General features: G+C 40.4%; 4 protein-coding genes and 1 long non-coding RNA gene across 10 annotated transcripts; 3 read left to right on the top strand and 2 right to left on the bottom strand.

Annotated features, from left to right (window-relative positions):
* Positions 1-48144: 48144 nt before the first annotated feature.
* On the top strand, positions 48145-50923 carry b9d1 (B9 protein domain 1). The gene is made up of 7 exons (XM_067570156.1): positions 48145-48338; positions 48487-48555; positions 48689-48800; positions 48970-49066; positions 49288-49350; positions 50112-50179; positions 50498-50923. The coding sequence occupies exons 1-7, from the start codon at positions 48261-48263 to the stop codon at positions 50659-50661; spliced, it is 651 nt and encodes a 216-aa protein (XP_067426257.1). The 5' UTR covers positions 48145-48260; the 3' UTR covers positions 50662-50923.
* A 186-nt stretch (positions 50924-51109) lies between these two features.
* epn2 (epsin 2) lies at positions 51110-74732 on the bottom strand. 4 transcript variants are annotated; one of them, XM_067570152.1, is made up of 10 exons: positions 74537-74732; positions 66317-67119; positions 64963-65117; positions 60568-60680; positions 59296-59400; positions 58708-58858; positions 57978-58130; positions 57509-57601; positions 55477-55704; positions 51110-54916 (listed from the first exon to the last, which is right to left on the bottom strand). In XM_067570152.1, exons 2-10 carry the CDS (start codon positions 66745-66747, stop codon positions 54570-54572), a joined length of 1776 nt encoding a protein of 591 aa, XP_067426253.1. In that variant the 5' UTR covers positions 66748-67119; positions 74537-74732; the 3' UTR covers positions 51110-54569. The 4 variants fall into 4 exon arrangements, with proteins under 4 accessions (XP_067426253.1, XP_067426255.1, XP_067426254.1 ...); XM_067570154.1 differs by having other exon boundaries at positions 57572-57601; XM_067570153.1 differs by lacking the exon at positions 74537-74732 and adding an exon at positions 74305-74424.
* Positions 74733-82700: 7968 nt separating this feature from the next.
* grapa (GRB2 related adaptor protein a) lies at positions 82701-116370 on the top strand. The gene is made up of 5 exons (XM_067616034.1): positions 82701-83093; positions 87618-87715; positions 89006-89125; positions 103835-103994; positions 114880-116370. Exons 1-5 carry the CDS (start codon positions 83016-83018, stop codon positions 115093-115095), a joined length of 672 nt encoding a protein of 223 aa, XP_067472135.1. The 5' UTR covers positions 82701-83015; the 3' UTR covers positions 115096-116370.
* Positions 90411-111661, bottom strand: LOC137201135 (uncharacterized). Its single transcript, XR_010932131.1, has 4 exons — positions 111443-111661; positions 95722-95954; positions 95362-95411; positions 90411-95250 (listed from the first exon to the last, which is right to left on the bottom strand). It is a non-coding gene; the product is annotated as an uncharacterized lncRNA (long non-coding RNA).
* A 4131-nt stretch (positions 116371-120501) lies between the features above and the next one.
* On the top strand, positions 120502-134813 carry LOC137168040 (protein FAM83G-like). Of its 3 annotated transcripts, none has more exons than XM_067570472.1 (5): positions 120502-121288; positions 122222-122389; positions 126585-126709; positions 127316-128079; positions 132247-132507. In XM_067570472.1, exons 1-5 carry the CDS (start codon positions 120836-120838, stop codon positions 132375-132377), a joined length of 1641 nt encoding a protein of 546 aa, XP_067426573.1. In that variant the 5' UTR covers positions 120502-120835; the 3' UTR covers positions 132378-132507. The 3 variants fall into 3 exon arrangements, with proteins under 3 accessions (XP_067426573.1, XP_067426572.1, XP_067426571.1); XM_067570471.1 differs by having other exon boundaries at positions 127316-130628; positions 132247-132368; XM_067570470.1 differs by having other exon boundaries at positions 120505-121288; positions 127316-130619; positions 132247-134813.
* Positions 134814-144179: the final 9366 nt, after the last annotated feature.

Genomic DNA, 144179 nt, shown 5'->3' with positions numbered 1-144179 from the left:
AGGAAATAATAAAAGCTGTGTACTGCAATGGTGCATGCAGTGCAGTAATTTTTCAACCAACCAGTTAACCAGACTTAGTCAAGACCCCGAAAAGGCCACGACCGTCTATCCATTGAATCCACAATAACCAGAGCAGCACAAATGTCTTTTAAGATGACAGACTCTCAGCTGGGTGAGAAAATGTTTAACCGACCTTTGTGCAAACACACTCTTTAAATATTGTAATGTTAAAATATGGTTTGTTGTAAAAACACTGCCAGTGACTGTCTTTCATTGAGCAGCACTGCCTTACAGCTCACAGATCACTCTGAAGCATCAGCTACACTGGAACAAACTAAACAAATGCTGGGCACACGGATGGGAAGCGGCTGCCAACCTTCTCGTTGCACAAGGCTACGCTGATCAAAATAATAATTTGCCAAAGGGTTCATGTTCTCCTCCAAGAACCTTGGCAGTGGAACCGTGTCCCTGAAAGCCAATTAAGGAGTCATTTGAAGTAGTGAAACTGAAGGGACAATGGAGACACCCTTGAGGTTTTATTCAAAAATGATGAACTTTGTCTAATCTGTAGTTGTTAGAAATGAGGAGAGTTTGCATTTTGTAGCTTATAGGCCATCTATTCACACATCCCAATGTTATTCATGGTTTATGGTTTCCTAAAAGGGGGGGGGGGGGGGGTCCCAAAACTGTGGATAATTTTATTTCATGTGGTAGTGATGAATACAGACATTGAAGGGTTTGCTCAAGTCCTTAGTCTTGCTGAATCACCCTTTCCTGTTATCTGTCTGTGGAATGGGACACTACATTATCTTAATATCAATCATGAAGACTTGGAGGAAAATGCTCTCCATTTGTGCATGCGTGTGTGTCCATTCATTCTCAGCTGTGAGCAAAAGCAGGCAGTGTGCTGACAGATCAAACTCAGCAGCACACACCCCTCTGACAACTGTCTTTCTCTCTCCCACCTGTCTGTCTGTCTCAAATCCATCATGTACAGGGTTGGAGCTCATATCCTCATTACCGTAGTCTTGGACCCAAAATGGCTCCCATGAGGCTTGTCCTAATGTTGGCTCCAGTTTCACTCTGCTCTAAGCTGTGTGTACAATGCCTGAGAGCCTAGTTTGAATTCGCTCAAGGCATCTCTAACCAAATCATTTTCTCTACCAACCCTCAGCAGTAAATATAAGATTTTTTAAGCAAAACAAAGCTGCTCCTGAACTGGCGACATAATGTTGATTTTAAAACAATTCACGATACATTTAGCCCCAAATCCCTCAAGGGGAAAAAAAAACAACTGTGTTCTATCTCCAGGGAAGAAAACATCTCTCTTCACTCACTGTATTTAATTCATTTATACAATACGTATTGCCACCAGTCTAAATCAATAGGAATGTGTGTGCATCCCACAGATAATCAATACTCCTCCTGCGCTCTCTGTCTTCCATTCCCCGGCTGTCCCAACCACTTCCCCATCCCCCCATCCCATCCCATCATCCCTCGTCCTCCCCTCCACTCTTGACTCCCACGCTTTCATCATCCAGCCTTTCTTCCTGCTTTTCTCATCTCCTTCTCATCAGCAACCATCACTTGATCCTACTAAGTGGGATTTTTGAAGTACAGTGGAGGAGAAAAAAAAAAAAAAGACAGCCGTGAAGCGTTATCATTTCAAAACGATATATAAACCTGAAAAAAAACCGAGCATGCAATCAGACACAGACACTGACAGATTACATTTTACAGCGGCTGACAAAGTGGAACTGAATTGTAAGCTTAGATAGTTTTTTTTTCCTTTAATAGAAAAGTAAATCTTCATGTGAATTATGATGTGAGGTGCATTGTGTTTGGTTGTAGCAGCATTAAAGGATAGTTTCACACTTTTTCAAGTCTGTCTCAAAACAACAGTCAGGTGTCCATATGAACACTGAAAGAGGCTTTCCTCGCTGTAATCATTCCTTCTGTTCATAGTGGCTACTAAAAGATCCCCTTCAATTGTGTTTTCAATATAAGTGATGGAGGCCAAAATCCACAGTGTGTCCACACAGTCATTTTGTGCAAAAATGCATTTAAGAGTTTATCTTATATGAGGATATCTGCCACATTTACAATCTTCTCTTAACAAGACTGTAACGCTGAAAGATATCTACTTGATTTGACCAATTTGGACAAGCTTCATATTAGCTTTAGATAAACTTTTAAATACATTTTTGCACAGAAGGATGCTTTAATATGAGTAAATTACATCACATAATGATGAAATGCAGTAAGAACAGCTAGAGCAAACATGTCTCAACACACATGGAAAAGTGCAGTGGCTACCAAAAGAAAAAAAAAAAAAACTTCTTTGAGAGAAACTTCATGAAAAAAAAAATCATGTCTGCCCGCACTGTTTGATTGGCAAGTGATCTCCTGAGATGTTCAGGGCAGAAACACAACAAAGACATCAAAGATGTCTCCGAAGTGATGAATAAAAACAAAGTTCTCTCCCTGCTCTATCTCACCTTGTCCTCTGATCTACCTTAGTTCAATGAATATATAAACTATCCTTTCCTCGTTCATTCCACCCCTCATTTCTCTCTCCCCCTGTCTCTTGGGGCTGGAGTCTTCTCATTAGGCCTGCTGACGTATACGAGGAGGGGGAGACCCTGCATGTCTTCTTTCAGAGGGCTTCCCCCAGCCGCAGCAGCACAAGCACTTATACACTGTACATGTGGAGACAAGAGAGTGTGTTTGTGCACGAATGTCACGAGTGTATTGCTCAAAGCCACTGAAATATGCACAAGCTTGATGTATTATTGAAATCTAGCTAAGAAAAGTACACTGAGAATCATAAGAATGCGAGAGAGAGAGAGAGAGATGGCATAGTTTGAAAGAAAAAGAAAAAGGATGAAAGAGATGGGTTTTTTTTTTGGTGTGTTTTCATCCCTCCTTCTACTGTAGCTGCATGCCAAAGTAATCATTCTAATTAGGGTATGGGAGAGGAAAAAATATCTTTGCATTCATAAACACAACAGGAACAGAGGAAACAGTTACATAATGGCGCACACACACACACACACACATACACGCAAAGTATGGAACAACCTCATAGACAGCTTCAGAAGGCAATCTGTCATGCTCCAGAGTGCATTCAGCCATGCAGCTCAGTTAGGTCGACATGTGAAACACACCTGTATATGTGTGTGTGTGTGTGTGTGATGCATAAAGGGGCATTAGATCTGCTCTCATCTGCATATAGCCTGTGTACACGCATCATTTGTCAGATCATCCGCATTCACTTGCTTATAAAAGTGTATAATCATTTAAACAAGTGTGTGTGTGTGTGTGTTAGCTTTTGTATGTGTTGAAGTCAAATCCAGTCCTTATTTCTCTGGATGGCAGTCTAATGCAGACCAGCCACAGATAAAAAGTCTGTCTGGTGACTGGTGGCTGGCTGGGAACTGAAGATCAACAGTATACAAACAAAACTGCATTCTCTGAAATAAATTACTGTATGTGTTTAGGCCGACCACCCAAGGTTCTCCTTTTTTATTCTGTACATCTTTGTTCACCATGTTTTTAAAGAAAAAGCCAACTGTAACTGTTCAACAGTGTCATATGCTGTAGCCGTGAAAAAAAAATCAGTGCTTTAGTGCTGCTGGAGGACCGATTGGATGACATTTTTCTCCTACTTTGGCATTCTTTTTACTGAGAGACTGGTGGAGCAGACAGAGGTGTTTATGGTTGATTAAGTGCGTGTTTACATCCATTTATGGCTAGCTAGAGTGGAAATCAGGCTCATGCACATGTTACCGAGTTTATAAAGTACAAACATGCATACTCACATCTTTATAAATCTGAGATATTAAGCTGTGCATACGTATAATTCTGCTTTTGTACACAAACAAAGTTTTAGTCTAAAACTTACACGGTTTTATACATCAGGCCCACTGACATTTAGATGCAGTAACATGTTCAACAGCAGTTTGACTCTCTGAGAACGAACCAGATTTCATTTTGAGTGGTATAAGATGCCAGCCTATGCACTACAACTCCCTGATGTGGCCGTGTCTTGTACAGGGCCGTCCCTATTACAGTTTTTCTATGATTGGTTACATGGAACAAGGTTCAATACTGAGTACGCATCTTCAAAACTCTTCACACAGTCAACACTACATCAACAATTATGGACCAAGCTGTGAGAACCTTTGCATTGCTTTCACACAGAAAGCATTCCATGACTACAGCCTTCAAATTTCCTGAATACTTTTCTCGCTCAAATACAAACAACCAACAAAACTCTGTGGATCTGCTGCCAATTTTGCAAATGCTTACATACTCACTTCAAAACTCTTCAGTTTATGTTCAAAAAATGTATTCATGTGGGCAGCAATTTGCAAAATCATAACCACATTGAAATACATCTATATTGAACCAACCCCCACCAAAGCCAGTTGAAACCTTTCCTGCTGCATTTCTATGAGCTGTAGAATACACTGCAGTACATTCTATAGACGAGTGCAAATCTTACTGTACAATATACACATTTCTTACACTATCAACAACAAAAATATATATACACTATAAAAAAAACTAGAGATGACAAAGTGATTTAACTTCAAACACTGTCATGAATAGATGCATCATGTGTTGCCTGTTGTCAATGTTTTTTTTATCTCAGTGTGCTCTGATTGACAGGTGAGTTGTTGTGTTAGTGTCTGCTGGAAGATTTGCTTTTGTGTGTAAAAAGAGCTGCTGTGCCCAGTGGTGTGTTGGTAAAGTCGACTGTGTGAAGAGGATTAAAATGTATCAGTATTGAACCTTGCATGTAACCAATCGTAAAAAAAAACAAACAAAACACAGTACTACACAATTAATACACAAATGAAAAAGGGTTTAAACAACAACAAACATGTGAAAACTAAATGAGTTTTAAATGAATTTACTTCTCACATACATTCACACCTCCAATACCAGTCAAAGGTTTGGACACACTGTTTCAGTCCAGTGAATAGGAAGGTGTCCAAACCTTTGACTGGTACTGTATATATACACATTCACTCACACACTAACAGTAAATGATTACACAGCCATGCACAATACATACACACAAAGAACAATGCATATACTGTATATACACACACACACACACACACACACACACACACACACACACACACACACAGTCTGTTCTGTTGTTTCTATCCTGAATCTGTTGTATCCATTTATTTGTTTAATGCCCACCCAGGGCTTTTAAAATCATCATCTTCAGCTAGATGCCCTTTAAAATCTTTATCTGTTTTGTCCCAGTTAAATAAATACATCAATAATAATTAAATAAAATATGTCTCTCTTACGCAATCCTGCATCCTGAGTGTATCTTTCCCATTAATAAATAATTTAGGTTGTTTATTGGAACACCAAATTATCTTGTGTCCGTCTGTCTGCTTTCATCTGTTGAAAATAAAAAGGCATACACACACACACGGGAGGTGGCTGCCTGCTGGTCTCTTGAAAAATATGAAACTCATTTTAAATACAAAGACCTGCAGGTTGCAGGGCGTCCTCACCCACATACACCCCTACTGGTAGACTTCAAACCAGTTCAGAGAGAGACAGAGAGGCTGGGACCAAAACAGGGGAGAGAGGGATGTGTAAATAGAGAGGAATAAAGGTATACAAAGGGAAAGTTAGATGGAGGGAGAGCAAAGGTAAAAAGAGAGTGAGACAGAAAAAGAGAGTGCTGCACGGATACAGGGAGAGAGAATGATTTGTCATGTAATGACAGTAACATCTGGATTATAATCTGGTGTTGTATAACAACATCTGGGAGCCTTCTGCATGACATTATATTAACACATATATATAAAAAACCACAAACAGAGCAACCGACCCTCCCCAAACCTACATATAATACTGGTAATGTCAGTGAAACATGTTAAACTTTTCCTGCAAAAGCTTGAGCTCAGTTATGAATTTGTCCCTGCATCAGGTTTTCTTCAAACAGTAGTCAAATTGTGCATGATAACAATAACAAAACATCACTTTTTTTCTGCCACCATATTTCAGTTATGGTATGTGTTTAGACAATTGACAAATTGTGACTTAAATTGAGCAAATCCATAAATCTCAGTCAAGTCAGCAGTTTCGCTTCCTTTAAGAGCTCCTTCAAGGGCCCAAAATTTAGGACGTGGTCTGGAGTTGTACCTGTGGAAAACAAACCCAAAATTGATGTGCATAACTTAAAAGTCCCCTCCAGTAGAAAAAAATGTGTTTTTCTTCTTGCTCCTTCAGTTGGATGTTTGAGCTTTCAGAATGATGCATGTGCACAGTTGGACACTAGAAGGCTGTTTTCACATTCATCTGCTGAAGACGGAAAGTTTCTCCGCACTCACCTTAAATCTGAGTTTGAGGGGCGTACCTACGAGCGTGATTTGTGACATCACGACTAGTTTGGAACCAATCGAGAGACGGTATTGTGTGATGTGCGATGCGGAAACAGCGTACAGTGCGCACACACTGAGAATAGACTTTTCATTGAAGTAGGAGACATCTTGTTAAACTTTTGAAATGACACTTATATCAGTCAGCTGCATCAGGTCAACAACTTACTTTTCACTGCTGAAATTCACCTGTAAGTTGTCTCCCTTATGATGCAATTTTGAATCATTTTCTGTTTGCTACTCATACTGCTTAGCGGAGGGTTTTTTTTTAAATTGGGACACTCGGCTACATTGTGAACAGTCAAACTTTGATATTAATAGGGTTATATAATTAGGGAATAATGCTATTGCTGGGGAGTAAATGCTATTAAACGACATGTTAAGATGTGCAGATAACTTGTTTCAGGTGGGTTTCCCCTCCTTCACTTCTTCCCTGTCTACCACTTACCACCTGTCTTTTAAACCATCACCGTGTGTTTCTGCTCGACGTTCCACTCCATGCGTCTGAAACAGTTGTCAGAAGAGTCTGCACTGTCTGTCACATTATGAGCTCCTGCAGAGAGAGACAGACATAAAGTCAGACAGAGACAGTAAATATGTGTTGAGAGTGAGCGTGAGCTGAACAGAGACACACTAATAAAAGTGAGACAGGAAAGAGGAGATGGTGAAACAGAGATGGAGTGAGGGAATAGAGATGACACAAAGATTAAAAAAAAAAAAAAAAAAAAAGAGCAGAACTTCCAGTGCTGAGTCATACAGCTCTCTGACATGTCACTACGCTTCCAGAAACTTCTGCGCAGTCCTCGCATACTCAGCTGTGTGACGACATGCGTGTGCATTTATGTCTGAGTGCTGATGCAGCTGTGCATTCCAATCAGAGAGATTTAACCCTCTCGCCCCCGCTGAGGGCCCCACCCCCTCCACCATCTTGTCACATTATCCACTAATACCCTCTGCTTTCCTGCCATCTGGACTGGTCGCTGCTACCAGTCAGTATATACAGTATGTGTGTGTGTGTGTGTGTGTGTGTGTCTCCAGACTCAAGCCTCAGATTCACAGAAAGACAAATTAGCTGGTTTAGGTTTCCCTCTGCTATCTTAACATAAACCTGAACTCAAAGAATCCAGCTGGATTTTCACTCAAAACGATGTTCACGGATGCTGCGTTTGGTTCGCATGACTTACTGCTGCCAAACTGTGTTTCGTGACGTACTGTATACCTGCAGGGACACATCTAATTGATAATTGCAGAGGAATAAATATACCAGTTTACCACTGCAAAGAAAATTGTTGCCATGATTTGCAGGTGTTGTCAGTTTACAGAATTTTCTCACGAGGCACCATTATCTTAACTGGCTGAATCTCATCCTGATGACCGTACTGTAGCTGTTACTTAGCCAAAAAATGACTGTTGTGTGCATCTGTTTTGTCCAACTTTCACGGCAGCAACAATTGAAAATGAAAGAACCTTTAACTCCCTAAAATATTTCTCTTTTTTAATAACTTATTTTTTTTCACTTAGAACCAAAGCATAAACTTCTAATGATGACATCATTTTTTCCAGCATATTCATTTCCCAGAGGTTCTCAATGACTTTTTACTGAGACGGATAAATATCACTCTGTGCAGCAGAATTCATAATGCAGAGTGCCTAAGTACATTGCCCGATATTTACAGAATCAGATTTAGAGAGGAAAGCAAAACTACCCACAACTGCATCATCAACTATATCAGCTATACAGCGTCATCTTGTACAGCACAGAAATGTGTAGAGGAGTAGCGCAGCATTAACTAGTTAGGATTCATACTAGACTTGCTGCATAAACTCAAGTTGTGCACTAAAAATACTTTGACCGTGAGCTTTGATGAAGACTTGACAATTAAACCAACTTAAGATAACACTGAAATTTTGGTCCTGAACAAGCCTAAATATGAAAATGTTCTTCACTCACAGAGAGAAAATTTTATGAACTGACAACTGAACCTGGGTGATTGGTTTGAAATCTATTCTGTCCATTCTGAACAAAATACCATAAATATTAATATTATCAACAGTATAATAGAAGACAATTAATAAGTTAATGCTGAACAAAGAGGTGGAAGTTACTGTGTACTAACAGGAAATGATCCACCCACAGTTTATTCTCATTTGCCATTGTCTTTCTGCTTCTGTTGCTCTGTCTTCACTAAACTTTCAGCTTAGTTTCATCATCCCCGTTTCTGCTCACAAAGAGCAGCACACACACACACACACACACACACACACAGAAGAAGCAGCAAATACACATGTGACAGACCTAAAACCCAGTAAATATGGCTTTTTAGATCTGAGTACTACAGTATCACCCTCTGTTACAACGCACATGTGCATGTGAGGAGGAGGGTGCACGTCCGCATGTGTGTATGTGAGTTTGTGTACTCCGAGGATCATGAGGTTAAAGAAGAGGATTCCTAATGAGGTCTGCGGCGGCATCGTCTCCACGGAGTTGGCTTGACTGCTCTCACTAATGAGACAGTGACACACACACACACACACACACGCATACAGGAGCAGTGCTCGAAAAGTCTCTGAACAGACACGGTGAAACACCATTTCATCCGATCTGCCTCCAAACAACCCCACTCACTAATCCGTTCCCTGGCCTGCAAGCGTGTGTGTGTGTGTGTGTGTGAGGCCAAAAGGTCCTTGTCCTGGCAGCTTCTCATGGTTAATCCCCCCATCTCTCTCTCGCTCCCTGTGGCACCTCACACTCTTTATCTATTTCTCTCTTTTGCTCTCTCAATGCTTCCTTCTTTCTCCATCTTCTAGAGAGAAAGCCTTAATTTTTTTCCTTTTCCATTAATTTTTTGTTTTCGTTGTATGCTGTGGTGTGTGTGTGTGTGTGTGACTGGTTGGGTGGGCTGGTGTAGGATTAAAACATATGTTCATCAAAGAAGGATTACTGTCCAGTGGTGTGATCTAATCTGAATACAGCCTTCACAGGAGAACAACCTGCTCATACTGATCTTACACACACACACACACACACACACACACACAAACACACACACACTCACAGCCGTGACCTACAGAGGTTGTGAGGTTAGTTGTGCTGGGTCACTGAACCTACACATTGCCAAATGATAATCACTGTCCCATCCAGCTAACCAATCAGAGGACTGGCTCTAAGAACAGATGGCATTGACTTGTTAATCTGGGTGTATGATTTTGTCTTGAGCTTTGATATGTTGCCTCCCTTTTTTTTGAAGTTTGTGTCAATCATCTAGGTTGCTTCTCTCTGCTGTGTGATGTTTGCAAAAAATGTTGCTGATGCATGGATGTATCAATTCCTAACGTTATTTTATGTGCATTATCAAAAACTACTTGTGGTGAAAACTTGGTTAAGCATTAAAACTTTTAACCTGAGAGCACACAAGCATTTTTTTACTGTGTCTGTGTTTCAGCATCTTGCTCAAGGACGCTTTGATCCACCGACCCAACTATTATTGGACACCTCGCTCTACCACCTGAGCCACAGCCATTACACGCATCGCAGAGTGATTGGGGAAATGTAAGCTGGAGCCGGATAAAAGTAAACGAGTAATAAATCTCCCTGACAACGCCGCTCTTCAACATTGTGCCAATCCACGTCCGTCCGAGGCTTTCCTTGACTTTGTATGCATTTGCGGTTTTATTTATGTTCTTATCGCTTCGACTGTAAATTGACTAACAGGCCGGTCTACCTAAAACGTGGTGCATTCCTTTGAGGTCTGTAACCAATGTGTGTTTGTGTGTGTAGCGAGAGAGAAAGAGCACTTGTCAGTTGATTTATGGGCTTCTGGGAAGCTGCACAGTGCAGCTGCTGTCATACCACAGATCAAAGGGGATTCCTAGACAGGATGGAAGGAGGACGGGAGGAGGTAAAGAGGACATGTTGGATGGAGGGGAGAGGTTGGCGCAGCGAGGAGAACTTAATGAAGCCTGCTGCACTGATGTCAGCTGGTTTGAAGCTCTGAACTTCAGGAGATGCGTCCGCTCTGGGAGAGTGTGATGATGATGTTAGACCCTTCAGATCTTGCAGTCTTTAGCTGATCAGTTTGTGACCACAACTTGCTCTCAGAGATGGAAGTCAGAAAAAAAAAACGAAGCAGCTCAGAATTACAACAACACAGAAAGGGATTAGTGGGCTTTCAACTGGGAGCAGCCATGTGATCAATAAAAAAGAACCACAAACGCACTGGATTTGCACTCACATCTCTGTGAATGATGGAAGATTAAAACATCCGGAGCAGTGACATTGTTGTTCCTGAAGGTTTTGATGTTCAGTTTAAGTGGAAAATGTGTTTGTGTGATTCAATTTTACAGTAATTTTGGAGACTGTAGTTAATTGTATTGTGTGATACTCTGAGGTGTTTCTAATATTCTGTACACACCATTTATATCAATGAGTTCAGACTAAATATTCCAGTTGTTGTATTAGACTTCATTAGCTGGGTGTATCTAATATGTTGGTAACTGAGTGTATATTAAATTTGTGTGTGTATTTACTGTACGGTACAAGTCAAACGTTTGGACACACCTTCCCATTTACCTTGATTGAGAAAGTGTGTTCAAACCTTTGCTGGTACTGTACATTCCACAGTTTTCCTCCCCGAGTTGCGTTATGTTTGCTGCAGCAGCCCATTATTCTCATGATGATTATAAATCTCATCTAATCTACAGAGTGATGCTGCTCTACCCTGCTGCTGGTTATGTAGCCCTTGTAATCCAATTGGTGCGTCGGTTGCTAATTCTGCCAAACAGCAGACGTCGATCCAGATGGCATTAAAAAATCACTCCAGGACACTGCAGTTAATTCACTCACAGTAAATAATTTCAGCTGTTTACTGCAATAGAAATTATTGTTGTTTAGACAGTGAATTTATTTTGTCAAGAGGTAAAAATAACAAAACTTCTTCTTGTAATACCAAAAGTGTCACAGATAGTGTTTTTTTATCAAAGCATCAAAATTAGACATTTAATTATGTAACAAATATTTTTTTATATATAACTTAGCATAGACATTTAACAATTACAAGCAGTAAGGTATTTAACAATTGTTTAACAGTCTGCTTACAACTCTCTGATACAGGTTCACATTTCGCTCATGATGCTATTAAGTTTCCTCCTGAGGCATCAAATATGTTTAGGGAGCACCCCGGTAGCTGAATGGTTACAGCTCACACTACTAATATCTGCAGCATCCCTAGTTCAACTCCAGCTGTTGAACTTGTTGCATGTCTGCTTCTTCTTTTATTTCCAATGTTCTTTTAAAGTTTCTTGAATATTTTGGTGCCAAATAACAATAATACACTGTTAAATAGTAAGTAAAACATTGTTTGACAAACCCATCCTTATCAACATCAAACTGAAGAAAAAAAAGCCAAGATGAGAATTTCTGATGAAAATGACTGCACTAAAACTCTCCAAATACCTTAGTTGACCGCAAACACCAATTTTCAAAGTCAATGTGGTAAAGGCAGTTCCTTTACATTTTATCAAGCAAAGTGCAGAAGTGGCATGAATGCAAACAAAGTTCAAGGAAAGATGTGAACAGAGCCAAAAAGAAGCAGATTTGCTCAAGGTGCTGTCAATGGAGGTGAAGAAAAGTTTGCTTGAGTTGAACTTGAGTGAACATTTGCAGCAATCCATTTTATATGTAGAGAGACAAAAAAGCAGAAAAGGAGAGTAACTGAAGAAAAATAAAGCTATGTCTGGATATCAGTCTGTCTGAGCTGTCACACACACACCTACACACACACACACACTGTCGCGGCTTGTGGTTGCAACAAGCATCAGTCTCAGGGAGAAACAACCCTAGCGATCAAACCGAGCTGAAGGTTCATGTCACTTTGTATGCATTTGTTTGAGGAGATAAAACACTGATGACTTTGAAAAGAGCTGCTTGAGACGGCCTGGTGGCATAATGGTTGAGGCACATACCTGTAACATTCATGGTTTGATTCCTGAAACTGAAGCAGCTAAATGGAGTTTAACCATCATTCATGTCATTTCCAGCTGTGTAAAAATGTCTTCTGTAAAAACTGTGAAATTTGACGTTAATCTTAATAGTGTCCCAATTACTAATTGTATACAGAATGCACTACAGTATTGTTCTAAAGTTAGGAAAAATAACCAATGTTCTTACATTTTGTTCAAACAGGAATGATACAAGACAATAGGCTTCATGCATGTATGTTTTCATATTTTTCTCTTATATCTATTCTTGCACAAAGCAATAAGAAGAAAATGATAAAATCCTACGTGGGATTCAACAAACTCTCTGAACTGCCTGAACTTGTCATAAGTCATTGTTTCAGCCTGATGAAAGCCACCTGTTCATGAGGAGGTGCGCATTCATGAGACGTGATCATTAGCATAATCCACGCCACTAAAATTGTCAAATAAAGCTCTGTGTTCCGCTCCATTTGTCGGCGAGTTTCATTCACAAAATGTTCCCAGAAGAGTAAAAAACACTGCGCGACTTCAAGTCCTGCTTTCAGAAATCAGAAGACAAACACATAACAAATTTAGGAGTGACAGTAGGAGACGCGAAGCAATTAGAAAATATGAATCCGGCTAACGTGTCATCAGAGCAGCTCTGTGCTGTGACAGAAGGAAAGAGGAAATGCTTTGACGTGATGTCAGATGCTAAAAAAACATCTCTCTAAAGCAAAGCGCTCCGTGATGGGAGGCGGTGGGATGTGACAGTCACAGAGATATTAGAGGAGAATATTATAGTCTACAGGTGATGTTACACTGTCAGCTGCGACAAAAGATGATACTGGACAGAGACATGTGGAGAGACACAGAGGCAGCTGTCAGAGTGAGAAAAGTTTCCTGGCAACTACTGAAATGTAGAAGTTGCTGCGCCAAAATATGACCATCAAAATCATAAAATCTAAAAAAACCTTTCAAATAAACTGGCAGCTACGATGATGAAAACATGGTAGACAGAATATAAATTTCAAACTAAGTTTGTTTACTTATATATAATTTTTTTCTGTTAATTTCAGTGTCATATTTAAACTCATCATAATTGTAAGTCAAACAAGTGCTACTCCCCAGTGAAGAAAGGCAGAGATTATCTATTCATGACATGTATGACGGTTCTGGACCACTCATACATTTTCTCCATACCTAAGAGTAAATTCTAAGTGTGAGAAAATTGATGAATGCCATAAATGCTCTTAAATCACTCGTACGTGCATTTTATTAACGAATTTGTTCGTGTGAGTCATTCTTGCATGAGGCCCATTGTGTCAAAGGATGTTAATCCAACTGCAACTTTGAAATCACACTTCCAATTAAACTTCACAAAGAGGAAGAAATTAATTACTAGTTCTTATTGTTGTTGATTTAAAAAGACCTGGAGCCGTCCATCTGCAATTTGTTTTAATATTCAGCAGTGCAATTGTTTCCTTTGTGTAATGAGGAACAATAGTGTCCAACAGCAGATATGTCTAATCCTGCAGAACCATAACTTTGTGACCATGTTATACAGGATCTATATAAATGTGCTGATGAAAAAAAGCAAGAACACAGAGTTAAATCATATCAGAGGAAGTGATGGTGTAGAGAGGACAAGACAGGGGAGAAATGAGAGAGTATGTGTCAGTGCAAGACTTGACAACTGATGATCCAGGAACGAGAGATAAGGAAGAGGAGGAGTGAAAATAAGAAGGAAAGGAGGGGGAGGAGGAGACAAGGGAGAGACAGGCGTGTGCCAACTGACAAGAGGACTGTGGAGACAGAAGTGGGACTGTGGGATAACTTTCGGTCAGCGAAAAGAGGATGAGTCAGAGGAGGAGGGGAATGAGGAGAAGTAGAGGGTAAAAAAAGGTTTACAGAGATATTGAGAGGAAATCATTCCTGGCAGTCATTTACAAATACCAGACGGGTGGAGTTTACTGCATCAGACGCTTTAGATTCTATGCAATTTAAGCCAATGATTACAGTCAAGGGTGTTAAGTTTTTGACAGTCATTTAGTCCATTGTGGTCCTTAGGATTAGGGTTAGGGTTAGGATTAGGGTTAAGGTTAGGGTTAGGGTTAGCGTTAGGGTTAGCGTTAGGGTTAGGATTAGGGTTAGGGTTATGGTTAGGGTTAGGGTTAGGGTTAGGATTAGGGTTAGGGTTAGGGTTAGGGTTAGGATTAGGGTTAGCATTAGGGTTAGGGTTATGGTTATGGTTAGGATTAGGGTTAAGGTTAGGATTAGGGTTAGGATTAGGGTTAGCATTAGGGTTAGGGTTATGGTTAGGATTAGGGTTAAGGTTAGGATTATGGTTAGGATTAGGGTTAAGGTTAGGATTAGGGTTAGGGTTAGTGTTAGGATTAGGGTTAAGGTTAGGATTATGGTTAGGATTAGGGTTAAGGTTAGGATTAGGGTTAGGGTTAGTGTTAGGGTTAGATATTCAAGCACAAGGATCTAGGAATAAGCATTATAGGAAAACATAAGGGAAGTGCAGCAGTGGGAGCAAGACATTAAAGACAAAATACTTACTGAAATTAGATGAGATGTATCTAATTTATAAACCTGTGAAACATCAAAGGAGTCTGAGTCATATAACGTGTGAGACAGCAACCAAATGAGAGGAACAGAAACTGTCATGGGTGGCTACATAGACAGAAACAAGACTGTAGGACAACTGATGGTCCAATTACCAGGAAAAATCACTGCTTTCTGACAGGTGTGTGTGTGTCAGTGAGAGAGAAGGTTAAAAACAGACTGAAAGAGTAAGACATGTGTTTGTGAGTATGTGTAGGTGGGTAGGTGGTGCCATTCAGGGAGCAGAAACTGTGCTTTCATATATTGCTTGTGGTTTTAATTTATTGCTCATGTTCTTTCTGTCTGGCACCAAACTGTTTGCACAATTTCTTCCGACATATAAATGTACTCTGTTAAATAAAGTGTTTGTGATTCAGAGCACAGCGCAGGATTGTATTTTTCCAACAGAGAGAGAGAATTATGGCAGAGCTGGAAACACACAGATCCAACCCTGTTACAATCAACTGCATAGTAGTTCTCAATCTTAAAAACAGGATCTGGGCGGTGGAATGAATTCCACAAAACATATGGTGTTGATGCCAAAAGGTTTGTCTCATTGCTAGTATTGCTTGGCTAATTGCTTTGGGACTTTCATTGCTTCTATAGGCTAATTGTTTTATAATTACACTTTGCAATCAGTACTGTGCCATCCCCTGTGTATACATAGTTACGCTTGTATCAATATTAAGCGTGGTAGCATTAACAAAGAGGTATGGTGTAGACAAGAGTGAAATCTATATTTTTGCAATGACAAACAAACAAAGGACATACAGAAGTCAGGAGACTGCAGTACTAAGTTGAAGTGACGTGTTGAGATTTCAGCTAGAGGTCTTCATGGGTCCACTTGGTTCTGAGGAACCAAGACCCAAACCAAGTCTAATGGGGTCAGATAGACTCTTGTTTCACTGCCACAAGTATTATGTATCGGGGCCTGTGTGTCAGTAATCTAATACCTGAGTGAATCTGAAAGGATCAGAGCATTCTCAGTATCAGCTTTGATAATCATTGATAATCAGTCATAATCGCCACAGGATTTTTAGGAAATGTGTAACTTATGTAAAAATGTATGCTGTTAAATGGCAGATTTAAAAAAAAAAGATTCACATACATTAAATTGGTTAGAAAATTATTACTTTCTGTCTATCTATCACCAGCTATTTTCATAAATCGATCTTTAAAGCATATAAACAAATTATTTGTTGTGAGGAGATTATTATTGCTGCTCTGTTCAATCAAGGCTGCTGTTGACTGATAAATCATCGTGTGGCTGCAGGTGTTGATGTTCTCTCTCTATTAGGTTGTGTTTGGGTCGACCGCATTTTGGATCGAATCTAATTATTCTCGTATCTATCAGGATCAGGTTTCTCTTTCTTGAGAGTGAATTTATGCACATCAGGTTTGAGGTAGGTCTCCCACAGGACTGTTTCTGGTTGGAGATTTTTTTTTTTCATTTAATCAATGACCTGGCATTTTAGGTTGTAAAAGCTGTAAATATTTGTTTATAAAGACCATAAATTCCCTTCCTAAATTAATGTGTCCACACTTACAAAACAGAAAAAACAAACTGAGGACATGCGTGTCTTCAGTGTCCTCTCTGGTGTGTAGCAAGACACTAGTGCAGTGATATAAACTCGCAACAGCAACAACTTTCACCTCTTCAGGACACGATATTCAAGTTCACACTATCTCCCTCAGGCCCTCTATCCCATCCTACCCCACCACTGGACAGACTAACCAACCATTAGAAATGAGTGGTGCAGCAACAGGGAAAGGATTGCGTGCCTTCTTCATATCATAAATACAGCTAGCTGAGCTTGCTGGAACCCCCATCCAGGCCTGAGGCACTGGTGCTGGGAGCTGAATCTCCTTTCCTACAGTGGTAAGCAAGCCTTCATAGCCTTTATATTCAACTCAATAATTCAGTGACTACTAACTAGACCATTAGAATTAAGCAAAACAACAATTGACACTACAGGAAGCCACTGAAGATGCTTAATAAATGTGAGTGAAAAGGTGAGTCAAGCTCCAAGCTGTGCTGGACAAAGAGTGACAGTAAGCGTGAGCACGCCCACAGAAACCTGGTTTGGGTCTATAAAAAAACAAGCGTTGGTGCAGGTATGTTATTAAGTGGGCACATCCATCACTGAATTTTCATTGAATTAGCCTCATGACATCTGGAAGACTCAGTAGTAAATTGAAGCTTAAAAGTTGTGCATTGTGAGTCAGGATTTAGGGGATTTAAAGAGTGACAGTGAGGTCACCAGAGTTAGGGGCTGTTAATAGTTCTGACAGCTATCCTGCTCTCACTGACAGGCCTCCCCGCCTGCAGTCTTTTTATTTATGCTTCTTACAGAGTGTCAAAAAAAATCAACCACTCACTTACTCGCTCTCTCTTTCTCCTCCCTCTCTCTTACACAAGCACACACACACACACACACCTACAGGCATGACTGCAAATAAACACACACACACACAGCACATACACTCAAGAAACAGAGGTGGGTGATGTCATTACAGTTTCTAGGCGACCTGTCATTGAACCCTCGGGCCTCTGGTTACAGTAGAGCTGGAAAGATGTGGTCACTCAGCTGTCAATAATAAATGAACTGTAACTAATGGGGTGTGTGTTGGTGTGTAAACAGGTTACATACAGTAAAGAACACAACAGGAAGGGGAATTCTGGGAAGCTGTGCGCGTGATTGCAAATGTGTGTGTGTGTGTGTGTGTGTGTGAGTTTTACAGGCTTGGGGTAATTAAACCGAGAGGTTTATTGTGTGTGTGTAAAACAGTCCTCAGCACAGCGGGACAGTAAAATCTCTCAGAAACAGTTTACCTTGCCTCGACACATCACTCCCTAGATTGCTTAAATCTCTTTAATGGAAGTGTGTGTGTGCGCAGTGGGGTTTGAAAGCGTGTGTGAGTTCTCATTAATCTGGTGGTGAACGTTTCACGTACAGAAATCTAAAGAAGCATTCAGTGCTGTGACTCTGGCAGGCATTTTTGCTGTCCAATAGCATAAAATAAGCATAATATACTGTATTTGCACGGTTGATGGGGTTATTAATTAATACCAGTGACTCAATCATTATGAATATATGGATGACAATATTCCTGTATTAATCTTATTAAGACAATATGCTGGATAAGAGTATCTCGACTCAAATATAGACAGGTAGAGTAAATATTATTGACATTATCATGAATTTGAAGGGTACAGACATATTAATTCTGATTTTGTATTGTATTTTAGGCCACATGGCAACCCTTCTGCTTGATATAGCATGCCAAACACGCCCCACTCTATCTCAGGTTTTTGTCATTCATGGACACTCTCCACCACTAAGTACACACAAATTTCCTGTGTTGCCATTCTCCGAGTGTGGTTTCCAGGGGAACCATCTTTACCCGTGCTCTATAACAAGTGCCTGAATCTACTCTGTGTCTGTGAAATAAACTACACTAAGAAAAAAAACCACAGAGGGAACAAGAACACTGGGGATAAACTCTGACAGTGTGATGCCCTCTGATCGGGGTGTAATTACTTGTAAATTGGGGTGTCATAGAGGTGTTCGAATGGTTTAGTTTTAGGATAAACCCACAGAGTCAGCTTAATGGAAACACAAAATAAGGCCACGAGTCTGCAGTGATTACTTCATCAGATGCCAAGGTCTCTGCCATTTTTTTGCCTCTCACCTATTCACAATCTCAACTTTCAGATAGGACAATGCTCAAAGCACATAACTGCTTTTTCAATTTTAAGTCTGTAGGCTGACAAGCTAAGGTCTCATAAACAGCAGTCGGTGTTGCCACCTCATCCAACAGGCTGGATGTGCCCCAAGTCAGTGTTTCCTACTGAAGTGTAAGTTCTCGCATGTCTTTGTGTATGTATGTGCACATGCTGGACTCACAGGAAGGGTGACTCCAGCACCCTGCTTAACCTCATCAGTGGACCCCCAGATGAACAGGAAAAAATTATATTCTCTGCATGATGTGGAGCCAAGCTACTCCCTTACTTTCAGATTTCTTGCCTTTAGCTGCAGTGACGTCCTCTGTAAAGAGAAAAAAAATGATTTCAAAGTACTGAGGTGGACAAATTATGGATGAATAAAATAACAAAGTAGTGTGATCTATGGAAACAGAGCTTTCTCACTGCGACATTTTGATTTGTTAAACACAGGTGTATCTAATAACATTAACAGGTTTTTCTGGTGTGTGAGTCAGTGCCGAGGCCATTTGTGTGTTCATAGGGTTTATAAATTATCTTAAACGCTGCAAGACCATGCTGACATGATCCTGTGATGCTGACAGAAAACATAAATGTAGATAATGGTGAAATTTTAAGTGGTCTACCTGTAATGGTTTGACATTTTGCTTGGGAGAGCTTTTGAGTAAAAAGATAAAAGCTTGCACAGAGGATCCAAATTGGAAACCTGAACTAAAACTGAATGGGGTAAAGCCTAAATTTAAACTATAATTAGCTAGTGAAACTTTGATTCAGACAGTGCCATGTACAGTTTGTCTGTGCTCAGTGTACAGAACAACATACAGTACTGTACTTAGCACTGATTACAACATGAAATCATATGAGGTCCATCCGAATGAATGTCACGATCCAACCATCCTAAGGTAATTGTGCATGATTTTTATTTATTTAAGCTGAGTGTCTGAGTGTTCTAGCTGTTGATCTGTCATTAGTCCTATACATAGCCACTTTATGACACTACTCTTCTATATTTAACTGTCAGGCACCAGGTTAGGACCAAACAGACCAGGAAATCTGTTCTTTGTTCTTCCTGCAGTCTGTGACAGTTGTTACATAACCTTGCCCCTTCTTACATAAGTGTCAATTAGTCAGCTGTAAATTTCAAACCGTTAAAATACATTTGAAAAGCTTTCGGGCCGACACTCCCGGTGGCCTAGATTCATTTCTAATATAATACTTTTGTTTCTAGTGATAAATTGTAATCCTAGAGACCACCTTTGCACGGCAGGACAGGCCAGAGCAAAGTAGGAAACAGCATTTATTTTATTTTTTTGTTGACAGAATGTCACATATAGTGTAAAATATGATTTGATGTGACTGCGATAAAGCTGGAGGAAGATTGAAAAGTGCTGTAAATACATCAGTTTATAAGGAAAAGTTTGGATTAGTTTGGCTTTTTGGAGACACATGTTTTTTCTGCATGCCATAAAATGATATTAAGCATTGCTACTTCTTTAACTCCAATGGGTATTACTATAATTCATTGACAGTGCCGACTACATAGTTCTGTGAGGACAATGACTGAGGAAATCAAATTGTGCAGCTTCACACCACATGTCAGGACAAGTCAGTAGTCACTTCTCAGCAACACTGCCAAGGCTTAGAAATGACCAGCTGGTACAGAGAACATTATGGCCAAAATCCTGTGGCCAATTTGCATGTCAAATTATTTAATTTTGCTCCCCAAAGTGCACTAACTCTATAAAGTGATAACAATTACAATTAAAGCCACAGTTCTATAAACCAGGCAGGACTGGCATACAGATGGCTATTAATTCAAACAGATGGAATGTAAAGTGATTTAGGGAACAGCTGTATTTCTACTGCTCTTTATCTTTTTTCTTCCATCAAATATTAATGTTCAGATTTCTACCCACGTCACATAAATACAGAGAACTTTACCAAATGAACAAAGACAAACTTTGAATCTTATTTATGAAGTCAAGGCAAGCCAAACATCTATGTTAATGTACAAGATGGACAAGATGGTTTCATCTTTCAATTTCAAGCTGAACAATCTATAAGAACCAATTGGCACGCACGTTTAATGTATCCCTTCAGTAACACACAGTTTCTTCAATTGCAATAGCGTGTTACAATTCTCAGGGGAAAAAAGAAAAAGAAAACATCTGTCACTGTAGCCCCAATAATCTGCTTTCTGCTCTAATTTTGTTCAGGTTTGGGAGTTCTTAGACTCAATTCTCTGGCAAAAATCCCTTCTGAGGGGCTGTCACAGTGGGGATTTGTGAGTTTATGAATCTTTCTCACGCTGTCAATCTCTTCCTCTGTATATCTCACTGAAAAAGTATCTTCTCTTCTTTTTGTAGTACTTCTTCTTTGCACGACCATCCTGGGACCACATCGATATTATCGGGCCAACCATCTTTCATTGTTGCACTCCAGACAATCGTGCCAACTGAAAGCCAAGATTCTGACATGTTCAATACTTTTTTTGTCTTTACTGGAGCATCGAGGCCTCATCTGATGTGAGCAAAGTGGCAAGTGGGGAACAGAACAGCCTGGCTGTGTCTTCTCATAACCTCCGAGTCAAAAAGAGAGGAACAATTGAGGGAGAGTGTCAGAGAGACAGTATTATTCCAGTAGCTTCAGACTGTTCCGCTCTCTCTTTCCAGCTTTAACAGGAGGTTCATGCGTTAAGCGGAAATGGTACAAATACAAAAAAAAGAACATCTGCTTCATCACTTCTGGGTTCAGATTATGTTGTTTTTCTTTCCTTCTTTCAATCTGACCTTACTCTGCTGAACACACCCCAAAAATTCACACATGAAAAGAAAATCAAGTTTAAAGGATGACTTTAAAAGGGAAATGGTGTCTGACATCGTCAATTTATCAGTCAAAACATAAACATAACGGACAATTTATTGTTTCCCATATTCTCCTTTGAATGCCAAATGTAGAAATTCTTTTGTTTCATAGTATCAGTGTGTTGCATATTTTGAGCGAGAAAGAGCACAGGTGACTCTCAGGTGGAGAGCAGATAAACAGACACACTTGAATAACAGAATAACACTTGAGTGCATTGACGGAGGGGGAGGAGATGTGGTCATGTGAGGAGGAGAGCAATGAGGGCGTTCACAATTAAGTTTAAGTGTATTATGATTGCTCGTTTGTGTTAATTAACACTATTTATGTCATCATCAACACTGATGGAATACAAAAGCCTTAAAAGCAATATATGCTGATTTGCACTTAGTGCTTTGCAAAGTCACTGAGTCAAGTTAAAGAGTTTAAGTGAGATGGGCAGCGGGGCGAGGGAAGGATGGATGGATGGATGGAGGGGATGCTGGAGAGAGGAAGGGGGGGCTGATGCAGGGAGGAAGGGTGTGATGAGGTGATGGTGGAGAGGGAGGAGAAAACAACATGTTGGTGTAAAGCAGAAGAAAAGAATAGAACATTCTCTTTGGTTTGAACGAGAGTGAAGATAACAGCGTGTGTGAGTTTGTGAGAGAGAGAGAGAGAGAGAGAGAGAGACAAAGAGAGAGAGAGAGCCTGCTCAGCCCTGCCATCATGCACCAATCCCTCGCAATATGGGTCAGCATATCCCTCCATATAAACCCAGCAGCATGTGACCGTGTATTACATTTCATGCTATTGTGCTTTACTTGGGGAAAATAATAACAAGATGAATGACTATCTTAAGTATCCGAGACAGACATACATACATAAAAGCTCATCATCATTTGACCCATTAAAAATACGCTGGGAGAGGAAATCATCATTTTATATTTCTCTGTTTGCTATGAAGCTACCTATTCACTCCCGTCTGCCTCTCATACACATATGTTTGCTGACATGGTGAGGGTGACGTCTTTAAAGCAAATAACCAGCTGTTATGTCAAATGTATGCTGCATTCAATAATTGAGTGTGGTGGATAATAAGAAAGTAAAATGGAGAGGCAGTAGGACTGGAAGGGGGGTGGGGGAGAAAGAAAAATGAGCAGTCCTGGTGAATACAAAACCTGTCTTTGTAGCTTTCCTTCTGTATATTTGTTTGTCGACATTTCTGCAGCTCTGTTGCTCACGTGTTGAACGGAATAGCTGCAGAGACCTGATGCTGAGGCAAACACATGGATACAGTCCATGCAGACTTTTTCCAACTCTATTCTTCAACCTTAACCCAAATCCCAGCCCTAAACTAGACAAAAGGTCTGTAACATAACCTTGAACACATAAATATACAGACACTTGCATCACAGGTTTGCAGTGTTGTGGTTGAATCTGCCTGCTTCTCCGATGTAATGGACACTCATTCACCCCCGCATCCATCCCTCTGTCCTATGACCAGTCCTGAATTCTTCAGTCTAACAGCTGCGAATGCTATGATCCCTTACCCAGCAACACACACACACACACACACACACACACACACACACACACACACACACACACACACACACACACACACACACACACACACACACACACACACACACACACATAAACATGCAGGCACTTGAACTTAATAATGTACACAGGCTGTCTGAGACACTCTTACACATACACTCACATTATGCTCACACCAGGGTCGGGATTTTCAACTCTGCCAAGGTCTACTCTAAAATGTGAATGTCTAAAACCTTCTTAACGTAAATCCATCTTGAATTGAATCATTTAGAATAACTGCAAAATCAATAAAGACTGAAACGTGGTGTCGCCTCAAATTTTGAACGGAATAAATCGGGGCTTTGCGCGCAAACACACACACACACGCTACAGCAGAACTGAATGATTGCAAGTGTCTGCGCCAACAAGTAGCTAAAGGGCAGTAAGAATCAATACAACTGGCAGGGTAATTAACCCATAACCAGTTGAGCGGCAGGTTTTCAATCTCCTACATTGTTTTCATCAAAGCGTTGGTGTGCACATTTGAAAACAAAAACCTAAATTTTCACAGTATTTACAGTATGTAATTAGTGAAGCACAAAATTTTTTAAAAAATCATAAGGGAATCTAGTGTTAATCTCATCAGCCAGCCATGTATCCAATAACAGGCTTCTGTTGGCTAAAAATAAGCCAGTATACAGTTTTGATTATAAAGAACACATGTGAAAACACTTATACATATATTGCTGCATAATAATAATAATAATAATAATAATAATAATAATAATAATATGTGATGTAGGGTCTGCAAGATTTGCAGACACTGATAAAAACTAGTGGGATTGTTCCTCTCTGGCTGACTGGTGTGGAAGGAATGACTTTTGTTTTTACTGGCATTCACATGTGAGAATTCAGTTCTACATCTGTAAACTGAGCCAAACGTTGAGATTAACGGTGCAGCCCGAGCCTCCTTGTATCCTTGAATTTTTCCATGGTAATTTCATTGACGACTGAATATCAATTAGTTAAAGTGGTTAATGTGCATTATCAGTGCTAACACACTGGCTAACACTTGCTTGTCTTCAATGAGCCCCTGGTTTGGTTATGTTTAATTCATGAGGCGCCATCCACAACGTCTGGATTAGACAGTGTCTGATGAATATGGATCGAGGCGCTTTCTATACACATACACCCACACTGAAACCAAGCAATAACTCCGGGTTTTAGAAACTTTTCTGACACTAACTGCTCCATTGAGTGACTTTTCAATACTACATTTACCTGTTTTTTTGCCTGTCGGGTGGGTGTTCCCGTCTAGTTCTAGTTCAGGTCTAGTCATCAATAAAAACTAGACAGTTTGTACTTCTGGCAGCAGCTCCGAGGGCTGTTTCTGACTCTTTTTTTTTTTTTTTCCCAGACACCAACGGTGCAGTCAGTAGACTTATTACCTGTCATCAACTCTCCTTTCCGGCTCATCTTCCTTCCACTTGCTTCGCTGCATCACTGATGGCTTTTATCTTTTCATAATCTTCTAAGTCATATTTTATTTTTCATAGACTGTCAGCTCAGTGTAACATTGATGTGAATGTCTACCTGTATGCTATTTGCAAAAGACCCTCCTTAACGCCCACACTCTTGTTCACAACTACAACTTTATAGGTGTGCTACCAACTGAGAAGGGCACCCCCTTGTGGCCAAATTGGTCACCTTATTAGAGTTTGTAAGTTTTCAGACTACCCTGTGGCTTTTTCTCTCAAAAGCTTCTAACAGCATGTCATCACGGTACAGGTAATGTCAACACATTAACTTCAGCAACTTGCTTCAAACCGAAAAAAAAGTGTAATCACAGCCTTAGCCTCCAATGAGAGAACATAAACTTTCATGAATACAGTTTGACTCCATCGTCCAAGACATGGCTACAGTGGCAATAAATAAGAAAACTGGGTAAATAGCATTAGTAGCTGAACAGACATAGGAAACATTGCTGTCTTCAGAAATTCAAGTAACAGTGCAGGAAAGTGCAGCCTAGAAACACTCCAGCCCCAAAACTGTCTTGTAATTTTAGTGCGGATGGCTTGCAAGGTGGCTCTGTGACAGCGCGAGTGGCTGCGGACAATGAGAGGACACAGAGAGACAGTCGATCCTGTCAGCCAGGTCACAAAAGTTTAAGAGAAGTTTAGACGCTGATGTGACCCATCCTCCTCTTCTCGTTACATCATCCTCACTTCCTTGCTTCCCTTTCTTACCTCTGTCCCTCCCAATTCCTTCACTTCTCTCCTTTTCCCCTGCCCACCTCCGACCTCCCTTCTCAGAGCAGTGAAGTGAGGCGTTGTTCCAGTGATAAAATTCAGGTCATATAAAGTGTATAACAGGAGTCTTCAACATCAATTTAAATCCCACTCAGATTTACAGCTATGAAGAACAAGAAATGAATGAGAGCAAGTGATGTGTGTTCAGGCTAATAGCGGTTGTATCCTGGATATATGAGCCATATAACATCAGATCTGACCAAACATGCTGAAATCACTGCAGACAGGCCTGCTTCACCTCATAAAGCTCCAGCTCCACAGGGTTGTGTAGAGCACCATTAACCCAGCAAGGATGGCACCAGTAGTGAATGGTACCTTCTCACTCTCCTCTTCGAATCAAACTGTGATGCGGTCTGTTAACTGTGGAAGAGTAATTGTATCCACCTACTGGACACAGCCTCTACAGTACGTACAAGGTCTGGCCTCTACCCTCATGCGTAGAAAGCCTGGAATAAAAAAATGAACAGAAGTTATATTGCCAATTGGACTGATTCTCAATTCCTTTCTTCCTCTGTTCTTAACTGGCACAAACAGCAGTCGTTGATCATGTGCTCTTAATTGGTACGAACAGCAGGGAAGATAAACTGAAAAATCACAAAGACAGGCAGGCAGCTTCTTCATCGTTTGCTGTAAACCTGCAGTTACTGGATCAGTAATTCTGGACCACTTTAGAAATCTCTAACCAAGCAGAGCTGCCTTTGTGATTGTGCAGTGTGAACCTGAGCAAAGATGACTTATCCACAGCAGCTGTGAGCAAACTGCAACTTGAAAACAAACTATAGGACTGACTCTAGCTAAAGATCCAACTGAACAATACATGGAAATAAAAAAGGACAATAACAATGAAATGAGGAACTGTGAAATTAGGCCTGACTATATCAATCAATTAGTGGATTGACAGAAAATTAATAGCAATTTAAAAAATTGATTAAATCTGTCATTCCATAAAGCTGCTCTGGTCAAAATTTTTATATTTGCAGTGGATTAAACTGCAGCAGGAAGCTGTTTTTGGTGAAAATGCTCTGATAAACCAACTGCATGCTACCTACCACCAAGCTGGTGAGAATAGTGGTGCACTTAGCAGCTAAAGAGCCAGATCATTCTCTCAGGAGTTAGTGGAGAGGCAGATAGAAAAAGGAGGAGTGAATAGTGGACTTACTTTCATCAAGTGGACAGAAACACGACTCCAAATGGATGCGAATGTTGCTCTGTGGTTGCTGGATGTATAAATAAGCAACTGCTCGCATAACGTTCACCATTTCCACTTGATAAGGTGATCATATGTCAATGTTGGGATTTCCCCACATGGTGAAAAAATCATTTGCTGCTCTCAGGTTCACAAAATGTTAACAATCACTTGTTTTTCTTCATCTCATATCATTGCTAATTTATTGTTTGGGTCTTTTTTAGGCACTGGTCATCAGGTAAATTAAACTCATTGGAGACATTGCAACTGCCACTTGTCATCATGTTATTACGTCATTATGTTTCCTAGGATAGGAAAGGCTAAATATCAAATGTAACCTTGGCAAAAGCTTTAAAGCAACAACCCATCTTGGGTACAACAGGCAATATGTTGAGTCATTAAACCAACTGCATTCGGGTTATTATTGACGTTATGAACTGCCTTTTTTATCTAGAAAGCTTGCCTTTATGCAGATCAATGTAGCTGACAGTATTAGCATTTCACCAATCTTTCTTTGTTTTGCCTTCCTCTGGCAGGATTTAACTTTTTATCAGTGTTTGGATTACTGGGTCATAACAACCTCTCTGCTGGCTCCGCAGTGAGATACCACATCACAATTGTGTTTATCCAAATCCAATCTTCTCATATTGCCGATGCACAAAAATGCGCACATCCCGCCACAGCCAACTCAGGGCAATCCCTCACTTAAAGACACCGAGCAGACGCACGCAGCACCACATCTGTACAACACACAATTACACCACAGATATACGCTATAAGCCTAATCTGGAGCTGTAGTTGTGTGAATCCACACAACTACAGCTCCAGATCACGATAACTGTTAAACATGGAGATGATGCCTCTAGGCGGCACGTGTCACTCACAAATCAATACATGAGAGCGGCATCTTATCCGGTGACAGCGGCAATAGCGCAACATCAGGAGTCAAGTGGATGATAAAACTCAGTTTTGCCGCATCTGTTAGTACAGTGAATTATCTATCATACTACTTTAGCTGCAGGGGTAAATGAAGAAGTTATGCATATTTCTCTAACTAGGCCACAGGGGAGGTGGTGAGGGAGCGAGGAGGAGGGGGGGGGGCAGTTGGTGGGGGTTATGTGATTGTCAAGACATAAAGAATTCCCACTTTTCTGTGTGAGCTGAGGCTGTGTGTGTGTGTAAGAGAGAGGGAAAGAGGAAAAAGAGAGAAAGAGAGAGGATAAAGGAAGAGGAAGAAAGCGAGAGATGAAAAAGTAAGCAACTGTATAAGAGCAGGGTAGACTTAAAAGCCCTGATATTCTGAGTAAAAACATCAATATTCACGCACAGTATAAAGCTGAACTGCAGGCTTGATTTGAGTTCCCCGTCTCTCTCTGTTGATGATACTGCAGAGCTGGGAGGAGGACTTCTTCCTCTCTCTCTCTTCGTCTTTCATGTGTTCAGCTCTGTGGAATCCATAGATAACAGGCATATGTAACACACACACAGACACAGAAACACACATACACACACACACACACGCATGCTGTGGTGTCGTATAAGCAAAGCAGCGCACTCCGAGGTGAGTGTGTGAACGCGTTAAGAATGTTTTCAGGTTAGACTGTAGTTCAAACGCTCACACAGAAGAGAAGAAGAAGAGGGGATGGAGGGGAGTGGGGTGAGTTTGTTGCTATGCAACCAGACTGTGCTGTTTGAGAGCATAACCATCCACTCTGCAATGAGTTAACACGTGCATGCGCACACATGCAAGTACGCACACACACATACGTGCACCCACGCATATGCAGAAACTGTGGGAATCTGCACAGACACAAACATTCCCATGATTGATTTCCACAAAGTGCTCAAAAGCATTTAAATATCTGACGTGTATCTTCACATCATATGTTCGTTTCTTTCTCTGATCCATCATGCATTCAATGGCTGGTTTGCTGATTGGTTATCAGAGATTCAGACCGTTCTGAAAACGGTCAGAACAATGCCCCTTTCCTCGGCATGATAGAAATTCCCTCCTGAGATAGCAGTTTGAGTCAGACAAAAAATGACCCAAAGCGTATTGTAAATTCAGCGAGAGCGTCAGTCTGCTCTCATGTGACCCACCAGGACAAATCATAAAAAAGCATGAATAGCTCTCATTATTCATTTCTATATTAGCATCCTGTCCCATGGTGTCATCTCTCAGGCATAGCAATACATTGCATTTGCATGTTTCAAAGAGCCTCATTGTCAGTGGGGAGATCATCTGAACATCCCTCATACATTCTCTCATACATCCTCATGCATGAGCATAGCTAACTCGCTATCATTTCTACTGGCCACTGCTCCTGCTTGTTTTAGTATCATGATGTTTATCATTTACATAGTATTATGAAATGTTTTTACATCAGATACAGCTAAATATGGATCGATGTTACCAAAATCACAAAATAAAAAGGTTATCTAGTATAAATCTCACTGCTTTAAGCTTCAGATTCATGTAGTAATGTTGTTTGTGGTCAGTGTCCTGCACTGAACCATGCAGACTTCTAATCTGATACAGTATCAGTATGAGTAATTCTATAAAGAGTGATTCAGTCAGTGAGTATTTTATGTCAGCCTTTGCACTCTGACAATACTTTAACACTTCTACCAAAGCAATCAATAAGAACATTAATGTTAACACAGAAGAACACAGAGACAACAGACAAACTCACATCAACACCGTGAAACTACGATAAGACTCAACAATCTCAACAATAATCACTTTGACATCAGGTACAACAGTTTCATTACACACTGATCCAACTTATGAATCAGTGTGTAATGAACACTGATGCACAGTTTGAAGATATATTAAAACCTAAAATAAAAATAATAAACAGTAGACATCTCAAAAATATAATTTTAAGTCTAGAAGGTGATGTGTGGAAAGTTGATGTGAAGATATTGAATGATAAAGTGAAGTTAATGGTTGGCTTCCAAAAATCAACGCTGGCATTTTAAACATTTGTGAGGTACATTCTCTTAACTTCGACTTACTGCAAAGGATGGAGAAACACAACTTACTATATCCTGCACGCCATTTAATTTTATGACTAAGGCACCAGACATTAGGTTAACCATAAAAGGAAGGAATTAGCTTCCACAACACCACATCAAAGCACACACTAATCCCAATATTTTGTTTATTCTCATCACACGATAAGCTTTTATTTGATTATTTGTGCTGTTTGAATGAGTCACATGGTGAGACGTTGGAAGTCAGATATCTGAACGTCTATTTTTTTTTTATTATTCTTTCAGCATTTTATTCGACAACATTCTGGAAAAAAAAGAGTCACATATGTATGTAGGAAATGATCTTTGCATACCATGTCTGTAATGTACACCCTAACAAATGCACAAGTGCGTCAAGGGGGTATTTGTAGACAATGACAATGAAGGGACGGTAGATAAGTGAGTCATCATTTCCATTTAATCTCTTCTCTAATTTGCTGAGCAGCACTGTCTAATGCCAGCTATCATGTGGAGTGTTATTTTCCAGCGTAGGATCTGGCACGATTGCTTCACCAGCACTTGTTCTTACTGAGTGCATCTGGTGATTATTATCAGTTTTTCATGCCTTCTCTCCCATCCTTCTCCATTTAATAAATGTGTCACATTCCCCCCCGTCTCCTCATCCAGTCCTTTGCTTTCCCTCCAGTCCTTGGCCTAGTATACCTCCAACCCCCTCCCCTCCACCCACCACCACACTCATCCCCCCCCTCTCTCTCTCTCTCTCTCTCCTCCACCCTTCCCCTCTAGTATTGGTCTTCAAAGCAGCAGGCAGAAGTCTACAGCAGCTCTGCAGCTCTTGAAATATAGATTTTATTGCCTGTGGGACCCTGCCTGCTGCTCTGTACATTTCTAACACAAAAAAACACACACACACACACAGATACAGCTGTATGTGTTGCCATGCACGTGGTTTCACTCACACAAACACTTTCAATTTCTCGGGGGTGTTATGTACACACAGGCACATCTTTCATTCCTTAGTATGTCCTTGTATAATAAACTTTGTACTCTTGCAGTGGTTCGATGTTATGATCTGATTAGTACAGAATGAACCGCAACCTTTACTAACGTCTTTCTCACCTCCTTCACTCTTCTCTGTATGGTCTACTGCACTATCACTTGTGTTTGCTCCCTAAGACACTTTTTCAAACTTATCCCCTCTTAGCATTTACAGCCCGCTGACAGCAAAGAAAGCCGAATAAGCCAAAGTCAATTTGACTCAACCTGTCAACAAAAACACAAAATTGACCTTTTTACTAATTAGTGGAGGATATGTATGCCCTGCATGAGGAGTAAACACAAAAATAAATCAATAGACATCACAGATTCAAGCAAAGTCGGTGAAAGACAGACAACTTCTCTTAATGAAGTTGGGAATAGAGTCGTTAAACAGTGGACGGCTCCAATTTCTTCCGATTTCGTTTTGATTTAATCCAACATGATTTGGAAATGCTCAAATTTTAAAACCACAGACGGGTGACTTTAAATCGTTAGGATGATAATTTTACACCAAATTCTCTGCTCTTCATCAGTATTGTGTGATTCATTTGTTCTCATTTATCCTGAGAAAGTCAATCACGTTGTCTCTTTTTTGGGCGGGGGAGGCCATACAGCTGTTGGTCTGGAAAATCTAAATACACACCAAAAAAGCGTCAAGTGTGCCAACTCTTTCTTGTTTTTTCTTCCCTTCACTACTCGATTTTCTTCTTTTTCTTCATCTGTTTGTCTTCCGCTGCCCCTCTCATCAGCCTTGCATTACTCTAGAACCCATTCGACCCGAGTTACAGTAAATACAAGCTAGATCACAAAAACATCTTGAGCACTTCTCGGTCCATCGGTTGATAATGGAACAGCAATCTTACCACTGAGATGCTTTTTTGTGAAAATGGGCTGTAACTCCATTGTAACTGCTCTGTATTGGAAACAACTCTCAAGGGAGGGTTCTCCATTGCTCTCTGTCTCTCTCATTTTCAGCCACTCGCAGTTTCCCTCCGGTCTTCCTCGTTCGCTCACTTGTTCGGGTCTTCCTCTCATTTCCCATCATTCCTTCTTTCATTATTGATTAGTTCAAAAACCTCTCAAATCCCAAAGAGTTGCCCCGCCCAAGCTGAGTGTTTGTATGTGTGTGTGTGTGTGTGTGTGTGTGCATCTGTGGAAGAGCTTCAGCCAAGTGGGACTTCGGGACCTACTTTACTACATTGACATCAGCAGTTGCCGGGTGTGTTCATAACTATGGTGACCCTGTTGTCTGGGCGACAGCCATTATGTTGTCACGGAAGCACTCAGGCTAATGGAGGAGCCGTATTAATGATGATGCTCTGTCCCCCCCACCCTCTTTCTCTCTCCTTTCCTCACACACACGTTCAGATATGCATACATTACTAATGCTCTTCCATAATAAATGGCTTCTTCATTCCTCAGACGCCAGCCATAAATCGATGACACTTTTACCTGACCTGCTTTCTTTTACTCATTTGCTGAAGCGCACTCAGACACAATCACACGGACGGAGACACAGCGGCTCTGTTTACCTAGTCATTTCATCCATTGATTAAAGTTTTATAGAGGCCAGTTATTGTCTGTAAGCAAAAAGATGCAGCTGTCCGCAGTTTTAATAGACATGATGTGTCCCTGGCAAACATACTGTACATAGAGCAGATGGAAATCATTATGAGTCATATCATGATTTTCTTCCTTTCAAGAGGTTGCTACCAGGGATGCATGCTAAAAAGCTATCCGCTGACAGTAGAGAGTATTGCATATGTGTGTGTGTGTGTGTGTGTGTGCTCACTTATTATGTGCCTGTGTGTGGGCATCAGTTTTTGACCCTCAACTATGCGAGTGTACATGCCTGTGTTTGATTCTGTCTAGCAGCTGAGCATGTGTGTGTTTTTCTATATGTGGTGCCTGAGTGCATTTTCTTGCTGAGTATTGGTTAGCTGGTCCTACTGATAATGAAAGAAATGTCAGTGAAAGGAAACTTCACTGAGAGGCAGATAGAGGGATGATGGATGGATTCAGCTAGTTAGCAAGTAGTGTCCTGACATATATATATATATATATATATATATATATATACATACACACATACATGTATATTTTAAACCCAGGTAAAATATTTTCCTCAGCAACTATATTACTTTTACCCATCTATCTCCTAGAGTCCAAAGACAGAGGTTAAGTGAACTGGACACTCTCACACTAACTTGCCTATAGGTGTGAATGTGAGTGTGAATGTGTGATAGATTGGTGACCCTGAACAGTGGATTAGAAAATGGAGCACTGGATGAACGTATAATACACAGCATGTTACTAAATTAACTGTAAATACACCATCAAAAAGTTATAAAAAATATATAATATACACGATTGATGTGACCTGTGATGGACTGACGTCACGTATTAAAAGCCTCACCCCACTTCTCGCCCAGTGTATGTTGGGATAAACTCCAGCCACCTGCAACCATGCACAGGTAGATGGGTTGGAGGTTGGATGAATGGATGGACAGCTGGCAACTAATCAGATTTTAGTGATGTTTACAACTTGCAAGCATTCAGATCATCAGACAAGTCAGAACAGTTATTAGATTGCAGAGTTGGAAAGTGAGAGTTAAAATACTATGAAGTGACGAAATAACACTGTTGGGGATAGTAACAAAGGATTTGTGGAAAATCCATTGGACTGCAGCTGTGCTCATTTACATCGTGAGTCTTAGTAAATACTCTGTTAAATATGAAAAGTGGCAGATTTGCAAAGGTGAGAAAGTACAGTAAGCAGGATTTGAAATTCTCTCTCAAGCTCTATTTTACATTCTTCATACAACCACTTGTCACTTTTCGAGTGCAACACAATGGGCCTCATGCAAGCACATTTTTGTATTCTTATCCTAAAACTGTCTGCCTTTATTTTGTGAGGTTTGCTCACACGAGTGTTCCAAGCCAGATTCAACAAACTGTCTTTACTCCCTGAACTTGCCGTAAATCGCTTGTTTCAGCATGACGAATATCACCTGTTCATGTTTGTGAGATTTAATCATTAGCATAATCAACGGCCCTAAAGTTGCCATATAAGGCTACATGTTGTGCTCAGTTTGTGGGCAAGTTTCATTTACAAAAATGTTCTCAAAGAGCAAAAAACAAGAATTTCACACTGCAGAGTTTTAAGTCCTGCTTTCAGTAATCAACAGACAAAAACATAACTTTTTAGAAGTGTCAGTAATAGGGGACCCAAAACAATTAAGAAATATTAATAAGCTTCAAACAACATGCCATCAGAGCAGTTTGTAGTGTGACAGAAATAAAGACGGAATGGTATGAAATGAAATTAGCTGCTAGAAATGTCTTTCCCACCTTTTAGTGTGGCCATTCAGAACAGCTATGAAGATTTTTGCCTTTAGACATGGTTGGACAAAGAACCATTTAGTGTAAAGAATGCTCAACCTTGAGGACATTCAGGTTAAGATAAGTCTCCTAAATTATCAAATAAGCATTTCTGCTGACTTTTGTCATTGAGATTGCAGAACCCCTAACTGTGAAACAGCAGTAGTTCTTGTTACTGTTTGAATGTGTGTACTACTCCCCCAGGCTGTTGCTGTAAATAAGAATGGGTTCTTAAACAGTTTGCCCTGGTTAAATGGAGGTTAAAAATCGTACACAGGCTTCCAATATCAAGAGTGGAGTGGTGATACAGGGGAATGGAAAAATTACACAACAAAAGCACTCTAGGCTCCATCATTCCCCTTTAAGTTTCAATGATGTTTAGATTAGGTGACTGGGGAAGCACCTCAAGTCATTTGAAACCACTCTTGAATTTGTTTAGCTGTGTTTCTGGGAAGGGTTATTGTATTTGATTAGACCGTCAAGAGGTAACTGTATGATGCACCCCGTACTGTAAAATGGCCATGCAGTTCTTCAGAACTATGCAGGGCAATGATATAATCTAATGACCTCATCCAAACCACTATAGATCATACCTAACAGCTGGGAGCACATGGCTGAAAGCATTCTGGGGCTTCTTCCATCTGTCCAGATATTGGAAAATGGTTATAAATGATCCTTTAGACCATTCATTCAACCATTTATTTTCTAAACCTGCTTACATTCAGGGTCACAGGGGGGTCGGAGCCTATAGCGTTAACAGGACCAAAAGCAGGGACACTCTGAGGGTGAGCAGCCAGTCTTATTGTTTTCTTATCACACAGTTTTTGTTATTCTAAAACTGGGTGTTATATGATTATGCACTGGGTTTTGACACAGAGGGTTCATCAGTGACAGTTCTACAATTCCATCACTAGATTACTTTTTGAATTCATCAATTTTTAATGTTTAGCAATTATTTTGTTAGATGCTTTGCAATCTCCTTTCTCAGCTTATTGGAGAGATTTCTCTAAGTTAATCCAAAAATATTAATTGTTGTAAGCGTCTACACTGTCTCATTCACAACTCAAAACACTTGACAAAACACAACAGCAACAATTATGGACCAAGCTGTGAGAACATTTGCATGGCTTTCACACAGAAAGTGACTAAAGCCTTCAAATTTCCTGAATACTTCTCTCACTCAAACACAAACAACCAACAAAACTCTGTGGATCTGCATTTTGCAAATGCTTACATACTCACTTCAAAACTCTTCAGTTTATGTTCAAAAACTAACACAAATTCATGTGGACGGCCATTTGCCAAATCATAACCACACTGAAATACATCTATGTTCAACCAAAAGCCCACTGAAACCTTCCCTGCTGCATTTCTATGACTTGTTCTTGTAGAATACATTGTAGTTACAAATTTTGTTTTTTTATTGTGTAATGAAAAGTTTGTTTATACAATATACACAATTCATCATCAATTAAAAAAAAGAACATTTGGACACACCTACTCATTCAAGGGTTTTTCTTTATTTCTATTTTCTACATTATAGAACAATATTAAAGACATCAAAACTATGAAGTAACACATACACACATAACACATTGTTTACTACAATCATGTAGTAAACAAAAATGTTAAACCAAAATGTCTTTCATAATTTAGATTCCTCAAACCTTTTGCTTTGATGACAGCTTTGCACAATCAGCCCTCTCTAGGCTAGCTTCATGAAGTGGTCACCTGGAATGCTTCTCCAACAGTCTTGAAGGAGTTCCCACACATGCTTAGCACTTGTTGGCTGCTTTTCCATCACTCTGCAGTCCAACTCATCTCAAACCCTCTCAACTGGGTTTAGGTTGGGTGATTTTGGAGGCCAGGTCATCTGATGCAGCACTCTATCACTCTCTTTCTTGGTCAAATAGCCCTTACAGAGACTGGAGGTGTGTTTTGGGTCACTGTCCTGTTGAGAAACAAATGACGGTCCCACTAAGTGTAAACCAGATGGGATGGTGTGTCGCTGCAGAATGTTGTGGTAGCCAAGCTGGTTAAATGCGCCTTGAATTCTGAATAAATCACAAACAGTGTCACCAGCAAAGCCGCCCCACACCATCACACCTCCTCCTCCATGCTTCACGGTGGGAGCCGCACATGCAGTAGACTCACAGATCAGTCTTGAAACACTTCGTTCATAGAAACTGAAGACAGTCCCCCAGGTTTTGTTGTTAGAACTGGGTGGAAATAATTAGAGTTTAAAAAAAACATGCATTGCAGAACCAATCCAAAGTCTTTACGGCAGCCCATCATATTGGGGCAGTGCAGATGGAGGAGAACGAGGGGAGAGCATAATTTCTGGTAAGGCGTGTCCTTGACAAAAATGTAAGGGGTGTAGGTTTGTTAGTGGCCGTTCTCGCCACAACTACCGTGCATTTGAAAATCCCCAGAATGTGGTAGGTGGAGATTGCGGTATTGCAAGACTACACATGCACATACCATCCATTCACCTTTTCTGCGTCTCACAAAGGCACAGCGGTGGGGACCAAAAATCTCAAATATGGACTCATCAGATCAAAGTATAGATTTCCACTGGTCTAATGTCCATTCCTTCTGTTTCTTGCCCCAAGCAATTCTCTTCTTATTATTACTCTGACTCAGTAGTGGTTTCTTTGCAGCAATTCGACCATGAAGGCCTGATTCACGGAGTCTCCTTCTAACAGTTTATGTTGAGATGTGTCTGCTACTTGAACTCCAGGACGCATTGATGTGGGCTCTAATCTGAGGTGCTGTTATTTTTCTGAGGCTGGTAACTCTAATTAACTCCTCCTCTGCAGCAGAGGTAACTCTTGGTCTTCCTTTCCTGGGGCGGTCCTCATGATGACATCCAGTTTCATCATAGCTTTTCATGGCTTTTGCGATTGCACTTGAAGAAATTTTCAAACTTTCAAAGTTCAGGTTCTTTTCCAGTTTGAATGACCTTCATGTCTTAAAGTAATGATAGATTGTTGTTTCTATTTACTTAGTTGAGTGGTTTTTGCCATAATATGAATTACTACAGTAGTTGAATAGGGCTATTTGCTGTATACCAATAGTACCTCAGCACAATGCAAAGGATGGTCTCAAATGCATTAAGAAAGCAAGAAATTCCACCAATTAACTTTTGACAAAGTACATTGTTCACTGAAAAGCATTCCAGGTGACTACCTCATGAAGCTGGTTTAGAGAATGCCAAGAGCATCATCATCATCATCAAGGCAAACGGTGGCTACTTTGAGGAATCTAAAATATGAAACATAATTTGGTTTGTTTAAGAGTTTTTTGTTTACTACATGATTCCATCATTGGTGGCTGGTCAATGTAGAACACTGTGGTGCCGCCCCCAATCCAATTATCCAGAGAAGAATTAAATTCAAACATGCTAAATATAAACTAATTATATGTCACGAAATAAAACATATTTATTGTTACTCTGTGTCTTATAGTCATGCCAGCATTTATTAAAAATTGGTTTACAAATTGTATTTGGTTCATTTGGTGTGAATACATACACTTCCTGTTTGAAGGGCGCCGGCCAAATGAGTGTGTTTGTAGGTCCTTCAACTTTTGGCAAGCAGGTGACCTGAGGCTGCGCTATAATTGATTGCTTCAGATTTGTCACGGGACACAGCTCTCTGCACCCCGTACAGTCCTATTTTTATTGGTGGAATTTCCCCGCAACGTCATCAGTGAGATGTGCGCACAAGCAGGTTTCAGTTTTTCAGAGAGTTAATGTTCCAAATGTTACGAAAATCTATCCTGTACAGCAATCAAACAGCAGGAATTATGTATACGCTAACATTACTTTATTGTTTTCATGCTAACATTGTTTGTGTGACAGGGAGCTTCTGTGCAAATAACCCGTGCTGCTGGTTGATGGTTTGGGACACATGCAGCTACTTTTTCACTACCTGTAAACTTTGTGTAGTGTGTGTTAGCGTCATCACTGCTACTAGCTGCCCTTTCTTACTGGAAATTGTGTCATTATGTTAGCTTTTTGTTTAAATATAGCTTTGTGTGGGTTTGTTGGTGTTCACATTTTAATAATGTTGATAATAACCCCACATAGAATTATTATTTCTGCTTTAACAGTATTGAATTGTCCATTTTTGCTGAGCCAAGCAGTAGTGCTTCAGCACACCCTGCTGGTGATACATGGTAATAGCATACATGTCAAATGGCTTTTTACAATTACTGTACATTCAGTCTTGTGTTCCTGTATTACTGACATTACTTGTTTGTTAAGTGACCACATGGTGGCGCTATTGGTACCATGTTTTCATATGTTATGCATTTCCACATGGGACAACTGTCCATGAAGTAGGAATACATGAGCACTTCTCATAGAGATATCTTCTCATAGACTTTCCATTATAAATTTTAATATAATTTAAAAAAGTCCCCTCCCTCGTCCAAAAAAAAACAAAAAAACAACAGCTGCCACTGGATGCCATATGTGTTATTTTATAGTTCTGATGTGTTCATTATTGTTCTACAAAAAAATAGAGATCACAAAGTGATTGACTACTTCAAAGACTGCCATAAAAAGATATATCATGTGCTGCCTGTTGTTAGTGTTTTTTTTGTTTTCGTTTTTTTATCTCAATGTGTTCTGCTTGACACAAGTTGTTGTCAGTTGTAATCAAGTGTTAGTTATTTGTTTTTGTGAGTAAAATGAACTGCTGTGCCCAGCAGTGTGTTGGTGAAGTTAATCAGAGTTATTTTGTGATTATTGCGGCCAAAAATGCTTGATTTTGCAGCGGCTTCTCTCAAAAATTGCTATACTACTTGCAATGTTTTATGTGCTCTTTTTGCGGTAAAATTGTGGGAATTATTAACTAAACTAATTCCAATAGAGAGTAATATGTAATCACTTCCTTCGATAAAAAGCATACTGCATATCACAGGAACAACTATATTTCAGTGTTAGTTTTTTAATTTATTTTCTGAACGTGAGAACCATGTGCTCATAGTTATATAAAAAAAGAAAATATTGTACTTGAGTTCCATTTATAAGCCTTTATTAAATAAACTTTCACTTCAACATTAGCACCAAATAAAACCAATCAACAATGCCATTAAAATAAACACATTAACATAAAAATATGGTTTCATTTCCAAAGTTCCTGTTTTTATGTTTGAGGTAGATTATGTCCATCTTTCCTGTCTGAATGAACAAAACATCAACTTGTATTCTTCTGACTAACTGAATGCAAACCTCATGTGGGAACATTTGGGAATTGTTTTGCTCGTTCTATGGTAGTTATTTTTGTTGGCAGGTGAGATTTTTCCATCTTCACCTGAATCCTTGCTGGAAGTGCGCTGCGATGACGTAAGTCACTGCAACACGAAATGTGGCAATTAGCCCAAATCACAGTTGATTTGGCAATTTCATGCACAAAAGTTGCAATAATTTAACAAAATTACAAGCTATTGCAAACATTGCAGAGATTTCTTAAATTTGTGCTGATTATTGCAACTGTAAAATCGCAATTTCCTGGAGGGACTGGTTAACTATGTGAAGAGTTTTGAAGATGTGGACCTATTATTGAACCTTACATGTAACCAATTGTAAAAAAAAACTGTAATAATTGAACTGAAAAGCACCGCCTTCTCTGTTGTGCCTCGGCTGAGATCAGAGGTGTGCTCTGTTGCACCTGTAACCACACCCTAGAGTGATGTTAAAGTCCACTGACCTCAGTGTGAAGCACACTACATCACTGCAGAGGTTAAACCGATGGAGGTCCGCAAAAACAAGAGATGGTGTTCAGTTGCTCTTTAATTACAGCTTTATTTTGTCCACTGCACTGCACCAGGTGTACCTTTGTTCAATCAGAAATTCAGATGTGTCTCAGAAATACCAGCTGTTGCACCAGATGTGGAAGATTAGCAGGTGGAAATGTATATCACAGCCCCTCCCTGGACTCCCCTCTCTCCCTCTGACTGAAATTAAATAGCTGAAAATTGAGAGACTAGAAGCGGGTGCTTAGTGGTTTGTTGTTTTTTTTCTCATTTTTCCACAAACTGCTCTGGTCTGCTGAGCTGTTTTTAAGAAATAAAAGATAGTCTTTATATACATGCAATAATGCCTCTGTGTACACCAGTTATGAACTTATATTGATGATCGCACTGTTTGTGTGTTGAGACCGCAACCAACCTGATCAACATGTCACTTCAGTGCTAAATGAGCTGTTAACAACCCATTGAAAAGTGTTCTATCTTGTAAATAACAAACATTTGAATTACACTAAGGCTGCATCTAACGATTATTTTTATTATTGATAAATCTGACGATTATTATCTTGGTTAATCGGATCATTTAGTCTATGAAATGTCAAAAAGTAATAAAAAAACACTGATTTCAGTTTCCCTAAATCCAAGGTAACATCTTCAAATGTCATGTCTAAATCACACACTGTAATTTGTTATTGTTTGACCATGTGATTGCCAGTGATTGCTAATGGTGATTATAACAAGATTAGAGTTGCAAATTTTAACAGATTTTAGTGCTGATGCAGCAAACTGAGGGTTCACGTTCAGGTTACTTTATTTGTGCCTGTAAGTAGATTTGGTTTGCAGCAGGAGAAAACAGGCATCTATCTTGACACACATTTTACAAATAGCACAGACAATAGACAAACATGATAAAGTGCTCAAGGCTCCAATAATTAGGACTTAAAAAGAGAAAAATAACAATAAAAACACTAAAATGCATAACCACTAGAATAAATAAGGTAAAATACAAGGTCAAAAATATAATAATCGTCCCAAGATATTTGTAGGATTGCACACATTCCACTGTCTGATCCTCAATGGATTTGACTTCTAAAATCAATTATCATGTCTTTGGCTATAGATACATACGTGGATGAGCAGGCTGTGGCCGGTCTCATTGTCCTGGAGCCGACTAACAATAGCAGAGTAATTTGCGTACTTTAAAATGGTCCTGTTTTCACACCTGCTCTGACACATATTTGGGTAGAGGATAAATAGTAGGCCGACAGCAACACATCCCTGTGGGGAGCCAGTGGAGGAGCAAACTTGGTCAGACAGAATTCCATTTACCTTCACTCTTTGTGTCCTATTAGTTAAAAAGTCGAGAATTCAGCCCACAAGATTGTTACTTAAGTCAAATTGTTCTAAAAGCCTGCTGGTTAAAAAATGCAGTTGAATATGTTAAAAGCACAGGAGAAGTCAACAAATAAAGTCTAGCATGAAACCCATTTCCCTCAAAGTGTTCTACTCCTCTGTGTGGCCTATAAGCAAGTGCATGCTAAGTTTTCCCTAAGATTTAACCTTAAGACAAGAACCAGTTTTTCAAAGGTTTTCATTAAAATTGACATGAGAGCAACCAGTCTAAATTTATGAAGCGTTTTGGGGCAACTAGATCTGGTAACAGGGACTACCACAGCATCCTTCCAGACCTTAGGTACATGCTGCTCCTGTAAACACTTATTAAAAATGTAGTGGAATACAAGACTCAGTTCTTTTGCACAAGATTTAAGTAAGCGACCGCAAATGTAGCCAGGTCCATGACTCTTCTTTACTCTTACTTGAAAGGAAGACCTTTTCAACATGCTTTTGGTCTATGTCAAAGTGCTGATTGTCTTCAAGTTTGTGACTCATTTCCTGAATTTCATCCAAAGTGACATGACAGGCTGTTCTCTGGATTCCTGAGGCCTGCTATAGTTCTCATGCTTGACCAGGCTGAGCCAAAGTTTTTTTTTTTGCAGCCATTTTGTTCTCTAGTTCAGATTTATAGTTCTGTTTTGCTTTTACTCTGAACACTGAACATGCTGCACTAGCAGTATAATCAATAACTCATCTATAGCAGATGATACTGTGACACCACTCTTTGCAGCCCTGATCCCTTATTTTACACTCACTGTACATCACAGCCATTTAGGTTATACACTATAGAGATAAACAGCACAATCGAATTCCTTGTTATTCCACATTAATTTGTCCTAATTTGACAACAGATGCACAAAATAAGCTGGAATGAATAAGTAGCAGTTCTGGTGAAGCTGCTCCTATCTGACAGGCTCAAATAAATAAAAAGCTCTTCTTGGTCGCCCTTTTTTCCAACCAGAGCCAACAGCATCATGACTTATTACTCTACCTCTGGGGAGCTCAGTAGACCAGGCTGACCTTAAAGACTCACACCCATGATGAATATCAAAATAACCTCCCCCCTGAGTTCTTTGAATCTATCTCTCCTCTCCTTATTCTCCCTCATCAGCTGCTTGATTTCCCCATCACCCCAATCCCTCACGGCTGGTACTTTAAAACAGCTGTCTTTTCAAACCAATGGCTTCCTCGTTTTTTCCCTAACACCCCCCCCCCACCCCCGCCTACTCTCCCTCTCTATGTCACCTCTTCAGTGAAGGACAGAAGAGGTTACTGAGCTGTGTGGTAGCCAGCGGGCAAGACAGGCTCTCACAAAAGAGAACATGAGGTTGATGCTGCTTCGAAATTTAGGTGCTTTTCTCACCGGTCATGTAGACATGGCTAATTTTACTGTCACCGTCATGCATAATGAGCTATTGTGGGAGAGCAGGACAGCCTCCTGGTTAGAAATTTGGCAGGTTTTATCCACACACAAAGCAATGCTGACTATCATTCCACATATATCGTTGCAAGTTGCTGTCAATGTGGAGTGGATTGTCAGGGAAATACCTGAAGTTTTACTTCATTATCAGGAAAAACAATTATCTGTCCCCTTTTAAGCTAAAATTGATGGCTTGAGTGTCAGCAGAGTGTGTCCTTTATTGGAAAACCTGCTTGGTTTATGTTCACAACAGTTGAAAAGCAGCCTTCAGCCTACACAGGCCAATCTGACTGGACAGATGGGCCCTTGAGATCCAAGAGGACTCTGAGGCAGAAAGATGTTTGGGAAGAGGCAGAGAGTGGGGGGACAGCATGTGGGAGAGGAGAGGAGGGGAGCAGTTTAACAACATGGTGTGGAGTTTTGGTCCCTCTCCCAGAGGGCATAAAAGATTCAAACTGGGCTAAAGACAGACCACACACACACACACACACACACTCACCTACATGCATGCACCACACAAAACACATGTGCACACCCACCACCACCACCACCAAACTGTAGGATTCAGCCACACTAGAAAGCAGACCAGGTTAGGCAGACAAGAAGATGACTTAGAAAAGAAATGTCTGCAGACAGTTTAGCCATAAACAGAGGGAGAGAAAAAGACAGAGAGGCTGAGTGAGAGGAGGAGAGAGCCAAGAGAAGAGCTCATTAAACTGAATGTGAAGGGCAGCAACAGACAGTTTTTTTTTTTTTTGTTGGACAGGCAGAAAGTATCGACTGTCGCAGGTATCATTACACACACAGTTGTCTTCATAAAGCAGCTGGAGTGGAGTTACCCAATACTTCTTTGGATAGTGCAATACAATCTGCCTGGTTAGTTAGTTAGTTAGGTAGATAAATAGCTAAGGTATGAAGACATTTAAAGTAAAACTTTTCATGAATTCAAACTCATTCAAATCTTTTTTTGATACAATTTATAGTTAACATACTTTTCCGCAATAGCCATTCAGTGCATTTGCTTTCCGTAATAACCTTTCTCTATAGTGGTTTCTACTGGTAATGACGGAGTCCGCCATACCAGTACTGGATTGAGAATGTCTACCTAAGCACGAGAGATTCACAGGAAAAGATGCATGTATGTAAAGCAGCGCAGCTTCATCTTATTAATAACAGCCTAACTGTTCACTTATTTCCTGCTGTTTCATACTGAAAGCGTTAAACTGGCAGAATAAGGGGTGAATTTTAGACAACTGTCTTTTCTGCATTTCTTCAATCAAGCTTCTATGATTTGTTGAAGTGAGAGTAAAGTAGGCTCAACCAAACAGTATTACAGTTACAATCAGATGACAGTAAAAAACTCACATTAAGCTCACTCACATTAAACTCACTGTCATATTTATCTTGACAGTGATATATAACAATACTAGTCTTATCAATCTCATCAAGAAGAACAAATTAATTGTTAACATCAGATGATAACCATCCGGAGGTTCTGACATAATTTAGTGTTTGGATAAGAATAATAATATTCACGCTCAATCCAACTTAGAAACTTCTTCTTGTCAGTTTATGTCACGTAAAACTGCCAACCTCTGGTCTTGTGTTGCACAATATACTGTGGTGAATCGTGGGATACACTTGGCTCTGAATATCAAAGCTGTGTTAGGAGAAGTGTGCATCAAGTGTAGGTTAAGTGTAGTGTGTGTTGGTATACATCAGACATGTGACACACTTTAAGTGCTCAAGACTGTGAGTGTGGGTATTGTCTCAGTCCAGCAGGTGCAACAAAGCTAACAGGAGAGTGAGGGAGATGTCATTCAAGCAGGGTTTTTACATGTCGGCTGAGTCTTGAGAAGAGGTCTTATCAGGAACAATGAGTAAAAACACCTGTGCGGGTGGACCACGGCCTTTTATAAGTTATCAATTAAAAATGGCTTCAGCATTGATTCCTTCTCTTCACCTCTCACCTTTGTTACTTCTCATTCTCTCATTATTTTCTCACCGTCTTACCTCCTCCTCCCTCTTGCACCCTCGCATCTCCCCCACCTCCCGTTCCCTTCTTCCTTTATTAATCATTATCCTTCTCTCCTCCTTTTTTTCCAACTCCCTTCCCATACTTTATTTTTTCCTCTTTCATTCCTTTAACGCCGTTACTCTCACTTCCACAGCTCCTCTGTTGCCTCTTCCTACTTTCTTTACTACCCACATTTGTTTTTTGTCCTCCTCTATGTGTGTGTGTGTGTGTGTGTGTGTGTGTGTGTGTGTGTGTGTGTGTGCGCATACACTTGGACAGCAGGATAAGTGCCAGGCCTTCTCTTAGGAGTAAAGTCATGAACCAGTGGTCATGGACCATTAGTCACACACAGTTTGAGACATTAACCCCCATCAGTATCTCTCACTTCTATAAGCCCCCTCGTGTTTGTGTGTGCGCATGTACCCGCTTGAAAATGAGATAGTACGACTCACTGAATTATGCTTGTTATATATAATATTTTGTGACAGTGAGCAAAGAATATCTGTATGCTCCCTGCGTGTTTAAGCTAAAATAGCAAAGTTGTGTCTCTTGGTATACCTATCTATTTCTCTCTCACTCCATTCCTCCCTCCTTTTTTATTTTTTTTATTTTCCATCCCTGCACTGGATGAATCACACTCACCTAGTAGATACCTGTGAAGGGCACTTCAGCCAGACATTTTCTCTGAGATGCTTCAGCCTCCGGGCATGAGATCATTGTGTACTCTGTGAGGTAAAAACAAATCTCCATGAGGAATACATAAAGAAACATGTACTGTGGTGTCATTTCCAATCATGTAGGGACATGCAGAACACCGCTGTAGCCTCTAGGTAGCCAGCAAAGTGTGTTCTCATGTTCAGTGAGCACTATTATGTGTTATTACCTCCCATAGCTGTTTCCAGGCAAATTTTCAGTGAAACTACATCTGAAGTGGACAGTACCAAGGGACAAAGCCAGATTTGTATTCTTATGTTTTGAAATGCACATTTGCAACATTTGGTTTTCAGGTAAAAAAGTCCAGAGAAAATGAGAACCCATATGGGCCACATGACCCCTTTGGACGGACCACTCCACAGCAATTTTAAATGGGCCGCAAATCATGAGGCCGTCGGACACTAAATCAGGCATTTGGCAGGAAGGAGGAGGACCACTGAGATGGAAGAGGAACAAAACGAGGTCAGTGAGATTGGGGTGTGGGGTGTGGGGTGTGGGGGGGGGGAGTGTTGAGGAGAAAGAGGGACAGAAAGGTGGAGGACATGAAGGAACAGAGACATGAGGTGAATAAGAAAATTGATCACATACAATATTCCTCTCTTCTCCTCCTTCAGAGGAAGAGAGAGAGAGACAGGGAGGCAGTTGTGAGGAGGAGGAGGAGGAGGATAAGAAGAGAAAACAGAGAGGACATTGGGGAGAGAGGAGCAGGAATGTTGGCAAGAGGAGAGAACAGGGAGATGATGGGAGGTGAAAATGGAACTGAGGGATTGCAGGAGGTGGAGAAAAAGAAAGAGACACAAATTTGGCAGGTTGAGGAGGAGGAGGAGGCCCAGTGAAGTGGTGGGATGAAGAGAAGGAGGGTTAGGGAAATGCTGGGAAGGAGATGAAAAGTGATATAAGAGGTGGTGGGAGGTAGAAAGTATGCAGATGGAAAGGGGTGGAGGACGGGGGTGGGGGTCAAAGGTGGAGGAAAGATAGAGCAGGAATGAGGAGAAAGACGGGAAAGGAAACTTAGGGAAGTCAAGAAGGGAGAGAGGGATGATACAAGGAGGAAGAGAGTAATGAATCAGAGGAGGAAAGGAAGGAGAGAAGGAAGGTCAGGTGTACAGAGGATGAAGAGAATTAATATAGACAGATAAAGCTACAATGTCGTCATGTGGGTATCTAGGGACTTTCGGGATGGCTGATAGCTGTCTGCTGACTGTATAATGGGGGCCTGTTTACTAATGGCGAGTTATAGCTTCCCTGACTTCATTATGGAGGGAGACGGAGAGTAATTGGGGGGGTGAGGACAGACGGACAAGCATTGAGGAGAGCAGATGAACAGAGGGGTAAAAGGATGGAGGATGGAAAGAGCGCTTCTGTTTGGGCAGTGATAAAGGTCAAAAACTCAGGGGGCTCGCTGCCGTCTGACAGCAGGACACACAGCAACCTCTCAGACAGACAGAAAGAAAAACAGGAGGGGGGGGAGTGTACAGATAGAGATAGACAGAGGGGGAAAATTATAGTCTGTCTTTGCTCTGTGTGACAGAGCTGATAGAAACAGTTGATTCTCCACACTCAAATTAAAACCAAGCTAATTATCTTAACAAAGGCAGCTAATGGCTACATAGCTTTAAAATTACCCTAACGTATATGCTATTTTGAGCCTTTATAATAGGCGGCGCTCCTCACAGCAATAGGGTGTTGTGGGATACTTGACACAAGCCCACTGTAATTACTGTTTGCTACAGCACGACATGTCATGTCATCCAGACGTGCATAAATGCTGTCATACAGATTTATTTAGGAGATGCCAAGGCTTTGATTACATAGGAACAATAACAACGTTGTGCTGTGTACTGAGTGAACCCCCTGCCCCCATAAGACTTTGTTGACTAGCTTTAAAAACAAGCCTATAAAATGTATTTTCTTTTTTTCACAATTTATATATTCATTTAACTGTTAAACTATAGTCTCTGTAGATTTGATGGTAAACAAGCTGTGTCACAGCCCTCTCTGCAATGCCAGATTATTTTAGTGGAGAAACTTTGAATACTTTTTAATCAAATCTGTTGTCAAATTCAAGTATATTGACTCAAGAGACATCAGAATCGCCCTCCCATGTCCTTGGTTATCCTCAAAGGGACACAGCACTGAAAACAGTTATTTACTGGAAAATTGCTATTTTGGGTGTGCTTGAAGGAAAAATCTAGCTCTAATAACTGACTACTGGTCACATTTAGGGAACTCATAATATTTGTATCTTTGAGTGTTATACTGTGTTTAAGTGCAGTTGTAAAGGGATAAGTTATTAACTTCAGAAGCTTCAATGAAAATGACGAGGTTAGCTACATTTTCTTTACAGCACAAGAGATAATGTGGACAACTTATGGGTAGACATAATTTGCTATAGGCTAATAACCTCTGCTAAATAAAAAATGATGTAGCTTGTGTGTTTTTTGCTAAATGTCGACATACAATTGCCTAGAAAAACTCACACATTTCCAATTTTCTCCTCTCCATATTAGCAGAGGACTCTTTGCCATGTGCCATTTGCTTGACAAAACTTACTTTGCGTCTCCAAACATTTCAACCACATCTCGCTGCCTTCCTCAGCAGATGGAGTTGCTCAGTTATTATCCAAAAGAGCTAATGAAAAGGCAGGCGTGACCTTTCTCATTGACACCAAGTTGTATTTGATTTCCCAGTCTTTGACAACGCTTTACCCACTGTAAAAAACCTCAGGTGAAGGCAGCGTTTTCTTCCGGCACACTGCCGCCATCTAATGGGCATAACTATTGTTTCAGATTCGCTCCGGCGCTTCCGCTCAGTTTGGACCTAGCTGGTTGCCATACAGAGGGATGAGCGAGCGTCGCCCTAGCAACGGACAGGCGTTAAATGGTTGAACAACGGGAATCTTATAAATTGGGTTGAATTTTTCGTGAAACAAAGACGCCTGCAATTTCTTATTTAATGACTGAAGCTGTGATGGCTACAAGCAACCCGTCCGTGTTTCTTCTCACGGTGAACGGGCAGATTGAGGGAGCGAATGTGAGTAATTCTTCTCAGTTAGCCTAGCCTAGCAGCTAATTTCAGCGAACACTACCCTCACATTCAAACCCTGGCGTGAATTTGTGTCAACTATGAGTTTGTGTTTCATTACTAGCGAGTATCAAGTTATATTTTTGTTGTTCTTCAGTTTCCAGAGTACGACAACTTGTACTGCAAATACTGTTTTGTTTACGGCCATGACTGGGCTCCCACCTCGGTGAGTAGCTAGATATGAATTATGATGTAATCTAAACTACTCAGCATACTGTTAGTACTATACCACGAGTCATAATCTTACCAGTAAGTCTCTTTCTGTGTGTGTGTGTGTGTCTGTTTTTTTCTCTCTCTAGGGGTTGGAGGAAGGCATCACTCAAATAACCTGTAAAGGCAGTCAGTCTTCACACAAATTAATATGGAACTTCCCTTTGGAAACAACGTTTAAGAGCACAAATCCTTCTGGATGTGAGCATTACACACACACACATCTCATAGTTCAATATTGGTAGCTGTTGCTTTCATTCAGGCTTTGAGTAATATTACTGAGGTTCCAACAGAGCATTTTGGACCTGGAAGATAAAAAAAAAATGTATCTAATACAGAGTATAATTATGATTTCCTCTTCATTTTCCAGGGCCTCAGCTTGTGGTGAGTGTGTACGGTCCAGATGTGTTTGGCAACGATGTGGTGAGGGGCTACGGAGCGACTCACATCCCCTTTACACCTGGACAGTCAGTATTACCTCAACCATCAACTTCCTCTTCTTTATTCATGCAACATCCACCCAAGTCACCAATCTTAGTTGTACTAGTGTGTTTTCTAAGGGCATGGTGTTACATAGTAATGTATCTCACATAATAACCAAGTCTTTATATCCCATCATCTCACCAAAACTTGTCAATGAAGAGCATGAACAAAAAAAGGGAGAAAAAAAATCTGTTTTCTTTCCCAGACATACACGAACCATCCCCATGTTTGTGCCTGAACCCACATGGAGACTTCAGAAATTCACAAGGTGAGATGTGTGAACAGTGTTTTGTTGTCTTTCTCTGCAGCTGTGATGTTGCAGCTGGTGAGTCGTTAGGGGAAGCAGCAGATCTCTGAACGTTATCAAATATTTAATGCACCTCTTTGTGCGTTTGTGTGTGTCCTACTGAGGATGCAGTCTTAGACCTCTGTGGTGAGAATACCCCACATCAGTTTACCAGCTGCTGTTATTAGTGCGTCATAGACACACACTCATCGAGGTATCCATCACAGTTCCCTTCAACTCCCACCAACCCACTAGGCTATATAAGATGCACGGGTGAGCATCTGGATCTTTCGGTTTTTGCAATTTAAACAGCAACACTGGAAGTATTTGTTTTTCCACTTGGTCTGGGAAAAGTTTCTGTAGGTGGTGCTCTTTCTTCCCCACACGCCAAGACAAACCAGTGCTGTTTAAGCTAGATACATTTACCCATCACTTCCTGTGGGCTATAGAGGGCTTTTCATGGGAATGATTTGTATAGCAATTTAAAAATACTTCATGTTTGCTTGAATTTGTTTTTAATGTTAAAGATTCATATTCAAGGGGGGAAAAAAGTTAGACACCTAATTTTAAAAAGTCATAGAGTGGGATGATACTGTCATAACAATGTCCATAATCTCATGTATCAGTGACTCACTCATTAGATTAACCCTGCTATGTATAATATATACTGTACAGTTCACACAAAGGTTCAATGCCTCTCTCTCTCTCTCTCGTTTTAACATGTTTTTTCCTCTCATGTGTAGTTGGCTGTTGGGACGGCGGCCTGAGTATGCAGACCCTAAAGTAGTAGCCCAGGGTGAAGGGAGAGAAGGTTTGTGTGGATTTATTTCTTTATTGTGTAAATAGCGACATGTCAGTAGCACTGTACCATTTCAGTCAGTGCAGAAACACACTTTAGTGAAACAAAAAGCTCCCAGATATGGATAGTGTAATTCAAATTTTAACCACTGAAAATGTAATATGATTAACCTCTAAATAAGTGGAAAATGTTTCATTGAACTGCCAAATATCCTCATTATTAGGTCTCCATTTAATGTTATTATGTTTTCAGGTTAAAAATGAGTATTCATAACAGTATTCTTTCTGGGTTTGTTTTATGTATCCTGTTTGTATTATTTCTGTGCCGCAGTGACGCGGGTTCGTTCCCAAGGCTTCGTTACCGTCTCCTTTCACATAATGACCAAAGACATGAAGAAACTGGGCTACGACACGGGGCCGTCAAACCCTTCAAGCACACAGTCATACTCAACCACATCTGGCTGGTCGACAGAGGAACAGCCGCACACCATGTAGTAACATAAGAGACTGTTTAAGGGACAACCAGCCGGGTGGGTTTTTCTACTCGTTCTTCCCTCAAGGATGTTTGTTCCCCCCACAAAACCACAACACTCACATTCAATATGACCATGTTTACTTCCTGTTATGTACACTCAGTCACATACACACACATGCTGCCATACTCAAGTGTTTTATAGTAAAAATGTGTAGAATTGAAATTATGACATTTTAGCATATATATTTGTATTGTCTTGAATTTTTCTGTTTTACTACATTTTATACTTTTTTAAATAAATGTGGACTTAACAGAAATAATGGTTGAATGTAGTATTTGTAAAGACTACTATACATATTTAGAGATAAGTTGAAGCTAACGTGAATGTCAAATTTCTACTTACCTTGGATATTTAGTTAAAAAAAAATACAAAGACACACACACACACAGACACTTGAGTTACACAGCTGAAGTGATACACATTTTATTTTGAACCAATGCAGCTACAGTTGTCCTCATCCAACACGGTGCGGCCTGCTGCGTTCGTTTGTTTAGATGCCGTTAAAATACCACGGTGACTTTTTCCTACAAAAACCCATTACACAGAATAATAAGGTATACAGAAGAACAGTATGTTACAATAGTACAAATGATAAATTATATTATACAGTTATAATGCCAACGGGTTGAGCACGTATCCAATAAAAAAAAAAAAAAAAAAAAAAAAAAAAGCAGCCTGCTCCCAGTACTATGAGAAGGGTAAATAGACAGACATGGAAAAGAATAGAGGCTGTTTATGCATATAAAGACAGACAGTCCATAAGGTCGGTTAGTCCTCTTGATAAAAGCATAGTGAATACATAGTAACACACAGAGGAGCTCGCTACACACAGGCCACATTTTCACTGCACCATAGCCACGACTGCGAAACTGCTGCCAGGGATCAAGAAAAAGTGTTCATCTGCAGTGTCAACTGACTGTTTGGGAGTGCTGAATTTGTTCAAGACAGTAAAGGTTGATTTTTTTTCTTTTTTTTTTTTCTTCTTCAATGCATTGATAACACAAACTTTTCCACAATCGCTGGAGTAAAGTTTAAAGGTCAGGCCGCAGTGAAATCAAGGCCAGTGAGAAAGTGACACGTCTTAGCTAGAATATCATAGTAGCCTTTCGATAAAGTATAAAATAAGTTTGCAAAACACGTCAAGCGGTATTGTCTTATTATCTTTTTACTTTTCCGACTCCAATTTTTGCATATATTTAGTTGAGATTAAAAATGTTTGCTGGTCTGCAAGTAAGTGTCGCACCCATTCATTCAGGATCCCAAGCAAAAAAAAAAAAAAAAAAAAATCTTCATCACCACCCTCAGCATCATCATCATCATCAAAAAAAAAAAAAAAAATCATACACACAGTTGGAGCCGCCACTCCTTTTTGCCTGAGAGAAATAAAGGTCTGCGTTTAGTGGAAATATAACGGGGTCCTGCGGTGTAGCTATCATACCGCAGCAGACCAGGAGAGGGCGCCAACTCAAACCAAAAGAGAAATAAACACCCTTCAACAGTAAAAACATTGGCAGTGATCAACAGAACTGAAGAGATGGGAGTACAGTGACATAAAGAGAGTAAGGGGTCTAAACATCAAGCGCAGTTCATCGTCTTTAGCTGTAATTCATCAACCCACTTAACTCAATCAATAGAAGACAGACGCTCTGTTTGCTGTCAGTAAATGTGCCGATATTTAGCCAACAGTAACACTTTCTTACACAAACTTCTTAACAAACTGAAAAATAGCTCTGAAATATTAAAAAAAAACAAAAAAAAAACAATGGGAGTCTGATATCATGAAAATCCATAAACAGAAAAAAAAAAAAAAAAAATGTCAGTGAAGTGTGACCCTACTGTTCAAACTACTCAAAAGTACGACATCCTCAGAAATCACAGTCGCTATGACTTTGGTAACAGTTGTGCTTCTAAGAGAAGATAATTACATAGCCTACCCATAGGGTGAAAAAACTAGAATGACAGAAAATAGACAAAAGAGAATGAAGATGATACATGGCTTAGCTAGTACACAGCTCCAAAACTCAGAAAGGCTTAGCTATGGATTTACATCTAACGAGTAAATAACAACAAAAAGTAACCAACAAAATTAACAACTGCTTGTTTACATAACCTGTCTCGCTGTTTTGCGGCGGGATTCCCTGTGCTATCAATAGACCAGTACAGGAACAACCCTGTGAGTGTGTGTGTGTGTGTGTGACCACCAGATAAAGTTCTTGTAGATAGATTAGCCACGGTAAATCCACTCGGAGGTAAAACTCTCTTAACGATGCTGAGTGGCTGACGTGCCCTTTAAACCTGGTGCTTTCTTGGCAACCCTGTCACTATAGTAACAGTCGTTGATATATGGTTGTTCCCATGCACACGCACACATACACACACACACACTTAAGGCTGCAGATGTCTATATTACCACTTGTTTTGACTTGCGCTTTAGTATCTAAACTTGAAGTCAGCTCTCTCTTCCACTTGACTAAATGAGAAATGGAAAAACTTGCTCATTAAAGTACACTTGGAAGCTAAACGTATCTCTCATGCAAACTGCGCACACACACACTCACGCACGCACGCACACACCTCCCCTCTTCCCTTTGACCCTAAAAACAAACAAACAAAAACTACATTTCCCACGATGCCTCTCCGTGAATTCAGATGGCAAAATACTGATGCCATCACAGTTCCGTGTCTTTTTCTCTAAACACGCACCGGGGGTGGGAGGTGGGGAGACTCAGGGACACATACATTGACATGTGGCTGTTAGTATCTGAGCATTAACAGTACACCTGCAAGCACACACGCACACCAACAAAAAAAATTGCGTTAACGCATCTTTTCAACTCCTCAAGGACAAGGGATTCATCATCTCCTTTGATAAGCGTTCAGTGTTAATCCCGTGACCCCCCCTGAGGGTCAAAGTTCATGTGGAGGGTCAGGGGAAAGGTCAGCGGTGAAGGGAAGTGACCAGACGAGAGTTGTGACCGAGTGGTACCGAGAGCCGAGGCAGTGTGTGTCGTCTCGTCCTTTTTTTTTTTTTTAGCGGCTAGCCTCTCTCCCTAAGCTAAGGTGTAACGGTGAGCCCAACAGTCGCGGAAAGAAAATTTTAAAAAAGCAAAAAATTGTGCAAAATCCCTGCTTAGTAACACACACGCACGCACACACACACACGCACACACATACACACATAGAGTATAAACACATCTGACTGTCTCTCTCATCCATACTCCAGTGTGTCAAGTAAAACCCACTGGAATATACACAGTGTAAAAGTAGTAAGATGTGCGCACACACACACACATACACACACACACACACACATACACACACACAGACACACACACTTTCAGCTGACAGGGCTTATAAAAGATTAGCTCTACTGAAGAGATAAGATCCTGGCGTTAGTACAGTCAGACTCTCCTGTCACTCCACCACAGAAGAAGAGGAAAAAAGCAGTCCTAAGGGAGAGGAGGCGAGTGAATGAGAGGACAAGAGAGGAGATACTGAGTCCTGTCCTGCCTCTGTGGAAAAACTGTAAACACCCCTGCTACTACTGTAAGTCTGTAGACAGATGCAAATGCTTTATGGTCATCAACATCATCGTCAGATCAGTATGGAACACACAGGACTAGGCAGCTTGTAGCATTGAGAGTAAAAGAGAGAGGCGGAAGGGAGTCTGGTAAGATAGGAGGAAGCCAGGTTTTGACTACGACCTGGCTGGGAGTTGGTTATAAAACGGATACATGGGATAAGACATCTCCTTGTTCATGTTGAAGCTTCATAAGGAGCCAAAGTGGAAGAGAGAAAGAGAGAGAGAGAGGGAGAGAGAGAGAGGAGGGGTTACTCTGGGTGGAAGTCGTCTCCCCGGTCATTCTCTCACAAAAGGAAAGGGTTGGTGGTTCCGGTGGGCTGTGTCCCAGCCTGGGGGGGCATGCTCATGAGGGGCTGGGGCATGGACATGGAGGCCGGGATCCCCGCGCTAGTACCGACCCCTCCAACGGCGCCTGCGCCCATTGCGGGCATCATGCGGCCCATGGGGGCCATTCCTGCCAGGGGGACCATGGCGATGGGCTGAGCGGGAAGGGAAGTAAGAGCCATGGGTTCAGCCATGCCGCCGAAACCGGAGGGCATGGGGCTGACACGCATCTGGTTGAGTGTCGGGGGAACTGGCTGGCTCACTTGGAAGGGGTTGGCGTGGGCTGCTGGAGCCGGAGCAGAGCCACCTAAATAAAGACAACATAACAGACAAACGAAGAAAGTCAATGATACTAATCTCACAGAGATCCAGTATTGTGTACAGTACACGTAGATTTGACTCCTAAAGTAAGGTAAATATTATTGTGGTGAATGGTAATCCATATTATCTAGTACTTAGAATAGATTAACTATAACCAGCTTGAGCGGCAGGCAAATAATAAGACAAACTGGCAAAAAGATTGCCAACTACAATGTGCTGCTGTCATTACAGGAAATAGCTATGATTCATCTCTCTTCCTGCTGAGTTTAGTTAGTATAGACAGGGCAGGGTCAATGATTAAACATTAGACTGTGCAGATGGGTGTGTCTCCCTGTGTGTGTGTGTGTTCAGACTTGCACATGTATGTCCACATCTCTCGGCTTACTGACTTCACTGCCGAGCTAGCCAACTCTTATCTAATCAGCACAACTTATCCAGTATGTTTACCTGATTAAAACCCATGTCTTTAGTGTATAAAAATGCTAAAAAGCGGTAAGTGTAAGGACAACTCCTTTCTATTTTTATGTCTTCTCTTTATCTTCCCACCTGTTGAGGCCAAGAATGGGTTGATGACTGGTGGGGGCTGAGCTGGTTTGGTCACCAGAGAATCCAGATTGACCAGGGCAGCATTAGGACCCAGGAAGGACTCCGGAGTCTTTCTAGTTGGGTTTGTGGTGGCAGAAGCGGATGTGGGAAGAGGGTCGAAGAGATCCAGGCTGCTGCTGCTAGCGAGGCTGGCTTGGGAGGGAACAGAGGATGCTACGCCCCCATCACCTGAGCAACAAAGAGCAGAAATACCAGTTGTATTTCGCTGATTAAAAAGACATTAAAAATACATTGCAACCTGGACCTTACTTTACCTTTTAAGGGAACAAAAGCATAACAAAAGATTTATACATCATGAAATCAGGAAAATAATATTTCCTTATTGAGTCTTGCACTGCAGTGGCCACTAAAACTAGTTACAAAGGGCTCATAGATGTTTAACTTTATTTTTCTCTTCAAAACAGTTATGCAAAATATCTCACTCGTCACTACCCTTGTGCACACAAACATGAGTACCTACCTGCATGTAAACACTCACATTTACCGGGAAAGAAAATTGAGTTGATGCAATAAAATGATCAGAGGATGCTATTATGAGAGGACATCAGAGGCAGACAGCCTGGCTGTTTGTTTTTTGCGGCAGCAGTCAGACAGCAGTGGAGACATTCATTAATGTACTCACACATGAACACGCACGAATCTAGCAAGCCAGCTGCCACACACACACACACACACACACACACAGACAAACAAAAGGAAAGGTCAAAGATGGTAACAGTCTTCTCAGAACAGGAACTGAGATGTGGCAGAGCCAAAATATAACACTCATGATAAGATCAGACAGGACCAGTGAGCAATAACGCCACATGAATCCTGTACATTTCAGCCAGAGCCCAGTCAAATACAATGGAAACCACTTGAAGGCACCATTATCAGGCGTTGCGGTGGTTAAGGTGTGTGGGCGTGTTAATTTGTAACCGTCGTGAAACAATCAGAAGATAACATTTTATTCCCTCATACACTCTCTAGCTCGCTCGACCACTGCTTATCTCTCTCTCTTTCTCTCCTCTCATCTTTTTTTTTTTTTTTTTTTTTAAAATGAGTCGGGTAGCCGACAGCAAATGAGAGAAATGTCCTCCACTCTTTCTAGTAATGTTTTTGTCCTCCCTCATGGCAGGGTTACAGCTTTAATCAGTCTGATTGCTGGCATATTATACAAATGTCAATTAGATAGTAATCTGCATGAGAAATAAATAAATAAAAAAAAATCGGCACTGTAGTAACGTCAAGTTCTTGTCCTCTAAGCACCGTGGGATGACAAGGTGGCTTTAGCATTTCAACAGAGGCTTTCTCTTTATGGGAAAAACAACTTTATAGGCCTGTGTTTGTGTTCTTTTCACTTTGTCCTTGACTGTATCAGAGGTGTTTGTGTTAAGTTGAAGCAAAAGTCTGACATCAATGTCACCCTCCCACACACACAGGCTGCCAAACCACATGAGAAAAACACTGAGACCTGTGCCAAGCTGTTCGCTGGAACCTTCTCGCAGACCCACCTGAATGAGCTGTCAAAGTTGAAACTTTGTGAAACATTTGCTGTTGTTTCAGATCAACAGAAGTCAGATGAGATTTTTTTTAAAAAGTGCAAGAGAGCAGATCTGAAAGAGGTTCTGCAGACTTGATGGCTCAGGTTTAATAATGTATTTAGCAAAACGCACATAAAAGCTGCATCAGATTACACCACACTGATATGGGACCAGACCAGCGCAAACAGCTGTTTTTCCACCATTAGATATGGTTAATGCGGTATTTCACTGCATTTTCAGTGGAGAAGTATCAGCCACAAACACATGACTGCAGCGGTTCTAACACTCTCTTTGCTCGGGTCTGGTGATAATTACATACAAAGACAGGACATGTTTGTGTCTGTGTCCTGCAGAGAGATTGTATCTGCGGACAGGTTAACTTTTCAGACACTGAGGAAGAAGAACACAGACTCCGTTTGTCAATAGAGAGACGAAGACAGGGTGAGTACCGGTGGGGACAGAGGAGGAGGAGCGCAGGCTGTCAAACTCTGAGAAGTCCTCTTTGGACGTACCGTTGGATGCATTGAACAGGTCAAAGCTACCTGGAGGGGGAAAACACATACATACACATACACACACACACACACACACAGACAACAATACACAAGAGTACACAAATGCACATGAACAGACGGCAGACACACACACACACACACATAGATGGAAACAGACAACACAAATATGAATGAGTATGGACATTTTGGTAAATTATTCGACAAGTGAATGCAATAAGCATATGAAAGCATGCAGATGTGCATCCATATACGCAACAGTGTTTGTTACTGTGTACTGTATGTGCCTCTTTGTACATGTACACGCATCATTCTCAAACAGACTCACTAACTAGCAAAAACATGTCACCCTTGGTTGAGGTAAAGTTGTTGGAAAAAAAAAAAGCTATTTTTCCCTGATGGTCACCTGTGTTGGAAGCCTTGGGACGAGTGGCAGCGGAGCCCCAGGGGTCAGAGGCAGGAGTGGAGTTTGGTGCCCAGGGATCATGGCTCTTCATGGGTGGAACAGAGGGAGGAGCGCCCCATGGGTCCACTGGGGCTGCTGGCTTAGGGGCAGACCCTGGGGAGAGGCGGGGGGAAAGGTTCAGTGTGGGGGGAGGGAGATGCATGCAAAGTGAAAGACCAGATTGGAAAGGAGGAGCAGGAGGAGGGACAGAGGAAAAAGAGCAGGAGGAAGGTGGCATAATATACAAAAGCAAAGTGGTTTCATGCAGGTTCTGGTAACAGGCACGTATCTGATCTGACCTAAAACTGCCAATCAACTCTCCCTCTTCAAGCATCTGACATTTACAAATCTAACTCCCCACAGCCTCCGTCCAGGTGTCGCCGTCCCTCTACAATTCTCTCCTTCACAATATCTTCCTCTTACAGCCTCCTCCCTCCCCTCCTCTCTGTGCAGTAATGCTGCTGGGCCAGCGGAGCAGCATTCCTATTAACAAAGAGTCTCAGTTCTAAGAGCTGCAGGTGGAAAAGAGAGATGACACACACACACACACACACACACACACACACACACACACACACACACACACACACACACAGAGAGAAAACTGCACAAAAATACAAATACTTCCCCACAGCGACAGCCTGTGTGTAGATAATCGCAACCCATTTCCAGAGTGTGTATGTGTGTATACCGTAAGGCTGCCAGGGGTCTGCTGATTCGGCTCCGGCTCCAGCCGCAGCACCGGCCCCGGCCGCAGCACCGGCACCGGCCCCGGCACCCCAGGGGTCAGCACTGGCACCGGGCTCTGGGACATCCATCAGATCCATCAAAGACGACTGTGGCTAGGGAGAGAGAGAAAGTGGGTAAGAAAGAGGGGGAACGAGGGAGAATGGGACCAGTAAAGACAGAGAGGGAATAGAGGAGGAAAATCCATCTGTCTGTCAGCCATTATTCTCAACAGCACAAATAATATTCAAACATACTGATGGTGGTCATGTCATTATGTGTTGAGAAAAAAATAACATGAGCTATAATCGTGCAGCCCCACTTCTTCATTACTTGTGCTCTGCGTGCCCTCAACTCCAGTCAGCCAGCTATTCAGGCAGAATAATGATGAGTAAACTAGGCAGTCTGCTGCCAGTTAGAGGCTTCATTACTGCTACTGAGGGAGCAGACAGGGTCAGGCAGAATAAGGGGACAGGGAGAGACGAGATTATTTCAGAAGCATGGTAATGGGACAACTGAGTCATTCTAGTCTCCGTGCTTTTGTGTATTTTACCTCCTTCTTCTTCTTGGCCAGTTTTGCCGAGCCTGGACCTTCTTTCTTACTCTCCTCCAAGGCCATCTGTAGTCTCAGGTCGTCTCCTCTGCGTATGCGCTCCTCCTGAACACACACAGACACACACACCCAGAACCCAGTGAGCACAGGCAGCACATGTGCAATTTTTCTAATTTATATCAGAAATTAGACCTAAGTCTTGCTATTGTAGACGGGACGATATTTGCAGAATGATTTACATTCATATTTTGTCATTTGGCAGATGCTTTTATCTAAAGCCACTTACAAGCAAGACAAGACAATCAAGCGTTAGAGGACGGTGACGTGACGCTGTGGTACAAACTCCCAAATAGCTGACCAGGAATTATGCAAAAATTATGCAAATAAGATATGCTTTTGTGCCATATTTTCTATCCTGATTTATCCAAATAAGGTATATTCATTGGCGTCACGGTTTGTTTACCAGGCACATGGGGCAGAAAAAGAGCAACAGTTTTTAAAAAAAAAATCAGTTTAGCTTTCCAATAGCTGATATGGATATAGGAGCAGAGTGCCACACAGTTAGAGTTCAAGAATACATGTACCTTGGACATATTCATACATCTTGGGTGCAGTTGCTCATATTATTTTCACTGTCTGATCTTATTTACAAACATTACACCACATTTGTGGGAAACACTTTAGTGGGTTGTGTGCTGATATCAAGTAGTAGTACTTATCTGCCTGTTTGATAAAAATCATCTCACTGTCTGTCTTACTATCACCATGTTTTGATTTCTTTCTGAGTATTTACAGCGTGTTCATGTGCACTATGGTAATCAAATGATTCTCAATTTTGGCAGTAATGTGATTTCAGAGATGTTCCTGTAAGTGGGAAACTCAATTTTCTTTCTCAGGTTTAGACATTTAGATGCTGATAAGAAAAAATGATTCATTTGTCATGCTAATGTTTAACAGGCTTTCAAAAAAGGTTTTTATGTACGTGCGATTGCGGGCGAATGACCTTGGATGAAAAGAAGTATTGATGTGTAGCAGAATGCAATAAAAGACGATTACTCATAGTTTTACTGCTGGATCCAAGATAATTAAATTCAGTTGACATCAAATGAACAAAACTGTTATAATCTTCCTGTAAAAAACATTTATTTCTTAAATGAACTCATTTCAAAAGATTAATGCAAACTGTCTGCTAATTTCAAAGAAATATACACAGTAAGAAAAGTTAATGACATGTATGGATTCATGCTCTGCCGTGTTAGCACATGTGTGTACCTGCTCTGCAGCCTCTCTGCTCATGGCCAGAGCCAGTTGAAGCTGTAGTTCCTCCTCTCCGCTGGTCTGAGGTCTGGCCTGCTCCAGCTCTGAACCCGCATTGGGAGACGTGGCTAACAGACACATGCAGAGTGTATTTTAACATCTCATCACATACCGTAAATGTAGCTGTACTGAAAAGCAGTGTTGTTGGCTATGGAAATTCTTTGTGTTAATCCTCCAAAGCCAACCGCAGGTATAAAAAAATGCAACCACATATCATCACACAGTGTGACGTGTGTGTGTGTGTGTGTGTGTGTGTGTGATTATAGCCCTTCAGTGAGTCTGTGAGGCAGAAGTCAGGACAGGTCCATTCAGCTTATTGGATTAGATGAGGCCATGTGGCAGCACAAAAATCACACAGGCGCTGCACGTGGTAAACACACACGCATGCACACGCACGCACGCGCGCTATCTGGCCGAGAGTAAGGAGCTGCGACACTAAAAAGACACTCATTAAGTAATCTCAGAGTGTATTCTTTAATTCAAAGTGTGACTGTGTGTGTCTTTCAGTTTGGAAACAGTAACTTCTCAGTTTCCTTGGGAACCGTGGCGTGGGATGGGATGACGAGACACAGTGACATCACCGCATCACCGTTCTCGTCCCTTCTACAGTTGTCTTTTCTCTGTGAATAATGACACTCTTTCTGCTTCATCATGCAGTCCAGCAAATACAAAGGTGTTTGTACATTGAATAAACTGTTTTCTTGGGCTTAATTTGATTTTCTGTGCAATGTTTCACACACAAAGCCATTTTATCCATTATAAATGCTATGAATCGAAAAAATGTCAATGTAAGCATGGAAATGTTCTCCATTCTCTCCTTCAGTACGCCTGTCTCTGCTCCAAACAACAAAGACCAGTCATGACATGCTCTGCTGATGAAGTGTACACTCCCAAACTTCTCAATATTCATCACATTGTGATGATCTTGTGTATTACATTACATTATGTGTGTTGATAAGTACTCAGAACGCAACGGTTAAGTCGAAAAAAAACAACAACGAGTAAAAACAAGAGACAACATAACAGTGACACAAATATGACGTGGGGAAACAATGATGGTTACTTTCACAATTAAACACGGCTAACTTTGAAACCCCACACTTTGACTAACATCCTCCCGCTCTGTCAAGACGTCATTAAGTGTCATCAGCAGATCTTTGATAAACATTACAGTGAATTTGCCACTTCAAACGTTTCCATGATGAGGAAACACTAGTGGTACAAAATTACACAAAAAAAGTACAAAAAACCCCCCAATTGTATTTATGTAATTGCATTTTTTGTAATTGCATTTCCATTTAAATTGGAACAGTAAAAGGCGCGGCCTCTGAATTTACCTTGAAATTAGTAAATATCTGAAACAAACTGTTGCCAACTTAATTCTTGTATAATAATATAATAAATAACAAAAAACATACCTCGTCTGCTGAGTGCTAATTAAGTATAACAGCCAAAATTCTGCATGACACATAAAAATGACCAACAATATCAACACACACACTCTTAAAATTAACTTGCTGTGTCTGTCTTGAAACTCCGGCCTGATCTGGATCTTTGTCTTTTCTCCTCCCTCTGACCCTTTGCTGCTCTTCTCTGGTCCTAGCTTACTTGCTCCTTGTCAAACCCACGTCTCGCTTGCTGTTTCAGGCTGTGTCTCTCAAGGGAAAGTAACCAGAAGTACCAGGGGTAGAGGTGTGTTTTGTTAGCTGGTGGGACTCGGGCCATTGCTTCAACATCAGCTACGAGGCCGCCTTAAATTGACAGTGAACACAGTTGAAATCGACAATAACTATAGAATACGTTGGAATGATCAGATATAATTTACAGTATAATGTAAATAACTCATAAACTCTATTTTCAAAGCAGACAGAGTGAAAGCGTAGCTGTGTGTATGGTATATTTCATCACTGATGCTCTTATATATTTGCTAACAGCTTTTATAACAAGCTGGACAGATGCATTACATGTTCGATCAAAAGGAATATTCTCCTTAAATCTCTCCCGATACAACTGCAAAAGCAAAAGAATTAACAGAACAGAAGTTAACAGAAGTCTATTAACAGTGAAACCAAAAGAGAGACTTAACTGGCAACGCAGTATAAAACCGTGCAACACTAGATAGTAGTGAGTCAGGAAGACAAATAAACACAACTCAAAGCCAAGTAAAACACACACCAGTTTCTTGCCCACCACTGTGGGAATGGGCCATATATGGATAGTCACAATTTCCTGGCATTCCTCACAGACGCTGCTCTGCCTGCAAGCAGAAAAAGCTGAGTTTTCTGCATTATTCTTACACTGTTTTCCCACTGTTGTGTCGGCTGTTTAAATCCATTTGTTTCTTATATCTTCACCTTAAATTTTCTATACTGCTATGTTTCATGACTATTAACCAAAATGTAAGCTTACAAAATCCTTCGAATAAAGTTAAGACTCTACCAGCAGCATCCGATTCAAGCTATGAACAGAGTGTGAAATGGTCTGATGGCCGCTTGTGTCATCTGTAGTATATTTATGTGGTGATAACAGCGCACAGGATTTCTATCTCAGGGTGACAACCGCTAACTAACCCCCACATCTGCAGGCGCTCTGTCTCTTGTCTGTCTAGATCACGGGTCTGACACTGGGACAGGATTGCCTCCCCTTCAAACTGTTTCTTTAATCAAAACATTTAGATAAAAAGATGTATTAAAATCAGTCTATTTCAATATGAACACACAACATAAATGTGTGTTGTGTGTTTAGTAAAGAATGCAGTGAGCGGAAGAAGAAAAAAAAAAACACTTAAAAATTATTGAAAGGAATTTTAAAGGAAAAATGAGACCTTTGCACTATATTAAAAGACATTTTAATGCCTTAGATCAAGCAAATTTCAGACCCTTTCGGACACTATGGGGAATATGCTTGCATGGCCGTTCATTCACACCCTGTCTGAGCAACAATAACCGGAAAGTTCGTCTGGAATCCCAAAAATCTCCCCTGGCAACGCCCACATCGACAGCCCAGCTTTACTCCCATTGGCCGGCCTCTCCTTCAGTTTTCTCAACTGATGACTCAGCTGCAGCAGCTTCCGCCTCTGAGCCACACACTCAAACATTACTTACATGCAGGAATGTGGGCCACACACACAAAGTAAAAGATGAATGCACGCTCCATGCAACACGTAAGATCCACGTAGGCTGAAACCACATGAATGGGAATAGACAGAACGTGCACACACACACACACACACACACACACACGCAGCCATCCTGCTGTGTACAAAGGGCTGAGGGTCAGAGGGTGAGAGAAAAAGAGGCCAAGGTTCACTCTTTCATTTCTCCAGTCTTCCCCTCTGTCCCTTTCTGTGTTACCCCACTTCCTGACTGTGATTTCTGTTTCTTTTCATCTCTCTCTCTTTCTTTCAGTCGATTTGAACTCTGCTTTTATGTCACATTTCCAATGGCTCATTCTCTGTTGGAGTAAGTAATGGAACTGGGTGCTAATAGAAACTAGAGCAGAAACCCAACAGCACTGACCACTTATCACCTAATAAGTATAAGGAGCCCTTTCATAAGGGGTGCGACGGATCACACAAGTCAAGGTTCGGATCGTATCACGGTTCTGAGTCACGGATCGGATCATTTTTCAGATGAGCACAAAAATAAATAAATAAAAAAAGGAGACGAATATAACTTTCCATTTATTGTATTACTTTAAAACACTTAAAGCAAGGAACTTTTGCCCATGGTCTTAAATGAGCTAGCCCTGCTAGCGACACGCTGGCTAGTTTGTCTTAAATGAGACATTCAATTTTTCAAGTAATCTGTGGTTCACAAGATATCAGATTGATTAATCATTAAATCACACATACTACATTCCCATTTTACTTATATATGTATGAAATAGTTTCTATTAATGAAGAGCGTACACTGATATTTCTTCTCTAGCCACTTCTCCATGTCGTAAGACTGGTTTCCTTGAACTGTCACTGTTTCTACATCTCTCTCCCCAACTCCCCGTCTCTGGAGAAATGAGTGTATCATTGAAAAGTGGAGCAGATTTCTCTGTCATGTGGATGATAGAAGGTTGGGGGGTGAACTCTGCTTCCTCTTCTGTGTGTGTGTGTGTGTGTGTGTGTGTGTGTGTGTGTGTATGTGCGCTGAGGAATGCAGCCCTACTGCAGGATTGCAAACCAGACACAGAACAGGGGGAGGAGCAGGTTTCAGGATGTAGGCCAAAGTTACACCAACTGGGACACAATACAGTATAATGGAGTATTCTGTATTACATGTGCTGCTAAAATATATGGAATGTGTTTATTTGTGTGTGTGGGTACAGCTTATGTGGTCATATTAAGCTAGTACTTACAGCCATGGTAGGAGGCGGGTGAGCCCTCTGACCTGCCGTACTCTTCGCTGTAGGAAGTGGAGAGGTTGGGCTGAGATGAGCCTCGGCCAAAGCCCATCTGACTGCTCCCTGTCGACACCTGAGCCATACGCTCTTTGGTCTTCAAAGCCTGAGACCTATCAGAGCACACACACAAAAAAAAAAAATGCATGTTCAATCATCTTAACTGAAAAATTCATGATTCTTATAGTCTTTAGCGCAAGGCCCCAAGGGACAAATAAGCATGAGATACAGGAGGGTGAAATGATGCTAAATTGGTCTTTAGAGTCTGAGACCAAAGCAAAGCACATTACCAAAACAACCTTGAGAATCAGGCTTTCAAAATTGTTTCAATTCTAAAATGCCACAGCAAAATCATTAATGAGAATTCAAACAAGCTGCCAAACAAATGATGAAGCAATTCATATAGTTCAGGAAATGTTGCAACGTCCTCATTCTTCTCAAAATTCCAACACTGTTTGAGATACTGTGTGTCGTTCTAAAAGACAGGTGGATGAACAAACAAGTTCACTAAAATTAGAATAGGAGACCAACACAGGTGTCACCTTAATCTGAATTTTACTAAATTTAGTTATTGAGCAACATCTTCAAATTGCAGGAACAGAGAAGTAGACAACTCGTTTCCAGAGTGGTGTTTGTTTAAGACTGTTAATCTGGGAAAGACATTAACTCTGCACCCATTTTTTCAAGTGCAGTTAATTTGTTTGGACTTCTTGCCGATACGAGATCCCTCGTAACTAAACAAAAGAAGCGATATGGTGTATGACTGGATAAGGATCTGTGTTTACAACCAACAGGTGGAGAAACACAATGAGCAAAGAACCCCGTCTCCCGGTGGGATAGCCACAAAACTACACTTTAAGGGAAAACCCCAGCTCTGATAATGTGATTGTTGTTTCAATTTGCTTACAATTGTTGTAGGTCACCGTCAGCCAGACAATTATTAAAATACTGGCGCAATCTAGTTTATAGAAATTATAAAAGGTTACTCTTAAAAATACACCAACAAAAGCAGCAAAAAGCATTAAAAAACAAATAGCTGACAGATTTACAGTATATGTGAGGCCGAGCAGGGAGCAGAGTCAGCTCCCTTTGTGTCCTCTTGGTCAGCTGTAATAAATTGGGCACATTAAAAGAACCCCAATGCACTGTGGAGCATCTCTGACTTGAAACACGATATAAAATTCAAGGACAAGATAGTGTGGTCAGCATTAAATGTTAATCACAAAATCAGCCTACGTAAACACATGTTGACTCCAAAGTTTTCTTTTTATCTTCTGTGTTTGTTCTGATTAGATTTATATAAAGCTCTCACCTCTCTCCTTTGAGGCGGTCCTCGTCTTTGAGTAGCACCACTAGCTGCTTGCTCTTCTCCCTCACGTTGATTCCCTGGTCTTTGCCGTCTCTGTCGATGTACTGGAAGTCCTTCAGAGTCTGGATGGCGAAGATGTTCTCTTTACATTGCAGCGCCACTCGCTCCGAGCCCGTCTTGATCAGGTAGTCGAGCAGGGTGAGCGCCTTGTAGACGTGGCGCCAGTTCTTGCCGTGGTCGTTGAGCCGTTTCCAGATCATGCTCATGATCTCGCTGAAGGCCACCACGTTGTAGGTGAGGTCGGCGATCTCGGACATGAGCGAGGACGACGGGCCCCAGGGGTCGTTGGAGGTGGCCTCTCTGACTTTCTTCTCTGCGTCAGAGTAGTTGTTCACCATGTTCTTCATCTGCCGGCGGATGGTGGAGCTTGGCATTGTGGCGGTGGAGATGGGACGAGCAGAAGAAGAAATAAAACGTACGCTCTCGCACAGGAGAGGAGCTTGGACACTAAAAACTTTTGAATAGAGAGGCTAACACGCACAGAGTGTGTAAATGTTTGTATGCTTCAGAGGAAGCTTGTTTCAAGCGTCCGTGCGTATGTGTCCTCTCTCACGGCACGTCGGCGGAGTGTGTAGGTGTGTAAATCTTCTCTTGTACAAGTGTGTGTGTGTGTGTGTGTGTTGTGTACGTGTTTGTTTAAGAGGCTTCTCCAGGCCAGTGCAGTGTTCCTGAGTCCTCCAGAACAGCGTCTGTTAAAACCATCTCCACACACACAGTGCTGGCTGCACACATGACCACGCCATCACCTAAGACAGACAGACAGATAACAAGTTAGTGAAAGGAGAAAAAGGAATTAAAAAAAGATACTTAGTAGAGGTAAAACAATAAAAAAGGAGAAGGAAATGCTAAATTACAGCCAAACTAAAGACACACACATAACAAGACTTCCTCCTTCTAATCAATTTCTGAGTAAATGCCAACATCTGCATTTACCAACAGATAGGTATTCATTTTAGCACTGAAACTTTTAATGTGCCAGCACTCACAATGTATCAAACTAGTAGCCTAAGTAATCACCATCGACGCATGCAGTATTTTATTTAACCTACCTTTCATTACAGAACCATTGAAAAACTGAAGCCTAAAACAGACACCAAAATATCTGGTGGAGTTATGGGTCTGATCTGAGTTTAATGCTGTCTGTTGTAATCCTAATCCACACCACAACAATAAGAGATGTCATGAAGATAATTCTTATTTATAGTGTCGAGTGTAGTCCTTCCTTTTTGAAACTAGACAAACCAACAGCTTTCATATTTTCACACTTAGACAAGCAATTTCCATACTCTGAAGAGAGAGAGAGCCTGCCTCCTTAGCATTTAAACAAGGCCAGGGCGGTGTGACCAAAAACTGTGTTTCCACTTTTGTAATTTTACTTGAGTTTACAGTAATCTGACTCGCCTGCGAATTAAAAGGCAGTGTGTGTTGAAATGAATGATGTAAGGGCAGGCGAGTGAGTGTGTGTGTGTGTGTGTCTGTGTGTGGTTATGCTGTTTCTTTGCCGCTTTTCGAAAGCCTTAGCAGGTGAAGTTACTCATTGGGTGGGCTTTGTGAGCAAGACATGGGAGGATAAAAAACAATAACATTCAAAAGCAAACGCAAGATTACTGGGAACCAATCAGAGGGTCCGCGAGATGAAAAACTGAAAAAATAACAATCAGAATTGCACAAACAATCTTAAAGAGACCTACACACCCAGTGTGTCACAGGTTAATAATGTTCTAGTCATAAGCTTTCATTGTAACAAAAATGTCAACAATTACAGAGAAAATTCATATCATGTAATTATAATGGTTTTAAAATATGAAACATGTAAAAATATGCATTAACCAACCATCCATCACTGAACAGCTATAACAGAAAAATTTTATTTCAAGTAACACCGGTGTCTAATTTTGAGGTATTGAAATACTGTTTATTTAAGATACAATTAGGGATGCAATTATTTTGTTGTTTTTATAGGCTTGCAAGTTCACTTTCTCTTTGAGTGATTGCAGCTTGTATAACAGAATATTAGCAGCCACGTTAGCAGACAAGAGCTGAGATGACACAGGGGGATGAAGTGGGGGGTGACTGGATCTCAGCCATCCTTTACGGCACTATGGTATCAATTAATTATATTAAATTCCAGATATTATCATGTCACTTGTTGTTGTATGCACTTTAATGGTAAGCACAGTGAGTTTACCTCTAATGACATGTGCTATATATATATATATAACATTGTCTTGACTTTATGCTGTATTTTGGTTGAATAAGAGAAGGACTGACAATTCCACCAAATCTTACTTTAAAAATCTATTTCTTAATGTAGGAAAAATATACTTGTAGATAAACGCCATAATGTCTATATATATATTACAAAGTGCTTGCCAATTTTGAGTCTATTATGTGCACCTGTACCTTAGGACATAATGTTCAGTTTTTGGTGACACTGATGTAAATGTGAGCGGAAAAAACATCCTGTATCTAAAAGTGAACTTAGTAGGGGTATAAAGGTACACAAAATTCATGGTTCAGTATGTACCTCAGTTTTGGGGTCATGTTTCAGTACGATTTCAGTACAGCAAGAAAAAAAAAAAAGAAGAAAATAATATTTTGGTCTGTCATTTTGAAAAATGACATCCAACAGCGGCTCATTGGCCAAAACTATTTCTGAAACAGTTTAGCTGTGCTGCAGTGGAAAAGAAAAATCAACCCTTGTGTTTCCTGAAAGGAGTCAGGACACCTGCTGACAGCTGCTTTATGCTGATTTATGGTTGTTCAGAAGTGGTTGTTGTGACGTGTAGTCCTACCACGTCTCAAATCAAATGTGGTTATAGTTATTCTGAACACCTTCACTCAGAGACGCGTCACTTACCGAACCGAACATCCGGACAAACACACAAACCGTTACACCCCTAGTACTAAATAAGTTTCACCAAATAAAAGGAAGATTTTCCAGAGATAAAGTATCCTTCAAAAAAATTAACATCATGTGGAGATGATTTGTTTTAATATACGTTTAGCCCGAGGACATTGCGGATTTAAGCAGAAATGGATTCACTAATCTAATTTCCGATAAATTCGAGCCTTATTCTCAGACATTTTTAGACCCTAATGGGCCTTTATCTTTGATCTTTCCACACACACCACAGTATTAACATTCAGTAAACTGCTATGACAGACACCAGTGCAATCAGTGAGTAAAAAAGTGTTTCCACCCTTTGCTGCGTGGCAAAGGAGATAAACCATTTCCAGTCTGAAGATGACTAGAAGAGAGACTGATGACTCCACTGTCCTGTTTCTAACAAATCAGCAGCCCTGCTTCTGATCACTTCCGGACTGACACACACAAGACAAGAATGGAAACTGTGTGAAGACTCACAGCTGTGAAACCTACACGTATAAATCATGCACACTCCTTATCATGCAAAAAAAACAACAACACACATTTACTTGTTTATGTGTCTTCTGTTTACCTCGTAGAGTCCTTATGTTTGAGGTATGAGCTGCTTGGAGAGGAAATTAATGATTTCAGTGAAATCCGATATTGTAACGGTTTGAGCAGCAGGTTCTCCTTGGTTTGATCACTTAGCCAGATTAGTACGTAGGCTGGTCTGCTTTAATTTATCCAGAGAAAATTTGCTGAGCGGACACAAGCTTTCACCCCCCCCACTGCTGTCATGCAAGAGTGTTACACTCATAAGCTGCAAACTCATCACATCTATTTCAAACCGTTGTTCTCAGTAATAAACAGCATCTTTGGGCTTTCTGAGATCATTTTATACCCGCTTTACCTCTACCTACCATCTAGGGAGGCCCATGATGACTTATCCTATTCAGTAATCTGATCCATGCACCAAGCGTGCACCGACATGCCCCGCCAGCAAGTGCTTTCACGAAACGGAGGAAGAGTGCTGAAAGTGATTAGCTGTTGGTGCAGTCTCTGCGTTGAACGCGATGGTCTGAATTTTTTCAATTTTCCAAAAAGTAGCGAGTGGTACAAGTACAGTTACTCGTGTGTATGTGTTTGACGCAAGGAGCTTCCTGCCTCGCAATCCCATGGAAAGACAGCTGAGGAGGAGGAGAAGGAGGAGGGAGGGAGGGGGACGAGGGTGAGGAAACGAGGAGTGTGAGTGTATGCGCTTAGGGGTAAGAAAACAACTTGGCATATCCCGTAAATTCACTAAACGCCAATGAAATGTGATTCCTGTGGAGCGTGCCCCCTCCCTTCTCCCCCACCCCCCCCTCCAAAACGTTCCCTCGTCACCCTGCATCCGCATGAATACAGCTCAGACCTAATGACACATCTGCTGCTATAATCACCTATTCACCCACGGCAGACAGGAGGAAGAGAGGAGAGTCTGTCTCGTCCATCCCACCCCCCCTCTACACCCCCCCACCCCCTCCACCCCCCACTCCACACCCCGGAACAACCCCCACCACAAGACACAGCCGGCCCGCCTTACTTCACCCCTTCTTGTGCTGAGATCACTCGAGCCCCAGAAGAGACGGCACACAGGACTTGTGTGTGTGCAGAAATACATATTCATGTGTCAATGCAGGTTTCGTTATGTCCCAATGACTGAGCCTGTCATCGTTCTTGTCTAACTGCCAGCATGCCTCCTCGTTACCAGAATGGGAGGATAACCATAAAAATAAAAAAATCACTGAGTCCGAGGTCTGCTTCTTGCAGCTCCAGATAAACTCGCACACCCATCGTCTGGTGCCACCCTTCCAGTCTCTTCCTCTCTGTGCCTGACTGTCTCTGACTAACACACATCAAGAATGAGGAAACAAATAAGGACAATTAGTCGGTTGAGCCCTGCTCTCTCATTTATAATAACACAGTATATAATTAAACCAGCTTTTCTCTTTCTGCGGACTTACACAAACCATATATTTGCTTTGTTGTTAGTGAACTAAATCTGTGGTTTGGTGATATGATGATAGCTTTTGCTATATTGCCTTTCCCCACCTACACAGTGTATCCCCCCCCCAACATTTTCACCTGTCTTCTCTACCATCAGGCTGTCAAATTCATGACTATAATGCTTAGAGATGGACAGAATGGTAACATTAGCAGAAAACTGAAACTACATAACAGGCCACACGTGTATCTATTGTGACCTAAGAGTTGGGCTTCATCCAAACTCAGCCAGTTTTTGAATGGGTAAGAGAAAATAAATGCCCTAGCAAATACACTACATAGCAAAAAAAGTAACACAACCAACCAGAGAGTGAACTATGACAACACAGTAGTGTGAACAGTTACATGCAAAGTCAGAAAAATTCAAATGAAGCCTGACTGTGGAATCCCGATTTAACCAAATGAGATACTTGTGAACTAACAGCTTACATTCCTGTCTGGTCTATGTCTTATGAGGAATGGCTTTTAGCCTGGATAAAAATAACTACACCATGGTATGATATTTAATGTCTACATTTTTGAGTTGATGTTCAAAAGTAGCTGCCAAAAAACTGCATGGGACAGATCATTCCAAACTTATTGCTGTAAATTTAACTTGACATAAAAACCAATAAAATTCGTCTAGCAAATCCTTTTCCATTGCAAACCTTCTAGCAGCAGTTATCACTCTTTATCATAAAGTGACCTAGAAAAAAAAATCCAAACACAATTATTTCAAGTACATAATGAACTCACGACACAAACTGACAACATATCCATCTAGTGTTGCGGTGGTGCTTCGACAACCGACAGATGCAGAGGCATCTACAACCGGGTATGTCAACACCCAAGCTGCAGGGACATAGTTGGGGCTGATCTCAGCATTTTGGGATGGTTCACATCAACAATATAAAAGCCAGATCAACTGCAGATCCTGTTTGCTTGCAACCAGTGTGCCAGCCATCAAAAATGCCCGGCGGCACTCAGTTAAAACACAGGAACCAACGGCGTGAACGTCCTGCCAGTTGATTGCAGAGCTCTTTGATGAAATGACAATGTCAAATACAACACAATGAAAAAAAGAACCCAGTATTATATCGACAAATATTCAAGGACACGGACTGGGGTCAGAAAAATGTGGTTGAAACACTGATGTCTACAACAGAACCGCATCGATGGACAAGGATACATCTGGCTTGCCTGAGGACTCACAGCGGTTGTTGATGTGCTGCTGTGCAGTCAGTGTAGACAAGATGTATCAGAGACAGACAACACAACAACCTATTAAAACAAGTTTCCCTAGTCCAATTCAACCTTCGGGCAATAAGTGAGACAGTCAATACTGACTGTAATGGTCCATCTAGAAGACAGCAAACTCTGGAGACAAGTGAGCTATGCGAGAACACATCAAGTTAAACCTATCTTGTGTATGTGCGTCAGTGTGTCTTGGCAAAACCTAGGTTGACTGTGATTAGTATACTGAGAACAAGTTTACCTTGCCAGGCCTACACAGCAAGGGTAAAGCTGATCTGGAGATAGAAGGCTTGCACAACCTTTGTACTTCTGTCACTGTGTGTGTGTGCGTTTGAGTGAGTGAGAGTATCTTCATGTGTGTTGAGAAAGAGAGAGAGGGGGAGTGTAAAACAAAGTGACATCAAGTTATCCAGCCGGTTCCTTCACCATCCGTTTTTTTTTTCTTTTCAGTTTCATTCAAGTGTAACCTGAAGTAACATACTAGTGATTAATCCTCAACCACTTGGCAACACAGAGATTAAGTTCATACATGCCAAACTAAGAATCGTGTCAAATCTAACCTTAAGACAATCAGGCCACTAACGCATGTTGCAAAAGCTCTGAAGTAACAGTGAGGTGTGATAATCATGCCTGAAGCCCTGAGGAAAAGACAGGACAAGAAGCCACCTTCTGATCAGCATGTCACCCAGTCTTTTGTCCTCCCTGGCCGGCCCGAGAGAGACAAAGCCAAGTCATGGACGGGAGGAGGACGGTGATGATGCATCTGTCACCCACTGTGACTGACCGATCATCCTGACAATAGACAAAGCCCTGCCCCTCTCTCAGACCACGTTTAGATGGGTTCAATCGAGCTCTAAAAAGAAAGCTCAAATCCAAAACACTAGCATCTCCAACTACGGTCAATGCAACATTGAATAAAAACCTCTGCCACAATTCAGAGTCTTCCAGTAAACATTTATGGCTGCCTGCCTAACTATCTACAGGCAGGGTTAGCCGATTGGAAACGGAGCAAGTGAACAGACAGCGCCCATACACCGTAAATAATTTACCTAAAAAAATCTTAATTAGTATAAAAACGTCAAGTTTTGCCATGTTAACACACATCTGCCTTGGCTAACTAGCCAGTCCTCTCTCTCAACGCATGGTGCATCAGTAGCTTTTAGGAAAATCAGAGAATTAATGTTATGCCGCTCTAAAAAAAAAAAAAAACAAATCACTGCGTTTCCTTGAACTGATGTGATTGGTAGCACATACGCTATAGTAGCTAACATTAGTTTCTGAGGTAATCATTTTAGTCAAATGACCTGTTTGAATTGCGAAATAACGTTGGGTGTAGCAAAGATCTAAGTTTGTGCAACGTCACTTTAATGCAGCAGGCGGAATAACAACTAGCTCACTTGCTACTGACGGTGAACGTACCGCTAACGTTAGCAAGTTGAGAGCAAACTTAGTAGCTAGTTATCGTTAGCTAGCGAACAATGTTAACTTACTTATGTTGATTTAGTTCGTTAACTCAGCTCGTTGGGAGATGTATAACCCGACTAAAGTCTGTTTTATGGTATATTCTGTACTGCTCAGTTTTGCTACTGATTCTGATAGTACGTTGGGAAATCCAGCCATTGACTATTTTCTGATACGCGATCAACACTTGGCTTTGAAAAAAGTTGGATCAAAGCTAGCAGCGCGTATGTTAGGTTAGCCAGCCGCATAACTTCTCTCCCCCTGCAGCTTGACTAAAAAACTCAACTGTTGATCACCCAGCATCTAAATGTAAGACTATTCTCACCATTTACTGGATTCACAGCCAGTCCTACGCCTAAATACACAACCATTCCTGTCAGCTCCCAAACGTATTTTCTGTGCCAAGACAGCCACCTAGCATGCTAAGCTAGTTAGCAATTCTTCAGCTAATAGCCAAGACGGGAGCTCGGTGGAGACATCACCGGAGCGATCAGGATTACAGGACACCCTGGAAAAACAAAACAAGTCGACTGTCTTCAAAGCCGACGTCAACTTACCATATCTTTAGAGCTACGTGAGGTTCAAATGATAGTCCTGGGCTATAAACCCATAAATGAGTTTCGCCAATTCCAAGGAAAAAACCAAGATAGTGTACTTATTTCGGCGTTCAAGGAGCTTGTTGCGCCTCCGCCTAGCTGTATGTTGCTAATGCTAAGCAAGCTAAAGCCAGGCTACACGTATCTCCTCCTCCAGAACATGGCGGGCAGGGTGGGAGGGGGGAAGCCGGGAAGGGTGTGACCAAGGCGGCTTGGCTTGCTAGGGGCACAAAAGCCCCTTCCTTCCCTGCTGAAAAATTATAGTCATGTCACCCGGCAACTCTTAATTGTAACATTACAGCATCAGGGTTGGTCTCTTTCAGAGTGCCATATAGTCATTATCATGATAATGCATATTTCATTTAGGTTTTCACAGGAATTACATGCAACACGGTGGACCATAGTGGTGGGAGAGTGGATCTACAAATTGTGTCACAGTACTGGTTAATTACAAAGATAATCCTATTTAAAAACGTTCCTGTCTCTTTTGTTTGACTTGTTTAGTGATTACACCTCTCCAGTATATATCAAGTTCTACTCAGGAAACTACTACTACTAGTAAGTGCATGACATGATTTGTCACTGGCAGCGATAGTCTGCTGTGTGTGTGTTACAGGTGTGTCAGTACAGGCCTGACAAACATTGCAGGACAGCATTCCATCACTCAGGCCTTCCAACTGTCCCTGTGTAACCATCAGCAGAGCTTTAAATAGAGGGAGGGACACAGCCGTCACATGTTTCAGACAAACATGCATAACACACTGTCGTTTATTCAAATCAGGTTCTATGAATAGACACGAAAGGTTCCCTGAAATTGTACAGTGAGCTATGAATAGACGTCTTCATCCATAGCTGTTGTAGTTGGAGAGTGTGATGCTTAAAAATAGTTAGTGACCAAAAATGTGACAAAAATGTGAACGTCACAGTTTTACATCGCTGCCAGTACACAGAAAAGTTGCAAACACCTGAGCTACAGTATGTAGATGGACAATATTGTGTAAGTTGGGTTTTGGGGGGTTGTTTTTTTTGTTTGTTTGTTTTGTTTTTGGCTTACTATTAATATTCTGTACCTCCTGGCTGGCAGTGACATTTTATTTTGGTCTCTCTCTTCTTGAATCCTCTCTGTCGTTATATACAGTGTCTCACTGGGGCTTTTGCTCACTCTCTGCTATGTTAGGAGCACAGGATAAGCCAAAGCAAGCCTAAGCAAAGCTGATTTAGGTATGTTTGTCAGGCTGTGAGAGAGAGTGACAAACAGGAAGACAGACTTGGTGTTGATGGTGTGAATAGGTGTGAACAGCACCTTGTTATTATCAAAATTAGCTCTATCACTTTAGGGAGAACGGACCTGACATTTGAAAATCAAGGTGCAAGTAAAATAGTTTAGATAACATTTCTTTGTCTTTGTGACTCTGTGACTCTTTCACTCAGTGTGAGTATAAAGTTGATGAGAGTTAAATCAAATGACCAATACTGACTTGTTTTACATGTAATTTCAGAAGATATCTTGCATTAAAAGGACAACAAATTGCTTGCAAAAAACAGTAGAACTATTTGTTTTGGATTATTAATTAACTTGTGACTTTTACCAAAAATGATTTAGCATTATTTTATAAATACACAGTAGTAATCCAGACCTGGCTACTGATTGCACTAAATGATGCGGTACATCATAATTTTTTGTGTGTGTCATTTCAGTTTACTTTTTTTATCTAGGAAACTGAGCTGGTGACTAATCTCACAAAACTTCAAAAACATCCACATTAGAAGAACAATCATAACCCGAAACACACGAGAACAGTCAATATTTAGCCCAGATATGATCCTATTCACAAGAGGATTATGTGCAAAAGAACAGTAGGTTTGTCCAACAACACCAGAGATGACAGGAGAAGGGCATGCTGTCTTTGTGCTATTACATATGCAAAATATATTACTCTAGAATGCTGCAAAACATTAAAAAAAAAAACATCTGGAATTGGCCGAACAACAATAAATATTTTATGCCCCCATCAACGATAACCCTGAAGGTGCAGTTCAAGGGCATGTCAGATTTCTGATGGAGGAAATGATTTTGTAAACAACAAATGTAAAACAAACACACATTAACATTAAAAAAATGTCACCTTGGCCTGACACAATTGTAGATTCCTGTAACCACATTGTTTCATATATTAAACAGTTCTTTCTTATCACATCTGTCCAGTTGTTATCATGTTTGCCTCAGTGCATTATCAAGCCTGCATCCGCTTGTGCAAACCTGGACTGTGCCATTCTACTAAACTAAACTATTTTAAAGGATCAGTGCATGCAATGAAGGTGAGACATGTCATTACTCTCCTGCAGTTTCAGTTTCAGCCAATAGAGGTCAGGAGTGTTCTACTTTTTATTACAAGACTTATGATCAGAGGGTTTTCTGGTAATAAAAGGTAACTTTGGAAGATCTTTCTGACAGACATGTGTGCACCCATGTGTGTCCTTTCATGTGTGTGTGGTTAGCACTGGTGACCCTTCATTTTCAAAGTCATTAAAGCTAATTAACATTAAACGCCACAGCACTGCCTGCTTTCATATAATTACACCCTTTCACAGCACTCATTTCCTATTAGACCTTATTGGGCCCTTAGCTTCCTCTGCACCCTTAGGTCTAATGTATTCTTTGGGGCTATTCCTGGTCACACAGCAATATAATCATTGAGTAATACAGCCTCCAGCACAGGTTTGGTTGAGCAGCCAGACTATTTTACATATGCATTTGTTAAGCCACTATTTAAAAAGAGGACCTGGGACATGGGAGAGGATGTGTGACACACCTTAATCTTCTACCTCTAGGGGGAAAGACTGGCAGAATTCAGTCTTTTGCCTGCAGTGGCACATGGGGTTCCAGACGGAGCTGAAATCAGCAGAAAGACAGAAGAAAACAGAGAGCATGAAACAGGATAATACCTGCCACTCCTGCCAGCTTATTAGCACAATCTTCTTATACCTGAAAATGGTATTATGCTTGCTATGGGGCTGCTGGTGTAAATTCTACCTGAGGAAGGTGAGCAAGAAGGAAAAGAAAGTCTTTAACATTTGACTTTCACACATTTTTAGCACAGATTTCTGATGCGAGTTCACCTCTGTGAGTATAACTTGGGCTTTTTGGTTAACAACAACCATTGACAACAAGGCTTTGGTACTGTATTTCCAGTTTCCATCTCTCATAGCTAATAATTAAAAGCAGACAAAATTACATCTTGAAATCTATAATTCAGTGACACTCAGAGAATCAGCCTGCCTCTTTGTCTGCACACACTGTGGTTTTTCAGCATATCAGTGTTGTTAACAGACCCTCTGGTGGATATCCCATACACCACAAATCTAACTGATGTGATTTGAACCAACAGTTACAGGGAAAACATTAATAATACACACTGTTAATCTTACTCGGCTGCAAAGAGGCTCTAACTTATGTTGCTGCTCAAATTAATCCCAAATCTGAGATTCTTATGTTTAATACTCTATAAATACCTAAAGTAAAAACACAACGTTGTTTAATTGACAGATTGGAAACTGTTTTTCAGCTCCATGATTCCCCACAGTTTTGCCCCCACCATGGTTTCAGCATCACTCTTTCCTTTTGATTGTGCTGATGCTGATAGAGGTCAATTTATGTTTCCACAAAATGATGGTGAATTGAATGTGACACACACTATAATTACAGACAGGCAGTGAATAATTTGTTTTTTAACTTGGCCACATATGTTTGCAAAGACGGGAACAACAGTTTCTGGTATAAGTGACTCACTCCTTTACTCCTTATTCAGTTTTTAAAAAAAAATATATAATAGTTTTTTATTTTTTAGACTGTGCAAAACACATTACAATACAATATAGTACAATACATCACATTATAACTCTTCCCTAGATTTGGAAAAGTGTTCTCTTTGACAGAGGTGGGGTTGGGTCACTGTGAGGACAGCATCCTCTCCAAAACCCACCCCCGCAGAGTGAGAATCAGTATCATAAGTATGGTGTTTATGTGTATGTGGGGTACTCTCAGACAGGCTGGACAAGACAAACAGGACAGACAAAACACTGCAAGGGGTGCAGCTACAGATACAAATAATTACAAAAGTAAATGAAAGTTAAAAGTCAAATTTCGTTTTGTAACACAAGTAGTCAAGCGGGATATAGCTTGACAACTCTGCCTTCCTCTGTGACAGTGTTGGAGGTGGAGGGGCTTTCCAGCTAACAGCAATACTTTTTTTTTATTACAGCAATTTCATTTGGTGGCAATTCCCAACATTAAAGTTACCAAGTAGACAGAGATGAGGAGTGGGTATTAGATTGAATTCTAAGGATAATGAAATAACAGAACATATTTCCTCCCAATAGGGGGTAAATTCACAACAAGTCCACAGCGTATGCAAAAAGGTCCCCTTTTGTCTTTTGTACCTCCAACAGAAAAAGGACATTTATGAATGCATGCATTCAGTTTTACTGGAGTTTATTATGTTCTATGCAGAGTCTTGAATTGTAATAGCTTGTACCTCCAATTGTATGAGCCAGAATGTACATTTGAACAAATCTGTAACCACTTTTCCTCAAGATCAACTTCCCATTTTTTCTTGATAGAAAGAGTATCATCTGGATAAGCCTCTATCAAACCTTGGTAAAGTTTAGACAGTTATTTAGTTGCTCTCTCTGATTGTCTTAGTGGTTTCTCTATTACAGAGGGTTTTGGTTCCTCGACTAAATAACGGAATATATCACTGAAAGAAACAAACCTCAACACAGGCAACAGAAATGTGAGCTTTTTTGGCTCAGTGAGTGAGAGTGGAGAGGAGGTGCGGATGTTTTTAAATGTGAATTCCTTGTAAAACCAATGCGAGAACAGGAGCGGGAAAGGAAGAAAGAGAGCGGAAGAGAGAAATGGGGAAAAAATGTGTCATGGGGACATTTAACATAAGGCAAACAGAGGGGCAGAGGAGCAGTGGACAGAATCCACAAACATTTTGTCAGAGCAAGAAGTAAAAGAAAGACTGACAACAAATTTATGGGAAACTGGGACTCAGACTAAACAGATGGAGAAAGGCAGTGTCGTAATTGTTTTTGAAGGATGTTGAAAGTCTGTGTACACACCTGCTTTTCCGCTGTTGCCCACTTGCTTCCGCTGACAAACACACACAAACCTGTTCATAGACTATTTCATGTCCTCTGCATCAGTGCCCCCTGACAGGATGAAATGTTAACGTCACTCATGCAGAAAAGCGCTGGCTTCATGCATACTAAATGTGTCTGTTGTGGGTAACACATATGCGCTGCAACTGTAATGAATGTTGTTATTGACTAAAGGGGGTCAGTTATGAAAATGTACATATATACAGGAGTTTATGTGACTTGAATTGGAAAATCCACAATATTTTAAGTGCATATGACACTTTATGGATGTAATAATAATACATGAAAGCTGTCTTTACTAGAAAAGGACACAGGAAGTGACGTAATTGCGTCAGATGAGTTGATTGAACAGAAGAAAATGGATGAACAGTGATCACCACAATGGCTGAGCAGACAAAGAACAGAACCACCTACAACAACTTCAGAAAATCCAGAGGAATAAAGAAAAGTACCACCCACATTGTTGTTGTTTTTTTTTTTTGTATCTACAGTGGCTTGTCTCCTATTTGAGATGCCATACATGTCCTGTGTAGGAACTCATTGGAAATCGTCATACGCACATGAAGGGGGGGAAAAAAATCAAAATCATTCTGTCAGAGTTAAGGACAAGATTTTGTTTTGGCCCTTGAACTGAAAGGAAGTTCAACTTCCTCTCCTCCTCTTCCTCTTCTATTCTTCCACCACATCCAGCCCTCCTCTCTTCCTCCTGTTATCCCTCTTCTCATGGCTGAGTCAAGTGATCAGCTGACCGGGGATTTCCTGGACAGGTCATGCAACTGAAACTGCAGTCTGTCCATACTTTCCTGCTGTTCTGCTTTGTCGAGTTCTGCTCAGACATCTTCTCTTCTCTTCTCTCACATCTCTCTCTCTCTCTCACACACATCACCCCAGCGGATATCATCTGGCTTTGATGGGTATTGTGGTAATTCATTTGATTGGCAACTTATTGTGTTTGTTCTCAAAATGTTCAGAGTTTCCAGACCCCTCCTGTTGCCCATGCAGGTAACCATACAAACCTAGACACCCACACACATCTAGTATCAATTGAACAGAGGCATACACACTCTTCTGTGCTTATGAAGACCTAGAGCTTTTACTTTGCTACATGCTCAAATCTAATCCAAACTTAAAACCAGTCTCTCACATACTATAAGTCATATGGTTTATCCACAAAAAACAATGTTTTTCTCATATAACACATTAGTAAGTACAGTTGTGAAACAATTGAAGTTACTTGGAAGTAGCTCCTGAGTCCATGTTTTTTGGTTTTGTATAACTTACTGTACGACAATTTCACGATCAATACACTTAAACACATTAATAATAATTTTGAAAAGATACAGACAGCAATGTCTTTCATTACATACTTTGATGAGGCAAAAAGGGTTAATTCTTTCTCATTCAGTGGCAGCTTGAGGCCTCAATGTGCAGTTTGGAAAATTTAGACCTTATGAATAAGAGCTGGACTTTTGTGTGATGTATCTTACACCATCTGGAAAAAAGAGAATAACAAACCTTGTAAAGTATTATTCTCACTGCAGTTTCCTGAGCAGGCATCACTGTATTTTTGGGCTAATTCACAACATCTGAGAAAAATAAGTGGACCAAAGTAAAATGAAACCCTGATTTATTTTTGACGCAACTGGATAACTGGAGTCCCACATGATCAGGCAGCGTCATGCTTCAATTATATCCAGTTATATTAAAATCCCCTGTAACCGTATTAACATTCATTCCTTTTGTGTAATGAGCGAGGGCGGGATGTGTGGTTTCATTAATGCATATGAGACTCATCTGCACCCTCACTGTTATTATGTTCTGTGATTCACTGTGATAGAGCAGCGGGTCGCAGTGAGCAGAAGGTCTGCAGTTCAAATGGCTTCGTTATAAGGTGTTTTCACAGCAGGAACTTCCCCAGCAGACCAAGAACCTTTTGAGGAACTCAAGCACTAAACCTGTTTTTTGACTGGAGGAAAAAGGAACTAAATTTATTTCCTGTATGATAATTCCAGGTGCTAAAATAGGACAGGGGTTGCAGGGCTATGGTCACTGATTGGTCAAACACAGGCATCTAGGCTGCCTCAGCTTGTTGTTTGTTCCACATTTACCCTTTATAATAAACATTAATTTCCTGTAGAACAATAACTACTGTCTCTCAAATCTGTAGACTTCTGTAATACCCACAGTATGTCAGTGTGATTTGCTTTGATTGTGAGTGTGTCTCTTCAATACTGAAATGAAGAGCTCTTCCTCAGCAAACCCAATTTACTGCCTACAATTTTTGAACTTCTTGCTTATTTATCTTCACAAGTTGAGATAGATGTCCATTGTCCTCTGTCATTTATTATTTTCTTTAAAAACTTGCAAAGATTGTCATTTTTGGCCATCTTTGAGTGTTCGAAGATTAGTGATTGCTAAATAACAGATGTTCCTTCACTTTCAGTCATCGAGGTGCAACCCTGGATGCTGTGCAAATCTCGAATGCACCCGAAGCTGCTGCAAAGTTGGCAGTTTTGCAAAAAATGGGAAGTCTAGCTAGCTAGCCTATCAACCGCAGAACTAAAACAGATATCTATGATCTGCACTTCACAACTGCCAGTAAATAATTTAAATGTTTTTTTTTATCTTTCATCATTCCCTCACCTCTCACCTCGTCCTGAGTCTTACTTTCTATCTTTAAAAGGTGATAAATGAGGAAAAGCGAGCATGAGCTCACTTTTCACTTCTAAGGTGTGAAACTCAAGTTGGTTCACACGGTGACAGAAGTGTAACGACAAACCACACAAGAACACAACACACACATGCAGACAAGTGATTGAAGAAACACATGCACAGAATCCACAGAGGCCACATCGATTGTGTGAGACAAATATATACACAGGAAGTGCCTCCCACTCTATTGCCCCTGCTTGCTGTCTCTCTCTCTCTCTCTCTATCCTCTCTCTCTCTGAACGTTACTCATGGCAGTGTGTTGCTGAGCAGCAGCCAGTCGTGTTTTTCCCCTCGCCAAGCTCACTCTCTCTCCTCTGCTCTGACTCTATTGCACGCTCTCTGGCTCAGCGGACAGACGAGACCTTCTCTCCTGCTCCTCTTCTCTTCCTGTCTGTTATTTTATCGCATCCTCTTCCTTTTATCTGTTGATTTTTTTTTCATTTCTCCCTCTTTCTCCTCTACCCCCTTGTGCCAGGAGCATTAGTGGGGGTCCCGGAGTGTGTGTTTGAGTGTGTGTGTGTGTGTGTGTGTGAGTGAGTGTGTGCTGGGGGGGGGTTCTGGCATGGAAGCAGTGGCACTGTATACGTTTCGTGCCACTGAGGGCGATGAACTCAGTTTCAACAAAGGAGACTTGCTCAAGGTAAGGCAACAAATACTTCAAACTATCTATCTATCTATACACACACAAATATACAGCACACGTCTCTTACTGTACTTCAGAACAGAGTAGTGGACCAACAGATTACCCGCCTCTCTCTACCTCTCTCTCTCTCTGCCCACAATATAATAATTACAGTAATTATAACTTAAGTGTCTACAGCCTTTACAGTACAGTCTGTATTCAGGTGCTGCTGTTGTCGACTAAAGACAGATTATGATAAACTGTGATGCTTGAAGGTGTATTGAATGTTAAAAATATTGAATTTTCCCTCTGATGTGGCTGGCAACTGAACACATCACATGTGTTTTATTTAAGCTGCTGTAGTTTGAAAAAAAAAAAAAAACGTTTGAATCCCGTAGCAAAAGTTCTAAAACTTGCCACAAAGGCTAGTGCATTCAGGTTTACTTACAGCAAAATACCATAAACTTCTCCTGGAATCATTCATTCAGTGATACGTCCTAAACTATATATTGTTTGATGTAGTTTTCTAATGGATAAAAGACCAAGTGTAAGTGTGCTGCTGAGACAGTTCCTGCACAGCTGGAAATTACTGTAGTAGAAAATCGTCCCTCTAAGACATCAGCAGTAAACCGCAGAATTAAGGAGCAAAAGCTTCTTTGTAGACTTGCAATGTGGCACCAGCTGTTCATCAGTCATCCATGGACAAATCCATCGTAAAAAGACACAGCAAGATCAATTTCTCCACTGGATTTTAAAGCCTCAGCAGACCAGAGTGCAGTGCTGCTGCTGCTGCTGCAGAAGTTTTGTGTTAAGGGGCTCCTCTCACTTTTTCTTGACCATTATTATATTGCTCTCATTATGATATTGATATGTCCACTTGCACATATCGTACTGTATTACTAGTATGCCACTGGTCTCTTAGGGGTTTCCAAATGGCATTTGGGGAAATGCAGGAAATCACTTGAGGTAGAGGTAGATGACACAACAGAAGAATAAATCCCAACACCTCACCACAAAATAAGCCATGACATGGATTTGATCATGTTTAACATGGTAAGAACACCTGAGGGTGGAATGTACCTTTAATTGTATGCTGCAGGCTGGTATATTATTAATCCCAGACAGACTCTGTTCCAATATTAGATGACAGGAGCCGCTTCGCTTCTCATTTCTGCTGTCTGTAAAGTTGTTGGTTTTTTTTTTTTTTTGGAGCTGAGTGTCATTGCATGTTGCAGCCAATATAAGGTGGCATTTAGTTTCGATGCTATGTCAACGTGTGGTTAAATAAATGTGATTCTCTATTCCCAGTAGTATTTGTGTGCAGACACAACTCTGAATCGCCTACCTGCAAATCCTGATTAGTTCTAGGCCTTGGGATGTCAACTCCAACCCTCTGCCCTATGTCACCGTGAAATACTGTACTTATATTGACGGCTGGGTCAACAGCATCAAAGTTAACTAATGTTTTATGGCCACTGTGACTCGTTTACTGTAACTAAAATGGGACCAACACTTAAAACACTGTTCAGCTTATGTGCCATGCTTTCTTTCCTCCCACTGGGACAGCCCAAACAGCTCTGGTTCAGACCTAGGTCAAGGAGTACTTTTAAATAATTCTTCACATTTGCTCGTTCCTGCTTGCAGCACCAGATGGCCTGAGCTTTACAATATTGTTTCAATTCAGATAAGTTCATCTGAGTTGTCTACCATTTAAGAATTACTAAACTGACTGTCACTGTCACTCTGTGTGTGCTTCTGGTGCTCAGTTGTTGTCCTTTTACTGTGTCAAAAAAAAAAAAAAAGCCTGTCGTGTTAAAAAGCATTTTTGGTAGAGCTGCAGATAAAAGTAGACAGATTTTGTGTATGGTTCTATTGTGCTACATTGTTTTGTCCATGTCCCGTTGTGTGGTAGCCATGAGGCAACAGATCAATCAGGCTAAGTGGAGTGTAGACTCATAGAGAAATGATAAAAAAATAGCTTCATAGTTAAATAAAAAAAGTAGCAGTTCTGATATTCTGTTGAAAGCGGGATGTCTGTGTGGCCAAATCTAACTCAAGGGACACCAAAGTGGAGTAGAAAACATGTTTTTTTTTTTGTTCCTCAAACCTCAAAACATGAATTTGACAATTTGGGATTAAAATTGGGATTTGGATTAGTAGTCAGGTAGTATGATAAAGTTCTTTATTGTACGTTTTTAAAACAATCTTACAATCAGCCGTCTCCTGAGCTACTGTATATCATTCATCCCCATCACTAAATGAGAAGCATGTAAACACCTGAGTTATTCATCTATTATTTACAACCACACCTGACCTGTTTTTCAGCTTCATTAAGAGTTTTACTCAGATTTTTACAATCTAGCTCCAACATTCATGATGAATCATTTGCATTTTTCCTTGATGCGTCGTGAGGTAGGGTTGTTATTTTTAGGGTTAATTAAGTAATTGTTTAATCTATTGCTATAGAACGAGTTGAATAAGTCACATCTAAATCAGTGGTGGTGGTCATGGATAAACGTCCTAAATATAGGTTTTATATAGGTTTTGGGATCCTATTAGTAATAGGTCTGTTAGCTCCTGTTATAGACTCAGCAACAGCACAGTATTATTGGAGGTTAGAAAAGCTTCAACTAGACCTGATAATGACTCAAATTCAGTTGACAATCTATAAACTTTAATAGGCAGAGTGCAGGGCTGACTAATGAAGTAGCAGAAGCAGTATTTTCAATGTGAAAGTAGAGTAGTAGTAGTTATAAAGCATGGAAAGCTTCAGGAGATATAAAGAGAAGAGGAAGAAATTATTTATGGATTTGACAGAGCTTAGACCAACCGTGTTCTCTCCCAAGAAGCAATATAAATATAACAAGGACAGTTTGGGATTTTTTTTTCTCCATGATACAGGACTTCAAGATTTAGGACTCTGCTGTTTATTGTTTAACTCATACAGATGACGCAGTGTTTTGTCTGCAAGAAGTAAAGTAAAAGAAGAAAAGCTGATTTTATTGCTAAGTCAAGAGAGCTAGATGTAACTGTAATGTACCTGCCGACAAAGTGGAAGTAAGCAGCAAAATCAAAAAGGACTCATAGGGGGAGTTGCAGGTGAAGTGGCAAAAGGAACTGAGAGTAAAACGGTACTTTTCTAGTCAAATTTTTTTTGTTGTTGAAAAAAGGTTCATGTCTGTGGGTCACAGAGTCGGCACGGAAACCACCAACTGATTGAAAGATAAATAATTCAGTTCTGTGATTCAATGATGATTGATGCTATAAGCGGCAAAGTGTTGGCAAACATCGCCCAGGGAGTTTCCCATGAATTGCATTGACTTCATAAGAACTGTACTGGAAGGAAACATTCCAGTTTCACTGATTAACGTAGAGGCAATGTGCTAAAAAGCTTTAAAAACATGTTGAAGCTTAGCTCTGTTGGGGAGATAAAGAATGGCACTGCAAACCAGGCAAAGCACACAAAACAACAGCTTAAATTCTCAAAATGACAGGAATGTCACAGCTGGATTAGGACACTAAATAGAAGATGTCAACAGAAACACAACAGCGTGGCAAACAGAGAGACGAGACCCAAGAAAACCAGAGAAGAAAAACAGGCAAACATTAAAGCAGTTAAACTGGAGCATGTCAGGCAACAATATGTCTCACAATTACATCTAAAATGATCTAAACTGTCCATCAAGAAAAGTAAAAGCCCAATACCGGTCTAGGGCTGTATTTAAAATGAGACTGAGGAGTACAGCACAACAATCAGTATAGGAATGAACAGATGTCACTTGCTTCAGTCACTTCCTCATTCTTGCAGCAATGTAAACACTTCTGCTCTGTTACGAGCACCAAGAGGATTTTATTTGAAGACGTGGAAACAAATCGACCATAATCAGCGGCACCATATTTGCCATCTAAGTCAACACACAAGTACTAACTATCTTTTGTTTTATCAGATTACACACCCTACTACTGTAACACCACAAGCTTGATATGAATACTTCTCTCCTGTCAGCAGCTCTTTTTATCTGCACTTAATCTGATGTAATGTCAATGTGGGAGCCATAGTTCAGGCAGTTATGAGTTTCTGCCGTTAAATGAAATACTTAAAGGTTCTGCATAAACCGATACTGTAATATCTGTAAAATACTCCCCAAAAAAAGAAACTTAAATTGTGACATTTTGATGACATTTCTGGGTTCATGCAGTTCCAGCCAGACCTTTTTGCTCGCCCCCATGTGTGTAATCATGAGGGGCTTAATGTGGCATTTTGAACTTGCCAGTAATCCTGTGTGCTTGAAATTTGAGGGCCTCGCTTCACACAACGATGGATGAAAGTCGCTGTACTGGATAATAGAAAAAGAGAGATTGATATACAGCCAGATAGAGAGAGAGAGAGAGAGAGAGAGGGAGAGGGAGGGAGGAATGATAGTGGCCTTTCACCTGATAGTAATAGCCTGCGTCAACATCATAATGGGCAATATTTCATCTGTGTGTGTGTGTGTGTGTGTGTGTGTGTGTGTGTGTGTGTGTGTGTGTTCTTGCTCCTAGATCACCAACATGGAGGATGATCCGAACTGGTACACAGCTGAGCTTAACAACAGAAAAGGCTTTGTGCCAAAAAACTACATCAACCTGCGACCACATGCGTAAGTACACACACACACACACACACACACATCCACATATCTTCAGCACATCAAAGCAGATGAATATATTTCACACGTCCAGCACTGGTCTATCTAAACAGCTCATCAGTGAGTGTGTGTGCAGCTCCGAGCGTTTTCTGCTCCGCTTTGGACATCTGCACTCTAGCATAAGGCAGCCTACCCAAAGGGACACACTCATTCGCTGGCTTATGTAATCACATGCACACGATACTGCCGTGTCTGTGTGTGTGTGTGTGTGTGTGTGTGTGTGTGTGTGTTTATAGTGAAGCTGCTGGTACACCCTGTATCTCACATCAGATGGTCATACACCAGCTGGGTTCTACTTTCGCTGTGACAAACACTAAACTGACAACACAGCCATTATAACGGCTCCAGCTCATTAATGAACGCTGATGTACGGTCCAGTTGGAGTTGCCTTGTTAAGTTTGTGCGCACCGTAGGGAGATGCGTCTGTTGGGATGTGCATCCTCCGCATTTCTTTACAGAGCCATGAAATAAAAGCAAAGGATTCTGAGCGAGGTCTACTGAGAAAAATAAAATAAAATGACCCCATGACCTTAATCAAGAAGGCCCTATAATCTTACCACCATAGTAGATGTGCTCTCGCTCCGTTTTAGTCATCAAACCCACTCTTGTTGCAGAGCTCAGGTTCATGAGAGCAGACCGCCATTAATGCAAGCCTTGCCTCCAAACAAACTGCTCTCCTAAGCAAGACTAATGAGCAAAAAAAAAAAGAAAAAAAAGAAAGAGTAATGATGCTATTACTTCCACTCCACAGCTGACAACTGAAATCCAGCATTTTGGGAGTTGTTTTATGTGCATATTTAGCAGTGTGTTTAAAAATAACTTCACAAATGTGCTAATTTTACATGTTTCTTTTAACCTCGACCTCTCTTTCTTTTTTCTCCGTCAGCACTGATGTGCGCTGTTGCAAGATCCTGCTCTTCCTTTTAATTCTCATCTTTACCACTGAAAATACAAGTTAATAAACATCTAAAGTTGATTTAGTTGTGTAATATTGTATTGTTGCTGCTCAGACCTCTGAACAAAGCACTTTACGTGCATAAAGAAGTAACATCACCTCTACCTTATTTTTATGACTTATTATTTATTAATCCATGTATGTCATTTCTGTTTTTGTGAGTAGCATTAAGGGACTACAAACTTTGTTTCGTTATACAGCGTTGTGTTGTAAAATGATAATAAATGAATCTTGAATCTTGAATCTTGAACCTTTGTGTTTTTAAAAAATTTCTTTCCTGCCTACAGCTGGTTTGCCGGTCGAATATCTCGCGGTGTGGCAGAAAGTCGACTCAGACACAGGGAGTGTGGAGCTTTTTTGGTCAGAGAGAGTGAGAGCGCTCCTGGGGAGTTTTCCATGTCTGTCAGGTAGGAGAAAATCACTCACACACACACACACACACACACACACACACAGAAATTCCACATTGTCTCATCTTAAGCAATCTCCATCTTAACATATGCACACATCCCTACACATACACATGATTGTCCCTTGTTTGTTCATTAATACATTTTGGATGCATGAGTAGGTGCATGTAGTGTTCAGCCGGCAATTGTGTGATGGTGGCATGGGATCAGAGGAGCAGGCGGAGGAGGAGGAGGAGGAGGAGGGTAAGAGGATAAGGTGTGGGGCGGAGGGTAAGAGGGAGGATCTGCAGCCCCTCTGGCCCAATGTGAGCTAATCCTGTCTGGCACGCCGAGGCATCTGGTGCTGCTGATGGGGCCGATCGGTTGTCTTGTCGGGGGGTGACGGTCATGGATGCAGCTGAGGCTTGGTGCTGTGGATCCTGAGGGGCTGTAGATTTTGGGAGTGGGGAGTCAGGCCTGGAACTGAGGGTTGGCTCTTCGCTGAACTGCTACGAACTGGCTCAAGTCAGGAGTTAAGAGTTGGATCTGGGGGTTGTTTTGTGGCTGGCTGTAATGTTGTCTGGGCATCATACCTCTCTCCCAGTGTATTTTTGAAACATTAATACAATTTGTTGCTTAATTCCCTCATCTGGCAGCTTTTGGTGACTACTATGGGGAGAGGAAAAGAAAAGACAGGAAAGGAAAATAGGTTACCTGCATTAAAGGAATGGAAAGGGAGAATTAGCAGATGGAGAAGAGAGGTGTAAAATGGGTTTGCCAAGAAGGGACAGAGAGGATTTTGATGCTACTTCCTTTTTTTTTTTTTGGGATGTTTGCTGATGTCTCTCTGGCTGGTGTTGCTGGATGGTGTGGCAGCCTGAAAATTGGGTCAGGTGTTTGTGTGAGTGTGTGTGGTCCGTGTGTGTGTTGACAGCTCTCCTGTCAGCGGAGACGTCCTGACAGCAGTAACTGCGGAGCCTTCAGTCTCAGTCTCAGCTCGGTCCGACTTTGACATTAGTCCATGAAAATCGGATCCACTTTTCACAGCCATGAACGGAGCCGAAAATGAAAGTTTGTGTCTTGATTTGTTGGAAAACTGCTGGTGAAGTTAGAAATCCTGCAACACTGTGAATGCGGCATGAGGTTCAAATCATAATTTGGGAAATCTTCACAGTAATGAACAGCTTTTGCTGCAGTTTTCCTTCTTTTGGAGAAGAGATACAACAGATGAGACCGCTGACTTCTGAAAGTGAAAGTCTTAGTTGTCACTCTAGCCTTAAATGACCTTTTTGTATCATGAAAGTATTTCATAGTGTTTTAAGGTCTATGTTTAAAGATGTTAGGATATGTCAGTAGTCAATGAGGGTTTAACCCTATCCCAAATACCTCTACAAAATAATATTTAAAAAAAAAAAAAAGACAAAAATATATTTCCCTTTTGTACTTTAATTTGTTATGGTGTTGCATTTGCACTCCAGCGAAAAAAGAAGAAGAAAGAAGTCCCTGAAAAAACGCAATAAACCACCAGAACACAGTTACAGCACTGGCTTATTGAACATATTGACCTTGTGGTTATCATCACAATCGCAGGCTTGTTTTTGTTCTGAATACTTTTTGAAAGGTGGTTATGAAAGAATATGTGGCTGGGGACTGGCTTCAGACTATACCATATATGAAACTGTCCCATGGGTTATTTAATAGCTTATTTTTGGAAAGTGGAGCAAAACGATGCAAACCTAGACTTTTATAGAGAGAGAGAGAGATGAGGAATCCATTTTTCTTAGCTGGGCTTTCACACTTCTCTTTAAATTGGTAGCAGCAGATGCAACCAAAGGATACATTCTATTCTCTCTAAGTTTTCTACAATGCTATACTATAGTAGATCTGTTTTGAAAAAAATAGAAAACTTATCTGAAGTTAGAGCTGAGGCACCTAAACATTATTTTTGATAGATGGCCACATGTTTTATTTCTGGTCCTATTTTGTTGTTGGCAGGGTATTTGTCTCGCAGGGAAGGGACTTTTCACTTTATCAAATGGAAAAGCTCACTTCCTTGTTCACACTGTGCCGACATCACTATCAATATCACTGCATCCAGCTGCATGTAAAATATCATGAATTTAACAACTTTAACAACACAGCACACGGTTTCTGTGAGACATCGAAAGGCACTCTAGGACATTAGTAACTGTAGCAAAAGCAAATGCATCACCCAGGTGGGTGTTGCACAGTGGTGGTGGTTGAGGTGTGTCCCCCTCCCTTTCACTGTGAAGCGCTTTGGGTATCAAGATAAAGCGAGATAGAAATGTAATTCATTATTAAATCATGCATGATGAGGGAGAGTGGGTACCCCAAAGAATTACAATAATATCTGAGGGTGCAAACCACCTTTAATGATTTGTTTGCAGTTATACAGCAGCATTATTTTGTTTAGCAAGGGCCGAGATAAGCTTTACTCTTCGAATATGTAACAGCATATTTTTCCGGTCGGTCAAACTGTCACTTTTTTTTTTTTGATTGTGGATGTCTTGTTGCGTGATGTGTAGAGCTCAGGGTTGTTTCACCAGCTCAGTTTTGCTTTTGACACATTTTGATTTGAACCATATCTCAGTGAGCCTACGCATGCATACACACACACACACAAAGTGCTAACAATTGGTTTTCCTGTGGCCTTTGTCTCATACCAAGAGAAGGTCACGTAGAACAAAAGACATTTTCTTTGCTGTAACAGCCTGATCTAGAGCTTTGTGTGTGTATGTGTGTGTGTGTATTGGGTCACAAGCACCATTGTCCTGTCTTGCTCCTCGGGGGGGTTCAATCCAAACGCCTTTCCTTCCATTAATTCTGAAACAATTCCACTAAGTGTGTATCATTGTTTTAATGATATGACATTATTGCCACTCTGAACTGGAAGTTCTCTGAAAAGTGGAAAGATTCAAATCCTCACAGAGCTCAATGATTGCACTGTGAACAACAAACACTTTGAAAAGAGTGCATAATGTTGCCTGGTGACATAAACCTGCTGGCTGAAACAGCTCTCACTTGTACATTAAAAGAGACTGAGATGTTTGTCTATTGTTTTGGCTTCTCAGCGTGGACGCCACTTTGAATGGACATGGCCTCAGACATCACTGATTCATGCTCCTAGTGGCTGATGGCTCATACAGCAAATGCTGAATCAGGCCGTTCATTTTGATTCCTTGTCATCACTCACCATTAGTCTCTTATCAGGGTCATTACTCCAAAGAGAAACCATTAAAGGGAACTGACCCTTTGGGCTATGCCTATTTTTTTTTTTTTACAGCTACATAATTTTGGCTGAGCTTTAAGCGGCACACTACGGATTCAGCGTCCCATGAATGTCGTCAGTTGGGGGGCAATTTCACACTAAGTGACTCTTGATAACCCTCAGATAAAAGTACATTAGCTTGGTTTAGTTCGACAAGCTACAGTAATGCATGTGGAGAAAATGTGTCAAAGAATTGCATGACAGAGTGAGTCAGTGAGTTGCGCATCACCATTTTGGAATAGGCTTACACTCGCTTTATGCATTCAAATTGGTTTGCACGGGATAAATGAATAAACCAAGAGGGTGTAGAAATATCCCTAATGAAGACATATTTGCCAAAATGTTTAAGAACGATTTTATTCTGTTTTCATTACTACTTATGGTCTCAAAAGAAAACTGCACTGGTCTTTTTTTTCAATTATCCAGTGAGGCTTTCCACAGCTTACCCCAGAGGCACAATTTAATACTACAGTTCACTGACCAAAACACAATTGAGGGAGACTTGAGAGAGACAGAGACATAAATACAGAGAGAACTAGAGAGAAGAGGGAGAAAATATAAAGAGAGATGAAAAGCTTATGGTGGGTAGAAGGGGGTTGCATACCCGCCATAAGCTTTTCCTTCCCTTGTCTATTTTATCTGCAGTCGCTGTTTGTTCCTTCACTCTGTCTCCCTCCATATCTCCCTGAGGACCGGCTGGTTTTATTTCAGCTTCACTGTCAGTATGAGAAAACAGAGAAATCATGAATAATTTAAATACATAGTATAAGGATACACATTATACGGGGATGGTGTCTTTAAAGCAGTGGTTCTCAAACTTTTTCACATCAGTGGCCACTAAACTGACACAAATAAGCTCACAGACCCCCATCTGATAAGAGTTTGTCCCAGGGTCCCCCATCCGATAAGATTCACCGTATTTAACAGGTGAAGACACATTGAGATTCAATATGATACTGCATTTATACTGTATATTTCAACTATTTCTTATACAATTCTTTTATTTTAACACATTTATAGATCCCATTTCTCAGTATTATTTACACTGTTATTATAATATGATGCCTATTTTTACATGTCTCTATATATTGTTATATATTTGTATAATGCACACATTTCTTATTTTCTATTGGTATTATAACTTCTCTATGCTTACATATATTTCTACTCTAGATTGTAAACAACTGTAACATGATCCAATTTTCCCTCGAGGATCAATAAAGTATTTCTGATTCAGAGAATCTCTTTTTCAGTTGATTCCTGGCCGAGAGGCAGAAACACACAGATAAAACATAGCTTACCAATAAGCACTCACAGTTTATTTTATAACCTGTACATACATGTATATCACATTCATACATATTTATACATAGGCTTATAATTACTACCATAATATTGCACTAATTTATGCCTAATTTGTACTTTTGGTTAGATCCAAACTGCATTTCATTGTTAAACTTGTTCATTGACAATAAAGTTTCATCTAATCTAATAGGACATTCAGTACTTGCCATACATATTTAAATCTGAGGGTTTGATATTAGTTGGAGACAGAGCTATGAACAAGAATTACATTCTCCCTGGTTCTTAAGACTTAAATTGCAAATGAAGAAACATGCAGGCTTATTTATTTTGATTGCTTACTTGAACGCAATTTACACATAAATATAAAATAGAAATTACACCTAACAATAAGTAAATGGAAAATAGCATTTATTGATTGTTTTATGATTCTACAGCCACTAGTATATTAATTTGTTATCCTGAATATAATGTTAGAGGACTACATGTTTGTCTTTTGCCAATAAAATATTAAAAACGCACACACACACATACACACACACACACATGAATTACTGGCAGACTTACTGTACATTCTACTTCAATATTAAAGTTTGGATATAAACCAATTATTGACATCTAATCTAATCTGCGTTACTTCACATTTTGGTTTGTTTGGCTGTATCATCTTCATCATGACATTTAATCAAGTCTTTCTTGATCATCTCGAGCTCTGTCTTCTGTTACTGGCTTCTATCATCCTCATCATCTTCATGAACCTTCTTCTTGAACTGGGTCTCAATTTCAGCAGGGTCCGTGAAGGTGTAGAAACACGCCATAATGGAGAAGATTATACACACAGCCACCGAGAAGGAGACAAAGCGAACGCATTCTGCCCACTTTTTTAAAGGAGGAGAGAGACAGAGGGACAAAATGGTATTAATGCATCATCATGTGTCACTGTCACCTTAACAGACAAGATTATCAATAAAAATTGAAAAAAATGATTAAAATTACGGATGGCCATCTCCTCACCAGACAAGGACAGTAAATTCAGCCCTTATTTTATTTACCATAAAATAACCCAATGATGTTATTCAATCAGGAGGCTCGTTAAACAATTATATGTAGACTGAGCCTCCACCATACTTTTCATGTTGTCAGAATCAACTTGGCATCTCATCACCATAAGAGGAAGAAATTCCTTTTTCTTCCTTGTTCCAAGTAGATATTGTGGAACACAATTATGTAGATTACCAAGGGGAGGGACAGGAACGCTGGCCAGTAGGTCCTGGTACTTCTCAGGTGCTATCATGACCTCCTTGAACAGCAGGTCTAAGAAGCTGTTGATGTAGTCTTAGGGTTTATAAATGATGCAGTGTGTTATATTACTAATAACAACAATGCCTTTGAGCGTAAAATTTGCTGACTCACGGCAGGTAGACTGGCCTTTACACTGTAGTCGCCTCTCTTCCGCTTGGGGTAGCTAATCTGGAAGCGCGGATTTCCATCTGCATTAGTTGCCCGGGGCCTGTCAACATCCTCATTTTAATGGATGGCAGTGAGAAGAAGTCTGAAACCAAAATGCCAATGAAATATTTAATTGAAGTTAATGGAGGTCAAGGATTCTCTGAATATAAATCTAACTACAGAGAAGAGGTTTGATACTTTGGGCTCACTTTACCGATGTGCTTTTCTGGAGGATGATACGGGAGAACTTGCATGCCTTTGAGCCTTGTGAAAGGACAAGCATATTATTTAATCTTTTGCAGTGTAGTGGATAAAATTGCACTGGTGTAAACTGGCTATACCCGCCGCAATCTCCATCTTATATAAGATATCCATCAAGGACAACAAATTTCCAATACATTAGTAATGCATTTAAAGGGGTTTGTAAATCACAGTTATTTGAGTTAATGTAAGTCCTGTTTATATGCTATGGTCACAGCTGACAAGGGAAGTTGATTTGACATACAAATATATTATATATTCAACAACAAGGACACAGTGTCATAGAAATGTTATGCTTCTTTTAAAAACTTACTTGGCTTCAGCCAGTCATTTGCCTCCTCGCCAGTGAGGGTTGGGTGCAGGCTAGTGGGAAACTCGTTGCTCTCATGGACATGATTGACCACTGAGCTCCACTTGGCAACCATTTCGTCACTTGACTGTGATGAGGCTGCCGCCCAGAACAAGTGGTTTATGATTGATGGTCACCATGCAACCACGGCCTTGCAGTGCCATTCTTTTCCGAGGGCATCATCTTCTTGGACGCACCTGAACACACAAATGGAGATATGATTATATTAAAGATATTTCCAAAATAAATAAGTATTTAGTTTTTATTAAATATAGGTAAGGAAATCATAGCATTCAGATGCCAATGGTGCAATTGCTGTAGTATTAATGGTTCTGCACCATGGTATTTCTCCCACAGTGAGAGAGGGAGGGAGGTAGGGGAGCAAACAGAGGCAATTGTAACCAACTTTTACCACCTCTAGCTGCAGTCTGCACCCACAACCATCAGGTGGTACATGTGAGCAGTCCAGAATCTAGTATATACCTCTTCTCTCTGTCTCTTACACACAGGGACAATCACTGGGAATTTACAAGCGGCTAGTTCCCGGTTTGAAAAGTGAAGCCGACGCTAGTACTTCAAACCTACATTCTTTCTAATGGCCAGCAGGGGGCAATTGACGCCAAAAAGAAGTCCGATTGTATAGAAGTCAGAGAAAATATACTTCTCACCTGATTTATTACCTCAGTAAACACTTTCCTAATGACTTAATGGTCTCAATCGCTCGTTTCAAGTCTTCTTGTCAAGCTAGGAAATAAAGCAAATAGCAAGTAGAAAGCAGCAATGCAGAAACCTACGTCAGGTCATGTGGGAAAAAGTTTTTAGAAGGTCTTCAGAAAATAGTATTTTGATGCTAAAACATACATACTTTGACCAAAATTTGAATTTTCGGATTTGAATACATATGGAACACTAATGTGAAACTACAGAATGATATAAAAAAAACTCACAAAAAAAAGTACTCTCCCTTTAAAAAGGCGAAAAACAACTCTCTACCTCCCAAAGTATAATCAGGGCTTGTTTAGATAGGTGGTTGTTTTCATTATGATGATGGCTGACTTGAGAAGAAACTCTGGCTTTCCAGCTCACATCATTTCTGTCTGAAAGGCTCCTTATTGAACCGTCAACACTCTTTCGACTAAATTGCCTCCATCAAACATCTTTTTTTCGTTCTTCCCCTCATTCCCTTCATCACCTCTCCCTCCCTGCGCCCTCAAAGCACACACACTTCCTCCCTCTCCATTTATCAAAACAGGTGATGGAGATGCTTTATTAATGCTCCAGGAGGAACTAGACCTTTAACTCACTCACTCACTTACATGCTTGGCTGACATGCAAGGGCACACACTTAGAAAATCACATTTGTGCACACACACACACACTCACTACTATGTACACTCAGCCTGTGACACATGAGATACGACCTATGGACGTGTAGTCACACACATACACACACACACACACACACACACACACACATGCACACACACGCAGACACACCCCAAGTCACAGTTAAATTGACAGCTGGAGGTGTCAGTGTGGCTGTGTGAAGTATTCCAGACATCTGCAGCGGTTTAGAAACTGAACAGGAGATTAGAGAAGGGGGGTTGGCAGAATGAGAGACAGAGAGAACAGGGAAGTGAGAATAGATTGATGGAGGAAGTCGAGAGAAAGACGGACGGATGACCTTCATGCATCTTGAATTGTGCTGGCACAGAGTAAAAGTTTTAAAAATAACTTATGTTCTCATCTACAATATATCACACTGTGTTATATCTCTACATCTATTTCATTTTCTCCTTTTCAATCTCTCAGTCTCTCATTCGCATTCTCTCTTAATCTCTCTCTCGTTTCCTTTTACTAGGAAAAAGAACATAATCTCTCTATCGCTGTGGGCCTTAATTACACTGGATCAGGGAGATGAGAGGGCACTTGTGAGTGTGCTTTGTGTGTGTGTGTGTGTGTGTGTGTGTGTGTGTGTGTGTGTGTGTGTGTGTGTGTGAGTGAGAGAGATCAAACTGAGACAGATGCTGTCTGTGTTATGCACACTAGTTCTCTAATGTCTCTGGGTAATAATTAATAAAATCGTCAATATGACATCACCTAACACAGATATAGCTACATTACATCTGCTTTCTCTCTCCCTCCCCCTGCTTCCTCTGTAAATCACCTTTTTTTTCTTTTGCTTTTGAACTTTTGAACCTTTGCTGGACTGAGTTAGAGTTTCCATTCACTACAATGTGATGGTCAAATATGGTTCATAAAATTCCATTGTTCAAATGACCTTATAGTATGTAGGAAGTGATACATGATGTGCATACTACTGGACCCATCAGCCTAATATTTTTTGTGCACATTTATGACTGTATGCTCAAGGACCTCTCGTGGTTGTGGTGATTCACAATTTTTGAAAAGCCTATTTTGTAACACCATTGACTGCTTTGTTTTTATACCACCATTGAATGCTGACTCCTCACTCCTCTTAACTGGCCGGAAGGTGCCGCAAGTGATCAACAACTGCTTCATTTTGGAACCTTGTTTCTGCTAGGGACAACCAATCATGCCTTGTTGCCATGTTAGTCGCTGCCAAATTTTGGTACCTTGAGAGCAGGTTGTGTTTTGAATTCAAATAAATATTGATAAGATTCCTTATGAGCCTATTGTAAAACTTAGACCTTCGTCTTTTCAGCAGAGTTATGACATAGCAAAAGAGCATTTCCGGCAGTCAGCTAGGCTAAAAACAAGGCTTACCTAGTCTGTTGCAGGCCACATTTTGGCCTTTGTCGTGGCTGAAAAACTGACATCCATAGAAAAGTTTGGTCTCATCTTAAACTGGAGCATCTGCAGATTAATTCCATACCCGGTGATAAAGTTAGGCACGATACGAGATGAATAAATTCCTGTTTATGTCATCTTTGCTGCTATCCTGACTGTACACACCTGGTGGAGGTCTGCACTCTACTGAGTGCACTCTTCTAGTTTAGATTTAAATTTGGTCTCAGAATGCTTCCCTTTTTTGTGTTTTACCACCTTAGTGGTACCTAAATGGAGTTTTGAGTGTAACTGAGTGTAAAGATGTGATGTTGTGGTTTAAGTGTTACTCAATAAATATTTAACAGGATACTGGTCAGCTGGCAGCTTTGGTTAGATTTTTTCGATGGGTACAGCACTGGAGGTGTCTCTACTGACATAATGTGTAGAACTGTTTTGAAAAATTCTAGATGAAACATTTCAGAATATTTTTTGTCTAATGTCTCAAGCTGTGGATAACAAATAGGGACCCATGCTTCACTACCATTAGCAGGGTAAGGGCAAGGCAAGGCAAGTTTATTCATATAGCACATTTCAGAAATGACGCAATTCAAGGTGCTTTACATAAAATATTAAAAGCATCGAGATAAAGTGCAAAATAAATAAACTATGAAAGGACATTTAAATACAATTTCAAAATAGTCATTAAAGAGCTCAGAGGATAGAAAATAAAAACAAGCTAAAATAGAATAAGACAGGTATAAAATACAAGAATAAAGGTTACAGTGCAGTGTAAGAAATGAATAATTATTTGATTTAATAAATGGCAGTGACAAACAGAAAAGTCTTCAGCCTTGATTTAAAAGAACTGAGAGTTGCAGCAGACCTGCAGTTTTCTGGGAGTTTGTTCCAGATATGTGGAGCATAAAAACTGAACGCCGCTTCTCCATGTTTAGTTTTGATTCTGGGAACAGAAAGCAGACCTGTCCCAGATGACCTGAGAGGTCTGGATGTTTCACAATGTAGCAGAAGATCAGAAACCTAAACCATTCAGTGCTCTATGAACCAAGAATTGCAGTATTTTAAAATCAATTCTTTGACAGATAGGAAGCCAGTGTAAAGATCTGAGAACTGGAGTGATGTGATCCACTTTCTTGGTCTTAGCGAGGACTCAAGCAGCAGTGTTCTGAATCAGCTGCGGCTGTCTGATTGATTTTTTAGGGAGACCTGTAAAGACAGTGTTACAATAGTCGAATCTGCTGAAGATAAATGCATGGACAAGTTTTTCCAAATCCTGCTGAGACATAAGTCCTCCAAAAACAATTACTTCATTTTTGTCTTTGTTCAATTGAAGAAAATTCTTGCACATCCAATCATTAATTTGTTTAATGCATGTACTCAGCACTTGTATTGGACCATAGTCCTCTGGTGATATAGTTATGTAAATTTGTGTGTTGTCTGCATAATTATGGTAACATGTTTTGTTGTTTTCCATGATCGGAGCTAGCTGAAGCATGTAGATGTTGAATAGAAGAGGGCCAAGAATGGAGCTTTGGGGAACTCCACAGGTCATTTTTGTCTGCTCATATGTAAAAAAACTGCTCTCATAGACTTAAAGCCCCCACAAAATGAAATTGACATTTTCCCAGTTTTAATCCTGTCTCCCTGTGTTAATTGTTCATTTATCTCTTGTTATATGCCAAATATGTAAAAAAAAAAAAAAAAAAAAAAAATCAGTATCAGTATTTTTACATCAAAATCCCTGTCTTTTCTCTTCCTGTAAAACAGGTTTAAATGTTTGATGACTCATCCTGCACTCAGGGGCGTTTACAAAAGTTCATCCAATTAAATGTGACTTTGGGCTAGTAGCTAGCCACACCAGCCATATAAAACTGCACTTCACCGTTTGTGAGCCGTAGTAGTTAACAGAGCAGAATTTCAGCGATATTTCCACTGCAAATGTCTTTATCATACTTTATTGAATGCTTTATTTTGATGGCTGCCATAGTATTTAAATATGGTCACAAATTTTGATAGATTGGATGCATTTCAAACATATGAATTGTATCCATGAAGCATCCCGTACAGGTTTAGCTGCTCCTGAGGGAACAGCGACTTTGAGCAGGTCAAAGTGTGTTGACTGGATAATGTTCTCACACTAACGATAATACCATCCACATTACCAAGTGACATTAATACCTCAGTGTCTCAAACTAGGGATGAAATAAGAGCAATCTAAATTAAGTAGTGCTGGCATGCGTCTGTCTTCTCGATAGTGATGACTAATAACCACCTTAAACTGTTCTCAAAACTATAAGCTCAGGGTTTCGTAATTACTAAAATTAACAATCATTTTGAGATAGTCTTCTCATGATGTTGAGATCTCCTCTCGTAAGTATGACATAGTTTTATTGAATTTATGAGATCTGGATCTCGTGATTATGAGATAGTATGTCATTATTATGATATAAGGCCTAAAATTGTCTTTGCTCTGTTAATGCAATTTGTGATTTCATAAAAACAAATACTTATGCATAAACTAGCCCAGCTAATCCATCACAGTATTCCAAATAGTTTTTATTTTGTCTTTATTGTTTAGAGTCCTCATATCAGTGTTTCTCTAAAAAACTCATTTTTGTTGGTGTGGACATCTGATAATTTTAATTGGGACACAAATTGTTTGTATTCTAAAAATTACCCCAAACAAATAAAAAGGTAAACTAGATATGGCATGTGTTGCATAACAGTTCCAGAAAACCAGAACTACTATAGTTAACACGCACCAACTCATTTCCCTTTTCCTTCCCTCTAAGTATTTGATGTGTTTCAGTCTACATTATTGCAGAGAAAGTCCTTGCTCACTCCACATCCCATCTTTAATCTCCACACCTCTCTTCACCTTTCACAGTATCCGTCTTCCTAAAGCCTTACTTATTTTCTGTTTGTCATTTGTTTGGTGAGGGCACTTTGGCCAAGGTAACAATTCTTTGTGTCACACTGACAAACAGCTGCACAGATGCACAGCTGGCGGCAGTAATAGAGCCCCACCAGTGGGGTGCAGCAGAGGGCGCCAGACAAGTAGGGACATTGGTGGGGCTGATAGATATAATTTACAGAGACGATCACAACTTTGTGTTGCGTGTGTGAGTCAATGGGGGGATAAGGCTGAATCAAGAGAGCCTATGGAGATGTGGTGGAGCAGATAACGAGGAACTGTGATAGGGAGGCAAAAGTTAGACAGAAGTCAGATGATAGAGAAGAGAGCAGCAGACCCACAGGAAAAGCAGATGAGAAAAACACTGACAGACAGCACTGCTACTCACACAGAATGTGTTAACATTCAAAGACTACAAAGGCTAGTACTATGTCAATCCAAAAATAAGGGAAAAAACTTTACATTTAAAGCACCCTGGTTTTTTCTTATACTGCACTATAGTTTCATCATTTTTGGGAGACTGAGAGGAGAGAAAGGGTGAAACAGAGAAGGCAGAGAAAGAAGGGCAGGGTGGAGGTATAGCTGAATGCCATCCAATCATCAGGGAGTCAGCCCTGCTTGTTCACAGAGCTCAGCGCCTGGGTAGAGAAAGGAATTCTGGGTGAAACAGGCTGGCACTCATTTACTCTCGCTGAGCTTGGAGTGGTGCCAATCAGACAAGATAGAGGAGGGGTTTGGAGAGGTTAAACCACAGATGCCATATTATGCTAGGGCAAGGATGTACGCTATCACTTATAGGACGAATCTTCTATGTTTTAATAGACGCCAAATTACGAAAAGAAGGACAAAGAGGATGTGACGACTCTTAAAGCACCATTTTCTCTGCATTATCTTTTCCAAGCAAGGGAAATGAGATATTAACAATCATTAACATAAGCTAACACACACCTACTCTGTGATGTGTTTAGAAATATGGGGGTGTTGTATTGACTTCCGCTGCATATTAGATGCTGTTATATAACAGGACGATCATGGTGAGATGTCCAGATTTCTAAAGATAAGCTGGCAAGTTACTAAGCAACCACAACAGAGCAGGACAGGGGAGCAGGTATGATTGCCAATGAAAACTGGCCAAACTCTTTCTAATCACAACAACAAGGCATGCACTCCAACACTGTGGCTATTTTTGTTCGTGCCATTTGCTTTTTTAAAGGATTTTTAATTTTTTTTTTAGCTACACTGAATTATTTAGTTCTTCTATCAACACTATTCATCAAAATATGATGTGAAATGTTACTAAATCGACAACTTGTGACACAGCTATTTTTCTGATACATTACACACTATGAAAAATTACGTTTTTAAAAGTAATACACATTAAAATGGGCATCACGTCTGTTTCACATCATCTGCTTTGCACGGAATCCCCCAGAAACACAGAGCAGCCCACGTAAATGCCATTGTCGGCTCTTTTTAATTACAAAAAAATGACTCACACACCAAAAAGACTCCATTAGTAATTCCCTCTGCTCTCTGGTAATGATATTGATTTAGCTTTTGTGGTAATGTTGGTTTCTCTAAATAAATGTACTGCTTATATGAGCTATTGTACTGTTTTAGTGTTGTCTGTTGTGTTGTCGTGTAGTGTTGTCACCTGTCCTGGTCGGGTTGCACTTGGGACTAACTGTACCTGGTTAAAAAAGCTAAACGAGAATAAAAATAGAATCAAAATTTAAAAAAAAAAAAAGAAATACGGTTTATTGCAGTGTTTTTTAAGGAGAAAAGTGAAAATTACAGCAGCTAGTGTATGCCAGATTCAACAGCTGACAGCTGTGGAGTTAAAGGGGGGCCTGTGAGGACTGAAGGCCAAGACTGCTGGTATCAACCCAAAGCTGTACCAAATGTATTGTATGCAATATGCAATTTGTGAAGATGCTGCGAGACAGGACTCAGGGAAGACCAGCTGATGTCTGACTGTTTGTCGACCTCCACAGTTGTTAAACCAAGTAATATCCTAACATTTGATTGGGCAAAGGCATCACTGAGTTTATTATTTGAAAAACATGATGACTATACTGGACAGTTTCTCATAAACGATCCGCCCATATGTTTCTGAATTGATTTTGAGAGAAAATGGCCCATGCAGTTGGATTTCAATTTATATGAATGACACCGGATATTAAAAGTTTTAATGACTTAGCAGTTTGGAGAAGTGGTGATGCTGATTGGATGCTACCAACAAGGAAGGTCCAATTTTAGCATCAATAATCATTTAGTGCTTGGTACTGATGGTCATTTCTGTCAACCCAGTGAAGATACACGAGACAGCAAATATCGTCATTAATTGTCCTTTCAAATGAGAGATAAATTTAAACATTTCTGTTTATTTTGCAGTTATGGGGACCATGTTCAGCACTTCAAGGTGCTGCAGGATCGCTGTGGTCAGTACTACGTGTGGGACGAGCTCTTCTCCTCTCTGAACGAGCTGGTGGATTTCTACCATAGCAACAGCATCGCTAAGGAGAGGACCGTCTTTCTGAGCAATGCATGCAGGGTGAGCTTGTGACTCTTGTTGTTTTTGCAATTTAAATTATTTTGACACTTTATTACTACCCACACCTAGCACTTTTTTTAATTTTTTTTTTTTTAACCATAGCATTAGACACAATTTTAACAAATTGTTAAAAAAAAAATTAAATTATAACATTAACAACTAATAATTAAATGTCATGTTAATCAATTATCTCTTAGCAACAGACAAAGTGAAACCTGACTGTCTCATACTGTGCGTATGCTATTTGCAATTATAACACAGCAACACTGGAGAGGACATACTGTATGTGTGATTATCATTTTAAAAATTTTTCACAAAAATTTGGAAAGCTGATGTTGAGATCACAGAATGATAATATAATAGCAACAAAATAAAACAGTGTCTTGTGAAGGGAAAATAATAATTTCCCTATCTTTAAAAAAGTTATTTTGACATCACCAATTCATTTTCTCGAGATCATCTGTACCAAACTCCTCTTAGACATTTTGTATACATTTCCCCCAAAAATACACTGTAGTCTTTTATTTTGAGGAAATATTTTTAAAATTATTACTCTTTTAAATTTAGGACAATGTTTTTTGTTGTTTCCTACTTCCTCTTGTTCATATTACTGATGGGCATGCAGTGCTGCTCTGTTTCCATCTCTGAAAACTGTCTTTTTGTCTCACATTCAAAGAAATCTCTTCAATCCATACTAATTGCGTAGCACTATTTATTTTGCAATGTCATTTTCAGCCAATTAAAACACATCTGTTCTTGCTGTCATCTGTCTCCCTCTACATATCTAAGCCACCAGAGACTTAGTGAAGTAGCTGATGAGACTTGACAAAAATTGCACTTTGCAGTCTTCTGTCACATCAGTGTTGGGACAAATATAACAAGCTACCCAGGTGTTCATATTTCATTTTGCTTTGACATCAAGGCATAACCACTGCTTTTTTTTAAATGGAGCTGACAGCTATGGGAACATTCCTGTGACTGTGGCAGCAGGGTTTGCAGTAGAGGTGCAGCTTGTAATGAAAGATCACAGGACAGCCAACGGTTTGGAGCAGAACCAAATCAGTCATCTTAGGCGCCGAGCCAGAGGGAATGAGCACTGCGGCTCGCAAGAAAACTGATTTTAAAGGCAATTATTTACATCAGTCATGATTCAGTTCCCTTGTATCAAGTTTGGACGGAACATTTCTTTGGTTTGTTGTGTTTGGTCCACCTTCCCTCTAAAATTCAGACATCTAATGAGTCTGGTTGACAATTTATAAGCTATTCCATGCTACAAGTTCATAGTTAACAACATATTTTGCTATATTACTAAAGTGGCATGTAGATTATAACCACCTAAAAAACATCAGAAGTACACAAGAATGCTATGGTAGGACAAGTACTTGTCTGTTACCCCAAGGCGTATCCCAAATTTCAGCATATTCACAATACTTTCAGTCAGGTTTAGTGAGAGAGAATATAAATGACAGGCAGTTCCCATGATGGCGCCACCATGGGAGATGCTGTTCTTGTTGTTGTTGTTGTTATTGTTGTGAAGTGTTTATGCAGAGAGGATCACGTTGCATGCTAAGTATTCCTGGGAGTGGCAGGAAAGCCTAGCCCGTAGGCCAATCCAGTCGCTAAGGAGGGATTTGATCCATAGCGATCCTGACATGACAGCATGTTCGTATCACTGTTACACCAACTGCGTGCTAATACTTATCACATCATGTTCACTACTGAAGCTTGACACATGAAAATAGAGCGACATTCATTAGGGAACTTGAAGGTGCAGGGTACGCTCATAGTTTTGTAAAATCTAAACATGAGACTTAGGGTTTGCTGGTGTTGGAATGCATCAATTTCAGCTTGGTTGATTTCTTTCTCTATGGTAATATCCAGATAAATATTTTTTTTATGCACAACATCCTTTTTTCATCTTTTAGCACAGTTCATTTCACAAAGACCATGTCAGTAGAGCTTTAGAGACAGTTGACTTTGTTTTTAGCCATGCTAGCTTGATTTATGACCAAATACCTGCAAAACTAGTGACATTTCCATCAACCTAAGCTGTTTGGCTTGTCATTGTGAGCATGTGCATGGGGACGTTAGCATTTAGCTCAAAGCACCACTATGCCAAAATATACACAGAGCTATTAGCATGGCTGTAGTCTTGTTAGCTTATGTTCCTTCCATGTATGTCCATGACACTTTCAGGAGCTGCTTATAGATAACAATTTTATTTTACTTTACAAAAGAGTGCAAATAGACATTCAATCATATGAAGTTGAGCAGTCTACTGCTTAATTAGCTTCGGGCTCTTCTACAGAGACATTCATTCGTGCACATTCCCACACGAGAACTGTAGAGTAATATCAACATCATGCCCTGGGAATTTTTGAAATTTGCCCAGCAATACGTATTCCAAATGGAATTCCTCATAAGTAATTGACATGAACGTATTTCACTTAGATGTATCTTCATCTCATTTTGTGCTTCCCAGCGTACTCAAGTCAAGGATTAACAGGATGTGACAAGTTATATTAAGGTCACATTACTCAATAGAGATGCATTTCATCACTTGTGGTGACTAGCCCATTGCTCTCTTACATTACTAAACAAGATTAATGGAATTAATTATTGAATGTCAAAATCTCACATTGCCTCTGAGGTCTAGAGTATCACATGGTCACTGGTTCTTCAGCACTCCTCCCATTGTATCTATTTCATATCAGTTTTGATTATGTCAACATATAAACTTTATTCATAAGAGCAAAAATAAAGGTTTTTCCATTTTACACAAAGGAAAAAAAAGCAATGCTGCATTTTCAAAAATTGTGACCAGTACTTTGACTACTGTGGTTCATTTAGCTAGAAAATTGAAGCTTGCACTTAACTACCAGCTCACTGCACTGCACGCAGTAAAGACAAACTAGTGGAGAGGCATTGGCATCTACAGTGCTGGCATGCAGCTACCCCTTGCTGCTCTGTGGTATTTTGGAGGTGATCAGATAGGAAGTCGGGGGGTTGGTAGCCTATGAGTCAGAGGAAGTAACACATAAAAACACATTCATATATAGTTTCTTTTGTTCGTGACAATATCCAGAAGGTATTTCTTTTTTATTTCGAGCAGGTATTGATATTATTGGGGAGGCTGCACGTTGCATTTCTTTCACTTTTTTCCCCATCTAATTTGTATTCTGCTTCTAACCAAAAGCTTGGAGAACAGATGAAATAAATGAATGAACACGTAGATTAATATAAATTCCTAATTTAAAAAATAATGAAAGAAAAATATCAATATAGTTAAATAGGCCCATGCCCACATTATCCAGCAATTGAAGAAAGTCTGACTGGCTGAAATGAGTATGTAAGCCTGTCTGAATCATACGCTCTTTTGAAGATGATCCACATTTATTGATCTTTGTGATGTGTGAGCTTTACTTCAATAAGTCTGATCCTTCAGACGGAGGGAGCTTTTTTTTTTTTTACCTCTTTCTTCTTAATATTGCTCTTGTGTAAGTGTAATGGAGTACAGTGTGGTGCTAAAGCCAGCAGGATTTGGGCCTTTCATTCACTTTTATTCTTTCTAAAATTGATTTTTCTAACTCAGAGGGGAGCAGCTTCTCACAAATTTTGTTCTTGTTTCATAACATCCTCCCTCTCACTTAAACAGTTTCATGCATGTTCTAAATCACCGGGGATGCTACATACTTAAATCATCAGAAATGCAGAGGAGATGGTGCACAGTAAGAATTTTTGCTCAAGGCCGTTATGATGGCTATTACATGGAAGATAACGACCGCCGTCCCATGGAAGACCGAAAAACACTGTATGACCTAAATACTGCCACAAACTAAATTCTCTTTAATGTGGGCTACTAATAGGAAAACAACAGCAGGTCCTTCTGAGCATTCTGATTTATATTTTCTAGCATAAATAGTTTGTGTTAGTGAGCCACCACCACCAGTTTCCTTCCGTTCTCAGCTGAGCTGCTGCCGTGATCTCTGCTCGCATTAGTTGCCCTCTCCATCTGCTCAAACAGCTTGTTCAAAAATATGATTCTGTCGCAATCAAAATCATCTTCACTGTTATCACTGCCTCCACTGGTCTGCCATGACCTCTGACAAACTCACAATTACAGTAAAACTGGCAATTGATCTGCTTCCCTTGACACGCATACAGATGCTGCATCCTCTTACTCTTTTATAGGCATTTATTTCAGGTATAAAACAGATTTAGGACTGCAACAGGATGTTTATGCATGTTAATTTCATTGCTATTTTATACTTAATTTATTCATTTTACTGTGATGATGTTCCCGGTTAGTTAATTTGCTCTACATTCTTGATGAATGAAGTATTGGCAGTTGTATGCAGCTATTTTTATATAAAAATATGAAATGGCTGGCTTCCCTCTTTAAAGAAGGGAGAGCAGTATTCATTTCTGCTGCAGATATCATCCCAGCTTCTCCAGCATCCGTTCACAAGCCTCTAAGCATTTATCTTCACGCTGCTACTGTTCTATTATCAACACTCAAAAGAAGGCTTTAATATAAATGTCTTATACTGCTGTGCAATTTACTGAACAACTTAACCAATGAATCAAACAGTGAGCTCATTCCCATTTAATGTTATTTTATTTCCTATAATATATACTCCAATGTGATAAGTCTACTGCATATACTACATCACTCTCAGTCTTTATATCATGTAATTTGTCCAAGGTCAGCATTAATGCTATCACATCAGGAACATGCTTCATCACGCAGTATATACAGTACCAATTCTATGATATTCTGCCTCAGGTCTGAAAGATGTGGTCATAGGTCATCTTGCTGCGATGTATTAATGCTAAGATCTAATAAGGGTTGCGTGCCATGTGGGCCTTGTTTACATGCATGACTATACAGTCCTAAAAATGGCATATCCATCATTGAGATCCTGTTAGGATGGTACTGTACGCCATGACACGTTCCCCCAAACGACTTAGTCATATAAATGATAGAGAGGAGGCAGGAGAGATGGAAGTGTTTCCAAAAAGTATCAAAAGACAACAGATCAACCGTCATGTTTTATCACTGTTAGGCTACGTACCTTAACATACTCTTAACTTATTTACTTATTTATTTAACAGTAAAGGCAAAAATGTAACTTTTAGGTAGTTTGGGTAAAGATATGCAAGTGTCACTATAGAAAAGGAGCTACGTCTCCACCAAGCACAGCAGCTTTCTCTGTTTACTTCGTTGGTCATATACTGTGTCCTTGTATCATTCCAGCATTAGCGCACTGTCTGTGACTTTTACTGTAGCTCACCCTGTTGCTCTGTCATGGCCTGGAGATAATAATATGTATCTGCACCACAACATGCCCATGAGGGTAGCGTGCTGAAGGTGCTGTGTTTACCTACATGACTTTGTAGCCTTAGAGAAATATCAGACACTCCACATCAGCTTAGTCATACTTTTATGTCTGTGGCCTTATTTACTTAACTATTTGTAATTGTTTTAATGAGAATCTTAAGGGGCAAATTGTATAGTACATATCTATAATCTACAAATAGGCAATGATTTAGCAACAAAGCAAGCATCTCAAGCATTTTGCAAGCGCCATCCCACTGTCTGCCTTAACTGAACATATGCTCTCCATGTATAAAGGGAGGTCATATTTGATTATGTGAGGACATATCGATTTGTAGCTCTAAATCTAAATCTTGTGCTATAAATGTAGACATATAAACATCTCAAAACAACTGGACAAATCTTGCTTCTATCATCTGAGTTATTTTAAAAAATGCACCTTTTTAATCTTTGACTTAAAGGAAATGGCATTTAATTTTATTTCTACAGTCACCCTTGAATCGAAGCTCGTTTTTATTTTTAGCTTTAGTCTGACAGACTCTTAAGTAGAAAAAAGAGATCATATAAAACTCATCCTACTTTTTCTTTGTTGGCTTCTAACATTTTTCTGGCGTATTGCGGTCAACATGTAATTCAAGCCAGTGCTGTAGGTAAATCTGCAGATTAAAAGCACATTGAAAACATTAAATTTAGCTCGAGTCCCTACTGGCTTATTCTGTAACTTTATATAAAATCACGGTCAGCTGGTCTATGTATCTGTGGCCTTCGGCATCAACAAAGCCCCCACTCCCACTGCATGTCTCTGTATGCATGTTTCCACACACCCTTACAACACATTCTTCACTCCATTTACAGAAATTATAATGTCAGTTTCTTAGTTTGACTGTGCTAATAGGAGTAAAGTCATAATATTTTGATTTAAGGGGGCGTGGAAACACCATTATTGTTTTATTTATTTTCAAAAAATAGTGCATTTTAATAAAGATTATCATATGTAGTAATTCAGGTCTTGAGAATGTGTAAAAGCAGCCACATTTACAGTAAAGACATACCTAACATTACATTACACTCTTAAATCTGATCGCAGAAATATTCTTGAAGCATCTCTAAGTTGAGCTGAGCTGATTTTCTGGGCTACAAGAGCTACACCACTTTTGTATTAAAAAGAAAACAATAAAACAGCTAGAAACTGGTCGAACACCGAAATGAAAGACCTGTTCCTCCTTTGTGCCGAGGACCAGACAACAAGACAGCTTTACGGCAAGTTGCAGTAAACAATCTCTCGCCTCGTACATTATACCTAACTTCCCTGCTATTAATTCAGCTCCCTTCCCCTGCCTTTGTAACCTCGCTGTGTATGCGCTACGTGCATCTAAAATATTAATAGTATACCCTCTTCTTTAGTTACCAACACACCGCTGCATCTTCTCCTTTCACAAAAGTAAACTCTAAAAGCACAAAAACACAATGAAAAACTAGTTCTTACATCGTTCCCTTTAGACCTTCAGATTATTAAACGAATGCATGAAAACAGGGTTAAAGAGAAATCATGTTAACTTCAACCCATGTAGAGTAAATGTTTCATGGAAATATTGCCTTAAGCTGATTACTTGCTGTTTTACTGCCTTTTAATTTATCTTTCTCTTCTTCACTGTCTCTGATGCCACCCCGTGATCACAGATTCTTTGTGTTTGTGACAATATGGGTCAGTTTCACTTATACGTAAACTAAGTCCAGTGTGACTGTGAGTTGTTGTCCCTCTCCTTTCCAAACTAATTCCACATCGGCTCATTATAAGGCCCTCGATTGCTTCTTATCTCGCCATGGCAGCATAGCAAATAATTCTGTTTTTTTCTTCCTCCTTACATCTCCCCACTGTTCTCGTATCTCTTCACACAAAAAGCCTGTTCATGCAACACCCCCACCTCTTTTTGACACCTTGTCAAGTGCAAACACAGTGTCAGAGGCTATTTTAAATAGCCTTAAATGCCCCGTGTGTGTGTGTATATATGTGTGTGAGTGTGTGTGCAGAGACAACTCTCTATTGGCACAGTACAATGCTGTGGTCCATTGATGCTACTGAGTAATTTGTTCCACTGTCAGTGCTCACTTTGGGTGGGAGCGTGCGCCTTGAGGGGACGTTGATCACAGGGCAGCCGAGCTCCGCTGATATGGATGGAGCATATTTCTTCTTCCAAATCGTTGCTCCTCACAAGCTGGCATGGGAAAATGGAAGTTTTATTGTTTGTTTTTTTTTTCCTGTACTGCACTGTCACCCACACATAACATTCAGGCCTGCACACACATGCTCGCTCACACCCATACACACAGGTACATTGCGTAGGTGCATGTATACACACACTTGCAAGAAGTCTAGACTAGATCAACCAAACAATAAAGGATATGTTAGGATTTGATAGATTTGTGGGATTGATAGATCGTGTCTGAGTCTGTTGATCCTAATCCTGCTGTCTGGCTAGTGTGTACTTGTTTGTTTGTGTGCCCGCCTCTGCCTGGTTGCCACTATATTGGGCCAATCCACAGCAATAAAGGCCAGCATTGCAACATATACCTACACACACACACACACACACACACACACACATACAAAAAATACAATTTTAGTATTTCTTCCAGTCTCTTATCTCTCTCCCAGTTGGTATCACATTCACTTTTCTCTGTGGGAGTGCAGCTGACAGCAAAGAGGTTAGTTAAGTTCAAGACGCCCTCCTTAAAATAACCGCTTTTGTTCTGCTACTCTTAAACTGCTTTTACTTCACGAGTCAACAGAGAGCAGCGGAGGCCAGCTATCAGGAGAGAAGAAAAAGAAACGTTGTGAACTTGAAAGAAAAACACAGTAAGACAGAGAAAGCACAGCATCTGCAGACTGAATCAAAAGCAGTTCACCTTGCCACGGATCGCTGTCAAACATCATTTTAGTTTAACAGTGTGTGTTGTTTTTGTGTGCGTAATGACGCACTCTTATCTCAACCTAAAACACATCATCCTGGACTTATAACACCTCTCTGTCTCTGTCTGCCTGTCTCTTTCAGTGTCTTACACTATTTCTCTTTTCCTCTTTCATGACTTCGACAAATGACTTATTCGTCGTTTGTTCTGTGTGAAGCTGCTCTGCCCTGATAAAAGCCACATGTAGCCAAATAACGAACAAAGTTTATGAGGGGAAGAGCCGCAAGGCCTCATTCTCATATTTCAAACTCCATGTGTTGAGATTATTTTAAAAATACACACCCTATGTACCAGTTTAAACCACAAAGTGCAGCCTGTTTGAGATTTGCCCTATTTGAACGAAATAAACTTCTGTTGTCAGGTACAGACACACTGAAAATAAAGGTTAGACGATGTCACGTCCTTTGTCTCAGACTTGAACATCATGGGTACATAATGGTGGCAGTTTAATGACATTTTCTGCTTATTCATGTTGGCTGTGGGCGTAGACAACATGTCCAAATGCAAACTGTAGCTTTAAAGGTGTCAAATGTAAATAGGACACAGCTGTCACTTACCTGTTCAGCTAACTCACTCTGTCTGTCTGTCACCGTCTTGTCTATGTGTCAGTAATTTACATATTCAAACTCTACTCAGCAATACAGAGCTTTATACAGTACGTAATTCCGTGCATCAGCCTTTTAGGTATTATCATATCAATTCTCCCTGAAGCAACACTATCCACAGAAAAATTTTCTTTCCAATTCTAAATGAGTCTGAATTGTGTCAGATCAACAGCAGGTAATGAAATCTATCTTCTGCTACCAGAACCATACATAACCAAGCTGTCACTTGTTCTTGTCAATCTTGTCTACAGAACAGCGTTCACATTCAGCAGCTTGTTCAGACCTGTTCTCCAACCACACAGACTCATAAGCAATGATATTTATCACGCTGATTAATCAGATTATTAGTCATCACCGAATATTTGCTCTCATGTCTTTTCTTGTTCTGTGTCCTAGCTGCTGTTGTCTAGGTCAGACCACCACTCTTGGATTAATATTTAATATGAATGGTCAGACTGACCGTGGTCTGGTGCAATAAATGTTAAATGGAAAAGATGAATAAAATATATTTGCACTTAGAGAGAATGATGAATACAATGTTTATTAAATGGACACAAAGTCAGCTTGTCCCTTAATCTGAGTACACAGGCTGCTTTTGCACTTATGTGCCGCACCGTGGCTGCTGAAAGAAACAATATATCTTTCCAGGAGATAAGAAAAACAAACATGTTGACCGACATGAATTTAAGAATTCATTCAATGGGGAATTTTACAAACCAACAGAAAACTGTGCAATCCTTCAATAGAGAGATAAAAAAGGAATGTTTGGAATTCTTATTTTTAATCCATGTTGACAGAACCCGTTCAAACAATTATTATTGTATTAAGAATATTGATATATAGATAGATTGATATAATCTTATTTAAAACATTTACTATACAGAATAAAATGTCAGCATACAGAGATATTGCTTCAAGGTAAAAAAATGTGTTTGTTCAAAGAAATAGTTTTAACTTTCTGGAGGAGAGTTAGATGAGAAGATTGATACCACTCTCATGTCTGTATAATAAATATGAAGCTACAGCTAGCTTCTGGTTAGCTTAGCTTAGCACAAAGACTGGAAACAGGGAAACAGCAAACCTGGCTTTGTCCAAAGATAACAGAATCCACCTACCAGTTCCTCTTAACTTCACTAATTAACACTTTATATTTCTGTTTAATTTATGCAAAAACCAAAGTGTAAAACATGTGTGGGTTATGTGCTTGATTATTTCGCACTTCCTTGAGTCTTGTCGATGCTATGAGTTTGCTAGGCATGTCAAACTATTCCTTTAATTTTAAGTATAGTCATGTATTTTTCTATTTGGAAAAAAAAACAATAACTAAATTCTCAGGACTTAAAGGAATGGGTTCGGGTTTTTTCAAGTCTGTCTTAATACAATACTGACGTGCCATTATGTACGTGGAAAGGGTTCTTGATCGCTGTGACAATTCCTACTGTCCATACTGGCCTTGAAGCTATTCTCTTGGAATGCTACTACACAAAAATAGAGGATTTCATACTAAACAACATGTAATTTTGGATGATGCCAACTCATTTATGCTAACTCAGACTACTGAAGCCTCATTTTAGCTTAAGCCAAACTGTTGGTGAACTACACCCAGTTCTTCGGTGTAGTTTCATTCTGAGAGAATAGCTTGAGGGTAGGTATGGAGAGTAGGAATTGTTACAGCAAGCAACACCCATGTCCACGTACATACTGGCATGTCAGTATTGTATTAAGACAGACTGGAAAAAACCTGAATATATCCTTTAAAATACACATTAAGGATGAGCTTGAGACCGTAACCATTAATAAATTCCACAAAAACAATGAATTAAGTTTGTTATTATTACAAAAAAGTGAAAAGTTCATACATTAGGGCATCTGTTTCTCCTATATCCACTGAAGAAACTCTCAAGCTCTTGTTGTTTTCAATGTGATGACTGACTGATGATGATCTTTACCTCTCCCTCCATCCCTCCCCTAGCATCCCACTCCCCCCATCCCTCTTTCCTCTCTCTCTCCTCTACAGCACGCCCACGCTCTCTTCGACTTCAACCCTCACCACCCCTCCCAGCTACGCTTCATGCGCGGTGACATCATCGAACTCATTGACTGCTCCGATTCTCTGCGCTGGAGGGGCCGTTGCCATGGACGCGTGGGCTCCTTCCCCCCGGATTACGTCCAGCCCATATATCAATAATGACCTGATGCGTCAATCAAACACACAGCCCTTACCGCAGCCTCATCAGTGAGCCGTCTTGACCCCCCCCCCTGCCCCCTCCCCACCGTCTTCCTTACACTGCTCCCCTGCTCTTCACTTGCCCGTTAATTTTTGGAGCGGATGACTGACGAGCCGCCACTGAACTGCTCATTATGTGACTGACTACTCCCCTTTCCCTGTGATGCCACCTGTCAATCACAAGCCTCACCTGATTAGCTGCTACGGGCTCATCAATCGCTTCCAACTGATTTCACAACTCCACTTCTCTTCAAACATAAAACAAAACAGCATAACACAAAATACTCCAGATATGGACCTATACACTGTGGAGAACTCATACACACACACACACACACACATACACACACACACAAACACACACACACACACACACACACACACACACACACACCAAAGACAGACAGACACTCCCAGGCATAATCATTTATTACAGCTTATCAGCACTGGTGCAGACTAAATAAGGCACCGCGCACACACACCAACCTGATGACAAAAAGAGTGTGTGGCCCATGGGAGCTTGGGTTTTCTCCGCTGCAGATGAGTCAGGATTTGCTCCAGTACTTTGCCACCGCTCCGACGAGGAGATCCGGTCAGCTGAGCAGAGAGAGACACAGACAGAGTCATTGTGTGAATATTTGGGTCAGACACTCTGAGGACACTGACACAGCAGATTCCTCTCTCTGGGCTGGTGTGTGTGTGTGTGTGCGTGTGTGTGTGTGTGTGTGTGTGTGTGTGTGTGAGTGTGTGTGTGTGGAGGGGTTGATGTGTAAAATGTGGGTCTGAACACATGCAAACATATGTGTATGTTTGTTGTGTGCTAATGAGAAAGTGAATGCATGTATGTATGAGTTTGGAGGTGTTGGTTGTGACTGTGTGTGTGTGTGTGTGTGTGTGTGTGTGTGTGTGTGTTTGTGTATACAGCCCTGTGCTCTGTGGACCGTGAAATGAACACTGCCCAGACACTGCTTAAAATGTAATGCTCAACTCAATTGCCCATTTAAATTTATGGATCATTTGTTTCTTTCTATGTATTTATTCTTATTCATGTGTAATCTTAGAATACATATATTACAAGTAAGTAAGATTAAACATTGTATAAAGGTTTTGTTTCTGTTTCAACAAATAGACTAAGAAAACCACATTTTATGTGATTAACAGTAAGAACTTGGACAGGTCTTCCTTAACCTGTAATGACAAATCATATAAATAAAGTGAAAAATTTACCTCTTTGAACTTGAAGCTTGGAAATTACTATACAATAACAGTTCATTTAATTAGCCTGAATGACAATATGAATGACTGGGGCTCATAAAATAACATGAACACTTTGTGTAAAGGGACGTCAACTGTGAAATTAAAAAATGAACCATTGCTAACACTGATATAAAGGTGGGTCATATCAGGTTTTACTTAGTAGTAATTGTTAGCCTTATACATATACATATATATACTGTATATACATATACTGTAGCCTCTACTCTATGTCCATCATATTCTTACATTATCAAACTGTTACAAGTTACCCCCTTTAAAGTTTGTGTCTGGCATATGGGTACTATATTCTTCTTTTATTTGACAAATTTGTAGGTTGTTTTTTTTTTACTGCTGCATCTCTAGTTTGACACATTTAATGTATCTCATACACAAAGTTACATTTTGTGACCCAGTTTGTGGCATCATGTAATCAATTTTGTCCATTTCTTGCATTTCACATCACAGAATGCAATTCATGCACAAAATGCAACTACATCGCATGTTGAAAAGGCAATTTCATGGCATTTTCTATATTTGACACTTTTGCCACTAAAAGTTAATTAGTGCATTTTGTGCATTTCTGCATGCACAAGGTGCCCACCAAGTTTCTTAACTGTGCCTTTACTGCATGAAATGCATTTTTGAAACGCTAAAACGATTAGAAATCATTGTAAATTAACTGATGAGGCAATTGAGAAAAAAATGAATCAACAACTATACAATAATCAATTTATCGTTAAAGTCATCTATCAAGCAAAAATGTCTTTGCATTTTGTATTGTTGTTTGGATTAAACAAGCCATTTGCAGACATCACCTTTGGCTCTGAGTTTTCAGACATTTTATAGACTAATTAAATGAAAATCTATGATAAAATAATCATTAGACGACCAAACGTCACTGAAGGGCATTTCATGTTATAAAATAATTACGGTGATAACATTTCAATTAGCGTGTGACACTACACTAATTTTAAATATCTCTTGTATCTCATTTATATGCCAGGAGAGATGGATCTCCCTATCATGTAATTCTTGTGGTCATAAGAGGCATTTAGGTCTGAGAGTGTTTAAGCATGTGCAGCTGAACGACACCCGCGTACACAATACATGTCATTATGAATGATAACACTGTGTGCTCTGTCAGTCGAATGGTGCTATGTGAGGAATGCAGCGCTGCTTCTCTCACCAGGATGTCATGTTTGAAATGGAGCAGGAAACAGGGTGACATCTTATAACTCCTCCAGACTGCATCACTTCTCTTCTGTTTTCTTTCTCTCTTTTGTCTCCTCTTATTTTTTTTTTTTTTTAACAAACCACTTTTTTCATTCCTCCTGACAGAGTCACCTCTGGCTTGCACATGACAGTAAATAAACCAACAGCATCCAGCAGGGGAGAAGAAGAAAGGACATGGTGAGGACTAAAAGGTGTACCAGGAATAGTTCTGCTGTTTTTTAAAACTCCTGAGTCACTTTGAAGCATGTGTGTGTGATAGATGAAAGTGTGTGTGTGGTTTGTTATGTGTGAGACAGACCGACAACATTCATGTTGACATATTTGTGTCATAGAAATGAGACAGTATAAGAATATTCAACATCACTGATGCCGCCACAAAGCAAAAACATAGTGAAACGCATAGTGAAATGTAACAGATGACATCGAGAAAGTGAGATAGACAGAGACAAACGGGAGGATAACTGGAGTGGAGTTAAAGGATAGCAGAGCAAAGAGACAGGATAGAGGACAGAACGGTGAAGAGTGCAGGTGTAACAGTGAGAGACCAAAAAAAACCAAAAAACAAAGGAAGAAGCTGAATACTGATGAAAGATGGGGAAGGCGGGGTGTCAACTGTAAAAATGAGAGTGATAGTGAAAGAGCAAGCGGCGAGGGGAAGGTGTGCGAGCTGTGATATCACTGACATTCACACGCGTTAGAAGCAATTACAGTTGAACCAGTTTGACTGACTGATAGCTTCTGGCTGTTTAGGTCCTCACAGTGACAACGTGCAAACCAGCCAAAGACTTTATCAGATGTTTAGTTATGCATTGCCAATAAACAAGTCTATAAATCAAAGGTGAAATGGGCAGCCGTGGTGTTGTCAATGTCAAACATATAGTCAAAAGTCTCTTTTATGTTTTTAAGATGTTTTTTTTTATGTGAAGCAACTCTGTGGCATCGTGTCAAATGCTTCTCATGTTTTTGTGAGCAATGCAATGGACCGTGGCGACAAATTTCTCCTTGGAGACAATAAAGTTTAGTCTACTCTAGTTGATGTCATGAGTCAGCAGGATACCAGCTAGAGACTCACCCATAAGTCACTAAACGGGTAACCGCCACTGACAGCCAGCCAGACGGAAAGGTGGAAGTATTTAAGGGTTCCTCAGATAACGCTGGTCATGAAGGAGCCCAACCATTCACACCAAAATTGTATGTATGAAGGCCAGTTTGAGTAATATATCAATGAGTTTGAGGGTTTATAAGACGCTAAAACACTGTACTACACTTTTTACAGCATAGGATGTCTGTGAAGTTATCACAGCCACAATCATTTTATCCTGTGTCTCAATAACCACAGGGTAAACTGTGGAGTTACACCATTAAAACATAGTTACTGGAGGGCATAATGGTGGCCTGGTGGTTAAGACGTGTACCATATACTGTATTGCAACTACAACGTCTATGGTTAGATTCCCAGACAGGGATCTGTGTTGTATGCAAATCCCACTCTATCTCCCCTCATTTCCTGTCACCTGACTCATCAATGTGCCCTTGCGAGTATTTAAATATTTGCCAAATGACACTTCATTAAGTTGAGGCAGAAGTCGAGCCGGGATCAACATTTTTGCCTTTATGGTTCTGTCAACAGTGTCACATTGAAATGAGGAGACAGGGTTTTTGATGCAGTGCTGTTTTTTTGTCTGTCTGAACACAAGTCACTGCTGTAACCCTTCTAGGAAATCTTTCTAGACAGTAAATCTGCACCTGTCATGTTAAATTCTAACACCAGAGTTCCTCACGCCAACCTAAACAGAATAGCTCATTTAACCCCTGTTCCCTCACACACACACACACACACACACACACAACAGTGATATGCCTTCTAATTATTTGATTAGAACCTGCCCCTTTAAAAGGTTAAAGGTCACATTACAATGATCCTTTGATACGCAAAACACGATTAAGAACAATGGGCTATATGTAATTCTTTCCAATTACTATCTGTATGTAACAGGTCCAGTGAACTTAATGCAAATCAATATATTCAAAAAAGATGTAGACACACTAAATGAGCAGAACAACTCACAGCCTTTAGTCTTGACTGTAATCTTGTAATGATTTTTTCTCTGGTCTTATGGATCATCTAATGACATGTAATTGCATCACCCACAACTGCAAAGATCAAACCAGGTTGCACCACGTGACTGTAATCAACAGATAAAGTGAGGTGCAGAGGTCTAGGCTCTTTCCAAGTTCAAATAAGGTTGTTAAAACATGAAAGGTATATAACTGCCTTATGACCCGAAGCCATGTGTTTGATTTGGCTGATGTCCTTGCGAAGACTTGTTTAGTTTCCTTTCATTGTGAAGTGTTGCACAAATTTAACCATTTGGCAATTTGATTAAAGCTCTTACCCATAATGAGCATCACATCAGCTCATCAAAACAAACACTAAAGAGTTAAAATATTAGAGTCATGGTGTGATCTAAAATCTTGTACATGTTATGGTCTGTCAACTCCAGTTAATGTTTATTACATCCTATTAATCGCGCCCTAATCTCTCCATCTGGGTTTTTTTTGCCTCTCTAAAAAGCAATTACGTGCATCATCTTTATCTTTTTACAGCACAGGCCTGGACTTTCCCATCCTGGCACGAGAGTGAAGAAACACGACAGAACAGGTAAAACAGCACTGCGCGGTTCAACTGATGGTTTTCAGCTGTCGTCTCCGCACGCTAATGATTTAATGAGGTTTTTAAACACACAAAGCATTTCTCCCTTCACACGCTCACACACACATATAGGATATGTTCAGATGGCCATGTGACAAAAGGTGTGCATGTTTCTATGTGTGTGTGTGTAGGTGAGTGGGTGTGTTTTGCCAGGGTCACACCTGTCTGGCTGTGCCGGCGGCGGGATGTTATTCATACTCCCTCGCGCTCTCTTGCAAGTCCTTTATTTGGTAGCGGGAATGATAATGGCCAGCTGTTAATGCGCCATGGCCGGTCACAGGAATTACAAGGCTGACCGAAGTAGGGGACAACGTGAAGTAATGTGTACGAAGTCTCGAGCCAAACTTCACCGCTGTTTTAACCACAGAGGAGGAATTAGAGCGCTTTTCTGCAACTTTCTTTACACAAAGTCAGGGGAAGTTTAGGAGACGAGCTGTCCAGTGAAACTTGGATTTTTAAAAGTTAAGTGTTAAGTTTTTTGGGGGGGGGGCTACAGCCATGGCTTTGTCCCAGATACAGTGTCTGGACGATAACCATGTGAACCCACGGACGCACGAGTCCAAACCGGAGTTCTTCTACAGTGAAGACCAGCGGCTCGCGCTGGAGGCTCTCCTTCGGGATGGTCGCACGGCTTTCGTTAAGTACCTGGAGGCTCGCGACCTGCGGGGCTTTCTCTCAGACCCGGAGCAGGAAAATCTGGTCGGTTCGGTGGAGCCCTATGACCCGGGCTCAGAGCTCTTCTCGGAGGGTGCAGAGGACAATGAAACCCCGCTGTCACAGCACTACTGGCCGGACTTGTCGGACACGTCCATCCCACAGATGGACCTGGGCTGGCCGGACAGCGAGGCTTACCGGGGGGTGACACGCACTACCGTGTACGCGCAGCCACCGCTGGATGGTCAGGCGCACATTAAAGAGGTTGTCAGGAAAATGATTGCGCAGGCGCAAAAGGTAGGCTATGTTTGCCCTACAGGTGTTATTGGAAAATACCAAACCTTTAAATGCATTTTACAGGTTTTTAAAGCATTATCCAGTCTGCCTGTTTAAGCCAGAATTTAACCTAAATTGAAATGTCATCACTATTATCTCCCCACATAAAGCATACAGCCATACAGATGATAGGCCGAACTAATTATAGGCCTTATGAGGAGCTGAATAAATGTTAGGAATGTTGGTTTCCCATCATATTAAAAATCAAACTTGCCTCTACATTTTGCCAGGTCCTTGTTTTTTTTTTTCTTTTTCTTTCTGTCCTTCTGTGCCCATTCAAAAGATTAACTGTATAATATTGACAGAGCATTACCAAGAACAGGCATGGCTCTGTCAGTATGAGGTCAGAGTACAGACTGCTGACCAAATGAGACAATCAAGAGTAAAGTACAACGTGATTAAACTGCTTTATCAGTGACTAAAGGAAGCGCCTCACACTAACCGGCAGCAACGTGTGCGTTATGCTGGACATTTGCATTACTGCCAGAGTGCATATGTGTGTGTCTGTTCATGCAGCTCATCTCCCAAAAGTTTATAACATGTTTTATTTCTCAGCAGATATATGTGTCATTCCTGTCCAATCATTCATATCCATATCATGTCTTCAGCATTTTCCTTTGCAATGGAAAACTTGTGTGATCATATTTTACTGAAACCCGTAGAACAACTTGAATCTTCTTTGTTTTGGAAGAAGAGGGTAAACACTCTAATGTTTACATGTGCAAGTATACTGACAGAGACCTAAAGCCTGAGGCTTGATCCTGCTGCATTGTAATGAGGTGGCTGTGTGCACTGCTGTGCATGCTTAAATGAAGTGTGTGTGCATCTGTATTTCCCATATGTGTGATCTAAGTTGTGTGTATCTGTGTTTGTGTGTGTGTGTGTTTTTTTCAGGTCATAGCAGTGGTGATGGATGTCTTCACTGATATTGACATCTTCAGAGATTTGATAGATGCTGGTTTCAGGAGGAGGGTTTCTGTCTACATCCTGTTGGAACGCACAACGCTACCTCATTTCCTGTCCATGTGTCAGAGGGCCAACTTGCACCCCGGACACCTCAAGGTAATTTCTATGTTTATTTTGTACAAGTAAAAAACTGCGACCTGATGGTTACAATAAAGAAAGGGTCAAGGGGTCTAAAAACATTCATAACAACAGTCATCCTCTGGGGATCATCCTAAATATCATGGCAATCTGGTCAATGATTGCTCAGACATTTTGCTTTAGACCAAACTGTTGGACAGACTGACCAACCAATATTGCCACCATTGCAATAATAGTTCATGTTAACCAGAATAATAAGCAAGACAGATTATTCATTATCAACTTTGTAAGGATCAATTGTTGTAGTTGGGGAATTCCTAGATGTTCAGAAATGGCCAGATTGAAACATATCAAGGTGTTTACACATTATCTTTTGAAAGTGTGACAAGCAATTGAATTTGTCAAGAGATTACTTTCACAATAAGTGAAAGCGCATGCCAACCCCACCTTTCTCTGGCTCTCTTACACACACACACACACACAGACGTGCACACACACACGCTCACACACACACACCGTAGTTCAAACAACCAGCAAACCTGTCTAGTTGGCACTGTACCACTGATGATTCTTTCACCTTGTTGAGTCTACCTTGGGTGTTTTAGTTCACAATTGGCTGGTGCCCATGAAAAACAGAAGCTAAAAAACAGATTGTTCTTGTTTGGACATGTGAAAATGAGTTACAGGCAAAATCTACTTTGACTCCAGTGAATTGTATTGTTGAGACGATAATTCTTTCAATCGAGCTGCCAATTCATACAACATGATTGTTTTGATTCAAGTCAGCCAAAGTGAACATACTTAGATGAGGTGTGATTATTTCCCAATAACAGCAGAAGACCACAAATGGTTAGCACATTATACTACCACTTACTTGCTTCTGTGAGTTTTTTCTCTTTGCTCTGGGGAGATTTAGAAAATCGTGCATGGCTTAGAAACAGGGTTGGAGAATTTCCACAAAGGCTCCGTATGTGCGTATGTGATCAAAGTAGTATTTACTTTATAGATATATAAAGGCCGGTATTTGGAAGGCACACTGAAGATGCAGCATTTAGTAGAAAAGGATCGGTTTCAAAAGATCTTGATAGAAACACACACATGAATACAGAATCTGTATCTGTATGGAAACAGATACTGTACATAGGTATAGAAACACAAACACAGCACAGGCACACACGCATTTTCGTGTAACATGCACACAAACTCCCCTCTGCCAGCTTATGCCTTGGAGGAACTAAAGGGAAACACAAAAGCAGTAGCAGTCTGACAGAGTTTCAGTACCATCTGGATCTGGATTATAAGCAAAACAGCAGAAAATGCCACAGTCTCATGTGGCTGTTTGTGCTTCAAAAACATAAACATATGTTTATATGGCACATGAGAGTTACACATGACAAGTGAACAAGGCTGTTTTAGTTTAGCAAGTTGGCTGTTTCTTATACATGATATATTCTCAGGGTGTCTGTCTACATTTTGTTGCTTTTTACTGACATTCTTAAGGATGTCTCGATCCTTTTTTTCCCCTCCAGTGCAAGTTTTTATCACACAAAGTGCATTCCTGCCTACAGAAATACAGCTGCATGGTGCACATTAAGCCTGAGGTTGGCCTACATTTAAATTTGTCAAATTTTTAATGGCAGAACAGCTCTGCATAGTTTCCTATTTTGTGCAGTATGCTACAATGTTTGCCACTGAGTGCAGATGTGTTGTCACAGAAAGGTTTTAGCGTCAACAGCATCACAGGTGTACCACTCAGGCATAGCACACCTGACAAATGTTAGAAAAATACAAAGTAGCCAGGGATTTTTTCACCCAAAGTGGCTCTGCTTGCATCGCTTGCTGACGCTCTTGGTATAATTTTATGTATTCATATCTCAGTCATATATTGTATGTGTCTCTGCTGAATCCTACGCTGCTGCTCCATTTCATTAGCGAACAGCCCTCAGGAGCAGAGCCTGTTCTACTCAAGAAAAGTGTTTAACCATTTAAAGTATAGATGGTCCTGTATCCTTCAATGTAAGTCTCTGAAAGAAACTTATCGCTGTGGTTTCTACATGGCATCCCCAGTGAGTGTGATAGCTCAGGGGACGACTATACGAGTGGCAGTTATGACCAGAAACAGTGAGGAGCGGGATAATCTCCAAAAGTGACAGGTCTGTCCTGGAGCAGAGCCTGGGCTGCAGAATGAGAGGACTGCTGGCAGAAAGAGGAAAAGACAGGTGTGACAGCTTGATGACAGGGTTTTTTTTTCTTGTAAGTGACAAGAGGGAGTAGGTGGAGGAGTGAAAAGACAGGATGGGAGGAGAAGCAGATGAGTGGTGAGATGAGTTGACGTAGGCAAAGAGGTGCCAAATTCTTCTTACTCTTTAGTTGTCTAGGGAGGTTGCTGGATATGTAACAGCCCTATTACAATGACCCTTCACACTGTTAGACGTGCACTCAGAGCTTGGTTAAGTATATTTGAGAAATGTCTCAGTTATTTGGATGTTCTTCACTGTGATAGCTTCATTGTGATTACAGCTCGTAAGATGGTTGTGTTTATACACTATTGGAACAGCTAGGGGCTCATCATCCACACCTTAAGGACTGAAAGCACACACAGAGAAATGCAGTTTGCTGATTTAATCTGCCAGTAAACCAAAGGAATGCACTCAGGGAACAAGAAAGTGAAGGGTGGGACCGTAGAGGGAGGAAAACAAGTGTTTCTACTATGAGACAAACCATGCTTGCCAGGAATAATCTGCTGCATCAAGATAACTGGTTCTAAAATTCTTTGGCTGCATCCCAGTATAGGAGCTGAGCTACCCAACAGAGGGCCCACCAAGTTGTGTCCGTCAGAGGAGCTGAAGACCAGGTTGAACCTGTGCTCCTCCCCACAATAAATGGTTTTGGTGTAAACTCACAAAACCAATATGATTTTGTGTCTACATGGCCCCTAGTCAAGTCATTAAGTGAAACCTTTGTAGTTTATCCCCAAATAGTGAGGCAACTGCCAAACAATGTACCAGGTTGATTGTAAATAAAGCCATATAAATATGATTTATCTGTAACACTCTTTAATTACTGCAACCAGACTGCTACTGAGAATAAACGGTGGAGTTTATGGCCATTATTTACCGCATACAGGGCTGCTCTGTGTGCCAGCAACATAATCCAAACACAAAACACAATCATCACATAGTGTTTCCAGAGGAAGTGTTCAGCTCAAGGTACCGGTCATGTGTAATCTCTTATCTGAAATGTTATTACAGTGTTTTATGACTACAAAACCACATACTGCACCTCCTTTTTATTATCATGGATGTTTTCAGTTTTAGTTCAGTTTTAACAATGCCACCTATTATATAGTGCTGTACAGCTATATACTCACAACTGTCAGAGAATGACACACACAGATATACAAACAAAGAAATAGCAAACACTCCTAATATATATCTCAAATGGCAAAGAATTATCACAAAGTATATCTAAATTCTTAATTATTTTACATTATACCACATTGTGTGATCTATCAGACAAACATGAGCAGAACAGGCAAGCGCCTATGTGGCCTACTATGTGAAATACAGCACTTAAAGCAAGTCACAGCAAGACGAGATTAAATCAGTATCCATGTTATTGGTTGTGCAAAATTGAGTTGGCTGTGGTGTGTGTAATTGCTCGGCAGTTTGAAAATGTGCAGTGAACTGCTTAGATTAAGGGCAGCAAGTGGAACACTGCTATAGCCTATGGATGGCTATAGGGCTTTGATCAAAAAACGTCCTAACATGCAGTTGGGATTTACATGTTCAGACTAGAGTTTGTTTCAACTTTCATGTTATTCAGTTAGACATGCCTAACACACATTATTTAGATCATGCCGTTAACCATGCATTGCTAGCTGTGGCCTCTCAGTAGTGCTGATAAGGGCATACACAGGCCCATGGAGTGTCCCTGCCTTATATACATACACCTTGACCATCAATCAGCCAATAAATATTCAAAGAGGAAGATCATCTCATAAAATAATTAAAAATTATTTTCATTCTTTTTCTACTTGACAGCAGATGCTATAAATATTTGTTGATCATAATTTCATGTTTATTTTGCTCTCTTCTTGACTTAAAATATTGAATGCCACAATGATACATGGAAGTAGAAGAGGTTAGGAATGTAGTTCTGAATCTGGATGAGGTATGTACCTATACTCTTTGTGTGTGTGTTTGTGTCACAGCACCTTCGTGTACGCTGCACAGATGGAGCAGAGTTCTACACTCGATCCTGCACTAAGGTCAGAGGGCGAATGGGACACAGGTTCATGTTCATCGACGGAGACAAAGCTGTGTCTGGCTCGTACAGGTCAGTGTACTTTATGCGTGTGTTTGTCAGTAAGAGTGTGAGGAAGGGATAAAGTAAGAAAGACAGTGACTGAAAGAGACAGATTATCTCTGTCTGCTCCACCTCTCTTTGTTTTTACGAGTGTGGCATGTAGAGATATGAATAAAGAATGCACTGTGTCTATAAATGTTCAGTGGCCTTCTCTACGTACTTGACAAACAGGTTGCAAATGTATCATGTACAAGAGAAATAAATGCAGTTACAGTATAGTCCCAGAGTAGCTGAACAATGACGCACATACTTTTGGCTCTGCACTTCAGGTTAAAGCTTTAGTTTGAGGGTGTTTACATCGACATCAGACATACCTTTTGTCCAATGTCCAATTTTAGACAGAAAGTAATTGGACAAATAAATATTAAATCAAAAAATAAAGTTATCATGTTTCATATTGGGTTGCAAAACCTTTGCGGTCAGTGACTGGCTGAAGTCTACGATCTTGGCATTTCAAAAACCCATGAAGCTAATAGTCAGCGCTTTAACGTCATGGTTCAGTTTACTTGGCAGTGTTTATTTTGTAACATCTAATTTAAAGCAGTCTAACTTTTTTACTTTCTTTGTTTTCTGTAGTTTCACCTGGATGTCATCACGGTTGGACAGAAATCTTATCACTGTGATTACAGGCCAGGCGGTGGAGGCCTTTGACCGACTGTTTCGCTTCCTTTACATGAGCTCTAGCTCTGTTGACCTTCGGCAGGTTGCCACGGAGCCTGAACCTGAGCCGGAGCCCGTCCCTCAGCCAGTCACTGCCGCCCCTCCTTCTGCTGAGATTGCTAGGAAACTGTACAACCCCAAATATGCCCTGGTTGCTTTAGGCAACCCCAGCTCCAGCCCTACCCCTTCTACTGGCCACAACAGCCCTAAAGAGTCCCAAGAAACCAAGAAGAAGGGGCAGAGGGGGGCTATTAAAGAAGCTATACAGGAAGCTCCTCCCCTCCACCCTGGACTTACCGATCTCGAGAAGGCATGTTTGATCTCATACTTGCCAACCTGGCCAGAGCCTGACCCCCCCAGTGACGTAATTGGGTTCATTAACATTCGGGATACCAGCAAACCGATTCAAGCCGGCCTGCAGCGCTCACAGATGTTTGAAACCAGTCAAGCGATCAGGTTTAGCAGTCCGCTCAGTATGCCCAAGGAAACCCTGCCAGAGGTCGCCAAGCTGAGGCAGCCTACTAAACATGAGGAGATGAATAAACCCCAGCCAACACCAGAAACAAACAAAGTTGAGGAGCCTGTAATAGATGGACCGCAGGCAACAAAGCTCAAAACTAAAGCAGAGGAATCTGAACAGAAATCTACTGCATCTGAACTAAAGTCTGAACCTGTCAAAGGTGAGTCTCTCAACACTGAGACACACAGTCTGCATTCAAACACACCCCCCAGCCAAGATGCAGAACACCTCAGTACACCTCACATCAACACACACACACCTCAATCCAGCAACAAGGAGCCCACTCCTAACACTGAGAGGCCTTCACAAACTGTTACCACAAACAGTCCTAAGCCAGACTCCCTACCTGAATCAAACACCAATAAAGAAGCACAAACTAGTTTAAACACACAGAGCACTGTTGTAGACAGGACTCACACCCAGGAGTCAGAATGTACACAAACCTCTAAACTGAGTAGCCCCACTGACTTGAACTCAAATGCAAAGGAACACACACAAACAAAGGCAGTGCTGCCACATACAGATTCACACACACAAGCTTATCACACACAGTCACAAAGCTCCTCTGAAATTGCTCCTCACAGGCAAACTCCCGCCGTCCACGGCCATATTTCTTCTTCCTCAGCTGCTGCCGTGCACTCTCAGTCTGTCAGTTCCACCTCCATTTCTGAAAATAACCACATCCCCATTACTACAGTGCACTCAAGCATGGCTACCAATCCCTGCACTCCTTTGCCCTCCATCAACTCCACTTCGTCCCTTCTTCCTCCTCTTACCTCTTCTTCTACAACTCCCCTTCCTCCCCTTTCTTCTTCTTTCCCTCCTATCCCCAAACCTCGCACTGTCCAGCTGGTTATCAAAGATGGCAGTAATGGCCTGGACCTGCCAAAGATCAGTATTGTTAAGAGGCCTGAAAGCCTGGCAAGCATAGGGCCGCAAGTGGCCCACAGTGAGCCCGCAGAAGAGACTGTGGTGCAGACACCAGCAGAAAAAGAGCCAGAGACTGTCCTGGAAATGCAGAAAAACAGTGGTAGCACAACAGGAGCATACAAAGATGATGAGAAAGCGGGAAATCCCAGAGAAACTGAACAGCAGAAACAATGTGAAACTTCTCCAGAAAAAAAAGTTGAGGAAGCAGTTGGATTAAATAATGACAGAGCAGAAACCCAAACAGTGGCTGGAACCAAACTACAAACCCAGTCAGATGTTTTGATTATTGGTGCACCAAAGGCAGACAGTGTGAATATTCAAGAAATGATTCCAAGAGAAGTCGAGCCCAAGACTTTGATGTCAACAGACTGCAATATAACCTCAGAGAAGCCAGAGACAGACTGTGTAGCCACAGCACAGACAGAAATCAAGGCTATGGCAAAACCCCTGACTGGCTGTGAGCTTGCTAACATGCCAAATGAAAAAAGTGAGAATGTGACACAATGTAAAACATACCTTGCAAGAGCAAATGAACCTCAGAGAATATCACATTGTGAATTGAACCCACTGGATGTGGGTGTATTGGAGATTGTGGACTCTTTAAAAGCTCCAACAGACAGTCCTGTTTCCACCACACATAACACACATGTATCCGAAGACAACACGGATAGCAGATCTGCTGCAGACACACACAGTCAGCAAGGTAATCCAAATGTCACACTAGAACCTTTTGCAGACGGTATGCCAGGTACCACAATGAATAATACACCGGGCACCTCTCAAGAACCCCAAGAAACATCCATAGTACGGGGAAGCACACACACACCTGAGAAATCCCTGCAATTACGTCTGTACGACAGGTCTGTGCCAGACTTGCGGTCACCCACTACTCTCGTACGTTCTCCAACCCCTGACGGATATCTGCCATGCACGCCCACCTCAGACTCACTAACGAACACTCAGGATTTGCGGCCCTACACTCCAGACTTGCGAACACCTACACCTGACGGGTATTTCTCATTGAGGGAGGACTCCACTCCCTCCCCCACCTCGGAAGAGTATTACGAATGTAGCGACTCTCCCTTCCATGACCCTGTTTTTGACCGAGCACCTATTCACAGCCATGGGGCGACAGAGGATCTTGTTAATAGCAAACAAACAAATGCTATCACCTCTGCCAATAGTCCTGCATCCATAAATTATACCGATCGTGCTTCTACGCCAGGCCCTACAGACAGGAATACTTGTCGCAGTGAAACAGAGAGTTTATCTGGGGTTGCTAGTGTCTCCCCTTCTTCTTCTTCACCTCAGAAAAATGTTACATTGAGGGGGGAGGAGGGAACTGCAAATGATGAAAACATCAGAAAGCAGGATGAAAAGGGGAGTCTGGCAGAGAGGAGTAACAGGACAGAGCAAGATTCTCAAGTGACAGAGAGGAGAGCCAGCGGGGAAGCTAAGAAAACAGCAGGCCGTTTGAAACAAAGTAAAGATTCGACACAGACAGTAGAAAAAGAGAAGGAGGCTCAACTCCAAGCCCTGAAGAAAAAGAGGACGCTGAACAAATCAGCAGCAGAGACAGTGGTCGACAGAGGACTGACTGCAGGAGAATCAACCAATGAGGGAACAGAGCCAAAGCGATTGTCCACACATGACCTTAAACCAGAGAAAGTCTCCTCCGAGGGAGAGGGATCTGACAAAGTGGCTCCAGGACTCAGCAGCGTGGAGAGGAAAGACAGGCCCCAGTCAACCAAAGAGGCTGAGGGGCAGAAGGTATGAACAGTAAGACAGCAGATGTTTTCATCTTTATATCCAAAATTACTCCTCACATGGCACAAAATGATTGACAGTTAAAACCATAATGTAGGATAATCAAACCAAAATAATTTCTACTTTTTAATTTTCCAACCACTTTGCAGTATTCTGTTCAGGGTACATAAGTGAGTTTATCCACTTCTTGAAAGACCATTACAACCTCATTTCATGAAAAGTAATATCAAACTGAGTTAAAGGGAGAAATTGTGTTTTAGTTAATATTAATATTAATGTTGGTTATGTTAAAAGTTTCATCATTCAGCATTTTTTAAACTGAAGCTTAAACATTTTCCACATTAAACCTACAGACATTGTAAATATGATTTATCTTGTTGCTGGCAGTGAAAATGAACGTGAATGTAAAATTTACTGGAACGATGAAATTAGTTCTGACAAACTGCATAGCGGAAAATGAATTTCAGTTCATAATTAATTCTGGTATTTCACCACACTCTACCAAACCCAAAGGGTGTTATAATATTCATTTTAGTTTTAAAAATGATGGACTTTAGCTTTAATGGAACTTTTTCTAATTTGCACATGTTTTAGTAAAATGAACTATAAAAGTTTACATGACACAAGCGACAAGTTTGATGCATGTTGTATGTCTTTTAAACCTCTTAAAGCTCAAGTCAAATCAATTTAATTGTGGAGCCCAATATCACAAATCACAAATTTACCTCAGGGGGCTTTACAATCTGTACAGCAATACAACATCCCCTGTCCTTAGACCCTACTACACTTTGCTTCACTGTGTTAACCCCAAATTAGCTGTGTGACAGACTAATGCAACACATATATTAACAATACAATATTAGCAGAGGGTTGGTACAAAATTAAATTACCTTGCTGCAAGATTTCAGATGCTGAAGTCTCACTGAGGTGTTACTCTTTAAATTTGTGTCAAAGTCAGTTTGTGTGTCTTTAAATGTGCTTTTGTACATGCAGCTCAGAGGTAAATGAAGTGTGTGCAGTGTGATTATCTATCTGTGTGTGTGCGTGTGTGCGTCTAGGTCTGTTGAGTATGCACCAGCCGAGCATCACTAAGTTGAAACACACGACACTTGTTCATTATTGAACAAGGCGACTGTGTGTGAATTGAAATGACATACTTTTAATGAAGTGCACACTGATACAATATTAATGAATCGGTTTAAAGATTGATAGTTTCACATTTATTGCCGCAGTTTAACTCACTCACTGTTGACCTGAGTCCGTTGCTTTTTATCTAACAATAGTCTGTTCAAGTCAGTGAGGTGTTGTTGGCGTGTTTTACCTCAGTTCAGTCATGTAATATTAACAAAAGGGACAATAAAGCAGATCTCGCATTTGCACTGAAGTACCACTCTTTTCCATTTGCAACAATGCTGTTATGTCCCTCGGCACTGCATTTGTGAGTGTAAAAATTTTACACTGCATTCTCTTCTCTTCTCTTCTCTTCTCTTCTCTTCTCTTCTCTTCTCTTCTCTTCTCTTCTCTTCTCTCCTCTCCTCTCCTCTTCTCTCCTCTCCTCTCCTCTCTTCTCCTCTCCTCTCCTCTCCTCTCCTCTCCTCTCCTCTCCTCCTCTTCTCTTCTCCTCTCCCAGCCTTTGCATACTCCTGTCAAGCCTCTTCGAGCGCACCAGCAGCAGCAGGACAGCGGAGCATCCTCCTCTCCCCGACCAGCTCAGCCATCCAGACGCCTCTCAGCCACCCAGGCTTCGGGGCGTCGTCCTAGGGCAAGCCGTCCACTGAACCAGGCAAAAAGTAACGCGGTCAACGGTAGTTTACAGGTCATAGATGATACCTCATCTCCTAGCAGACCACCATCCAGACCACCCCCTCCTCTGGCAGCTGCCCTGAAGCAGGCCAAGGCCTCCCACAGTTAACAGACCCCCTTTCTCAACAGCCTCCAGCAGTGCAGGACAGGGCGCAGAACCAACATCCTCACCCAAAATCCCATGCCTCCCTTCGCCAAACACAGTCAACCATGCAGCAGCAGATTGATCCTCTTCCCAAGAACCAGACAGTATCAGCGCAGGAAGCTCACGGCCAGGAGGATGGAAAAGCACCATTTAGCTTCACCTTCAGCAGGTTGTACAACATCAAAGGCCTGAAGGACAAGATGAGCAAGCTGCCAGCACAAAGCAAGAGAAGCAGCAACAGCTCACCAGTTAAGGGACGCGAGAGCACAAGCTAGTTTGGTACCTTCAGTCGTCCTGGAAACAATTTATATGCTACTGTAACTAGGAATAGTTTGACATCTGACTTTGCTTTTCCCCATCTTCTTCTCCCAGGAGGAACATCTTGCTCACAGAGTCAGTGAATGTCTGAACTTTAAACTTCTGTTTGACCTTTTGCTTTTGACCTGCTCCCGTCTCGTCTGATGTAGGGAGCACTTAACGTTGTTTTCCATATGGTCGTGTCCTGTAGGAAACCACATAAGACTCAGTGTGATCAGATAGATATTTTTCTTTTGTTCTTTCTCTCTCGTCTCATTTCTAGAGGTGGTTTTAAAAGATTTATATTCAAATGGCTGCATCTCAAACTGTTAAAATTCTTTTCACATTCAGCATTCAGCTGCCTGAGTAGTTGAGTTTTGTCCTTTAATGGGGTCATGACCTCTGAAGTCTCTCTAAAGACATTAGGAGTTGAACCATAGCATCCTCTCATGAATTATATATTGAAACTCAGGCACCACCAAAAGTCACTTGGCCTTGGTGGCCAAGAACATTTTGTAAAGCATGTATAACTTTTACATTAGGTGATACTAACTGTATATACATATACTGTAGATCAAGCAAAAGCATTTGTTTCCTGGATTAACTTGTGATTTATTCTTAGTGAACTGTTTCACTAAATCAACCACTTCCTCTTGTTTTAACAGCACTGGGACTTTCCTCAGTCTTTACTCTGCAGGAGTTTGTTTTAACTTTCTTTGTCATTTTACTCAGAAAGCTAACAGATGTGGGAGTTTCTCACAGTGTTGTATCTCAACGTGGTGCCATGTGCATTTGAATTCAGCATAATTCATCAGTTCTTTCACTTTACTGGGATGACTGTCATTCCTGAAAATGCACATTAAAAAAGAAATATTGAAATAGGCACTATCACCGTCACTATTGCCATAGCATGGCAATGTTCACACATATTTACAGAAGCATTTTTCGTGACAACTGAACAATGAAACGTTTTTTTTCAGCAATTTACTCGTTACTGCCACCACTTTACATTCGTAGAGTGAACAAATATATATACATGTTCAAATGGCTAGCCTCATGACAGGTAAACACAAATAAAAAGATAACAGTTTATATTGTGTTTATATGAGACAAATGGGAGTTTTCATTCCACATTTGTATTATAACAAAACACGTTTTTTCTCATCTGTGCATCTGTATATTGTAAAAGGGTGTATAATATGGAATATGGTAAAAAAAAAAAAAAAAAAAACTGATGAAAAACTGATTGTTTTTTGATTTCTCAGACCTTTATTTTGGCTATTTTGTAATCTTCCACTGTTATGCTGTACATTGAAAGACTAAAGGAGTCAGGTTATTGATTTATTCTTTGTTTACACAAAATCCCATTTACATTCAAAATGCTTCTGCCTGGAAAACAAAGTCACAGCAGCTGTGCCCAAACAAAGCATAAGTTATCTGCAGACTAGCACAATAAACGGCTTACAGGACGGACTTGTTACTCTGAAGACATATACAGATGTCCTGCAGATTATAAAACAGTGTACAAGACAATGCCCTTGAATTTCTCAGAGGGAAAGTGGGCAGAGTTGCTGTTTGTAGGACAAATAAACTCATTGATGACATCTATGAAATGGCTGCTAATTCATTACAGAAAAGTTGAACCTAATCATATGTTGTCAGACAGTAAAAAGAAATGATTTACAAAGTTGCAAACAAGAAAAGTTCCAATCTGTCATGTTGCTGTGGGAGACTGTGAATTTGAGGATTTTCTGAGTGTTTGTTTGTGTGTTTACTTGCAGTTTTATTTGACTTCTGTGAGTGCTTGCATACATTTTGTTTTGGGGTAGATTTCCCAATCTGTTCCTAAGGGAAGTATCAGATGAGAAATGTTTTTGTCAGTGCAAAGTATGATGAGTTCAATGCTTTTTTTTTAATAAACTCTAGATTATGGATGACTGCCCTTTGGAGCTCTGAAAGGCTGCTCTGCACGCCAGCTGAGATATATACAACTTGACATCATGCAAGCCTCAGAGCAGAAGAAGAGAGGAAGCGCTAAACATCTGATAGTTTTATCTCTGTGTATTTCTTCAAGTTTCAGTCCTGTCAAGAAACTCAGAAATAAGCGAGCAGAGGCACTGTACATTCCCATGATGCCTCTGTGCTTTTGGAAGCTCTGGTTCTTTTTACACTGCACATTGCAATTCTGCAAATATCAGCTGTAATCCATGTCAGACGCAGCTGTGAATTGTCACACAATTTCCATCAGTAAATAGTACATTCAAGATGATCCCAAAGGACATTTTTATCAAATGTTACCTAATATTCAGAAATTCGCAGCCGAGGTGGGATGATTTATAGTTTACATTCACAGTTTGTGCGAAACAACAGGCAGGTTTTCTTTAAAGTTGTCTTTCTGTACTGTTCAAGATAACAGCATACAAGCAGTGACAAGTGATATCTCATGACAGCTGATTGAGTCACCTACATTTGCGTGTTAAGGTAACAAAAGGGTAAGAGCGATCTCTTTATTGCAGGGTAGGATAAACACACAGACAGACATACTGTAGATGCACACAGTGACCTTCTCACACTGCTTATTATTTCTGTCAGTCCCGTGAGAACACGTCAGTGTGACTCATTGACTTTCTCCACACATTTGAATATTAATTTAAACCTGTTTTACTACTCAACAAGAAATAGAACCCCAAATAGACCAAAAAAATTGCAAAAGTTATATTTTTATCATATATTTGGCATATGCCAAACAATTATAATACACTATGTGTATCGACAAAGAAATGAAGTGTACATGTTTTTTATCAGCCGCCCATGCCCACAGCTAAATTATGTACAAAAATCCATATAGTCATATAGAAACAAGATAAAATATGCTTTATGAATAATTTTCTGGGTCACACATCCAGATTTAGAATTAGTCACAGTTAAACACACACACACACGCACATACAGACATACTGTACATGCACACACAGTGACCTTCACACGCTGCTTATTATTTCTGATGTCAGCCCCATGAGAACACATGGATTTGGCTCATTGGCTTTCTCCACACATTTGAGGACTAATATTAATTTAAACCTGTTTTACTACCCGTGGGGGAGGGGAGAGCAGTGATTGAGATGCAGAGAGTAGAGTGATAGAGAAAGAGAGAAACAGAAAATCCCTTCTTGTTATCTGAAATGACTGAGAGGCAAATGGCGGGGAACAGAGAGAAACTGTGAATAAAGCAAGAGGCAGAGAGATGGAGAGACAGAGATATACGGCAGGAGACGCAGGAATATGAAATCTGCGAAATAAGACTGGTGACTTCAGCATCAACAGTGCAGACAGGCTTCCTCATTGGTTTTCATTTGAACTTTTCTGTTTAAATGTCTTTAAAAATGTCTCCGTTTTTGGGGCATGGCTCTATGGATGGCAATGCCTGTCTGTCTATTTGATGGATTGAACTTTTCTACAGACATTTCATGATCCCCACAGGATGAATCCCACTGACTGCTCTGAATTTGCCCAACACTTTGGTTTATGACTCAGCCTCAGCTGTACTTTGTGTTTAGCGCCAATTACCAAAGCCTGTTTAACATGCTACGCTGCCTACACACTGAACACCGTTGCCTGCTAAACAACAGCAGTGTTGTTAGCACTGTCAAACACAGCTGTGACTAAGAACAGCCTCAAAGAGCTGCTTGCTCGGCTGTAGGTTCTTGTTTAAAGTCCCCCTCTGCTCAAAAATATGTTTTTCTTCTTGTTCCTACAATTGAGGGTTTGAGCTTCACTGTACAGAATGATGTATATGCAGACTTTCACACTAGAAGGCTGTTTTAACATTCATCTGCTGAAGATTGAAAGTTTATCTGAGCTCATTGAAAGGGGATGGGCTAATGAACATGATTTGTGACATCACAAATCATTCAAATTCAACTTACATAAGTGTGATGTGGAAACTTAAAACCTCCAGTGCACAAACACTTAGAACTGACTTTTCAGTGAAGTAGGAGACATCTTGTGTCCAGCAGTTAAACTTTTGAAATGAAAAATATTTGCATATTCATGGATTCAGAAATTTTTAATGAGGGAGAAAGAGGAGATGTAATTTTAAGGATTTTAACAAGATAATTGAACTTTTTTGTGGAAAACACATAGCAGACACAGATTATTACTCAAAGCAGGACTAGAGTATTTTGTGTACATCTTAAAACATGTCTGGAGAGGATCTTTAAGTGAAAAAAATGAATTAAACACTGCATTAATTGATTTTTTGGCCACTTGGTGGCGGCAGAAACAAGTTGTGAACACAACACACTGACATTTCATCAACTTTTAAGTTGATATGGCTAACTTGTTAGCAAACAGTTGCTTATTTACACATCCAGCAGTTACATAGCAACATTATCATTCAGTGGGAGTCGTGTTTCTGTTTACCTAATGAGCCCAATATTCACTCTCCTTCAGCCCTGTATTTAGTCTCTACCAACTCCTGGGGGAATTGTCTGGCTCTTAGCTGCGAAATGTTCCATATACATTTACCAGCTAGTCACTAAGTGTATGCCGTTTGGTGCTGAGCAGGTAGTGTACAGTGGGTTTTTAGAGCTTTTACAGCTGCCTGCTGTGGCCAAAAACAACATTATGAAAGCGATGAAAGTGGTGAGAGTGAACTAAAACAGTAAAGTTGTAGTTGGACAGCTAAACAATGAGCTGAAACTCACTTTAAAGTTCCATAAAGCCGAAGGGAGCTGCAGAGCCGCGGCTAATTCTCTGAATGTTTGTGATTACAAGCCATGTCTCTCACACACTGTTGATACTTGGATTTATATTATACGGTTTGATACATTGCTATAAAAAGTATTGATTATAGCTGCTTTAATGAGACTCAACATGCTCTGCAGTTTAATAAAGCTGAGGTACTTGTGAACACAAAACAAGCATGTTTAGGATGAAAACACGCATGTCTGCCTTGAAAGCTACTTTAAATTTTTCCAACTTCCATTTAAGAAGTGATTTCATTACCAACAGTTGTGGCAACAAAGAAAACAGACAAAATGTTCCGAATCCATGTGCTGCTGAGAAAAGACAAGAGGACATGCTGTGTTGTCTGAGTTAGTGAGTAGTTCTTGCCGTTATCTTGTCTGCAACCAGCAAATTCTTATCTGGTTGATAGGATGGAGCCTGGATGGTATTTGGGTGGGGCAGACAAGCAGCATCCCAAAAGAAAAAAGAAGTTATCTGTAGAGTGAATGTTTGCAAGCCACAGGTAACTTGTTCTGTAAAACCTTACTGTCAGCGAGCCTTTAAACGGTACTCAACAGCAACACACTGCAAGGCTTCATTAGCTCTCCACTCATCTCAAACATCATGCAAATCTCTTTACCAGTGAAACGCACACACACACACACACACACACACACACAGGCAGACAGCCCTCATGGACGGCTTGTGATGATGGTTTTATTTTTGTGGATGATTGGACTGTATGATAGTGGTGGCCTGTTCCCAGAATAGACCACCGTACACATTAAGACACACTCAAATTTAAATAGAAACCATCCCCTCTCCCTTAGGCCATTTATATGGAGATGAGAGACTTGGTTACCAGGCGGACACACACACACACACACACACACACACACACACACACAAAGCAGTGACTCAGCCCTCTTTTGGGTCTCTCTACTTCGAAGACAGCCCTCTGGGTCCTTCAACTGCCAACAGCTCTCTCTCTCTCTCTCTCTCTCTCTCTCTCTCTCTCTCACAAACACACACACACACGCACGTAAATATAGACATTGATTGCCTTTCAGATGCACAGATATGAGAGGGAGATTAACAATACAGACAGGTGTGTGTGTATGTACCAGGTATTCCTTATGTTGTGGGGACTCGCCTACCTTATGGGGACAAAAAGCAAGTCCTCATAATGTAAATCACTCATTTTAGGCTGAAGACTTGGTTTAAAGTTAAGATAAGTTTAGGGTTATGTTAAGGTTAGGGTAAGGGTTAAGGTTGGCATGTGGTGGTTATGGTTATAGTTAAGATTAGGATAAGTCTCCTGGAAATGAATCATCAATGTCACTGTAATGTCCTCTTAGGTGATGGAAACATGACTGTGCGTTTGTGTGCGTAGGAAGGTGAAGGTGGACTGGAGGTTTAGTCAAGACATCCTCTGATGTCAACAGTTTCTGACACATGACGTGATTCACTCTTTAATTAGCGTGTTTTCATGCTCACTTGGTCTCCTGGGTAATTAAATGTCCTGTTAGGCTGTTTGGACCACTTCAAATTCCTTTATGTGACACTAAGTGACGATAGAAGATGAAGATGTGAAGTTTCATGTTCAGTCCTTCCTGGTGTCTTTACTTTTGTGTCCATAGAAGCATCGTCAGTGTGACAGAGCAGAAATATAAACCTGCTGTCCTGTAGACAGCTGGAGAACAGGCAATCTAAAGAGAATAAAAAAAAGTTTTTTGATTGAGTTGTGTACCCTAATTTACTGCTGAGGTGGCTCTGCATTTAGTGTTGTTGTCTGACTGCAAGGTACAGATTTCAGTGAAAGGTTTGCAAACTAACATGTAACTTTCATGTCTTATTACAGTATTCGGTGTGTTTTGTCATTGATTACTGGGAAAGCAGTTTATACTCAGCTAGCTTTTTTTTTTTTCCTTTTTTGAGCCACTTTGTCACAGCTAACCTCACTGTTGACCTGGGCAGTAAATCAGCAGATATGTGCTACTATGGCTTCCCACCCATGAACATTACCATTTATGTTTGTGTAAATGCACAACAAAGCCAAAGGACCAGGAAGTGAACTAAAACTGCAAAATTTAGTTTATGAAATATTACTATATATATTTAGTATGTTTAAGTTATGACTATCAATCCAATGTGGATGAAAATAGTACATTATGGAGCTGATGATCACTAACTGATCTACTAATTCTGCCATTTTTTTTCTGCCATTTTTTGAAATTTACCTTGTTGCTGGACAGTGAAGTGCAACAGCAGGTGTTGGCATACTTAAATTCAAATGTATGTTCTTTATCAATGTGATGATGAGATGTTATATTATTAGTATAATTTAAAGATCCCCTACAGAAATGTATTAAGACATATAAAAATACTTCGCTTGGAACAATAATGTGTGTCTGATATAGTTTTTCTGCAAAAAAAAAAGTGTAATGGCCATACTAAAATCTTTTAAAATGACGTCTACGGTTTCTCTCTCAATAAAAATAAAGAAAAAACTATGAATATGCAAATATATTTCATTCAAAAACAAGATGTCTCTCACTTCAAGTCCATTCTCAGTGTATATGCAATGGCTTCAAGTTTCCACATCACACTTGTGTAAATTTGCTATTGAACCAATATTGGCTTCCAAACTAGTTGTGATGTCACCAATCCCGCCTGAAGATACGTCCCTTAAACTGACTTAAAAGTGTGGTGAAAGTTGACCGAATAAAAGAGACTAACAAAGATAATTTGTCTTTGTATATTTATTTAGCTTTTGCGCAAAAGGATCGAAACCAACAAAGTGACAGTCAGCGCCCGCCGAGGAATCAATCCCGAATGCATCTTCACCAGGGTTTTTATATACATAAGAACAAAGACTCAATAGTTACATTCAATGAAGGAATAAACATCAATGATTTATTAAGGCATTTCCCACATGAAGGCACACTCTTGTCTCAGACCAAAAGGAAAAAGGTTAATGTGCAGGCCAGGCTATATTTCAACCTTACATCATTTAGCATGTAAATGTGGTATACAGATCAGGCATTGTATTAAGAAAGACAGTTCATTTATAGTATCAGGGGTTCGAGTAAAGTTCAGCGGAAATGGAGGCAGTCATGCATTCTACAAAACAGTATAACACAGAGAGTCACACTTAATACAAAGGTTATTTAATAAATGATATCGACAGTGAAATAAAAATGTAAATTACATGTTGATGGCAACAAAACAGCTTTGAATTTGAAACAAAATTGGTATTTTCAAGGTGTCTGTGCAGTCACAGCTGGTCCTTGGTTGTAGCGATGTGGTGGGAAGAAAGATGGGACTGCAGAGAGGCCACTGAAGCATTAATACCATGCAAAACTAAGACGTTCAAATTTGTGGTGGCAGCTTGCCGAGCTGCGGGGCTCGCCCTGTTACACAATTATACAGTTGTACAATATTTTTATCACCTGGCTGTAGCTGCAGTTTGTCTGCTCTCCTCAGGGAGCAAAGTGCACAAGGCACCGTGGATTCAGATGCTGATGACTTTCTCACAGTCTCGTGTGCTCTGGAGGTTGTACATGTTATAATTTCGGCTGACAGAATGCCCACTAAACTTAGAGAAAGAATGCATATGTGGTGCATTCCTTCCTGTAATGAAAAAAATGGATTTTAAAGCAGTGGGACTGGGCTGCATGTCCCCCAGGTGAATTATGTGGATCCATTGGGAGGGAGAGTGTGAGGAACAGTTTACTCAATTCACAGGGCAGTCAGGTGCAAGGGACTGTTTTGAGCCCTCTAAACACTTAAGTTTGGAGCCAACTTTGGTTGTTCGGCTTTAAATGTCAGATCTGATGCATAACCTTTTGCTTTACTGTAAATTAATCGGAGCAGGAAAATTCTCTTAAACACTTGTTATAGCAGTAGAGTATTAAAACTCTATATAAATAGTAACAACTTATCAATCAAGTTTTTTTTAAGCCTAAATTTGAATTAATTAATTTTAGATTTATTGGAGTTCCATTAATGTAATACCCTCAACAAAATACTGGGAATTGTCAGTCTGCTATCATTCAGTTTCATTTATTTGAGTAATAATAATCTCTTTTATTGAATATTAGAAAATAAGAAAAAGCTCTGTAACTGCATATTTTTTCCCCTGTTAAACCATGTAAACATAAATCTAAATGAGCTCAGAAAAGATCACAAGATGTGCCCATAATGTAGGACTTGTGAGCTTTTACATTAGATACTTATCCACTAAATCAAACATAGTATTATTTGATCTATTATGTTGGCTTTCTAATTAGTCTAGAGAGATAAGATCTGTGGTTGCGAAGTGAAGAAAAATGTCAAATTTATGTAAAATAAATCATTTTTTTGGAGCGATTCGGTTCATTTTTGATGGGAAAGTATTTGTTTGAAGCTTTCATTCTGATCAAATCTCAATTTGGAGAACCATAATGAGGTGTAAAAAAAAAAACAAATTCAAGTTGTAAACTTTGGTGCAGTAAAATGTATCACTGAAACGTGATTTATTCCTAAAAGTTATGGTGACTGACATGTCAGCCCTCAGCTAGATAATGTCATACTGGCACATTTTAAAGTGGGTCCCACCTGGTTTTAGAGGATGGAGGACATCTCTGACATCTAGAGACAAGCTCAAGGCTAACTGGCACATTTTGAAAGGCACATGAGATTGTCTTTATTGTTGTTTTATCGCCAGCTTGATGTTGTAAGATTATATTTAAATCCCAATCTCACAACAGCTGGGACACTGGCTGCCCTGCAACCAACCAGCGAGACAAAGAGACAGACAGGGATGTTTTTGGATCTGTTGAGGCAGAACAGCAGGAAGGGTCCTGGAAAAGAAAGAGCTTAAGGTTACACACACATATACACACACACACACACACACACACACACACACACCATTCACTGGCCCACTCCCTCCTCTGGCATGCAACTGACTGTTGGAGTGGCAGTTAATTAATCCTGTCAGAAAAGGTTAAGAAAAAGAAGAGAGATGGGAGGGAACAAAATTAAAGAGACAGAGGGAGAGGTTTTGTAAGGTGCTCCATTTGCCAACTGAAGAACAATGAATTTCTCTAAAGCAAATTAGTTTAGGTTCACTACTCTGCAGACACTGGATTCAGTACACTTGAACACTTATTTGGCCAGATTTAAATTGTGTTTGCATGCCAAAGGTGAAGGTTAGTGATGGTGATGTTATGAGCTTTCTGATAAGTCTTATATACGTTACAATTATTTAGCTACAGCATTCCTGCTCTGTATCTCTGGTTTAAGTGGGTTATGAAGTTGCTGCTTCACATCCAAATTCACTCAGTGAAAGTAAATGTGAATTGCATCACTTCGAAACTATTATAAAGCCCTTGAGCAAGGTCGTCAACCCCTGCAGGAGAAGACTTGTTGTACAGGTGTGAACATGTGTCACAAGCTTTTCTCTGCTGTACAGCAAATTTTAATTGATCTGATAAAACAAAATGCATCCTGTTGTAAAAAAAAAGTGAATATTCTTAATGGGGCACCGATGAAAAGAGTAACCTCTTATAGATACCTTGATTTCTGGCTTGATGACAAGCTGTGCTTCAAAAAAACATGTTAATGAACTGACTAAGTCCTTAAAAGCAAAACTGGCATTATTTTATAGATATAAGGCATATATTACCCAGAATTGCAGAAAGCAAATTGTTCAGTCGACCTTTTTATCTGTTATGGACTATGGCGATGTAATTTATGTGCACTCTCCTGGCTCTAGTCTTAGACCTCTCCACGCAGTCTATCGTTCCACCCTCAGGTTCATAACTGGAGATGGCTTTAGAACGCATTGTCGTAAACTATATGAGAAAGTTGGGTGGCAGTTGTTGGCAGTGAGAAGAGAACTGCATTCTATTTATTTACAAAGCACTTCTTAAAAAAATCTCCCTGGGTATCTCACATGTCTTTTAACTATAGATCAATGTCACACTGCACTAGGTCCCAAGACTATTTGGTCCTCGAAAATGATCATGCTAATTTTGAGATTGGGAAACTGGCTTGTAAACACTATGCTCCACACAAGTGGAACAATCTGCAGAGGCTTGTAAAATTAGACAAGCTAATCCCTTTAAATCAATTTAAATCCATTTTGACTGGCATAGAGCAGTGTGAATGCATGTGTTTTTGAACTGATGTTGTCCCATATGTTGATGTCTTTGGCCTGTTTGTTTGTTGTATAATTTGTTGATCCTGTAATTTTTGTGTGCTTTTATTGTTTTTCTTGGTCTTATAAATGATTTGTATCCTTGTAAAGAGAACCTGCTCTCAATGGCCCTCCCTGTTTAAATAAAGGTTATCATTATAGACTTTTCTTTCGAGAGAGTTCTGTTTTTACTGCTCTGTACCTCAAGATGACAATAACACTATACCTGCAGAGGCTGAAAAGGTCAGCGATTACCTCATCAGGGTCTAGGACTTTCTAGCTTTTCTAGCGATTACTCAGTGCTGCTTAAACTTCTGTGTAATCTGTGTTAAAAGTTGACACAGTCAATACCATAGCGTGTTAACATCTTCACACGTATAAGACACAGAGAGTGTAGAGGTGGTGA

The sequence above is a fragment of the Thunnus thynnus genome, chromosome 17 (genome assembly GCF_963924715.1).
Source record: "Thunnus thynnus chromosome 17, fThuThy2.1, whole genome shotgun sequence".
Taxonomy (NCBI): Eukaryota; Metazoa; Chordata; class Actinopteri; order Scombriformes; family Scombridae; genus Thunnus; species Thunnus thynnus.
This window is presented reverse-complemented; position numbering and strand designations above follow the sequence as displayed.

What these genes read in the sequence shown, in the direction of transcription:
- LOC137168040 (XM_067570470.1), top strand. Translation starts at nt 120,836, where the DNA reads ATGGCTTTGTCCCAGATACAGTGTCTGGACGATAACCATGTGAACCCA. An exon ending in GCTGTGTCTGGCTCGTACAG is followed by an intron (nt 126,710 to 127,315) that starts GTCAGTGTACTT and finishes TGTTTTCTGTAG; the next exon opens with TTTCACCTGGATGTCATCAC. An exon ending in AAGAGGCTGAGGGGCAGAAG is followed by an intron (nt 130,620 to 132,246) that starts GTATGAACAGTA and finishes CTCCTCTCCCAG; the next exon opens with CCTTTGCATACTCCTGTCAA.
- epn2 (XM_067570152.1), bottom strand. Translation starts at nt 66,747, where the DNA reads ATGCCAAGCTCCACCATCCGCCGGCAGATGAAGAACATGGTGAACAAC. An exon ending in GACCGCCTCAAAGGAGAGAG is followed by an intron (nt 65,118 to 66,316) that starts GTGAGAGCTTTA and finishes GTGCTCTGATAG; the next exon opens with GTCTCAGGCTTTGAAGACCA. An exon ending in TGGCCAAGAAGAAGAAGGAG is followed by an intron (nt 58,859 to 59,295) that starts GTAAAATACACA and finishes CTCTCTCCCTAG; the next exon opens with CCACAGTCGTCTTTGATGGA.
- grapa (XM_067616034.1), top strand. Translation starts at nt 83,016, where the DNA reads ATGGAAGCAGTGGCACTGTATACGTTTCGTGCCACTGAGGGCGATGAA. An exon ending in ATCAACCTGCGACCACATGC is followed by an intron (nt 87,716 to 89,005) that starts GTAAGTACACAC and finishes TCCTGCCTACAG; the next exon opens with CTGGTTTGCCGGTCGAATAT. An exon ending in TTCTGAGCAATGCATGCAGG is followed by an intron (nt 103,995 to 114,879) that starts GTGAGCTTGTGA and finishes TCCCTCCCCTAG; the next exon opens with CATCCCACTCCCCCCATCCC.
- b9d1 (XM_067570156.1), top strand. Translation starts at nt 48,261, where the DNA reads ATGACTGAAGCTGTGATGGCTACAAGCAACCCGTCCGTGTTTCTTCTC. An exon ending in GGCAGATTGAGGGAGCGAAT is followed by an intron (nt 48,339 to 48,486) that starts GTGAGTAATTCT and finishes GTTGTTCTTCAG; the next exon opens with TTTCCAGAGTACGACAACTT. An exon ending in AGACTTCAGAAATTCACAAG is followed by an intron (nt 49,351 to 50,111) that starts GTGAGATGTGTG and finishes TCTCATGTGTAG; the next exon opens with TTGGCTGTTGGGACGGCGGC.